At 38.4% G+C, this 144,179-nt stretch overlaps 6 protein-coding genes across 11 annotated transcripts in view; 3 read left to right on the top strand and 3 right to left on the bottom strand.

Moving 5' to 3' along the window:
* Nucleotides 1–44,374: 44,374 nt before the first annotated feature.
* Nucleotides 44,375–66,931, bottom strand: cnsta (consortin, connexin sorting protein a). 2 transcript variants are annotated; one of them, XM_063477408.1, is made up of 13 exons: nucleotides 66,828–66,931; nucleotides 62,477–62,563; nucleotides 61,930–62,331; nucleotides 59,119–59,837; nucleotides 55,329–55,359; nucleotides 53,398–53,484; nucleotides 52,514–52,595; nucleotides 51,549–51,570; nucleotides 51,243–51,309; nucleotides 49,831–50,387; nucleotides 49,170–49,355; nucleotides 47,803–47,956; nucleotides 44,375–47,569 (listed from the first exon to the last, which is right to left on the bottom strand). In XM_063477408.1, the coding sequence occupies exons 2-13, from the start codon at nucleotides 62,484–62,486 to the stop codon at nucleotides 47,361–47,363; spliced, it is 2,526 nt and encodes an 841-aa protein (XP_063333478.1). In that variant the 5' UTR covers nucleotides 62,487–62,563; nucleotides 66,828–66,931; the 3' UTR covers nucleotides 44,375–47,360. The 2 variants fall into 2 exon arrangements, with proteins under 2 accessions (XP_063333478.1, XP_063333481.1); XM_063477411.1 differs by having other exon boundaries at nucleotides 51,252–51,309.
* A 420-nt stretch (nucleotides 66,932–67,351) lies between these two features.
* tfb2m (transcription factor B2, mitochondrial) lies at nucleotides 67,352–73,113 on the bottom strand. Its single transcript, XM_063477393.1, has 10 exons — nucleotides 72,944–73,113; nucleotides 71,526–71,835; nucleotides 70,905–71,094; nucleotides 70,638–70,729; nucleotides 70,336–70,489; nucleotides 69,938–70,086; nucleotides 69,550–69,639; nucleotides 69,360–69,446; nucleotides 68,990–69,138; nucleotides 67,352–68,370 (listed from the first exon to the last, which is right to left on the bottom strand). Exons 2-10 carry the CDS (start codon nucleotides 71,811–71,813, stop codon nucleotides 68,181–68,183), a joined length of 1,389 nt encoding a protein of 462 aa, XP_063333463.1. The 5' UTR covers nucleotides 71,814–71,835; nucleotides 72,944–73,113; the 3' UTR covers nucleotides 67,352–68,180.
* A 264-nt stretch (nucleotides 73,114–73,377) lies between these two features.
* LOC134630225 (saccharopine dehydrogenase-like oxidoreductase) lies at nucleotides 73,378–82,487 on the top strand. Its single transcript, XM_063477399.1, has 12 exons — nucleotides 73,378–73,705; nucleotides 75,711–75,823; nucleotides 77,250–77,330; nucleotides 77,974–78,103; nucleotides 78,229–78,278; nucleotides 78,419–78,549; nucleotides 79,338–79,455; nucleotides 79,673–79,792; nucleotides 79,928–79,984; nucleotides 80,103–80,214; nucleotides 80,416–80,497; nucleotides 81,174–82,487. Exons 1-12 carry the CDS (start codon nucleotides 73,507–73,509, stop codon nucleotides 81,262–81,264), a joined length of 1,284 nt encoding a protein of 427 aa, XP_063333469.1. The 5' UTR covers nucleotides 73,378–73,506; the 3' UTR covers nucleotides 81,265–82,487.
* An 867-nt stretch (nucleotides 82,488–83,354) lies between these two features.
* gcfc2 (GC-rich sequence DNA-binding factor 2) lies at nucleotides 83,355–90,523 on the bottom strand. Its single transcript, XM_063462478.1, has 18 exons — nucleotides 90,164–90,523; nucleotides 89,513–89,614; nucleotides 88,813–89,040; nucleotides 88,438–88,686; nucleotides 88,110–88,210; nucleotides 87,757–87,908; nucleotides 87,325–87,508; nucleotides 87,000–87,123; nucleotides 86,844–86,895; nucleotides 86,565–86,662; nucleotides 86,093–86,292; nucleotides 85,732–85,876; nucleotides 85,129–85,250; nucleotides 84,920–84,996; nucleotides 84,413–84,479; nucleotides 84,178–84,324; nucleotides 83,954–84,090; nucleotides 83,355–83,689 (listed from the first exon to the last, which is right to left on the bottom strand). Exons 1-18 carry the CDS (start codon nucleotides 90,489–90,491, stop codon nucleotides 83,557–83,559), a joined length of 2,646 nt encoding a protein of 881 aa, XP_063318548.1. The 5' UTR covers nucleotides 90,492–90,523; the 3' UTR covers nucleotides 83,355–83,556.
* Nucleotides 90,524–92,148: 1,625 nt separating this feature from the next.
* On the top strand, nucleotides 92,149–126,093 carry itsn2b (intersectin 2b). Its single transcript, XM_063477392.2, has 40 exons — nucleotides 92,149–92,357; nucleotides 99,914–99,972; nucleotides 100,673–100,765; nucleotides 101,335–101,398; nucleotides 101,504–101,679; nucleotides 101,982–102,212; nucleotides 103,311–103,413; nucleotides 103,849–103,985; nucleotides 104,672–104,735; nucleotides 105,340–105,477; nucleotides 105,633–105,709; nucleotides 106,815–107,077; nucleotides 107,160–107,309; nucleotides 107,433–107,573; nucleotides 107,829–107,916; nucleotides 108,166–108,305; nucleotides 109,229–109,413; nucleotides 110,187–110,962; nucleotides 111,061–111,182; nucleotides 111,303–111,560; nucleotides 111,654–111,850; nucleotides 113,033–113,085; nucleotides 113,640–113,806; nucleotides 113,981–114,011; nucleotides 114,098–114,219; nucleotides 115,152–115,248; nucleotides 115,388–115,582; nucleotides 118,877–118,998; nucleotides 119,165–119,271; nucleotides 119,405–119,588; nucleotides 119,732–119,830; nucleotides 120,314–120,397; nucleotides 120,515–120,598; nucleotides 120,675–120,737; nucleotides 121,025–121,174; nucleotides 121,269–121,387; nucleotides 121,474–121,556; nucleotides 121,648–121,731; nucleotides 121,934–122,107; nucleotides 123,414–126,093. Exons 2-40 carry the CDS (start codon nucleotides 99,966–99,968, stop codon nucleotides 123,560–123,562), a joined length of 5,577 nt encoding a protein of 1,858 aa, XP_063333462.1. The 5' UTR covers nucleotides 92,149–92,357; nucleotides 99,914–99,965; the 3' UTR covers nucleotides 123,563–126,093.
* A 6,960-nt stretch (nucleotides 126,094–133,053) lies between these two features.
* Nucleotides 133,054–144,179, top strand: part of eva1a (eva-1 homolog A (C. elegans)) — a 13,267-nt gene continuing 2,141 nt past the window's right edge. Inside the window, exons 1-6 of one of the 5 annotated variants that reach the window (XM_063477390.1) lie at nucleotides 133,054–133,691; nucleotides 135,510–135,662; nucleotides 140,884–140,945; nucleotides 141,550–141,671; nucleotides 141,914–142,092; nucleotides 142,956–143,312. In XM_063477390.1, the coding sequence (XP_063333460.1) occupies nucleotides 141,990–142,092; nucleotides 142,956–143,312 (460 nt within the window). In that variant the 5' untranslated portion in view covers nucleotides 133,054–133,691; nucleotides 135,510–135,662; nucleotides 140,884–140,945; nucleotides 141,550–141,671; nucleotides 141,914–141,989. The remainder of the gene's footprint in view (nucleotides 133,692–135,509; nucleotides 135,663–140,883; nucleotides 140,946–141,549; nucleotides 141,672–141,913; nucleotides 142,093–142,955; nucleotides 143,313–144,179) is intronic. The other 4 variants (XM_063477387.1, XM_063477389.1, XM_063477386.1 and 1 more) reach the window with 4 other exon arrangements.

The following is a 144,179-nucleotide window of genomic DNA, read 5'->3' as shown; positions in this document are numbered from 1 at the left end:
CATTCATGTTCCATGAAGAGAGAAGTGTCACAGACCTCCAGATTTTGGTTATATTTAAAAGTAGGACTGCACAAAACAGTTCTTAAGAATTAAAAAGTCAACTCTTATTGTTCTTACATTAACTATGTGTTTTATCCTCAGTCTCCCTTCCCTTAATTAACCTGCAACACAGACACACGCCCATACAAGCACGTGACTCTTTCTCCCGCTGATCAGCCAGAGGCTCCTATTAAGTCGCCACACCTGGTGCTTCAGCAGTTATTGGTTCTAAGATGGCGGTTACCTTTACAACCTGAAGAATGAGCCTGTTTTAACCTACCTACCGATTTGTGAGGAGTAGAACTAACTGCACCTTCTGTAACAGTCTCAGAAACACTAACACACCAAATGAAGCTAATAAAACAAAACTAACTGTAGTTTACAGTCAAATGAACCGTCTTCATTTCACACCGGGCTAATAGGAGCTAGGCATTAGCATTAGGTTGTTAGCATTAGCTCATAAAACACTCCCATTAGTAGTACAACCTTTTACTAAAAAAAGCATTCATTGTGTTACTTTAATCAGAGTTTTACTTCGACTGGATTTATAAGTCACTAACAAAAGCTCAGTAAATCCCTCAAACAGCTTATAAACATTTCTTTTCAGAGAAGAGAAGGAGAGAAGTAGCTCTTACCGCAGCAATCAGGGAAGTGGGCGGAGACGTGCGAGTGAGCCGGAGTCGTAAAAAAAAAAAAGAGGCATTTACTGGTAGTGGGATATCCCGCCAGTACAAAAAGTTGGCGAAGAAAATGTAAAAAAATATATGTAAATGTATTATTATATGAGATTTATTTGCTACAGAAAAAACTAGCAGAACTTGAAGTATATAAATTGAATAAATATTCCAAACAGGATTATTAGAATTTAAAATAATGGTTAAAATTTATTAATATATATTAGGTTATTATGTTAAAATGTAATATATATTAACACATTTATTTAACTGACAGGATCAATAAGAACAGTCTTCTCCTCAACACCAATACCAAGGAGCTGGTGATGGAGTGCAATGATGGGGAGTTAGATATTGTGCAGAGCAGATGAGGAGGAAGTTGTATTCTAAAATGGAGAACAAATAACACAGTCACCTAAGCATCCTCACAGGACAGCAGAAAGTACAGTAACAGGTATCTCTCACTGAGGTATTCTGAGCTAAATGGACTTGGCACCACTCGTTTACCTGTGCTACAGTGAGGCAAAGATGTGTACAGCAAAGGCTTGAAAGACAACCATGCAAACTATAAATAAAAAACATAGCAGTTATACTTAGTCTTTTTACAGCAGCCCTCTCTATAAAAGCACATTTGTCATATAAATATAACTGTTTTAACACAAATACTATATTTAGCAGAAATATTATGATTTGGCACAAATGCTATGATTTAGCAGTATTACAATGTTTTTGAAAAAACACTGTAATTTCACTCAAATACTATAAAATAGCAGTAATAGTATGATTTGGCAGAAATACTACGTTTAAGCACAAATACAATGACAAAGCAGAAATACTATGACTTAGTAGTAATACTATAACATGACAGTTATACTATGATTTTGCAGACATAGTATGTTTTTGCACAGATACCACAATATGGCAGAAAGACCATGGTTTGGCACAAGTACTATGATTTAGTACAAATACTATGATTGGGCATAAATACAATTTTTCAGTACAAGTACTATGGTTTGGCAGGAATACTATGTTTTAACATAAATACTATCTTTTGGCAGAAATTTCTGCTAAAAGGTACTATTTCTGCTCTTTAGCAGAAATACTGTCATTTGGCATAAATACTATGATTTGGGTTGAAATCTATGATATGGCAGAAATACTATGTTTTAGCAAAAATACTATGATTTGGCACATATACTATACTCAGCAGATATAGTATGACATAACAGAAATTCTACGACTTAGGAGTAATACTATAACATAACAGAAATATTAATTGGGCACAAATACTATAATTTGGCAAGCATACCATGATTTGGCACAAATAAGATGATATGGCAGAAATACTATGATTTAGCAGGAATACTTTGATTGAGCAGGAGTACTAAGATGTAGTAGAAGTACTTTGATTTAACAGAAATACTATTATGGAGGAGTAATACTTTAACATGGGAGAAATATTGATACAGACACACAAACATACACATACACAGAGCCTAAAGGGAGCAGTGGCTGTTAAGAGTCTGGGCTTGGTATATCTAGGTCAGCTAAATTGGCTGCACCTGCTGTAATCAGCCCTTACACACACAGACACAGAGAGAGGTATAAGTTTTCTGCAGTGTATTTCTCACATTCAGGATTCCCCTCGAACACATGGCCATAATTTCCTAACCATAGGAGCTAGAACGCTCATTCTGACACCGTTTTGTTCAGAAGAGATGGGGGAATCTGCAGGTCTTCATAATTCAGAAATAAAATAGAAATTGTTGAAGATATATGACTTGTAATACACTGTAACTGAGTAGAGGCGAAGCAAAACTGCCTTGACTTGCCCTCAAACAACGTTTTGTAACTCTAAATCTATAAGGAGCATCAAAATCATTCTTTCACCGTAAGAAACAGCAGGCTTTGGTGAACAGTCATGGGAATTTTCAGGTCTCTGTGGAAATCCATCAAAAAGATCTGATGAGAGAAAAAAGTGCCTCATTTCCAGAGTTTGAAATCTGAAGAGATCTGAGTAAGGCACGAATTTCCTACCCTCAAACAAATGTAATTCATGGCCAAACGGTAATAGGTGAGAAACAAATTATTGAATTGTGAGCATCAGGGGTGTCTGAAGATATATTGGCACAAGCGTCATGTCTCAACTTTGTTTCGTTAAGGAGATATGATGATTTCAAAATGCCTCTCATTAGAGAAATCCAGCGCTGATTTTGAACAAACTCTCCATTTACTCTCTAAGGAGACTTTACAGACTTTGTGTTGCTCCGAGGAGATTTGCAAAGAATGTGTAAATCCCACAAGAATGACAGTGACATTTCCTGAAAGCCAGCAAAAATACCTACGTTTTGATGTATAATTTGTGGGGGTTGAGTGGAAATTGAGCGAGTAGCAAGAAGTTGTTTAGACAAGAAGAGAAAATTCAGAAATTTCCACTGTCCACTCTGAGTTAATTACATAGCAACCATAACAATGCATGTATTTTCTGAAAAATCACAATTTTGCAACTGAAAACTTAAAGAGGTATAAAATTAAAATGGTAGAAGATCTGAAAAAACTGAATCATAGAGGAATAGCCCAATAATCTGAGAACATTTTAAAGTTTGAATGGAGTTTCTAGGTGAAAGTATGAGGAAGTAGTTAAGTTTCAAAAACAAGCAAGTTTTAGCAGAATTTCTGAAGATTTCCATTCATTTCAATGGGACAAAAAAAAAGCATAAAAAGTGTAATATTTTAAAAAGTATAATAGTAATAAACACCAAAAGTCATAGCTGGAATTAGCAGAAAGAGCAGAACAGTTTAGAGTTTGAACGGTGAAAATCGGCTGAAAACTGAGGGAGTAGTTAAGTGCCGAAAAACGTACGGAAGCAACTTGCAGATGAAGAATAATAAAGACTAGAAAAAGTTTGCATTTCCTGCGAAAATGCTGTGTGGATGCCGGAATGCTGAAGCTGTCTGCTGAAAATGACTGAAAAAGATGAAAAGCTGCAAATATTGTATGGCATTAAAGAAACTGAAAAATTATGCTGAAAACAAGTGAAAAAACAGAAACTTTTGCTTAAAAGAGGTGAAAAGGCAAAGATTCTGCTTCAAAGGGGTACAGAAGTTCAAATTTGTACTGAAAAGAGGTGAAAGGGTTTCCTCTGAAATGAGCAGAAGATACTGAGATTTGTATTGATAAGAGGTGAAAGGCTGAAAATTCTACTTAAAATACGTGAATCAGAAGAATTTCTACTGAAAAGAGGTAAAGAAGTATTTGCGATGAAAACAGGTGAAAAAGCAGAATGTCTGTAAAAAACAGATTTCTGTTGAAAACACCTGAAAAAGCTGGGATTTGTGCTGAAAAGGGGTGAAAAAATTCACAATTCTGCTGAAACGGGGTGAAGAAGAGGTGTTGAGCTGTTGAGAAGAGTTAAATAAGTTGAACTGACAAATGCGATGATTTGAAACAAATACTATGATTTGGCAGAAATACTATTATTTAGTAGAAATACTATGATTTACCAGGAGTACTATGTTTCTGCAAAAATACTATGATTTTGCAGAAATACTATGCCGGGGTATTATTTCTATAACATAACAGATACATGATGATTTTGCAGACATGTTTTAGCACAAATACTATGATTTGCTATAAATACTATGATTAGGCACATATACTGTATTCAGCAGATATACTATAACAAAACAGAGAGTCTACGACTTACTAATAATACTATAACGTAATAGATATACTATGATTTTGCAGAGAGTCTATGTTTTTGCACAACTAGCACAATGTGGCAGAAATACTATGATTTGGCACAAGTACTATGATTTAGTAGAAATACTCTTTGGGCACAAATACTATGTTTCAGTACAAATACTATGATTTGGCAATAATACTGCGTTTCAGCACAACTACTGAGATTCGATTGAAATACTATGATTTAGAAGAAATACTATGACTTTGTAGAAATACTATGTTTTGGTTCGAATACTATAATTTGCAAAAAATACTATGATTTGGCACAAGTACCATGATTTAGTACAAATACTATGAATTGGCAGAAATACTGTGACTTAGTAGTAATACTATAACATAACAGATATGCTGTCATTTTGCAGACATAGTATGTTTTATTACAAATACTACAATGTCGGTCAAATACTATGAAACTGCAGTAATACTATGATTTTGAAGGAATACTATGAATAGGTAGAATTACTATGCCTTAGTAGTAATACTATAACATAACAGATATACTGTGATTTTGCAGAAATAGTATGTTTTTGCACAAATACTAAGATTTCACTCAAATACTATGAAATTGCAGTAATACTATGATTTTGAGGGAATACTATGGTTTGGTAGAAACACTATGCCTTAGTAGTAATACTATAACATAACAGATATACTGTGATTTTGCAGAAATAGTATGTTTTTGCACAAATACTACGATTTCACTCAAATACTATGAAATTGCAATAATAGTATGATTTTGAAGGAAAACTTTGATTTGGTAGAAATACTATGCCTTAGTAGTAATACTATAACATAACAGATATACTATGATTTTGCACACATTCTATGTTTTTGCACAAATACTACAATTTGGCAGAAATACTATGTTTTAGCACAAATACTATGGTTTGCTATAAATACTATGATTTGGCACATATACTGTATTCAGCAGATATACTTTAACAAAATACAGAGTCTACGACTTAGTAGTAAAACTATAACATAATAGATATACTATGATTTTGCAGAGAGTCTATGTTTTTGCACAACTAGCACAATGTGGCAGAAATACTATGATTTGGCACAAGTACTATGATTTAGTAGAAATACTCTTAATGGCAGAAATACTATGTTTCAGTACAAATACTATGACTTGGCAATAATACTGCATTTCAGCACAACTATTGAGATTTGATTGAAATACTATGATTTAGAAGAAATACTATGACTTCGTAAAAATACTATGTTTTGGTTCGAATACTATGATTTGCAAAAAATACTATGATTTGGCACAAGTACCATGATTTAGTACAAATACTACGAATTGGCAGAAATACTGTGACTTAGTACTAATACTTTAACATAACAGATATACTGTGATTTTGCAGACATAGTATGTTTTTGCACAAATACTATGATTTCACTCAAATACTATGAAATTGCAGTAATACTATGATTTTGAAGGAATACTATGATTTGGTAGAAATACTATGCCTTAGTAGTAATACTATAGCATAACAGAAATTTTAATTGGGCACAAATAACATGATTTAGCAAAAAAAATACTATGATATGGCAGAAATACTATGATTGGGTACAAATACTATGATTTGGCACAAGTACTATGATTTAGCAGAAATACTGTGTTTTAACATAAATAATATCTTTTGACAGAAATTTCTGCTAAAATGTACTATTTCTACTTTTTAGCAGAAATACTGTAATTTTGCATAAATACTATGATTTGGGATAAATACTATGATTTGGCAGATATACTGTATTCAGCAAATATAATATAACATAACAGACATTCCTCCACTTAGTAGTAATACTATAACATGAAATAAATATTATGGTTTTGCCCAAAACCATGATTTGGCACAAATACTACGTTTCAGTACAAATACTATGACTTAGAAGTAATACTACAACAAAAGGGATTCCTCAAAATACTATGAAATTGCAGTAATTCTTTGATTTGGCAGAAATACTGTACTTCGTACAAATACAATGCTTTGGTACAAATACAATGCTTTGGTACAAATACTATATTTTGATTTGAATACTATGACTTGCAACAAATACTATGATTTGGCACGAGTAGTATGATTTAGTACAAATACTACGAATTGGCAAAAATACTGTGACTTAGTAGTAATACTATAACATAACAGATATAGTGTGATGTTGCAGACATAGCATGTTTTTGCACATATGCTACGATTTCGCTCAAATACTATGAAATTGCAGTAATACTATGGTTTTAAAGGAATACTATGATTTGGTAGAAATACTATGCCTTACTAGTAATACTATAACATACATAACACACATATACTGTGATTTAACAGACAGTATGTTTTTGCACGAATAATACGATTTCGCTCAAATACTATGAAATTGCAGTAATACTATGATTTTGAAGGAATACTATGATTTGGCACAAGTACTATGATTTAGTACAAATACTCTTATTGGCAGAAATACTATGCCTTTGTAGTAATACTATAACATAACAGATATACTGTGATTTTGCAGACATAGTATGTTTTTTTCACAAATACTACGATTTTGCTCAAATACTATGAAATTGCAGTAATACTATGATTTTGAAGGAATACTATGATTTGGTAGAAATACTATGCCTTAGTAGTAATACTATAACATAACAGATATACTGGGATTTTGCAGACATAGTATATTTTTGCACATATAGTAGGATTTTGCTCAAATACTTTGAAATTGCAGTAATACTATGATTTTGAAGGAATACTATGATTTGGCACAAGTACTATGATTTAGTACAAATACTCTTATTGGCAGAAATACTATGCCTTTGTAGTAATACTATAACATAACAGATATACTGTGATTTTGCAGACATAGTATGTTTTTTTCACAAATACTACGATTTTGCTCAAATACTATGAAATTGCAGTAATACTATGATTTTGAAGGAATACTATGATTTGGTAGAAATACTATGCCTTAGTAGTAATACTATAACATAACAGATATACTGGGATTTTGCAGACATAGTATATTTTTGCACATATAGTAGGATTTTGCTCAAATACTTTGAAATTGCAGTAATACTATGATTTTGAAGGATTTCTATGATTTGGTAGAAATACTTTGCCTTAGTAGTAATACAATAACATAACAGATATGCTGTGATTTAGCAGACATAGTATGTTTTTGCACATATACTACGATTTTGCTCAAATACTACAAAATTGCAGTAATACTATGATTTTGAAGGAATACTATGATTAGGTAGAAATACTATGCCTTAGTAGTAATACTATAACATAACAGAAATTTTAATTGGGCACAAATAACATGATTTGGCACAAATACCATGATTTGGCAAAAAAATACCATAATTTGGCACAAATACGATGATATGGCAGAAATACTATGATTGGGTACAAATACTATGATTTGGCACAAGTACTATGACTTAGTACAAATACTATGATTTGGCACAAATAGTATGATTTAGCAGAAATACTATGTTTTAATATAAATAATATCTTTTGACAGAAATTTCTGCTAAAAGGTACTATTTCTGATTTTTAGCAGAAATACAGTAATTTTGCATAAATACTATGATTTGGGATAAATACTATGATTTGGCAGATATACTATATTCAGCACATATACTATAACATAACAGACATTCCTCCACTTAGTAGTAATCTCATAACATGAAATAAATATTATTGGTTTGGCCCCAAAACCATGATTTGGCACAAATACCATGATTTTTCAAAAATACTATGATTTAGCAGAAATAATGTGATTGAGCAGAAGTACTAAGATGTAGTAGAAGTACTTTGATTTAGCACAAATAATATTATGGAGGAGTAATACTTTAACATGGGAGAAATATTGATACTCACACACACATACACAGAGTCTAAAGGGAGCAGTGGCTGTTAAGAGTCTGGGCTTGGTATATCTAGGTCAGTTAAATTGGCTGCACCTGCTGTAATCAGCACTTACACACACAGACACAGAGAGAGCTATGGGTTTTCTGCAGTGTATTTCTCACATTCAGGATTCCCCTCGAACAAATGGCCATAATTTCCTAACCGTAGGGGATAGAATGCTCATTCTAACACTGTTCTGTTCAGAAGAGATGGGGGAATCAGCAGGTCTTCATAATTCAGAGATAAATTATAAATTATTGAAGTTATATGACTTGTAATACACTGTAACTGAGTAGAGGCGAAGCAAAACTGCCTTGACTTGCCCTCAAACAACGTTTTGTAACTCTAAATCTATATGGAGCATCAAAACCCTTCTTTCACCGTAAGAAAAAGCAGGCTTTGGTGAACAGTCATGGAAAATTTCAGGTCTCTGTGGAAATCCATCAAAAAGATATGACGAGAGAAAAAAGTGCCTCATGTCCAGAGTTTGAAATCTGAAGAAATCTGAGCGAGGGACAAATTTCCTACCCTCAAACAAGTGTAATTCATCTCAGAACGGTAATAGGTGAGGAACAAATTCTTGAATTGTGAGCATCAGGGATGCCTGAAGATATATTGGCACAAGCGTCATGTCTCAACTTTGTTTTGTTAAGGAGATATGACGATTTGAAAATGCCTGTCATTAGAGAAATCCAGCGGTGATTTTGAAGAAACTCTCCATTGAGTTTCTATGGAGAGTTTTCAAACTTCATGTTACTCTGAGGAGATTTGCAAAAAATGTATAAGTCCCACAACAATGATAGTGACATTTTCTGAAAGCCAGCAAAGATACCTACATTTTGATGTATAATTTGTGGGGGTTGAGTGGAAATTGAGCGAGTAGCAAGAAGTTGTTCAGACATGAAGAGAAAATTCAGAAAGGACAAGTGCACACTCTGAGTTAATTGCATAGCAACCATAACAACGCATGTATTTTCTGAAAAATCACAATTTTGCAACTGAAAACTTAAAGAGGTATAAGATTAAAACGGTAGAAGATCTGAAAAAGCTGAATCATACAGAAATAGCCCAATAATCTGAGAACATTTTAAAGTTTGAATGGAGTTTCTAGGTGAAAGTATGAGGAAGTAGTTAAGTTTCAAAAACAAGCAAGTTTTAGCAGAATTGTGGAAGTTTTCCATTCATTTCAATAGGACAAATTAAAGGAAAAAAGTGTAATATTTTAAAAAGTATAATAGTAATAAATACCAAAAGTCATAGCTGGAATTAGCAGAAAGAGTAAAACAGTTTAGAGTTTGAACGGTGAAAATCGGCTGAAAACTGAGGGAGTAGTTAAGTGCCGAAAAACGTACGGAAGCAACTTGCAGATGAAGAATAATAAAGATAAAGAATAAAGAGAAACAGGAACTCAATAGTGTGGAAGCCCTTGAGGGCATCCACACAACTAGAAAAAGTTTGCATTTCCTGCGAAAATGCTGTGTGGATGCCTTTATGCTGAAGTTGCCTGCTGAAAAAGCTGAAAAAGTTGAAAACTTGCAAAAAGTTGTATGGCGGAGAAGAAACTGAAAATTCTGCTGAAAACAGGTGAAGAAGCAGAAAATCTTTGCTGAAAAGTGATGAAAAGCCAAAAATTCTACTGAGAGGGGTAAAGATAGAGAAATTTTTGCTGAAAAGTGGTGGAAAAAAAAACTTGCCCTGAGCAGGACTCGAACCTGGCCCTCCTGGTCTCAAGGTGGCCACTCAGCTCACTGAGCCAAACTCATTCTGACAAAGAGTAGATGGAGAGACTGACAATTTTGCTGAAATGAGCAGAAGCTGCTGAGAATTGTGCTGATAAGAGGTGAAAAGGCTGAAAATTTTGCAGAAAAGAGGTGAATCAGCAGAATTTCTGCTGAAAAGAGGTAAAGAAGCAAAAACTTGCGCTGAAAAGAGACGAATCAGCAGAATTTCTGCTCAAAAGAGGTTTTTCCTGAAAAAAGCTGACATTTGTGCTGATAAGAGGTGAAAAGGCTGAAAATTTTGCAGAAGAGGTGAATAAGCAGAATTTGGGCTGAAAAGAGGTGCAAATTCTGCTGAAAAGAGTTCAATCAGCAGAATTTCCTCTGAAAAGAGTTCTGCAGAACTCTTTTCAGAATTCTGCTGAAAAGATGTTTTTGCTGAAAATAGCTGAAAAAGCTGGGATTTGTGCTGAAAACTGGTGAAAAACTCAAAATTTTGCTGAAAAGGGGTAAAAAAGCTGAAATCGAGTTAAAAAAGTTTAACTGTTAACTGAAAGAAATGTTGCCATAAGTGGGATTTGAACCCGGGCCTCCCAGTCTGAGAACGGATGCTCATCTCACTGAGCTAAAACACAGCTCAGCCCGGCAAGGAAAATCAGTGACACCACTGATAATATAGCAGAAATGGGCAAAAAATATTGCAAAAAAAATTCAGTATCTCAAAAAGTATAGAAGTTATGAGCACCAAAAGTCATAGCGCACATTAGCAGAAAGAGCAGAATTTTTTAAAGTTTGAACTGAGAAAATCGGCTGAAAACTGAGGGAGTAGTTAAGCGCCAAAAAACGTACGGAAGCAACTAGAATAAAGTAGAATAAAGAACTAGAAAAACTAGAAAAATTTGCATTTCCTGCGAAAATGCTGTGTGGATGCCTTAACGCTGAAGCTGTCTGCTGAAAAGCTGAAAAGTTCCAAAAAGTTGCATGGTGGTGGAAAAAAAAAGTCGCCCTGAGCAGGATTTGAACCTGGCCCTCCTAGTCCAAAGGCAGGTATTCATCTCACTGAGCCAAACACATTCACACAAAGAAGAGGTGGAGAGACTGATAATGCTGATGAAATAAGCAGAAGCTGCTGAGAATTGTGCTGATGAGAGGTGAATCGTGCTGATGAGAGGTGAATCAGCAGAGTTTCTGCTGAAAAGAGTTTTTTTTTCTGAAAACAGCCAAAAAACCTGGAATTTGTGCTGAAAAGGGGTGAAAAAAATGAAAATTTTGCTAAAAAGTGGTGAGGAAGCTAAAGTTTACCAAATCAAAGTATTTGTGCCAAAACATAGTATTTCTGCCATATTGTGGTAATTGTGCCACAAAAGTTATTACATTAAAACATGAATACGGATTAAAGATGAAAGAAACTGGCAACAAATTCCTCCACTACAAACCAGTCTGATACCACTTCTTTGCAGTGTTCATATTTACTAAGGCACTACCCAAAAGGCGCCACAAGAGGGCACTCCAACACAAGAGATGACCTATGTACACTGATGCACTTAGTAACAGTCAGCCTCCGTGGATTGGCAGAAATACTGTGACACAACAGATATACTGTGATGTTGCAGACATAGTATGTTTTTGCACTACTCATTTGTAGTGAAAAAAAAAATTAGCAATATAAATTACAGGTCTGTGATAGTGTATAAATTTGTAGTGAAAAAAAATGTTGACCAAGGTGGGATTGAACCCACGACCTTTGAGCTGCAGAGCCGTGTCATTACTGATTGCGCCACCTGGAAAGGGGGCGGGCGGCTGAAAAACAAAGAGATCAGCAATCAGAAATAGATCGCGGTGAGAGGCGAAAAGCGCCGTTTTTTGGAGTTACAAAACGTCGTGTAACTCAAAAACTAGGAGGGCTAGCAGGATAATTCTTGTACTGGGTGAATCAGCGGACTTTGGTGTATTTTGACTGCGATTTTCATAGCTCTTTGTACCTCCGTCGCCGAGATATGACGAGAGAAGAAACGGCTTCATTTCCAGAGTTTGAAGACTGAGAGAAGGACAGATTTCCATTAGAAATGTTGCTAAAATCATAAAACTTTGCAGAATTGTAATAAATGAACAATAAGAATTACTTGTCTGTGATAGTGTATTAATTTGTAGGGGGGAAAAAATGTTGACCAAGGTGGAAGTGAACCGGTTATCTTTGGGGTGCCGACCGGCGTCATTACCAAGTGCGCCACTGGGAAACAGAGCAGCAGCTTGGAAAACGGGGACATGAACTGTCAGATTTAGATCGCGGTGAGAGGCGTAAAACGCCGATTTTTGGAGTTACAAAACATCGTGTAACTCAAAAACTAGGTGGGATAGAAGCATCATTCTTCTACTGGGTGAATCAGCGGACTTTGGTGTACTTCGACTGCGATTTTCATTGCTCTTTGTACCTCCGTCGCGGAGATATGACGAGAGAAGAAACGGCTTCATTTTCAGAATTTGAAAAGTGAGAGGAGGACAGATTTCCACCCCTCAAATAAACGTAATTTATGGCTCAACAGTAAGATGACTGTAAAAACTGCTCCACTTTGATTCAACAGAAATACTATTATGGAGGAGTAATACTTTAACATGGGAGAAATATTGATACAGACACACAAACATACATATACACAGAGCCTAAAGGGAGCAGTGGCTGTTAAGAGTCTGGGCTTGGTATATCTAGGTCAGCTAAATTGGCTGCACCTGCTGTAATCAGCCCTTACACACACAGACACAGAGAGAGGTATAAGTTTTCTGCAGTGTATTTCTCACATTCAGGATTCCCCTCGAACAAATGGCCATAATTTCCTAACCATAGGGGCTAGAACGCTCATTCTGACACTGTTTTGTTCAGAAGAGATGGGGGAGTCTGCAGGTCTTCTTAATTCAGCGATAGAATATAAATTATTGAAGATATATGACTTGTAATACACTGTAACTGAGTAGAGGCAAAGCAAAACTGCCTTGACTTGCCCTCAAACAACGTTTTGTAACTCTAAATCTATATGGAGCATCAAAATGATTCTTTCACCGTAAGAAACAGCAGGCTTTGGTGAACAGTCATGGGAATTTTCAGGTCTCTGTGGAAATCCATCAAAAAGATCTGACGAGAGAAAAAAGTTGCTCATTTCCAGAGTTTGAAATCTGAAGAGATCTGAGCAAGGCACGAATTTCCTACCCTCAAACAAATGTAATTCATGGCCAAACGGTAATAGGTGAGAAAAAAATTCTTGAATTGTGAGCATCAGGGATGTCTGAAGATATATTGGCATAAGCGTCATGTCTCAACTTTGTTTCATTAAGGAGATATGACGATTTGAAAATGCCTGTCATTAGAGAAATCCAGCGGTGATTTTGAACAAACTGTCCATTGACTCTCTAAGGAGACTTTACAGACTTTGTGCTGCTCTGATGAGGTTTGCCAAAATTCTGTAAATCCCACAACAATGATAGTGACAATTTCTGAAAGCCAGCACAAATACCTACGTTTTGATGTATAATTTGTGGGGGTTGAGTGGAAATTGAGCGAGTTGCAAGAAGTTGTTCAGACAAGAAGAGAAAATTCAGAAATTTCCACTGTCCACTCTGAGTTAATTGCATAGCAACCATAACAATGCATGTATTTTCTGAAAAATCACAATTTTGCAACTGAAAACTTAAAGAGGTATAAAATTAAAACGGTAGAAGATCTGAAAAAGCTGAATCATACAGGAATAGCCCAATAATCTGAGAACATTTTAAAGTTTGAATGGAGTTTCTGGGTGAAAGTATGAGGAAGTAGTTAAGTTTCAAAAACAAGCAAGTTTTAGCAGAATTTGTGAAGATTTCCATTCATTTCAATGGGACAAATTAAAGGAAAAAAGTGTAATATTTTAAAAAGTATAATAGTAATAAACACCAAAAGTCATAGCCATCATTAGCAGAAAGAGTAGAACAGTATAGAGTTTGAACTGAGAAAATCGGCTGAAAACTGAGGAAGTAGTTAAGTGCCAAAAAGTGTACGGAAGCAACTAGAGGAATAACTAGAAAAACTAGAAAAGTTTGCATTTCCTGCGAAAATGCTGTGTGGATGCCTTAACGCTGAAGCTGTCTGCTGAAAAGATGAAAAAGATGAAAAGTAGCAAAAGTTGTATGGTGGTGAAAAAAAAAATGTTGTCCTAAGCAGGATTTGAACCTGGCTCTCCTGGGCTTAAGGCAGCAACTCATCTCACTGTTCCAAACTCACTCTGACAAAAAAAGAGATGGAGAGACTGAGCATTATGGTGGAATGAGAAGAAGCTGCTGAGAATTGTCATGAAAAACGTAAAAGGGCTGAAAATTTCGCAGAAAAGAGGTAAATCAGCAGAATTTCTGCAGAAAAGAGGCAAAGAAGCAGAACATTGCGCTGAAAAGAGGTGAAATTGCTGAAAATTTTGCAGAAAAGAGGTGAATCAGCAGAATTTCTGCAAAAAAGAGACAAAGAAGCAGAATGTTGCGCTGAAAAGAGGTGAATCAGCACAATTTCTCCTGAAAGAGGCAGAACATCCTGGTTCTGCTCAAATTCACCAATCAGAGGTACTGCTTCTGTCTGCCTCATCAGGCTGTGTACTTGTATATATTTCTGCAAATTTATTGTGCTGATAAGAGGTGAAAAGGCTGAAAATTTTGCAGAAAAGAGCTGAATCAGCAGAATTTCTGAAGAAAAGAGGCAAAGAAGCAGAAACTTGCGCTGAAAAGAGATGAATCAGCAGAGTTTCTGCTGAAAAGAGTATTTTTTCTGAAAACAGACAAAAAAGCAGGAATTTGTGCTGAAAAGGGGTGAAGAAGCTAAAGTATACCAAATCAAAGTATTTGTGCCAAAACATAGTGTTTCTGCCATATTGTGGTACTACTACATTACAACATGAATACGGATTAAAGATGAAAGAAACTGGCAACAAATTCCTCCACTACAAACCAGTCTGATACCACTTGTTTGCAGTGTTCACGTTTACTAAGGCACTACCCAAAAGGCGCCACAAGAGGGCACTCCAACACAAGAGATGACCTATGTACACTGATGCACTTAGTAACAGTCAGCCTCCTACTTTGCCACTACGTAATACAGCGGAAATACAGTAGCAGAAATACAATGTTTTTGCAGAAACACTGTAATTTCACTCAAATACTATGAAATAGCAGTAATACTATGATTTGGCAGAAATACTATGTTTCAGTACAAATACTATGACAAAGCAGAAATACTATGACTTAGAAGTAATACTATAACAAAAGGGATTCCTCAAAATACTATGAAATGGCAGTAATTCTATGATTTGGCAGAAATACTGTACTTTGTACAAATACAATGCTTTGGTAAAAAATACTATATTTTGATTTGAACTCTATGATTTGAAAAAGATGAAAGCATTGAAAAAGGTGAAAAGGCTGAAAATTTTGCAGAAAAGAGGTGAATGAGCAGAATTTCTGCTGAAAAGTGGCAAAGAAGCAGAACGTTGCGCTGAAAAGAGGTGAATGAGCAGAATTTCTGCTGAAAAGAGGCAGAATTTCTGCTGAAAAGAGGCAGAAGGTTCTGTATGTAGAAAAAGAAACACGATGAACCATGTGTGAAATAAATAAAGAAATGAAATGAAAGAACAACCTGATTCTGCTCAAATTCACCAATCAGAGCTACTGCCTCTGTGTGCTTCATTAGGCTGTGTACTTGTATGTATTTCGGTCTATATTAGAAAAGCTGCTAAAATGATAAAACTTTGCAGAATTGTAATAAATGATCAATATAAATGACAGGTCTGTGATAGTGTTTAAATTTGTAATGAAAATAAATGTTGAAGCAAGGTGGGATTGAACCCACGACCTTTGAGGTGCAGAGCCGTGTCATTACTGATTGCGCCACCTGGGAAGGGGGCGGGCGGCTGAAAAACATCGACATGACCAGTCAGAAAATAGATCGCGGTGAGCGGCGAAAAGCGCCGTTTTTTGGAGTTACAAAACGTCGTGTAACTCAAAAACTAGGAGGGCTAGCAGAATAATTCTTGTACTGGGTGAATCAGCGGACTTTGGTGTATTTTGACTGCGATTTTCATAGATCTTTGTACCTCCGTCGCGGAGATATGACGAGAGAAGAAACGGCTTCATTTCCAGAGTTTGAAGACTGAGAGAAGGACAGATTTCCACCCCTCAAACAAACATAATTCATTGCTCAACGGTAAGATAATTGTAAAAACTGATTCCACTGTGAGTGTCAGCAGTGTCTGAAGATATATTGGCACAAGCCTCATGTCCTAACTTTTCTTTGTTGAAGAGATATTGCGATTTGAAAATGCCTCCTGTTACAGAATTTCAGCTCTGAATTTCAAAACCTCCCTATTGACTTTGAATGGGGAGTAACCTAACCATGTGTCACTTCGAGGTGAATTGCGAAAAAACGGTAAATCTCACAATAAAGACAGTAACATTGTCTGACAGCCAGCAAAAATACCTACGTTTTGATGTATAATTTGTGGGGGTTGAGTGGAAATTGAGCGAGTAGCAAGAAGTTGTTCAGACATGAAGAGAAAATTCAGAACAGACCAGCACTCACTCTGAGTTAATTGCATAGCAACCATAGCAACGCATGTATTTTCTGAAAAATCACAATTTTGCAACTGAAAACTTAAAGAGGTATAAAATTAAAACGGTAGAAGATCTGAAAAAGCTGAATCACACAGGAATAGCCCAATAATCTGAGAACATTTTAAAGTTTGAATGGAGTTTCTAGGTGAAAGTATGAGGAAGCAGTTAAGTTTCAAAACCAAGCAAGTTTTAGCAGAGTTGTGGAAGTTTTCCATTCATTTCAATGGGACAAATTAAAGGAAAAAAGAGTAATATTTTAAAAAGTATAATAGTAATAAACACCAAAAGTCATAGCCATCATTAGCAGAAAGAGCAGAACAGTTCAGAGTTTGAACTGAGAAAATCGGCTGAAAACTGAGGAAGTAGTTAAGTGCCAAAAAGTGTACGGAAGCAACTAGAGGAATAATAAAGAATAAAGAGAAACAGGAACTCAATAGTGTGGAAGCCCTTTGAGGGCATCCACACAACTAGAAAAAGTTTGCATTTCCTGCGAAAATGCTGTGTGGATGCCGGAATGCTGAAGCTGTCTGCTGAAAATGACTGAAAAAGATGAAAAGCTGCAAATATTGTATGGCATTAAAGAAACTGAAAAATTATGCTGAAAACAAGTGAAAAAACAGAAACTTTTGCTTAAAAGAGGTGAAAAGGCAAAGATTCTGCTTCAAAGGGGTACAGAAGTTCAAATTTGTACTGAAAAGAGGTGAAGGGGTTTCCTCTGAAATGAGCAGAAGATACTGAGATTTGTATTGATAAGAGGTGAAAGGCTGAAAATTCTGCTTAAAATACGTGAATCAGAAGAATTTCTACTGAAAAGAGGTAAAGAAGTATTTGCGATGAAAACAGGTGAAAAAGCAGAATGTCTGTAAAAAACAGATTTCTGTTGAAAACACCTGAAAAAGCTGGGATTTGTGCTGAAAAGGGGTGAAAAAATTCACAATTCTGCTGAAACGGGGTGAAGAAGAGGTGTTGAGCTGTTGAGAAGAGTTAAATAAGTTGAACTGACAAATGCGATGATTTGAAACAAATACTATGATTTGGCAGAAATACTATTATTTAGTAGAAATACTATGATTTACCAGAGGTACAATGTTTCTGCAAAAATACTATGATTTTGCAGAAATACTATGCCGGGGTATTATTTCTATAACATAACAGATACATGATGATTTTGCAGACATGTTTTAGCACAAATACTATGATTTGCTATAAATACTATGATTAGGCACATATACTGTATTCAGCAGATATACTATAACAAAACAGAGAGTCTACGACTTACTAATAATACTATAACGTAATAGATATACTATGATTTTGCAGAGAGTCTATGTTTTTGCACAACTAGCACAATGTGGCAGAAATACTATGATTTGGCACAAGTACTATGATTTAGTAGAAATACTCTTTGGGCACAAATACTATGTTTCAGTACAAATACTATGATTTGGCAATAATACTGCGTTTCAGCACAACTACTGAGATTCGATTGAAATACTATGATTTAGAAGAAATACTATGACTTTGTAGAAATACTATGTTTTAGTTCGAATACTATAATTTGCAAAAAATACTATGATTTGGCACAAGTACCATGATTTAGTACAAATACTACGAATTGGCAGAAATACTGTGACTTAGTAGTAATACTATAACATAACAGATATGCTGTCATTTTGCAGACATAGTATGTTTTATTACAAATACTACAATGTCGGTCAAATACTATGAAACTGCAGTAATACTATGATTTTGAAGGAATACTATGAATAGGTAGAATTACTATGCCTTAGTAGTAATACTATAACATAACAGATATACTGTGATTTTGCAGAAATAGTATGTTTTTGCACAAATACTAAGATTTCACTCAAATACTATGAAATTGCAGTAATACTATGATTTTGAGGGAATACTATGGTTTGGTAGAAACACTATGCCTTAGTAGTAATACTATAACATAACAGATATACTGTGATTTTGCAGACATAGTATGTTTTTGCACAAATACCACGATTTCACTCAAATACTATGAAATTGCAATAATAGTATGATTTTGAAGGAATACTATGATTTGGTAGAAATACTATGCCTTAGTAGTAATACTATAACATAACAGATATACTGTGATTTTGCAGACATGGTATGTTTTAACACAAATACTACGATTTCGTTCAAATACTATGAAATTGCAGTAATACTATGTTTTTGAAGGAATACTTTGATTTGGTAGAAATACTATGCCTTATTAGTCATACTATAACATAACAGATATACTGTGATTTTGCAGACATAGTATGTTTTTGCACAAATACTACGATTTCACTCAAATAATATGAAATTGCAGTAATACTATGATTTTGAAGAAATACTTTGATTTGGTAGAAATACTATGCCTTAGTAGTAATACTATAACATAACAGATATAGTGTGATTTTGCAGACATAGTATGTTTTTGCACAAATACTACAATTTGGCAAGAAATACTATGTTTGGGCACAAATACTATGATTTGCTATAAATACTATGATTTGGCACATATACTATAATCAGCAGATATACTATATCACAACAGAAATTCTACAACTTACTAGTAATACTATAACATAACAGAAATTTTAATTGGGCACAAATAACCTGATTTGGCACAAATAGCATGATTTGGCACAAATACGATGATATGGCAGAAATACTATGATTGGGTACAAATACTATGATTTGGTACAAGTACTATGACTTAGTACAAATATTATGAATTGGCACTAATACTATGATTTAGCAGAATTACTATGTTTTAACATAAATAATATCTTTTGACAGAAATTTTAGCTAAAAGGTACTCTTTCTGCTTTTTAGCAGAAATACTGTAATTTTGCATAAATACTATGATTTGGGATAAATACTATGATTTGGCAGATATACTATATTCAGCACATATACTATAACATAACAGAAATACCTCCACCTACTAGTAATACTATAACATATCAGAAATGTCATGATTTGACACAAAAACCATGATTTGGCACAAATACCATGATTTGGCAAAAATACTATGATTTCCCAGAATTACTATGATTGAGCAGAAGTACTAAGATGTAGTAGAAGTACTTTGATTTAGCACAAATACTATTATGGAGGAGTAATACTTTAACATGGGAGAAATATTGATACACACACACATACACAGAGCCTAAAGGGAGCAGTGGCTGTTGAGAGTCTGTGCTTGGCATATCTAGGTCAGTTAAATTGGCTGCACCTGCTGTAATCAGCCCTTACACACACAGACACAGAGAGGTATGAGTTTTCTTCAGTGTATTTCTGAGATTCAGGATTCCCCTCGAACAAATGGCCATAATTTCCTAACCGTAGGGGCTAGAACGCTCATTCTGACACCGTTTTGTTCAGAAGAGATGGGGGAATCTGCAGGTCTTCATAATTCAGAGATAAAATATAGATTCTTGAAGATATATGACTTGTAATACACTGTAACTTAGTAGAGGCGAAGCAAAACTGCCTTGACTTGCCCTCAAACAACGTTTTGTAACTCTAAATCTATATGGAGCATCAAAATCATTCTTTCACCGTAAGAAACAGCAGGCTTTGGTGAACAGTCATGGAAATTTTCAGGTCTCTGTTGAAATCCATCAAAAAGATATGACGAGAGAAAAAAGTTGCTCATTTCCAGAGTTTGAAATCTGAAGAGATCTGAGCAAGGCATGAATTTCCTACCCTCAAACAAATGTAATTCATGGCCAAACGGTAATAGGTGAGAAAAAAATTCTTGAATTGTGAGCATCAGGGGTGTCTGAAGATATATTGGCACAAGCGTCATGTCTCAACTTTGTTTCATTAAGGAGATATGACAATTTGAAAATGCCTGTCATTAGAGAAATCCAGCGCTGATTTTGAACAAACTCTCCATTGACTCTCTAAGGAGACTTTACAGACTTTGTGTTGCTCTGAGGAGATGTGCCAAAATTCTGTAAGTCCCACAACAATGATAGTGACAATTAATGAAAGCCAGCAAAAATACCTACGTTTTGATGTATAATTTGTGGGGGTTGAGTGGAAATTGAGCGAGTTGCAAGAAGTTGTTCAGACAAGAAGAGAAAATTCAGAAATTTCCACTGTCCACTCTGAGTTAATTGCATAGCAACCATAACAACGCATGTATTTTCTGAAAAATCACAATTTTGCAACTGAAAACTTAAAGAGGTATAAAATTAAAACGGTAGAAGATCTGAAAAAGCTGAATCATACAGGAATAGCCCAATAATCTGAGAACATTTTAAAGTTTGAATGGAGTTTCTGGGTGAAAGTATGAGGAAGTAGTTAAGTTTCAAAAACAAGCAAGTTTTAGCAGAATTGTGGAAGTTTCCCATTCATTTCAATGGGACAAATTAAAGGAAAAAAGTGTAATATTTTAAAAAGTATAATAGTAATAAACACCAAAAGTCATAGCCGGCATTAGCAAAAAGAGCAGAACAGTTTAGAGTTTGAACGGAGAAAATCGGCTGAAAACTGAGGGAGTAGTTAAGTGCCAAAAAGTGTACGGAAGCAACTAGTAACTAGAAAAATTTGCATTTCCTGCGAAAATGCTGTGTGGATGCCTTAACGCTGAAGCTGTCTGCTGAAAAGCTGAAAAAGATGAAAAGTTGCAAAAAGTTGTATGGTGGTGGAAATAAAATGTTGTCCTGAGCAGGATTCGAACCTGGCCCTCCTGTACTCAAGGCAGAGACTCATCTGACTGTGCCAAACTCACTCTCACAAGGAAAGAGATGGAAAGACTGACAATTATGGTGGAATGAGCAGAAGCTGCTGAGAATTGTTCTGATAAGAGGTGAAAAGGCTGAAAATTTTGCAGAAAAGAGGTGAATCAGCACAATTTCTGCAGAAGAGAGGCAAAGAAGTAGAAACGTGCGCTGAAAAGAGATGAATCAGCAGAGTTTCTGCTGAAAAGAGTTTTTTTTTCTGAAAACAGCCAAAAAAGCTGGAATTTGTGCTGAAAAGGGGTGAAAAAAATGAAAATTTTGCTGAAAAGGGGTGAAGAAGCTAAAGTATACCAAATCAAAGTATTTGTGCCAAAACATAGTGTTTCTGCAATATTGTGGTACTACTACATTACAACTACTTCTGCTGAAAAGGGGTGAAGAAGCTAAAGGATACCAAATCAAAGTACTTGTGCCAAAGCTTCCATATTGTGGTACTACTACATTACAACATGAATACGGATTAAAGATGGAAGAAACTGGCAACAAATTCCTCCACTACAAACCAGTCTGATACCACTACTTTGCAGTGTTAACGTTTACTAAGGCACTACCCAAACGGTGCCACAAGAGGGCACTCCAACACAAGAGATGACCTATGTACACTGATGCACTTAGTAACAGTCAGCCTCCTACTTTGCCACTACGTAATACAGCGGAAATACAGTAGCAGAAATACAATGTTTTTGCAGAAACACTGTAATTTCACTCAAATACTATGAAATAGCAGTAATACTATGATTTGGCAGAAATACAATGTTTCAGTACAAATACTATGACAAAGCAGAAATACTATGACTTAGAAGTAATACTATAACTAAAGGGATTCCTCAAAATACTATGAAATTGCAGTAATTCTATGATTTGGCAGAAACACTGTACTTCGTACGAATACAATGCTTTGGTAAAAATACTATATTTTGATTTTAACTCTATGATTTGAAAAAGATGAAAGCATTGAAAAATGTGAAAAGGCTGAAAATTTTGCAGAAAAGAGATGAATCAGCAGAATTTCTGCAGAAAAGAGGCAAAGAAGCAGAACGTTGCGCTGAAAAGAGGTGAATGAGCAGAATTTCTGCTGAAAAGAGGCAGACGGTTCTGTATGTAGAAAAAGAAACAGGATGAACCATGTGTGAAATAAATAAAGAAATGAAATGAAAGAACAACCTGATTCTGCTCAGATTCACCAATCAGAGCTACTGCCTCTGTCTGCTTGATTAGGCTGGGTACTTGTATGTATTTCGGTCCATATTAGAAAAGCTGCTAAAATGATAAAACTTTGCAGAATTGTAATAAATGATCAATATAAATGACAGGTCTGTGATAGTGTATAAATTTGTAGTGAAAAAACAAATGTTGACCAAGGTGGGATTGAACCCACGACCTTTGAGGTGCAGAGCCGTGTCATTACTGATTGCGCCACCTGGGAGGGGGGCGGGCGGCTGAAAAACATCGACATGACCAGTCAGAAAATAGATCGCGGTGAGCGGCGAAAAGCGCCGTTTTTTGGAGTTACAAAACGTTGTGTAACTCAAAAACTAGGAGGGATAGAAGCATAATTCTTGTACTGGGTGAATCAGCGGACTTTGGTGTATTTTGACTGCGATTTTCATAGCTCTTTGTACGTCGCGGAGATATGACGAGAGAAGAAACGGCTTCATTTCCAGAGTTTGAAAACTGAGAGAAGGACAGATTTCTGCTAAAAAAGAGGTGTAGACGCGCTTGATGGAGATGGCTTTATGTGTAAGGGTACACTGAAGAGTGTCAAGAAAGAAGAGTGCATGCAAGCAGGGAAGATGTGTAGCAACTGTCACAGGTAGGACTCGAACCTCTGCCACCGGGTCCCACAGCAGCGGCTCAACCCTCTGAGCCAAATGAGGTCTGGTCACAAAGGGGGCGGGTGTCTAAGACACAGAGACTTGAGCAGTCAGAATTAGATCGCGGTGAGAGGCGAAAAACGCCGGTTTTTGGAGTTACAAAACGTCGTGTAACTCAAAAACTAGGAGGGCTAGCAGAATAATTCTTGTACTGGGTGAATCAGCGGACTTTGGTGTATTTTGACTGCGATTTTCATAGCTCTTTGTACCTCCGTCGCGGAGATATGACAAGAGAAGAAACGGCTTCATTTCCAGAGTTTGAAGACTGAGAGAAGGACAGATTTCCACCCCTCAAACAAACGTAATTCATTGCTCAACGGTAAGATAATTGTAAAAACTGATTCCACTGTGAGTGTCAGCAGTGTCTGAAGATATATTGGCACAAGCCTCATGTCCTAACTTTGCTTTGTTCAAGAGATATGGCGATTTTAAAATGCCTCCTGTTAAAGAATTTCAGCTCTGAATTTCAAAACCTCCCTATAGCCATTGAATGGGAAGTAACCTGACCATGTGTCACTTCGAGGTGAATTGCGAAAAAACGGTAAATCTCACAATAAAGACAGTAACATTGTCTGAAAGCCAGCAAAAATACCTACGTTTTGATGTATAATTTGTGGGGGTTGAGTGGAAATTGAGCGAGTAGCAAGAAGTTGTTCGGACATGAAGAGAAAATTCAGAACAGACCAGCACTCACTCTGAGTTAATTGCATAGCAACCATAGCAACGCATGTATTTTCTGAAAAATCACAATTTTGCAACTGAAAACTTAAAGAGGTATAAAATTAAAACGGTAGAAGATCTGAAAAAGCTGAATCACACAGGAATAGCCCAATAATCTGAGAACATTTTAAAGTTTGAATGGAGTTTCTAGGTGAAAGTATGAGGAAGCAGTTAAGTTTCAAAAACAAGCAAGTTTTAGCAGAATTGTGGAAGTTTTCCATTCATTTCAATGGGACAAATTAAAGGAAAAAAGTGTAATATTTTAAAAAGTATAATAGTAATAAACACCAAAAGTCATAGCTGGCATTAGCAGAAAGAGCAGAACAGTTTAGAGTTTGAACTGAGAAAATCGGCTGAAAACTGAGGGAGTAGTTAATCGGCAAAAAACGTACGGAAGCAACTAGAGGAATAATAAAGAATAAAGAGAAACAGGAAAACAATAGTGTGGAAGCCCTTTAGGGCATCCACACAAATAGTGGAATAAAGAATAAAGAGAAACAGGAACTCAATAGTGTGGAAGCCCTTTTAGGGCATCCACACAACTAGAAAAAGTTTGCATTTCCTGCGAAAATGCTGTGTGGATGCCGGAATGCTGAAGCTGTCTGCTGAAAATGAGTGAAAAAGATGAAAAGCTGCAAAAATTGTATGGCATTAAAGAAACTGAAAAATTATGCTGAAAACAAGTGAAAAAACAGAAACTTTTGCTGAAAAGAGGTGAGAAGGCAAAGATTCTGCTTCAAAGGGGTACAGAAGTTCAAATTTGTACTGAAAAGAGGTGAAAGGGTTTCCTCTGAAATATGCAGAAGATACTGAGATTTGTATTGATAAGAGGTGAAAGGCTGAAAATTCGGCTTAAAATAGGTGAATCAGCAGAATTTCTACTGAAAAGAGGTAAAGAAGTAGTTGCGATGAAAACAGGTGAATCAGCAGAATGTCTGTAAAAAAGAGATTTCTGTTGAAAACACCTGAAAAATCTGGGATTTGTGCTGAAAAGTGGTGAAAAAATTCACAATTCTGCTGAAACGGGGTGAAGAAGAGGTGTTGAGCTGTTGAGAAGAGTTAAATAAGTTGAACTGACAAATGCGATGATTTGAAACAAATACTATGATTTGGCAGAAATACTATTATTTAGTAGAAATACTATGATTTACCAGAGGTACAATGTTTCTGCAATACTATGCCGGGGTATTATTTCTATAACATAACAGTTACATGATGATTTTGCAGACATGTTTTAGCACAAATACTATGATTTGCTATAAATACTATGATTTGGCACATATACTGTATTCAGCAGATATACTATAACAAAATAGAGAGTCTACGACTTACTAATAATACTATAACATAATAGATATACTATGATTTTGCAGAGAGTCTATGTTTTTGCACAACTAGCACAATGTGGCAGAAATACTATGATTTGGCACAAGTACTATGATTTAGTAGAAATACTCTTTGGGCACAAATACTATGTTTCAGTACAAATACTATGATTTGGCAATAATACTGCGTTTCAGCACAACTACTGAGATTCGATTGAAATACTATGATTTAGAAGAAATACTATGACTTCGTAGAAATACTAGTTTTGGTTCGAATACTATGATTTGCAAAAAATACTATGATTTGGCACAAGTACCATGATTTAGTATAAATACTACGAATTGGCAGAAATACTGTGACTTAGTAGTAATACTATAACATAACAGATATGCTGTCATTTTGCAGACATAGTATGTTTTAGTACAAATACTACAATGTCGGTCAAATACTATGAAACTGCAGTAATACTATGATTTTGAAGGAATACTATGGTTTGGTAGAAATACTATGCCTTAGTAGTAATACTATAACATAACAGATATACTGTGATTTTGCAGACATAGTATGTTTTTGCACAAATACCACGATTTCACTCAAATACTATGAAATTGCAATAATACTATGATTTTGAAGGAAAACTTTGATTTGGTAGAAATACTATGCCTTAGTAGTAATACTATAACATAACAGATATACTATGATTTTGCATACATTCTATGTTTTTGCACAAATACTACAATTTGGCAGAAATACTATGTTTTAGCACAAATACTATGGTTTGCTATAAATACTATGATTTGGCACATATACTGTATTCAGCAGATATACTATAACAAAATAGAGAGTCTACGACTTACTAATAATACTATAACATAATAGATATACTATGATTTTGCAGAGAGTCTATGTTTTTGCACAACTAGCACAATGTGGCAGAAATACTATGATTTGGCACAAGTACTATGATTTAGTAGAAATACTCTTTGGGCACAAATACTATGTTTCAGTACAAATACTATGATTTGGCAATAATACTGCGTTTCAGCACAACTACTGAGATTCGATTGAAATACTATGATTTAGAAGAAATACTATGACTTCGTAAAAATACTATGTTTTGGTTCGAATACTACGATTTGCAAAAAATACTATGATTTGGCACAAGTACCATGATTTAGTACAAATACTACGAATTGGCAGAAATACTGTGACTTAGTACTAATACTTTAACATAACAGATATACTGTGATTTAGCAGACATAGTATGTTTTTGCACAAATACTATGATTTCACTCAAATACTATGAAATTGCAGTAATGCTATGATTTTGAAGGAATACTATGATTTGGTAGAAATACTATGCCTTACTAGTAATACTATAACATAACAGATATACTGTGATTTTGCAGACATAGTATGTTTTTGCACAAATACTACGATTTCGCTCAAATACTATAAAATTGCAGTAATACTATGATTTTGAAGGAATACTATGATTAGGTAGAAATACTATGCCTTACTAGTAATACTATAACATAACAGATATACTGTGATTTTGCAGATATAGTATGTTTTTGCACAAATACTACGATTTCACTCAAATACTATGAAATTGCAGTAATACTATGATTTTGAAGGAATACTATGATTTGGTAGAAATACTATGCCTTAGTAGTAATACTATAACATAACAGAAATTTTAATTGGGCACAAATAACATGATTTGGCAAAAAAAATACTATGATATGGCAGAAATACTATGATTGGGTACAAATACTATGATTTGGCACAAGTACTATGATATAGCAGAAATACTGTGTTTTAACATAAATAATATCTTTTGACAGAAATTTCTGCTAAAATGTACTATTTCTACTTTTTAGCAGAAATACTGTAATTTTGCATAAATACTATGATTTGGGATAAATACTGTGAATTGGCAGATATACTATATTTAGCAAATATACTATAACATAACATACATTCCTCCACTTAGTAGTAATACTATAACATGAAATAAATATTATGGTTTTGCCCCAAAACCATGATTTGGCACAAATACTATGTTTCAGTACAAATACTATGACTTAGAAGTAATACTATAACAAAAGGGATTCCTCAAAATACTATGAAATTGCAGTAATTCTATGATTTGGCAGAAATACTGTAATTCGTACAAATACAATGCTTTGGTACAAATACTATATTTTGATTTGAATACTATGACTTGCAACAAATACTATGATTTGGCACGAGTAGTATGATTTAGTACAAATACTACGAATTGGCAAAAATACTGTGACTTAGTAGTAATACTATAACATAACAGATATAGTGTGATGTTGCAGACATAGTATGTTTTTGCACATATGCTACGATTTCGCTCAAATACTATGAAATTGCAGTAATACTATGGTTTTGAAGGAATACTATGATTTGGTAGAAATACTATGCCTTAGTAGTAATCTTATAACATAACACATATACTGTGATTTAACAGACAGTATGTTTTTGCACGAATAATACGATTTCGCTCAAATACTATGAAATTGCAGTAATACTATGATTTAGTAGGAATACTATGATTTGGCACAAGTACTATGATTTAGTACAAATACTCTTATTGGCAGAAATACTATGCCTTTGTAGTAATACTATAACATAACAGATATACTGTGATTTTGCAGACATAGTATGTTTTTTCCACAAATACTACGATTTTGCTCAAATACTATGAAATTGCAGTAATACTATTATTTTGAAGGAATACTATGATTTGGTAGAAGTACTATGCCTTAGTAGTAATACTATAACATACCAGATATACTGGGATTTTGCAGACATAGTATGTTTTTGCATATATATTATGATTTTGCTCAAATACTATGAAATTGCAGTAATAATATGATTTTGAAGGATTTCTATGATTTGGTAGAAATACTATGCCTTAGTAGTAATACAATAACATAACAGATATGCTGTCATTTTGCAGATATAGTATGTTTTTGCACATATACTACGATTTTGCTCAAATACTACAAAATTGCAGTAATACTATGATTTTGAAGGAATACTATGATTAGGTAGAAATACTATGCCTTAGTAGTAATACTATAACATGGCAGAAATTTTAATTGGGCACAAATAACATGATTTGGCACAAATACCATGATTTGGCAAAAAAATACCATAATTTGGCACAAATACGATGATATGGCAGAAATACTATGATTGGGTACAAATATTATAATTTGGCACAAGTACTATGACTTAGTACAAATACTATGATTTGGCACAAATAGTATGATTTAGCAGAAATACTATGTTTTAATATACATAATATCTTTTGACAGAAATTTCTGCTAAAAGGTATTATTTCTGATTTTTAGCAGAAATACAGTAATTTTGCATAAATACTATGATTTGGGATAAATACTATGATTTGGCAGATATACTATATTCAGCACATATACTATAACATAACAGACATTCCTCCACTTAGTAGTAATCTCATAACATGAAATAAATATTATTGGTTTGGCCCCAAAACCATGATTTGGCACAAAAACCATGATTTGGCACAAATACCATGATTTTTCAAAAATACTATGATTCAGCAGAAATACTGTGATTGAGCAGAAGTACTAAGATGTAGTAGAAGTACTTTGATTTAGCACAAATACTATTATGGAGGAGTAATACTTTAACATGGGAGAAATATTGATACACACACACACATACACAGAGAGCAAAGTGTACAGGGGCTGTTGAGAGTCTGGGCTTGGTATATCTAGGTCAGCTAAATTGGCTGCACCTGCTGTAATCAGCCCTTACACACACAGACACAGAGAGAGCTATAGGTTTTCTTCAGTGTATTTCTCACATTCAGGATTCCCCTCGAACAAATGGCCATAATTTCCTAACCGTAGGGGATAGAATGCTCATTCTAACACCGTTCTGTTCAGAAGAGATGGGGGAATCAGCAGGTCTTCATAATTCAGAGATAAATTATAAATTATTGAAGTTATATGACTTGTAATACACTGTAACTGAGTAGAGGCGATGCAAAACTGCCTTGACTTGCCCTCAAACAACGTTTTGTAACTCTAAATCTATATGGAGCATCAAAACCCTTCTTTCACCGTAAGAAAAAGCAGGCTTTGGTGAACAGTCATGGAAATTTTCAGGTCTCTGTGGAAATCCATCAAAAAGATATGACGAGAGAAAAAAGTGCCTCATTTCCAGAGTTTGAAATCTGAAGAAATCTGAGCGAGGGACAAATTTCCTACCCTCAAACAAATGTAATTCATGGCCAAACTGTAATAGGTGAGGAACAAATTCTTGAATTGTGAGCATCAGGGATGCCTGAAGATATATTGGCACAAGCGTCATGTCTCAACTTTATTTTGTTAAGGAGATATGACGATTTGAAAATGCCTGTCCTTACAGAAATCCAGCGGTGATTTTGAAGAAACTCTCCATTGAGTTTCTATGGAGAGTTTTCAAACTTCATGTTACTCTGAGGAGATTTGCAAAAAATGTATAAGTCCCACAACGATGATAGTGACATTTTCTGAAAGCCAACAAAAATACCTACGTTTTGATGTATAATTTGTGGGGGTTGAGTGGAAATTGAGCGAGTAGCAAGAAGTTTTTCAGACATGAAGAGAAAATTCAGAAAGGACAAGTGCACACTCTGAGTTAATTGCATAGCAACCATAACAACGCATGTATTTTCTGAAAAATCACAATTTTGCAACTGAAAACTTAAAGAGGTATAAGATTAAAACGGTAGAAGATCTGAAAAAGCTGAATCATACAGAAATAGCCCAATAATCTGAGAACATTTTAAAGTTTGAATGGAGTTTCTAGGTGAAAGTATGAGGAAGTAGTTAAGTTTCAAAAACAAGCAAGTTTTAGCAGAATTGTGGAAGTTTTCCATTCATTTCAATGGGACAAATTAAAGGAAAAAAGTGTAATATTTTAAAAAGTATAATAGTAATAAATACCAAAAGTCATAGCTGGAATTAGCAGAAAGAGTAGAACAGTTTAGAGTTTAAACGGTGAAAATCGGCTGAAAACTGAGGGAGTAGTTAAGTGCCGAAAAACGTACGGAAGCAACTTGCAGATGAAGAATAACTAGAAAAATTTGCATTTCCTGCGAAAATGCTGTGTGGATGCCTTAACGCTGAAGCTGTCTGCTGAAAAGCTGAAAAAGATAAAAAGTTGCAAAAAGTTGTATGGTGGTGAAAAAGAAAAACATTGTCTTGAGCAGGATTCGAACCTGGCTCTCCTGGGCTCAAGGCAGCTACTCATCTCACTGCCCCAAACTCATTCTCAAAAAAAAGAGGTGGAGAGACGGACAATTCTGCTGAAATGAGAAGAAGCTGCTGAGAATTGTGCTGATAAGAGGAGAAAAGGCTGAAAATTTTGCAGAAAAGAGGTGAATCAGCAGAGTTTCTGCTGAAAAGAGTTTTTGTTTCTGAAAACAGCCAAAAAAGCTGGAATTTGTGCTGAAAAGGGGTGAAAAAAATGAACATTTTGCTGAAAAGGGGTGAAGAAGCTAAAGTATACCAAATCAAAGTATTTGTGCCAAAACTTCCATATTGTGGTACTACTACATTACAACATGAATACGGATTAAAGATGAAAGAAACTGGCAACAAATTCCTCCACTACAAACCAGTCTGATACCACTACTTTGCAGTGTTCACGTTTACTAAGGCACTACCCAAAAGGCGCCACAAGAGGGCACTCCAACACAAGAGATGACCTATGTACACTGATGCACTTAGTAACAGTCAGCCTCCTACTTTGCCACTACGTAATACAGCGGAAATACAGTAGCAGAAATACAATGTTTTTGCAGAAACACTGTAATTTCACTCAAATACTATGAAATAGCAGTAATACTATGATTTGGCAGAAATACTATGTTTCAGTACAAATACTATGACAAAGCAGAAATACTATGACTTAGAAGTAATACTATAACAAAAGGGATTCCTCAAAATACTATGTAATTGCAGTAATTCTATGATTTGGCAGAAATACTGTACTTCGTACAAATACAATGCTTTGGTAAAAATACTATATTTTGATTTTAACTCTATGATTTGAAAAAGATGAAAGCATTGAAAAAGGTGAAAAGGCTAAAATGAGCAGAAAAGAGATGAATCAGCAGAATTTCTGCAGAAAAGAGGCAAAGAAGCAGAACGTTGCGCTGAAAAGAGGTGAATGAGCAGAATTTCTGCTGAAAAGTGGCAAAGAAGCAGAAAGTTGCGCTGAAAAGAGGTGAATGAGCAGAATTTCTGCTGAAAAGAGGCAGAAGGTTCTGTATGTAGAAAAAGAAACACAATGAACCATGTGTGAAATAAATAAAGAAATGAAATGAAAGAACAACCTGATTCTGCTCAAATTCACCAATTAGAGCTACTGCCTCTGTCTGCTTCATTAGGCTGGGTACTTGTATGTATTTCGGTCTATATTAGAAAAGCTGCTAAAATTATAAAACTTTGCAGAATTGTAATAAATGATCAATATAAATGACAGGTCTGTGATAGTGTTTAAATTTGTAATGAAAAAAAAATGTTGAAGCAAGGTGGGTTTGAACCCACGACCTTTGAGGTGCAGAGCCGTGTCATTACTGATTGCGCCACCTGGAAAGGGGGCGGGCGGCTGAAAAACAAATAGATCTGCAATCAGAAATAGATCGCGGTGAGAGGCGAAAAGCGCCGTTTTTTGGAGTTACAAAACGTCGTGTAACTCAAAAACTACGAGGGCTAGCAGAATAATTCTTGTACTGGGTGAATCAGCGGACTTTGGTGTATTTTGACTGCGATTTTCATAGCTCTTTGTACCTCCGTCGCGGAGATATGACGAGAGAAGAAACGGCTTCATTTTCAGAGTGTGAGAACTGAGAGGAGGACAGATTTCCACCCCTCAAACAAACGTAATTTATGGCTCAACGGTAAGATGAATGTAAAAACTGTTTCCACTGTGAGTGTCAGCAGTGTCTGAAGATATATTGGCACAAGCCTCATGTCCTAACTTTGCTTTGTTAAGGAGATATGGCGATTTTAAAATGCCTCCTGTTACAGAATTTCAGCTCTGAATTTCAAAACCTCCATATAGACTTTGAATGGGAAGTAACCAGACTATGTGTCACTTCGAGGCAAATTGCGAAAAAACGGTAAATCTCACAATAAAGATAGTAACATTGTCTGAAAGCCAGCAAAAATACCTATGTTTTGATGTATAATTTGTGGAGGTTGAGTGGAAATTGAGCGAGTAGCAAGAAGTTGTTCAGACATGAAGAGAAAATTCAGAACAGACCAGCACACACTCTGAGTTAATTGCATAGCAACCATAGCAACGCATGTATTTTCTGAAAAATCACAATTTTGCAACTGAAAACTTAAAGAGGTATAAAATTAAAACCGTAGAAGATCTGAAAAAGCTGAATCACACAGGAATAGCCCAATAATCTGAGAACATTTTAAAGTTTGAATAGAGTTTCTAGGTGAAAGTATGAGGAAGCAGTTAAGTTTCAAAACCAAGCAAGTTTTAGCAGAGTTGTGGAAGTTTTCCATTCATTTCAATGGGACAAATTAAAGGAAAAAAGTGTAATATTTTAAAAAGTATAATAGTAATAAACACCAAAAGTCATAGCAGTCGTTAGCAGAAAGAGCAGAACAGTTTAGAGTTTGAACTGAGAAAATCGGCTGAAAACTGAGGGAGTAGTTAAGTGCCGAAAAAACTGGAAGCAACCAGAATAAAGTAAAGATAAAGAATAAAGAGAAACAGGATCTCAATAGTGTGGATGCTTCCAGCATCCACACAACTAGAAAAAATTGCATTTCCTGCGAAAATGCTGTGTGGATGCCTTAACGCCGAAGCTGTCTGCTGAAAATAGCTGAAAAAGACGAAAAGTTGCAAAAAATTGTATGGCGGTGAAGAACTGAAAATTCTGCTGAAAAGAGGTGAAGAAGTACAAATTTTTGCTGAAAAGTGGTGAAAAGCCAAATGTTCTACTGAAAAGGGGTAAAGACAGAGAAATTTCTGCTGAAAAGTGGTAAAAATAAATTTTGCCATGAGCAGGATTTGAACCCAGCCTTCCTGGTCTCAAGGCAGCTACTCATCTCACTGAGCTAAACTCATTCTCTCAAGATAGAGGTGGATAGACTGACAATTCTCCTGAATATAGCAGAAGCTGCTGAAAATTGTGCTGATGAGAGGCGAAAAGAATTAAAATTTTGCAGAAAAGAGGTGAATCAGCAGAATTTCTGCCGAAAAGAGGCAAAGAAGCAGAACGTTGCGCTGAAAAGAGGTGAATCAGCAGAGTTTCTGCTGAAAAAAGTTTTTTTTTCTGAAAACAGCCAAAAAAGCTGGAATTTGTGCTGAAAAGGGGTGAAAAAAATGAAAATTTTGCTGAAAAGGGGTGAAGAAGCTAAAGTATACCAAATCAAGGTATTTGTGCCAAAACATAGTATTTCTGCCATATTGTGGTATTTGTGCCACAAAAGTTACTACATTACAACATGAATACGGATTAAAGATGAAAGAAACTGGCAACAAATTCCTCCACTACAAACCATACTGATACCACTTCTTTGCAGTGTTCATGTTTACTAAGGCACTACCCAAAAAGCGCCACAAGAGGGCACTCCAACACAAGAGATGACCTATGTACACTGATGCACTTAGTAACAGTCAGCCTCCTACTTAGCCACTACGTAATACAGCGATATTACAGTGTACAAATTCACATAAATTTGCAGGGGGAACAAACAAAGCAGGAACAAGCCCAAAACAATCAAATAACTGGGCTGCCATAGCTATCGCTAACTAGCACATACGCTAAAGGTAACTAAAACCAATACACACAAGTAGCAGGGTAAACATCTTAAGCATGGAACATTAACTCACGTTTATGTGACACACACCATCCCCAACAAATACAGGATGGGCTATTTGCTCCCCTTCCCAGCAGCTCTCTCCTCAATCGTTAGCCCAGGAACGAAGGAAGACCATCTATGAATCCCATGAATTCCCTCACTGCTCAGAGGCTGCTGGGTAATGTAGCTCACACTAACACAGGTTTTTCTACAAGCACAAATACTATAACATAGCAGAAATACTGTGATTTTGTTGAAATACTATGATTTAGGACATATACTATGATTTGGCTCAAATACTATGATATAGCAGCAATGCTATGTTTTGGTACAAATGCTGCGCTTAGGCACAAATATTATGATTTGGCAGACACTATGATTTAGCAGACATAATATGATTTGGCAGCAATACTAAACTTTGGCACAAATACTATAATTGAGTACTTTAAGATGAGAGAAATACTATGATTTAGCAGAAATAGAATGTTTTTGCAGAAACACTGTAATTTCACTCAAATACTATGATATAGCAGTAATACTAAGATTTGGCAGAAATACTATGTTTCAGTACAAATACTATGACTTAGAAGTAATACTATAACAAAAGGGATTCCTGAAAATACTATGAAATTGCAGTAATTCTATGATTTGGCAGAAATACTGTACTTCGTACAAATACAATGCTTTGGTAAAAATACTATATTTTGATTTTAACTCTATGATTTGGAAAAGATGAAAGCATTGAAAAAGGTGAAAAGGCTGAAAATTTTGCAGAAAAGAGATGAATCAGCAGAATTTCTGCTGAAAAGAGGCAAAGAAGCAGAACGTTGCGCTGAAAAGAGGTGAATGAGCAGAATTTCTGCTGAAAAGAGGCAGAATTTCTGCTGAAAAGAGGCAGAAGGTTCTGTATGTAGAAAAAGAAACACGATGAACCATGTGTGAAATAAATAAAGAAATGAAATGAAAGAACAACCTGATTCTGCTCAAATTCACCAATCAGAGCTACTGCCTCTGTCTGCTTCATTAGGCTGGGTACTTGTATGTATTTCGGTCCATATTAGAAAAGCTGCTAAAATAATAAAACTTTGCAGAATTGTAATAAATGAACAATATAAATTACAGGTCTGTGATAGTGTATAAATTTGTAGTGAAAAAACAAATGTTGACCAAGGTGGGATTGAACCCACGACCTTTGACCTGCAGGCCGTGTCATTACTGATTGCGCCACCTGGCAAGGGGGCGGGCGGCTGAAAGACAGACATTTGGGCAGTCAGAAAATAGATCGCGGTGAGCGGCGAAAAGCGCCGGTTTTTGGAGTTACAAAACGTCGTCTAACTCAAAAACTAGGAGGGCTAGCAGCATAATTCTTGTACTGGGTGAATCAGCGGACTTTGGTGTATTTTGACTGCGATTTTCATAGCTCTTTGTACCTCCGTCGCGGAGATATGACGAGAGAAGAAACGGCTTCATTTCCAGAGTTTGAAGACTGAGAGAAGGACACATTTCCACCCCTCAAACAAACGTAATTCATTGCTCAACGGTAAGATAATTGTAAAAACTGATTCCACTGTGAGTGTCAGCAGTGTCTGAAGATATATTGGCACAAGCCTCATGTCTTAACTTTGCTTTGTTCAAGAGATATGGCGATTTTAAAATGCCTCCTGTTACAGAATTTCAGCTCTGAATTTCAAAACCTCCCTATAGACTTTGAATGGGAAGTAACCACACCATGTGTCACTTCGAGGTGAATTGCGAAAAAACGGTAAATCTCACAATAAAGACAGTTACATTGTCTGAAAGCCAGCAAAAATACCTACGTTTTGATGTATAATTTGTGGGGGTTGAGTGGAAATTGAGCGGGTAGCAAGAAGTTGTTCGGACAAGAAGAGAAAATTCAGAACAGACCAGCACACAGTCTGAGTTAATTGCATAGCAACCATAGCAACGCATGTATTTTCTGAAAAATCACAATTTTGGAACTGAAAACTTAAAGAGGTATAAAATTAAAACGGTAGAAGATCTGAAAAAGCTGAATCACACAGGAATAGCCCAATAATCTGAGAACATTTTAAAGTTTGAATGGAGTTTCTAGGTGAAAGTATGAGGAAGCAGTTAAGTTTCAAAAACAAGCAAGTTTTAGCAGAATTGTGGAAGTTTTCCATTCATTTCAATGGGACAAATTAAAGGAAAAAAGTGTAATATTTTAAAAAGTATAATAGTAATAAACACCAAAAGTCATAGCTGGAATTAGCAGAAAGAGCAGAACAGTTTAGAGTTTGAACTGAGAAAATCGGCTGAAAACTGAGGGAGTAGTTAAGTGCCAAAAAACGGGGTAGCAACTAGATTATGGTGGAATAAAGAATAAAGAGAAACAGGAACTCAATAGTGTGGATGCCTCAGGCATCCACACAATAAAGATAAAGAATAAAGAGAAACAGGAACTCAATAGTGTGGAAGCCCTTGAGGGCATCCACACAATAAAGAATAAAGAGAAACAGGAACTCAATAGTGTGGAAGCCCTTTTAGGGCATCCACACAATAAAGATTACAACAACAATACTGTGAATGCTTTTACAAGCATTCACACTAATAACTAGAAAGTGCATTTTCTGAAGAAACTGCAGTGTGAATGCTTGAATCTGAATGTATGCACTGAAATGAATTAATTGCTGAATTTAAGTTAAAAATGTTGAATGAGAGAAAAAGAAACTGAATTTTTAACCTGAAAACAAAAGTGCTAAACTGCTAAAAGCTGAAGAGCACAAAGAAGAAGTTGGAAAATAGCTGAAAATGTTTTAAATGTAAATTAGAAAAACCTAAGTAATGAGAAAAGAAAATTTAGCGTCAGAAAACATCTGAATAAATATAAAAAGTTCATATTCTTTGATTAACTGAATGACTAAAATGTGATCCCTCCACTTGGATCCACACAGTTTAAAAAGTTTAAATGTCTGAGCTTTGAAAGACACGGTGCTGGAAAGAGAACAACGATGGCGACGTTTTGAGGGTAAAATGATGGCTGTAGAGCAAACACTGTGGACACAGCAGCAGTTGAAAGAGAAGTGTTTAAGATGAATCTTGGCACAGTGAGAGACAGAGCTCGTTAGGCAGGCAGGTGTGAGCCTGGTTGCTATAGTGACTGCACCCAACGGCTCCATACACACGGACACAGACATGCACCTCACTTTTGCTGCTTAAAATGAACAGAAAAGTCAGGCCGAAACAAATCGCTCCCAAATGAAAAGTACAAGTCCTATTGACAAAATTCTTTCACCGTGAGCGGCAGCAATGTATAGTCTACCGAATTCTCGGTTTTCATGCCTGTGGAGTTTATTATATGGACGTGGTGACAGTGGAAAGACACCATGCTCTTCTGATTTTCAAACGAACCTTCTGAGCCATTTTAACATTAAAGTCTATGAAGCAGTTGGAGGGAGGAGGCTGTGCATTGGTGACATTTATGAAAGAACCATAACACCTAGTACAATAGTAAACACATTGGATGAAAGAGGACAGCGATGGCTACGTTTTGAGGGTAAAATCATACCTGTAGACGAAACGCTGCGGACACAGCAGCAGTTTTAAGAAAATATTTTAAGATTAATTCCCCCCCTGCTCTCACTCTACCAGTTGAGCTGTCTCACTCTAGCGGCAACATTCCGTCCCATACACACCCATTATAAACTCTGAAACGGGTGAAAAAACATCATGAAACTTAAACTGGAACTGAAGAAAAAGTATAATAGATATTGAAAAGATAAATACAAGTTGAATAGTGGAATGTCTTGTCTTCGTTTTAAAGTTTGAATGGTGGCTCTATGTCAACGTATGTGGAAGTAGATACAGTTTGAAAATGAGTAAGTTGAGTGAGGATTTGAAGGGTATCCCCATTGAAATACATGGGAAATTTTTGTTGAAAAAAGTTGAATAATTTTAAAAATATAAATGTTATAAATGAGAAAAGTAGAAGCAGTCATGTCCAAAAGAAGAGGAATCTAACGGTGTTTGAATGGTTTTTCTAAGTTGAACGGTTTTGAAGGAGATAGATGCCAAAAAACGTACGGAATATATAATAATAATAAAGATTAGAAGAACAATACTGTGAATGCTTTTACAAGCATTCACACTAATAAAGATTACAACAACAATACTGTGAATGCTTTTACAAGCATTCACACTAACTAGAAAGTGCATTTTCTGAAGAAACTGCAGTGTGAATGCTTGAATCTGAATGTATGCACTGAAATGAATTAATTGCTGAATTTTAAGTTAAAAATATTGAATGAGATGAAAAATACAGAAATTATAACCTGAAAACAAAAGTGCTGAACTGCTAAAAGCTGACAATTACAGAGAAGAAGTTGGAAAATAGCTGAAAAGTTTTTAAATAAAAATTAGAAAAACCTAAGAAATAAGAAAAGAAAATTTAGAGTCAAAAAACATCTGAATGAATATCAAAACTTCATATTCTTTGAATAACTGAATGACTAAAATGTGATCCCTCCACTTGAATCCATACAGTTTTAAAAGTTTGTGACTATCAGCTTTGAAAGACACGGTGCTGGAAAGAGAACATCGAGGTCTTCGTTTTGAGGGTAAAATGATGGCTGTAGAGCAAACACTGTGGACACAGCAGCAGTTGAAAGAGAAGTGTTTAAGATGAATCTTGGCACAGTGAGAGACAGAGCTCGTTAGGCAGGCAGGTGTGAGCCTGGTTGCTATAGTGACTGCAGCCAATGGCTCCATACACACACACAGACATGCGCCTCACTTTTGCTGCTTAAAATGAACAGAAAAGTCTGGCCGAAACAAATCGCTCCCAAATGAAAAGTACAAGTCCTATTGACAAAATTCTTTCACCGTGAACGGCAGCAATGTCTAGTCTACCAAATTCTCAGTTTTCATGCCTGTGGAGTTTATTATATGGACGTGGTGACAGTGGAAATACACCATGCTCTTCTGATTTTCAAACGAACCTTCTGAGCCATTTTAACATTAGAGTCTATGGAGCAGTTGGAGGGAGTAGGCTGTGCATTGGTGACATTTATGAAAGAACCATAACACCTAGTACAATAGTAAACACATTGGATGAAAGAGGACAGCGATGGCTACGTTTTGAGGGTAAAATCATACCTGTAGACGAAACGCTGCGGACACAGCAGCAGTTTTAAGAAAATATTTTAAGATTAATTCCCCCCCTGCTCTCACTCTACCAGTTGAGCTGTCTCACTCTAGCGGCAACATTCCGTCCCATACACACCCATTATAAACTCTGAAACGGGTGAAAAAACATCATGAAACTTAAACTGGAACTGAAGAAAAAGTATAAAAGATATTGAAAAGATAAATACAAGTTGAATAGTTGAATGTCTTGTCTTCGTTTTAAAGTTTGAATGGTGGCTCTATGTCAACGTATGTGGAAGTAGATACAGTTTGAAAATGAGTAAGTTGAATGAGGATTTGAAGGGTCTCCCCATTGAAATACATGGGAAATTTTTGTTGAAAAAAGTTGAATAAAATTAAATATATAAATGTTAAAAATAAGAAAAATAGAAGCAGTCATGTCCAAAAGAAGAGGAATCTAATGGTGTTTGAATGGTTTTTCTAAGTTGAACGGTTTTGAAGGAGATAGACTACAAAAAACGTACGGAATATATAATAAAATATAATAATAACTAGAAAGTGCATTTTCTGAAGAAACTGCAGTGTGAATGCTTGAATCTGAATGTATGCACTGAAATGAATTAATTGCTGAATTTTAAGTTAAAAATGTTGAATGAGATGACAAATACAGAAATTTTCACCTGAAAACAAAAGTGCTGAACTGCTAAAAGCTGAAGTGCACAAAGAAGAAGTTGGAAAATAGCTGAAAGTCTTTTAAATGTAAATTAGAAAAACCTAAGTAATGAGAAAAGAAAATTTAGTGTCAGAAAACATCTGAATAAATATAAAAAGTTCATGTTCTTTGATTAACTGAATGACTAAAATGTGATCCCTCCACTTGGATCCACAGAGTTTAAAAAGTTTAAATGTCTGAGCTTTGAAAGACACGGTGCTGGAAAGAGAACAACGATGGCGACGTTTTGAGGGTAAAATGATGGCTGTAGAGCAAACACTGTGGACACAGCAGCAGTTGAAAGAGAAGTGTTTAAGATGAATCTTGGCACAGTGAGAGACAGCTCGTTAGGCAGGCAGGTGTGAGCCTGGTTGCTATAGTGACTGCACCCAATGGCTCCATACACACGGACACAGACATGCACCTCACTTTTGCTGCTAAAAATGAACAGAAAAGTCAAGCCGAAACAAATCGCTCCCAAATGAAAAGTACAAGTCGTATTGACAAAATTCTTTCACCGTGAGCGGCAGCAATGTCTAGTCTACCTAATTCTCGGTTTTCATGCCTGTGGAGTTTATTATATGGACGTGGTGACAGTGTAAAGACACCATGCTCTTCTGATTTTCAAACGAACCTTCTGAGCCATTTTAACATTACAGTCTATGGAAGAGTTGGAGGGAGTAGGCTGTGCTTTGGTGACATTTATGAAAGAACCATAACACCTAGTACAATAGTAAACACATTGGATGAAAGAGGACAGCGATGGCTACGTTTTGAGGGTAAAATCATACCTGTAGACGAAACGCTGCGGACACAGCAGCAGTTTTAAGAAAATATTTTAAGATTAATTCCCCCCCTGCTCTCACTCTACCAGTTGAGCTGTCTCACTCTAGCGGCAACATTCCGTCCCATACACACCCATTATAAACTCTGAAACGGGTGAAAAAACATCATGAAACTTAAACTGGAACTGAAGAAAAAGTATAATACATATTGAAAAGATAAATACAAGTTGAATAGTTGAATGTCTTGTCTTCGTTTTAAAGTTTGAATGGTGGCTCTATGTCAACGTATGTGGAAGTAGATACAGTTTGAAAATGAGTAAGTTGAATGAGGATTTGAAGGGTCTCCCCATTGAAATACATGGGAAATTTTTGTTGAAAAAAGTTGAATAATTTTAAAAATATAAATGTTATAAATGAGAAAAGTAGAAGCAGTCATGTCCAAAAGAAGAGGAATCTAACGGTGTTTGAATGATTTTTCTAAGTTGAACGGTTTTGAAGGAGATAGATGCCAAAAAACGTACGGAATATGATATAATAATAAAGATTAGAAGAACAATACTGTGAATGCTTTTACAAGCATTCACACTAATAAAGATTAGAAGAACAATACTGTGAATGCTTTTACAAGCATTCACACTAATAAAGATTACAACAACAATACTGTGAATGCTTTTACAAGCATTCACACTAATAATACTAATTTTGTGTTGTAAGATTTATGAGTTTCATGCTTTCATAGTGGTACTTGGGAAAGCTTGACATTTTTCTCAGGTGGTACACACTGTAAAAAGTTTGAGAAACACTGATAACACTGATAAGTGTTTCTCTGCCGCATAAGTTTGTATGCAGCAGTCATACAGACAACTGGACAGTCCAAACGTTGGCCTACCTATTACTGGCTGAGGTTTTAGTAGAGTTGTGGCTGAACCACATAAAAATATATCATTAATTTTATTAATTAATTATTATTTATTAATGTTATGTTGGAATGTTGTTAAAGAGGGTCAAAAATGTTTCAACCCAGTTTGTTTTGCAGATTCTGTAAAGCAGCTTTAATATAGGGAGGACACAACTTCCAGACTGTATGAGTAAAATCAGGTTTTTTCTCTTCGTCAGTTTAATAGTTTCTGTTTTACCTGTCACTGTTCCCTGTCTGTTTTCTTACCTGGTTCTTCATGACCATGTACTTTCTCCTCACGTTCCCCTCTTTCCTCTCTCCCTCTTTGGACTGACAATTGTACACAAATAGATTGTATTCAATTAGATGAAAAAATTACATTAATATGAAAAAAAAAAAATTTTTAAGATCACTAACGAAAAGTCCTCTCTCAGTGTACTTTCAACCAAAAGGCAAATAGCCAAACCACATGATCATCTAATAAAAGATATAAAATATTGAAACACTGATCCAACATTATCCTTTATTGATGGATCATTTGTTCTAACACTTTTACCTGAATGTGGCTCCTGTTTTTGAAAAAACTTCCTTATATCCATTATGAACCTGGCTGTCTCTCTGTACACAAGCACACACACACACACACACACACAACAGGAGTTATAAGGTTAATGGGCATCCAGTCAGTTAGCTAGTTAGTATCCATTTCAAACAGGACAGTGGTAACAACAGCAGTAGCTACGGACAATTTTAAGTTTTAGATTTTAAATAGGCTGTATACATTTCAGTGGGAGCAACAGGACGGTCAAATGTCGCAGAATTTACTACAGAGTAGGACGGATTGTAGGGTAGCAAACATCATTGGTGTAGTGGCTATTCCTTTACTTTTGACAAACCAAACGTCCCACAATTTAAAGTCCACAAGCCACTGCTGCACTGAGATAATGTTTCGTACGCAGGCAAAAGAAGTCCACTGTCCAAACTTGAAAGTTGCGTTTTTATCGTTTATTTATCCATTTTGGCAAGCAATAACAAGATCCTTCCTGCTGCTTCTCCTGCTCTGGTAAAAAACCATAGGCCCACCCCAGTGCATGCTGGTCCTATACCAGTGTCTTTATTTATAGAAACAAAATGGCCCTACAGCTCTTACTGACTAATTTAACAAAGTAACAACAAACAAACAAAACATTGAAACAAATATTAACCTACAAATAAACTTGTAAATAAACCCCAAAATATAAGTAAACTAACAACAAACTTTAACTAATTTCAAAATAATAAAAATAAAGAACAAATAGCTCCAACAATTGGAAAACACGTTTTCAACACTGCAGGTTACCTGGGTGTAAGGTTTTTCAGCTAAAAAGAAACATGACTCCTATATAACTACATAAAGAGTAACTGAAGGATAAATGCTGCTAATATGTCCTGTTTTAATCCAGGCACTCCACCTCCGCTCCGCTGCGTCTCAGCCACTATCGCTCTGGCAGCAACGAGTGCCAGAGTGGGGGCGAGCTGGAACAAACCATTTTGGGAGGGGGGGTTGTTATCTATACTTTTGTTGTTAAAATGTTCCGTTTCAACCAAGTACTGTATGCTTCTTATATTTTTAGTAGTGTGTCACACAAACAGCAAATATTGTCAAAAAAAGGAAGGACCCCCAAAAATGGGCTAAAATCGCCCCTATATATATATATATATATATATATATATCCTGAACCCATCCAGTAATAGCAGCGGTGCTAGGAGGCCCAGCTAACACAGGGAGGCTTGATTCACCCAGCAACCACATGCTAGCAGAAAAAAAAAGGTGTAGGCAGCAAAAGGCCTGTTTAGTTGTTGAGTTCACCTGTATAAACTATTTTCGCCTCGTATTAGAAAATCGGTTTAATAGATTACTGTTGTTAAAGCACAAATATTAAAAATGACTTTGTGGTTGTTTTGTTAACAGTGTTCCCACAAATCCTAATTAACTACCATATTGTTTTAAAGAAGGTTAGCTAGTGCATGTTAACAGTCTCAAATCAAGAGTAACTCACCGAGGACAACAGCCGCCAAACTCGCAAACATAAATATGTTCTGGAAAACATAGTTGCAGCAGTTCCTCCAGTTTCTGCAAAAGTTTCTGACGTTAACCTCTTCACGAGTTTCCTCCATTTTTGTTGAACTAAACCAGCTAAAAGAAAAAATAGCGAACTAAACGATTGATATAGTTTGTCCTTAAACGGCTGAACCCAAGAGCGTGGTGCCTTTAGCTTTATGTTAATGTAGTTTTAAATCAGCAGTAAGTTGCATGAAAATAAGCAACCGGTGTGTGTGTGCATATTTTTAAAAAGAAAAAACCTTTTGGTTTGACTGGTGTCTGTATATATAGCTTCTACGTGCAATTTGGGACAAAAAAGCCCTTAAATTTATAATAATGCTTTAAATTAAAATTACAAAAACTATTGTTACAACATAGAGATAAACACTTATATTGTTATTATTTTTTTAGTTATTTTATTAAAATGTAGAAACTTTCACCACATCTGGCGTACTAGCATTTTGTTGTATGGAGAGTTCTCCTTAAAAAAGAAGGCAAACATTGAGGCTCTCATAAAAACTCTTTTAAATTACTTTAACATGTGACCTAACAAGGAAGAGATGTTCTTTGTTTTTAAACAAAAACTGTAAGAATAAAATAAGAGACTCAAATGATTCATAAAAGTGTTTTTAAGTGGGACAGAATTCATGCACAGAACTGTGGAATTTCATTCATCTGTTTTATAAGATTTTTCTGCAAAACCAACAGGGGAAAAAAGACATGATTATTCATATCATGCTTACAGATGAAACGTCTGTTACCAATTGTTGCATCAAAAAGGTGATACTGACAGCGGTAGCACAAACTGCGGGGCAAAATAATAAAAACAGAAACAATCTTCGGCCTAGATGATGGTGTTCAGAAGCATTTGGGAATACATTTTTCTGTCAAATCATGTGATCTGATGCAAGCTGACAACATGGAGGGGGAAAAAGATGCATTTGTTTCTCTTAGCCACTTACACGTGAAATCCCTAATTTCATTTAAATAATTAAACTAATCTGAAAGATTAAATAAGATGATTTTCTGAGTGATCATCATCTGAACCAGCCAGATGACATGTGCAAATAAAAACAAGAGTGAGTCTGCTACTCCCTATGTCCTGGAAAAATATCCTCATATCCTTAAATATCAATCATCAGGGTTTTGTAAGTGACATAAAAGACAGAGAATATTGTTTTGTCTATTAGGGATGCATAGGTAAGGTAGGACTTTGAATTGTCCGCCTTAAACAGAGATTTGCTTTCTTCACTTCCTGAAAAGATTTTAGGATATGTGGTTTTTCCAGGACTTTTATGGCATCCACTACTACAATAACCAAAAAGAAAAACAACCAATAAACAAAACACCAAACATTGCATGTACACATTAAAATAACAAGGCAAAATTGAGATTAAGCTGTAAAACTGATTTCAGTAAGACTAAAATGTGCTTTACAATGAGCAGAACATAAGAGTTAAAGCACTGGTGTGAGAATAAAGGGTTGGTTTCATTCACAAATCTCTCTCCATGTCAAACCAGGACTCAAAAGTCATCAACTGAAATGGCAAAAATGTTATCTAGTGGACTATTACGGAAGACTGAGAGTAGCTAAAAGTTATTTTGGAAAATAGAACAAAAAAAACAAAACTGAAAAAATAACAGAGCGTGATGCCCAGAATCCCTAAAAACACACAGGTAGACAGTGCTTCATATGATCCCATCAAAACCAAGGCCTGAACAAATTACATACACTGAGCAATTATTGTTTTCCACATAATTATAAAAGGTCTCCTTGTTTACTTAAATATTTCCACACCCACTTGGCAGTCGAGTGTTTTCTGTTCAAGTGGTCTGTGCAAATATTTAGTGGACATTTTGTTTTATTAAATCAAGTCAAGTCTGCATTTAGAACTGAGAGAATAATGCCTGTAGAAATATTGCAATATCTTAAAAAAAAAAATTGTACCGGTCTTATGTGCAACAAGTTAGATATCCATTCAACAATATGTACAGAGGCACACTGTGTTTCTGTACATGTGCTACACAGTGACAGATCTGCCTCAATTAAGTCCGTAAACTGATGTCTGCTCACTGTTAACCCGCTGTTGGTATTTACACAGAAGAGGGTGGCAACAGGACAACCACATCAAATATGCACAGGGAGAAATAGAAAGCTGCACAGCTAACAAAGATGCAGGACTCAATCCATGAAAAAAAAAAAAAAAACAACTAACACCTTCAGTTTTTCAGTTACAATAACTTTAGCATATTTGATAAAGGCATTTAAAATTTTACCTCTAAACTTTGAATATTTTCCAAGTTACAGGTGCTTGAAAAACAGAGATAAAACAAATAATTTTGAACCTATTTCCCCACCATTTTCAGCCCTCACAACGTCATTAGTAAAGGAGATATCTACATTTTTCATTCATAGCATGAAGGCAAACATTTTGCTTACCCTTCATTTAAATACACTAAAGTCATTGCAATAAAAAGAACATGTAAGGGGGGTTGGAGGGGGTCAGGAGGGTCTTTTTTTTTTGACTGATTTATGCCATTTTCCCAATAGAACATAGTTGATGTGACTGTTTCCCATTAGCAGCTCAGTTATGACAAATACCAAAATACCCCTTCCTCTCAGCATATTTTCTGACAATATTCAAATGTCACAGGTCTAACATTAATATCTATACATTCATTCAAAACTTTAAGACATAATTAAGACATAAAGATTTCATTCCAAGTAGGAGACCACAGAAAAATTTGTTTTTGTTAAAATTTAAAAAAAGAAAGAAAGAAAGAAACAATAAAAGAATAAAAGCAACAGCAGTGGTTGCAATGTTATTAAAAATACCCACTGGGCCTCTTCCCATTTGTGCAGTGTGTCGAGGGCATCTATGTGCTCCCTAGTTAACAAACTGCATGTGTGTCTATGCAATATTTACATTTACATGTGTTACGTGTCTCAGGGAACTGATTTTGGGAGAGCAGTGTGAGCAAGTTTGTATCCAGTCATGGTTGATTATCTGTCAGTAATTTTTTTAAATGGAAGTATTCTAGCTCTCTGCAATTTTATTTTTAGCTTGATAAATTAGTACATATTTAATTTGGGAAAGATTGTGAAGGGCTGCAGTTCAGTTATTTTTCTGTTCAGAAATAAAACTGACAACTTTATTTTCCAGTCTCACTCTGTCTGATCACCTTTTCAATCTAGTGTTTTAAGGAGACATTCGACCTATGACTGAGTGAACTCTGGATCTGTAGTCACAGAGCATTAAAAATGCAGTGGAGCAGGCTTAGAAACGCCAGCTGTATCTGATATAGATGTTCAGACAATAACAGTCACTTTCTGCAGGTAACACCAGGAACTGTAGTGACTGCCTGGCACCATGACCACAAAAACATTGTTTCAGGAAGTAGCAGAGACTACAGTGAACCTACAGTGACAAACACTAAGGTCAGCAGCTCCACATTTTCTGCTATGACCCAGGAGCAAACCAGTGTTGGATCTGAGCTATCCCACGCTGTATCTGGTTAATGTAGAAGTCTGCATTTCTGGAGAAGTCCTGACAGACTGAGGACTGGGCATCGCCCAAAGCACAGTAAAGGGCGGTGCCCCCCACACTGATAAAAACAGTAACCAGGCAAAGCAGGAAGAGAAGCAGGCAGGAGTCGCCACCGCCAACATCTACAGAGAAAGAGATACAGAGAGTTATAGAGATAAATACACAGGATTAATGTGTGCTGGAAATTTGCTGGAATTCGTCAACTATTTTAAACACTCTCACAATGGACTGCCACAGCTGCTGTAATTTAACCTGTCCAGTATTAGAAATGCAGCCACTGCTCTCTTACACTATTTCTGTGTTTATAGAGCGATACGAAACTTTAACCGTCAACAATAAAAGACAAAAAACGTACCAGGCTCATAGTGGTCGTCAGGAACTTTAAAGCGGACACGTCGTTTGGCAGTGGGTTTCTCAGGTCGAGGGTCTGAGCTAGAAGAAGCACTCACGTCGTCTACACAGACCTTTCGCTTCTTTAGTATGGAGACAAGGCCAGAGGCGGGTGATACCTGAGAAACATAAGAACAACCAGAAATGTTAGCCTGGGTAGACAAATCAATCAGTATAAGCACAACTTATATTTACACCATTAAATCTTTTCATACTCTCAGACTGAGTCTTACAGACCGTGCACCACACCAGCCATGTCCACCAGGTGGCAGCACACCACACAATCAGAGTTTTGAACCTCTTTGTCAGTGCTTCCTTGTAACAGAAGTTAAGCACATTAGAGCTTAGACGTTGCCAAATACAGTGCAAAAGCTGTTCCAATACAGATTACAGTGGCAAATTAATTTTCATCGAGCAGTTGTGCTTATCGATGAGGTAATAATTATGTCATCCAAAAGGGTGTGGTTCATGTAGGTCAAATGTTACAATTCTGCCATGAATCATAAATGTCTCTTTTCATATCACCCCCACAGATAAGCACTCAGTTTTTATTTTTATATGCATTATTTTTGGTGCTGGAACAAAAAGACGTTGTATTATATCAAACTAAAAAAACATAACAAGGTGTTGCCCTCACTATTGCCTCTGTTTTTTTCTTAGTGGAGAGTAGTTAAATGTCAAACTGGGTTTCACATCAACAAAATAAATCCATCATGGGTATCAGTAATGGTTAGGCAATGGCATTAGCTTTGTTTCAACATAGCAACATGCCTCTGATAATGGAGGGCCTAGAAGGGCAAACACAAACTGAGTCAATCCACACAGACGAGAATGTAAAATGTCCAGCTTAACAGCAGACAAAATCTGTACACCCTGGTGTTTCCACCTAATTTAACCTTTAATAACACTGAACACAGATGCATTTTTTAAATTCAGCTTTTAGGGAGAAGTTGCTGATTTGAATAATAGGAATTACATGACAATAACATGCCTTTCTTTTTATCCTATTGGACTAACAGAGTGTCCAAAAAATTATCCAATTTAAGTTAAATGCCAACATTACATTTGTATATTACATAACCCAATGTACAGAAGCATCAGTATTTGTGCAATGCATCTGTACACTCTATCAAACTAAACTTGCTAGCATTAACTGATGCTTATAATACGCCACACTGTTATCCAAATTTGCTCAGTGCTGGTTTCATCAAATCAAGATTTCAAAAAGCAGGGGGTGATTTGATGGTCACCATGTCCATCTTTAATATACAGTCCATGCAAAGTCACTGAAGACATAAGGAAATAGTGAATCTACTAACAACATATACTCACCTCCTCTACAGTGATGAGTTTTGCCATTGCATCCAAAGAGGGAGCTTCTCTAATGATGTCAGCTTGGTCTAGATCATAGTCCTCCTCCTCTTCCACTTCCTTCATCTCTGCATGTGGTTCCTGCTGCTTCACGTGAGCCTCGTGAGGAAGGGTTACCTCGTGGTGCAGGGAGGCTTTAGTGCTCTCCTGCAGTAATAGGATACAGATATAACTTAAATGTCAATATACAGTTATGAAGCTGTAATCCATTTTGTTGCTCTGCTCTCTGGTGTAACATACTCTGCTGTAACACTGACTGAGGCAGTGAAAACTGTTTCATTTGCTTTTGTTTTTGAATACTATTGTAAACAAAGACAAAGGAGGCTGCATTTGCATTAAAACAGGTTTTTATGTTTGATCTTATTTTAGAAAATACAGAAACTGAATTGGCCACCACAAAGTACCTAAAGCAATGCAAACTTCATCAACAGAATAAAACTGGTACTGACTGGGCCTTTTAACAGCGATACATTTTAGCAACCAAACAAGGAACTTCTAGATAATATTAATAACAGATACTGACTGAACTGTGTAGTTCATTTAACTGTTTCTTTAAATATATTTAATAAAAATATGTTAAAGCTAAATGAAGTGAGTCTTAAGTAGCCAAAATCATATATACCTGCGTCTCCACATGTAGCCTCTCCTGAGCTCGGCCATCCTGATACAGCTGTTGTATCTCCACCTCTGCCCCGCTGCACACAGTCTCTACTGGGAGAGTTTTCTGACTCACGGAGGACGCCCCTTCCTTCTTTTTCTCTTCCCCTTCTTCCTCCTCTCCCTCATCTTCCATTTCCAAAGCCTCCGTTGCCTCTTCCACGTCGCCCCCCTCTTCTTGCTCTTCTGCCTCTGTTTCCTGTGCAGGACCTAAATCTTGTCCCTGCTGCTCTGCAGGCTTGGACTGATCCAACTCTTCAGCTGTAGAGGGGTGCAGCCCGTTTCCTGAAATGGTGCATCCTACCCCTCCTTCTGCCTCTCTTCCCTCTCTGTCGTTACCTTGCTCATCAGTGAGCTGAGATCCATGGAAACCATTTCTCCCATCTGACTCCCTTGGTGGGTGTTCCCTGTCCTTGCCGGAGATCTCAGGGGAATTGAGACCATCAGTCAAATTAACGGAGGGCATGACTGAACAAGAGGTGTCTTCGGCTCTTTGCTCCATCCCTCCTTCAACCTGATGGTCTGCATTAGAGAACACAGTTTTAACAGAAATGAATAAAACCAGGCATCAGTAACACACAGGTCAAAACGAAGTCATTCGTCCATGTAGGCTTTTCCCATCTATACATTTATAATAGAATCATCGTAACTGCTCTAAAGTCATCCTGGAGATGCTGCTTTCAAACACCAACCCAAAGCCTCTAATAAACTAATATAAATACTCTTAAAGAAGAATAGACTTTAAGTGTATACTGAAGTGGAAGCTCCTTGTATCTGACTTTTTTCCTTTGAGTAATTGTTTCTTCAACAAGCATTTCAACAACAGCTACACTAAACAGGTTTTTTTAATCTGATAACAGCATTTTTATCCTTGCATTGTATCTCCTGTTTGAGTGTGTCACAGTCGCAACTATGTCCAGTTTCTCTCTTTTCAATAGGATGATGTCAATACTTTGGAAATGATGTTTTTTAAATTTTAATTAATTCCTAGGACCTTTTGAAACACAGTAGAAGCAGAATAGAGATTTCTGCTTCTACAATTTAATCTGCTTTCAAAATGTTTGAGGAAGAAAGGAAATCCTAAAAATGGGAACACTTGTATGATAGAAACACTTGTATGTCACACAAACACACACACACACACACACACACACACACACACACACACACACTTTTTGAAATTCATACAGTAAAAAATTAAACTAGGCCAAACTTTACCCTAATGTCTTATTAGTAACACAACAGTAAGCTAAGAATAATACTTTAAAAAGAATTTAAGGAGAGCCACTAGCAACATAACAGTGGTTATTCATATCATAGCTTAATACCAAACAGCATTCAAGTTAAATTATAACCAAGCAGCTAATAGTCACTGACCTGACGTACATGAATGCAGAGCACCAACTTCTTCAAATTCAGCTCTCACGAAGTTCAGAGAAGCACACTATTTGAAAACGCATACACAAATTCTTATTAAAAAAATAATACACGTGTAATTTGTAACTTTATTTAACATTGTATTGTTTATCAATGTTACAAATTAAACACAGAACACGACAATGTGCGCCCTAAATACATAAAATGGATATTTCACTGATATCACTGAGTCTGTGCAAAATACACACAACTTGCACATTCACTATCTGTCACTGACACACATACCAAAAATTACAAATGTCTTACCTCATCATCTCTAGTTCTTGGTCTATTAAAAAAAAGGAGAGAAACAAAGATATAAGGAGCACTGACGATTAGTTCTTGTTTTTAGTAAATGAAAACGCAAAATATGGATGACCCTTCTCTACTCTCAGTCTAATATTAGCCTGGACACATTTCCCTTGCTATTACAACGTGTGTTAGTAATACTGCATGTTCTTCTGTGTGTGTGTGTGTGTGTGTGTGTGTGTGTGTGTGTGTGTGTGTGTGTGTGTGTTTAGCAGAGTGAAACCCTAGCAGTGTGATGGCTCAAATGTCTGAAAGTGCAGCAGCAGCAGCGGCCAGGGGCCATATGTTTTATCTATCACTGCAGTGCTCATCACACACTAACATATTCAGGCTTATAGTGATTCAAGCAGACACGTATATACACAGTCATATAATGTAAAAGGCTGTGTGTCCTGCAAGCATTCTACTCTGATCACTTCCCAAGAAAAAAACAAAACAGGAATAAGGGGTTTCATTTCTCTGGTGAGGGATACTTGCATGAGCCAATAGCACTGCAGGACATATTTTATACAGTCCTCAGCTAATAAAAAAAAACCCCAAACAAAACACACACTCATTATCACAGAGGCGCAGACGACAATAATGTGTAAATCTGATTTGGAATCAACTAGTAATTGTATTGTGAATTGTACTGCGTGTACTGGCTGTGTTGTTATTGAGTTTTTGTGACATCACTGCATCGTCTAGACTTAGCTGACTAGATCAATCAGGGCTGATGTAGTTGTTACACGCTAGAAAAGACATTAGAAAAGCAAAGTTCTGCGGTTTAGAACAAAATAATGTAAATTCTTTACTTCCTTTTTTTTTTTTTTTTAAATCAGTCCCAAAGTACTCCAATCTTTTCAGTGCTTTTCAGAACACCTAGTTTAGATGACATCAAAGGCTAAAAAATACAAATATCATGAAAAGAAGTGCACACTGACCGATTGTGTGTCTGGCAAATGTGTTTAAGACTGTCCAGATGTTGAGCTGCCAGGTCAGAGGGCGTCGTTTTAAACCGACTCTCTAAGATGGAAGAACACACAGAGAGATAGAGTTAGTACCAGCGTGTTACCAGCAATATATGCTATGTAAGCAAACAAATAAAAACAGGCTTATAACTCTAAATGTGACTTGATATTATGGTGACTGAATCTATATTAAATACATATTAATGTATATGAATTTCATGACAGTACAGACGATACTCCTGCTCAGCTCAACCAGGACCCATGTGTGCCTACTCTTCAGTGCTTAGGCTGAGGGCAACTGGACTTTTTTTTTACGTTCATGAAGATGTTTTGCTTTCCTTTCAAGAAGCTTCTTCACTTCTGCAAGCTGATGGGGAGACCCTGATATTTAACCAATAGTGGGACTGTATAATGCACCATATTGTATTAAATATGCAGATAAGTGTACTTATAAGTTAGAAAAGCTAAGTCTTTCGAAAAGTTTAAATGCTTTAGTGAAATGAGACATAGATTTAAATTTAAAAAGACATCAATTTAAATTATAGGTCTCTTCCCATTTTATTTTTTTAGACGAGTCTGCCTAAAGCACTGCTCAGAGGCATTACCAACATGGCTCCTGAGTGGCAAGACCTGTTCTTATAAGGACTTTAAATCATACTGTTTTCAAGCATGCGTGTTGATGCATGCAGTGACGAACACAATATTCAGTAATACAACAACCTTGCATGTCTCCATGTTCATTTTAAATCTTATGAGCACTACTTCATCACAGCTTCTTCCCTGATGCTTAGGATTGAAGAAAGTATTTATTACTAGCATGACACTACAGGTCAACAGGTGTGTGCATTGTGTGTTACCCCACTGCTGCTGAAGTGCATTCAGGTTATCCAATACTCTCTGGTGATAGTCTCTCTCTAGCTGGATGCACCATAACGCCCGCTGGTCTGAACACCACAGGTTAAGAAATGTAAAAAATAAGTAAATCAAAACGACACACATGCACATCATTACACCACACTGGGAACACTGAAAACTGCGGTAACTCTTAAACTCATGTGGGCTATCTGTTCAAAAAACCATTAGAGTTGACAAAATGGTATTTCTGGAAAAAAAAAAAAAAAGGACGACAGAGAGAGGAGGAAGGAGAAGAAGGCCATGAGAGACAGAGGGGCAACGCAGTGCACGATTCTGTCTCATGTTTATGGATATGAGCAGCGAAAACACAATCCTTCTTTGACGTGGCTCAATGCTTTCTCTCTCTCTTTCTAACTAACCCTCTGTACATGCATGACATAGCTAAGCTGGCTTCCCTACTCTTTGACTCTTTCTGGTTTTCCCTCCCACTGTGTATCTTTCATCAGATTAAACCTCCAGTTCTTTCTCATCCATGCTGTTCTGCCTTTCATCTTCCTCTTACTGTTTTACACTCAATCGTCATTGACTCCAAGTGCATTTTTGAGTTTTCTGTCGGTGAAGTATTCACTGTGTATATGTGCCATATGGAACTTATACAGTCCACGTCTTGAAAAACAGGCCAACTGTCTGCACAATGAACCACTACAATAATAAGCAACCATAATGAGCATTTTCAATGAGTAAGCAAAAAAAAAGAAAGAAAAGAAAATGAAGGAAACATAATTATAAAATAAAGACTTGGCACTCAAACAATCCTGAAATTAAACTGTAGTAATAGTAGAAGTTCCACTGCTGCAAAATTAGCAAAAAAAATTTAAGTGGTTTTTAATCAGGTTTGAATGATTCTGAATTCTGAATATGCTGTTTTATATCACAGCGACCATTGAAATTAAAGTAATTTCACAAATGCTTCAATAACGAGAAAAAAAACATAAAAATGGCTGCTACGTGGCTAAACTTGCTTCTTTCTTCTTCTTTTTTTTTTAACTAAAAGTGCTCTTCTTATCCCTCAAAAATCTTATGGCGTCATGCACTAGCTTAAAAATGATCAGCCAATTAGAAAACTTACAATGCTATAGAGTTTTTCAAACTCTATAGTATGTTTGTGCTTAGAAACTTGGATGCAGCACATTGACAGATAGAGCCTGGTCAGTGCTCTGTATAAGGTTTCTTTGAAGAGGCACAAATACACAGCAATGGTAGCCCAGATGACAAGTTTTACTACTGTCCATGCTGTTCTTAAATTGTGAAGTTGGGAGGCTGGTAGAGATGCTATAACTTAATGATTGGGAAATTTGACCCAAGTGGGTGTTCCCATTGAAAATTATGACTCAGAATTTGGGATTTCCCACTTCAAATGTGTGAGCTGCATGTGCAGCAGACTGAGGTCAATAAAAAATAATTACTAAATGAAAGACTGAAAGACTGAAAGATGGTGAAAGACTTACCATTTATTCATAAATAACTTGTAAAAACAATGCAAAAATGTAAACTAGTAAAAACTCATCTGTCCTTCTCTGAAAAGTATACTCTTCCAGCATTACATTACATTTTTCTTGTCATGTCATGAAAGGTGATTGAAGTTTAAAATTTAGAGCTAAGCTTTCTTTGTGTTTATCTACCTCGTAAACCTTGAGGCTTTCTTTGAAAGCCAGCTCAGATTTAAGCACTTTTTCACTCTGATTCCTCCACACTTCCTCTTTTCATTTTTGCCTCATTTAATCTGTCTCTTCCTTCCTTCTTACTGTTGAGTCACATCTGCCCGAACAAGCAGGCAAGAAGCAGACAGGAGAAAAGTGTGAGAAACATTTTGCACAAGTCAAAATAAAAGCTTGGCCACCCCATCAACACACCAACAGGACCACAAGGATACAATCTCCATGAAGGACAAAGGCCTCAGCAATCTGTAATGAGAGAGATTACAGCTTTTAATAAAGTGCATGTGTGCTTTCAGCTCATCGGTCACAGAAGCCATTGGAGAAACAGGTTAAATTGGGGTTTAAAACCAGACTGAAACTAATCCTCACGTAGAGGGATTCCTCAACATGACACAAGTGTCAAAAATTTCCATATAGAAAACTAGAAAAAAATTATACAAATATGTAATTTAGAAACACAATACAGTACAGAGCTGTGTTTCTACTGCACCAATAAATTCTATAATCATTAACCATGCCAATGAAGAAAAACACATAATCTGCTCTGTGTGACACACAACAAAGTAAGCTGCTAGGTCAGTCGCATTTAGAAAAAGTGAGTGAAAATGAGAGAGAAAAGAAAAACAGCAAGGGAGAAAAAACGAGAGACCATGGTCGACACTCTACCTCTTTTCAGTGTCTCTTGTTCAGCTGATAACAGAACAGGAGAAGTGTGTAAGAGAAAGAGAAAGAGAGAGCGCGAGAGGAGGAGGAGGAAAGGAGGGCACAAAAGGCTCTCGCATTTCTAATGAAGTGAGGGGTGGTGACGACTCAGTGACCTTTTCTAGGTAACTGTGCCAGGATGGTTTAGATACAAGAGGAGTTTAAAGCTGTTTCCAGTCTCTTCTGCAAATAACCATCTGTTGCACCAAAAATCAGATCAATTTAAAATTGATTTATTTGTCCCCACATCAATTATGACTAATATATAACATTCACTGACATAAATAAATAAAACATACTTCTCCTTAAGTTTTCATTGTTCTACTTTGTGACCAAACTGTCTAGAAATTACTCCAAGGATGTTTCTCTGTGGTTAACACACACAGCCATCTTTAGACTTTGAACCTCATTTTTTCCCCTCATTGCTCGCTGCTTTCCTTTTCTGTTCGTTGTCCTACAATTCATATTTATGCTAATGACGCTGGTTTCAAAGCTGGCAGTCATTCATGACCCCAGCCTTTCTCTCCCTCCCTCATTTTTACACCACCAATTATGTAAATTCCCCACTACAGAGGCATGTTTGCTATGCCATTTCTCCATTTGTCCCTCCCCAACAAAGCCAGAGTATGTTCTCCTTTAGTATTTCTGTTGATCTGTCAGCAGGGCAACACAAAAACCAATAAGGTGGCGCATGACCATTGTGGCAACACCAGATATTGCTCTTTAGAATTATGGGATAGGGTAAAGGACTTAATGGAGTACTGCACTCTTCAAGCACCCTTTCAGTTTGCCAATCCAGCTTTATCTTAATCAGCAGCTAAAACTTTGAGCAGCTTTATAGTTTATAAACTGAACAAAGACAAATTAAAGATGTTTAAAATAGTAACTTCTATAATCATTTTCCCAGTGGGTGTTATTTTTGCAATGTAGACAAAAGGTGTGTGCTCATGAATGAAGTGAAATTAAATGTGAGCACACCCATGAAAAGCCTAAGAACTTTTCCAAAGCGAGTCCAAAGGGGTAGCGATGCACTGATTGACCAACAAATGACCTGAATTTGCAGATTCTGAGCATTCCTCAGACCTGACTGGTGATCGGCCAGTCAGCCTCATGTGTCCAAGGACATGCTAGTCCCTTTCATTTATGTGTGATTGTCGTGTACACACTCACAGTCATCTACTAACATGTTGTGGAAACTCTTCACTGTAAGCAAAGACACAAAGTTCACCAAACTAAGGTGCAGGGCAACCGCCACAATAACGTTCGTACCAACAAACCTAATCAGACTAAAGAAGCTATCAAAGGAAAGCTATCCAAAGCTCAGAAACAGCCACAAGCCAGCAGCCTCAGTACGAGCAACAGATCAAAGCAGTAGTGATGAAAATGACAAAAACCGAGTTTATAACTTCACCAGATGCCCCGATATCTGGAGAAGTTAGAAACACACGAGTGATGTAAGTAGCTGATATTTGTTTTGCTATATAAACCTGTTGCACCAACTTTTGTTTGTTTTGTTCGTAGGAAGCACAACAAATGGGCCCCACTTACTCACTGTGAATTGTTTTGACCTTTACCTGATCCATTCGTACATGGGCTTGATCAGTCTCAAACTTTGGACTATGTAACTAGCAGGGTAAAGGCCACTTAATGTCTGATCCACCTGCTTCTTCAATGCAACTGCCAAGAAGTGATGTCTAAAAAAGTTTGAGGCTCCAGTGAATGTGTGAACGCAGATGTAGACACCTGTTTGCCTGGAAGTAAAAATAGGCTGGGTGTGCCTTTTAGAGATATTTAATAATCAAACTGACAGAAATATTCAAACATTCACACCCCCCAGGAGCCGCATGTTCAATCATGCAGGTCTGTGAGGGAGCATCTATGAAGATAGAAACACTCAGGATTTGTGTGTTTATCTACTGTGGATGACGCTTTTTAGTTTACTTAAATGCATACCTGAATTTTAGTTTGTGTGTCACTGAAGACACCCCTGCTTTAGGGTACAAAGTGCCACTGCAATTATGAGGTTGAGTGATTTATTAACAACTGTGAGAGCAAAAGTTTAGAGAGACTCGAATGAGAGAAAGCAACAAAGTATTTAAGAGCAGTGAGTTCAAATGAGACACAATCAGTGATGGTAAGTGGCAGTAGTGCTGGGCGATATGGAAAAAATATTTATCACGATATGAATTATTTTATATCACGATAACGATATATATCACGATATACCACCTGACCTGTGGTCATCTGGAAGTATGCAGTCTGTAAACAGCGAGTGGAGAGGGTGCAGTCTTTGTTTTGAGTTACTGTAAAGTATGTCGCAAATCCGGGTGCACGTAAAGCAGCACCATGTTGCAAAACCACAAGACAGTTTCTTTGTGAAAAATATCATTTTTTTATACTTTATTTTCTCTTGCATAAAGTTAAGAGCATGTATAGTGAGAAGACAACACTAATATATCTGCACAGGCTATTTAACCCTTTAAGACCTACTATAGAACCAAGTCCGCCAGAGCTTATCTTTACATTTATTTATTTTGAGTGTCTTCATAGTTTTATTTTTGAGATACACAAATTTTTATATATAAATGAAAATAAATATTATAATGCAAATTTGCAAAAAACAGCATGTGCATCAAAATAAACTATTTCCAACAGTGTAATTTGACTTCTAAGCATCCCAGAAACGATACAGAAGAGCATAAAGTCAAACATGACTTTTAAAAACACCAACATAGACTTTGAAGCTTAAAAAACTACATTTTCCGCGAAAGTGACGTCACTTCCGGTTTCGGACAGGTAATGGCGGACATGCGATAGTTCGCGCTGACTTATATTCCAACATAGGAAGTGTTATGAACAGCTGATCGGATCGGCAAAGCCTGTTTCTGGAATATTATGTTTTTGTTGCTGCAAGTCTGGAATATTATTTTTTTGTTGCTGGAAGCGCTTTTTATGCAATTTTTGCAAAGCTATATGTGGAAGGAAACCGTGACCTAGGGCAAGCTAATGGAATAAGATGTAAGTACAACTCCTACGGCTTCATATGCAAAAAAAAAAACATTATTGCACTACCTTACGTGGTTACAGTTCTACAGGGATTTAAAAATAGTTAGGGAAAACGGAGTGTGCCTGCTCTGACCGGTTGTAAAGGGTTAATGATATATTTTATGTAATAATTTGTAAAATTCGGGTTAGAAACGATAGAAACGATAGAAGACAAATGGCACGATAGACACTTTTCTATCGTCCACACGATATATCGTCATATCGCCCAGCACTAAGTGGCAGTAGTGTTTGCGGTACCTGGTGAAGGGACTGTGGAAAGTGGCTGTCATCTCCTCTTTGTGCCAACTGCTCAAGGGACTCCAACAGAGCACAGCCTGGAATAGACCCTGAGGCACAGGCGGGAACTGAGAAACAAGTGGTGACTGGAGTGGAGGTAATGTATTCCTGATTTGATAATGAAGGTCCTGTGATGGAGGTGGAGTCTGTTCCAGTAATTGTAACCCCCATGGTGAAGTTGAGGGGCTCTTGGGATGCACTCACAGCGGATGAGGCAGTGGAAGTGTTAAACTTTGCTAACTCAGTTAACGTAAATGTCTCTGTAGCTGAGGTGTTATATCCTGCATGTGAACCGGTAGACCCTCTAGCACCTATTGGCCCACAGTTTAAGGCAGGCTCCGTGGATGAGGTAAGTTGTTCTGTAGTGAAGTTTGTATTTTTTGCTATTCTATTAGTAGTTTCTGTGACACATGTAGGCTCAGTGCCTGAGGTTAATATTTGCGATGTACAATCCATCGGCCCCGTACTGAAAGCAGATCCATGTGTGCAGGTGATAGACGCTGTGGAGTAGGCACCTGATCCAGTTTTTGACATACGAGTGTCCATTTCAGCATCATTCTGGATCAATTCCACTGAACCGATGGGATATACGGTTTCTGGACTGCCTGCTGGAATGACTGGGGATGTAGGCTCTGGACTGGTTCCAGGACTAAAAGGATAAGGATTCTCCAACAGGCTCCCTGTGGATGTAAATAAAGACATTAGCAAACAGGAAGAAAGATAAGAGGAAAACAGACAATTACTGAGGAACTGCAAATATGCCAGTGTGTAAAAAAAATGAAAATCAACACATTCCTCCAGAGAAGCAAACTGATTATGAGTATATAACCACAGTCATATTTTAATCACTTCAGAAGACATTAAGTTCCTTGAGATTTACCCTAATGACTTCTTGCCTAATCCTAATCTTAATTCTAACTCTAAAGACAACCATGTTATCTTATTAACTGAGTCTTCATCTTAAAATTTAATGATTGACATTATAGGAACTGTTATATCCTTACAAAGCAACTATATAAACAGACTGTTTCCCTACAATTTACATAATACAAATACATTATGGCAATATATTATCCCTGTTATTATTCCATCAGTGCATGAACACACACACACACACACACACACACACACACACAGTTGTAGATAAGTCAATGCTGGCTGCTAGCAGGTCTTAAGGCTTACAACCAATAAACACACAAATGTAAATATGGGAACTGTGCTAAGCTCACAGTTTTACAGTGGCTTACCGACACAACTGTTTGTGTGTTTGCAGCATGTGTGTGTACGCCAATGCAGGAGTGAACAGGAGTGAACTTGTGAGCTATCAACTGGTTTTACTCTGTTTTGACACAGACAGTGGCAGAAACTTTAAGTGTGCTTATGCCTTACTCTCTATTTGGAAGAGATTCATCTATTCTCTAATGTTTAGGCCAAGGCACTAACTACTACACTTCATAGTCTGTTTTACTGAGCCACTTTAAGGTCATCTTCCATTTGATATGCTTGTTTTTTTTGTTTGCTTGTTTTTTTGTTTGTTTGTTTTTTACATGTCAGAGTTCTTATTTCCTTTTAATAAGAGCCATTTGATTTATTTCACTTTACTGTATTCTATTACACTTTTCACACAAGTTTTGTATTTTATTTAATATTTTTACTTTTACTTGTCTTTAATTTTTCTATTTAATTGAACTCTTGTTGTGTAGCGTTACCCTTATTGTCATGTTTTGTTTTATATATTATACTGTTTTTTAACATTATTTATTTGATCTATTCTATTGTATTTAAGCAATTTTGGGATTCAATATTTTGGCTTCTACTTCTTTTGTCTTTCTCTTAACTTATTCCTCTACTCACATACCCTCCTCGCTCTACATGCAGCAGCCCTCAATTAGATTTGTTCAGGTTCTCTTTCTTGAGTCACTTTTTCTAGTTACATGATCAATGACATCATCACCCCCAGACAGACTGACCTCAATCCAATATGCTGACCACTTAATGCATTACACAAAAGGCATTTAAACAGTAAGCCTGATCCTGAGCAGAACGCTGGATTCTTCTTGAATTGTTACGCAGTAATACTTGTAAATTCAAACACAGCCTCTACAAATTAATATTACTGAGTGTTTAGTTAGCATTTGTGAAGAAGTGTTGCACACCTAGCATTTACATGCTGAGATTGTAGGTAGGAAAAAATGTAACATACTAGATTACACTTCTAATTAAATAAGTACTTTTTATAACACTTAATTTGTGTGTCACACTGTAAAGTGGAATTTCTTTAATCAATTATGTGCATAACTTTAAAAAAAGACATTCCTGGATTGTTAACATGTTGTAATTTCTGTATTTTTTCATTATTTGTTAAGTAGCTACTTTAAACAAACTGAAGGATATACTAGTGGCTGTGATTTGACCTTTTGGGAGTACACACTGACTTACATTAGCGTGGCCAGGTTTTAAAGTTTAATAATAATTGTTAACAGTAAATAGAATAATTTTCTGTAAAAATAGACTAATGACAGCAAAATCAAAAGTAAAAATATAAATAAAATGTATCCTCTTTGTTCTCATTTTTCATTTAGTCACTCCCTCTGCCTACAGTCTTGCTTCCAGCAGCAGCATGCTGCATTATCTGTTTTACTTGAGTGATGCCTCCACTGTGATGAATCCTGTTTAGACCTGAAGTGCCTTCCTGGTGAAGGCTGAGGACACTGTTCTCAGGAACAGAAATAAGATTCTGTGATTATGTGTGCAGTTGATTGGGTCTCCTACCAGTTTCTGAATATGAAGAGTCTGTCATGGGAGTGTCTGGAGACTGGCAGCGATTTAAACAGTTTGACTCCTCCGATTCCTCCTCGTCATCGTCTTCCTTCATTGCTTCATCAATATCATCTTCCTCTTCCTTCTCTTGGTTTCTTCCTATGCATCCCTCCTTTCCCAGTCCCATTTCCTCTTCCTTCCCATTGTTGTTAAGAGCGATTTTTTGGATGGAACCACATCTTCCCTCATCCCCATTTTGTGAAGGAGAGACACTTTGAGTTTGCGTGAGCGTGTTTGTCTCATTGAGGTTTCGGGTTTGAGCAGTGAGGGCTTCAGAGTTGGGTAGGTTATCACAGAGGTCCACCCCGCCCCCCTGAACCTGTGACATTGCTCTACCCTCCCTCTCAAACTGATCTAAGAGGATAAAGATAAATCAAAAATCAGCTGAAATTCTTACACAAAACAACTGAATTCTGCACAGTATTAAGCGCTACACTGTTGCATCACATCCAATTTATTGAACTTGGTGGACAAGAAAAAAAAATTTAACATTCATCACCATGATCCATTGAGCTCCACTCAAACAATGCTTGACCTTTGAGTTTGAGGGTCAGTGCCACCTTTTGGAACAAGCCCTTCTTCAAGCCTGCGGAGAGATAAGGGAGACAAGACAGAGAATAGACAGAAAGTTAAAGAAGCAGAGACCATGTTAAACTCCACTGACAGTGAAAGCGAGGAACGAGAAAGGGATAGACACAAACAAGTTTGTCATCATTCCCAAAGATTCAAACAAGCTATACGGCTTAAACAGGAATGCGTCAGATGCAACACTCCTGTGTACACCTTGTACTGTGGTAGATTAGATGCGTACAAACAAATACACTCATTTACATAGCGATTACACGATATGTGTTTTGGAAGACTGTTCCCTTTAAGAGACAAAAACCTGACAAAAAAAGCTGAAAACTTAAATAGAGAAATAAATGTGTATCCTGCCACTGGGTGGCTTGAACTCAAGATCTCTTCCAGGGCCTGTTTCTCGTCCTGCTGAGGTAACAGACTTCATGTATCACTGGGTTTATAACGCTGACATCAGGAGCAGACTTAGGGTGCCTGTTAACAGCCTGACAAATTATTTTTGCCATGCAACAGATGAATGAAGACCTGGATAAACGCAGCTTAAAGCTGTTGTTTATATATATATTTTTTCAAATGAATTAATGAAAAAGCTGGTAATACTAATGTGTGTTTGTAGAGAAGACGCATTGCTGTCCATTCACAATATGACATAATTTGGCTATTAAGACATCCAAACAAATACAGCTGCATTTAATTCCTTCATTACAATAATCTGATCTACACCGCACACTTTGTAAGACACAGCCTCTAGGTCTCTATGTGGAAACTACAAATTTATTTGTCTATGGTTCATTTATTGCCCTTGTGCTGTGACCAGTTTTGATCCACAACACAACATCTGGGTTTCAGCTATGAGAAAACTCTAGAAAGAAAAAAATGCCCAACTAGGGATTTAAATGCTAAATTATTAGGATTAAGGTGTAAAAATCTCACAGTCTGACAGTCCTTCAAATACCAATTAAAATTGGACAACAACTGAGACACCAAGCGCAGACTAGAAAAAGAGTGACCTAGAATAGAAAAGACACAATAACATTTACACAAGAGCCGGAACAGATGGAATAAAGGATAAATGTCCCAATCCCATAACATATATAAGGTCTATATGAGGCAAATCAAGCTGCAGAGAAATCCAAAGAATAGTAACACTACAAATGGCCCAAAAGCATGACAGCATTTTACAGATTTCTGGTTAATTGTTGTATGCACTTCTGAATCGATGTACAGTGGCAGACGACGTAGTTTTACTAGCTTATGCATGTTTAGACTGGAACAAGACAAACGGGCATGTGTGACTCGTATATTTGTTGTTACTTTGCCATGTTTTGACCACAAATAACAGCATCGTCTGCAAACAAAACAGCCACTAATACTTGTTTCGTACCCTTCCTGTTTGGCATGTGTTTCAACTACAAGCTCAATACAACCAATCTCTGGATATTACCTATACTTTCTAATGTCAACATAAGAGGTCAGCATTCAAATACTGTGAGAAAACAACTCACACAGAGCAAAAGTACTGATAAATTGACATTAGATGATCTAGAGTCAGGAAGTGTGAATAAGGAGCAAAAACTGACTAAGAGAGAAAAAGTCTGACTAGCAAAAATAAATTTTTGGCACATATTTCTTATTATTTTCATATAAATAAAAAAAATGGCTCCCCTTAAGGCATTACTGGATGGGCAGCAACTTTGCCTCTGGTCACCAACCAACATTTTTCACCATTTTTTGACTCAGCAGAAAGATAAAATCTCAAACCTCAACAAAATGGCTAATAAAAGCCTATCTCAGTGGAATAAGGCTGTCCTGGTTTCCTGCAGCACTAATTGTTCTTCCTGTAATTCTGCATTACTCTGGCAAAGACCAAACATTTAGAGAGTTAAAAGGGAATGCGTGGATAGACACACCAAACATAACTCTGATTCCCTGCTTCCATGAAATTCCTCATGGACGTGTGTGTAAAATATGGTAACAAAGAAGAAGCATGAGTGAACCAATCAGCACCGCGATGTGCTTTCTACAGATAGAGGTGAAATCCTATGGGATGCTGCACCACCTTGTCTTTATGTTGCATCAGCTCTGTATATTTAATCAAGAAACGAAACCTTCTGTATGGGAAACAAAGTGTGCTTTAATATCTCTAAAAATAATAAAACTCCTTAAAATCACACTGAGACACAAACATCGCGGTTACATAATTGTTGAAAGTTCTGAATGTCCCTTTGGTATACAGCGTTAATGCCCATGTATGGTCTTAATGTTTTCATGCTTCAAACAAACATCTGAGGCATTAAAAGATAAAACAATCACCAGCCTAGAGAGAAACATGGATAGTTGATGATGTTAAAAAAAAAAAAAAAAACAGAGTTGCCTTTTTTTAATCACTATCTTTTAATGCACCTCTCCCACTGAGTCATTTAGCCATAAAACCATCCATCCTCTCCTCCTTTGTTTGGGCCTTACTCCACAGGGGACCATGAATTATGAAAGACAAACGGAAAAGGGAATTCAGCCAAAAGGACAAACACAAAGGTGTAAGAAGACACAGACCCTGTCCTGTGAAAGGACCACTGCAAAGACATGAGACCTGCAGCAGTGATAGAGACAGGGAAGGCAGATAGCCAATTATGTTGACCTATAGGTTTTGTATACAATGTAGCTAAATGCATCTAGTCACCAAAAGTTGGGGATTAGTGCTGGCCAGTTTTCCAGTTCAGGGCAGCAGTCTCTTTGACCTGCAACTGAATAGACTGGCCACTGGATAGATTTGCAATGGAATTGTAATAATTTTGTTTCGTTCATTGGTTACCTGTTGGTTAATAATTTTAGAATGGACTTTAAGGCTTTTTTTAAGAAGGCCCGCTCCGAGCTTGTACAGAAGTATATTTCAGATCTTCTGACACTACACACCCCTCATCATAACCTCCATTCTGGCCATCCCACAATTTCGGCTGAGATCAACAAGGGTAATCGAGATTTTTCTGTTTGAACAACTATTCTTTAGAAGAACCGCACTGTTTGTCGAGCTCACTGTCATCTTTTAAATTGCTCTAAATGACATCTTTTTATAAGCAGGCTTTTCCCACTATGAGTTATCATTTTTAATTTCGTCATTATTCATTTATTTGCTTTTAAACCTACTTGCTTTTTACCTATTATTCATTTGTAATTGCATCTATTTCCCCTTTAGGTTTGTGCTGCACATTTTCCTTTTATCTTTTCTTAAATGTTTTATTTGTCGTTTGTTTCCTAGCTTGTCCTGTAAACCTTTTTATTTTTGAAGGTGCAAAATAAAGACAATATGCTTATCAAGATGCAATTATTAGTCAATATTATTTCTAAATAGAAAGTTAAAAGTATTTCCAGAGTTTTTTATGAATTGTTTGAAATATAAAGAGCACAATAAAATAGTTCTAAATATAAAACTCTACATGTGAGTGTTTTGTTCCTTTTTTATTTTTTAGATAAACTTTGGTCTGCAATGCATTTACTTTTTAAAGGTATCGCATCCTATTGATCATTAGTTCGTTTGTTTTTTAATATATGTTTTTCATCGGATTACATGGGCAAAAAAGCAGGTCTGGGTCGCCTTAGAGATGTGTATATGTATATATGTGGCCCTATAGGTGAAAATGAGTTGGACGAGGATGTTTTAACCAATGTGTTGTTAGCAGCTAACCTAATTAAACCTAGCTCGACAAGTTGGATAATATTATACCCCCAGATATTTAAGCTAATGTTACCCAGGTAAGACAGAAAATAACGTGGAGCACATGAACTGCCAGCAGACAGGAACAGTCACTTCCCGTTTTGACGCGGACTTCGTAAAAATGAGCTGATTAGCAATTGTAAGTTGGTTAATTAACCGAATATTAGATGGGTTTGATAACAGGTTAGCACACGTTAAATGTAAATTAGCTCGGTGGCAATGGTTACACTTGATTTGACGTTACGCTTCATTGCGGGCTAGTGCCGCTTCGCCAAACTGCTCGAAAATGAGAACAGCTTATAACCAACTGTTTGTGTTAGACCCACAGACTGTTAATATGCAGTAACTAGTTAGACCCGTTTGCTATCGATACTTGATGCTGAGGTGACAGATTGGTTTTCGTACATGTTGCTATTAAGCTAACGTCAGCTAGCGCAAGCAGAGTACATTAGATCACCTTTGAAACGCACACATACGTTTACGTTACATAAAGGAGCTAGCTTGTAAATCAGCTGACATTACAAACAGCGGTGGCACAGAAGAGAGACATGACACTTACGGCTGGAAAGGGTGGCCGAACGGTAAAAACTAACATCTGACACCTTGCCGGAGATGTTGTGAAGACTGTGTCACCCACAGGCAGCAGCAGCAGCCAGGGGTCGTTGCTAACGCTGTCATCGTCGGGCCTGTGCTGCATTGTCGCCATCTCGTGTCTTTTCACTGTTAGCACAGACAGCACAGTTCTATCCACTATCTTCTGCTCTTGTTTTCATCCACAGCTACCAGACTGCATCGAACTGTAGACTCGGTAATAAAATAAAATCTCTTGTATCTCGTCCTACACAATGAGAAAAATCCCCTCTCCCTTTTTTTGGTCTCAAAAAGCTGAAAATGTTATCTGAAATAGCAGCTAACATTTTTATGTTATTGTGATAGATGAAAGAGTATGTTCACAAAGACTGACGCTTTTTGCCATAAAAAAACAAAAACAATTTTAGCTTCAATTCATGCTCATCAGTTGGGGAAAAAAAAATACTGTAAAATTATTTATTTCGTAATTGTTTTTTTTTGCTACAGATGTATTACATGAAACCAGACACTTGTATGAGGTATTAGCACATTATTGTATAAACAAAACTAAAATCAACAGGTTTTCAATGATCAGGATAGCGAAGTAATTAATTTAGTCAGTCCAAAGCATCGACACTGCTCCAAAAATAAACTGAAACAACACTTAAGTTATTTTTTTCCTCCACATATGAAAATTCTGATTTAATGATCAGTTTAGAAATCATCACATTCACAGCTCACACAGTCCTAAAAACATGGCATTACACACATTTTAGCTTATGGACTTGCAACTGATTACACAAAAATATACAAGACAGACGCCACTCGGCACTCCTTGATCATGTATCATACTTAGGGGTTTTGTTCAGTAAAACTGCAGCGGTACTAGTCGTCGATTACAGCACATGCAAAATTAAGAAATTTTGTATCATCTTTTGAATGAACCCATTTGGGAGTTAAGAGAGATTCTGGTAATGCAGAAACTTAACTGTTAAGACCGTTTTTTACTTTTAATTACAATAGCATTTTTCCCTTCTCTCATTGCAAAAAACCAAGTGTCATATTTAAGTGTGTTTCTCTGAAATCGCGCCTCTTGGGAATCTCAGTTTATCGAAACATTTATTTGACGTCCTTCCTCCGCGGCCCTGAAGTTTGTGGAGTTTGTCACAGTCACGTTTAAATAATTTCAGTATCAAATACAACTGTGATAACATCACAACTGCATCTCTAAGTTCTGCCACATATTATATTATTATCATCATCTATATTACATCATCAGTATATCACACGTGTTTGTATGCACACTGTAAATCTATACATATATGGTCTGTTTGTCTAGGTTTTAGCCCCAACCCTCCCTCTGTGTGTTCTCCAAGATTTCTTCGTAAAGCCAGCTCTGTGTGAATTCCTGGCTCTTGTCCATCAGCTGGAACAGTCTAAGATACTCCTCCGGAAAAACGTGGCCTGTCAGTATGTCCTCCGACATGCCCATCTCTGATAACAGTTTACTGCCACTGTCTGGTGACCAGAGACTAGAAAACAAAAAATAAGAGACACAGTAAGGAATAGCAAAAGAAGCTTAAAACCACTCACCAATGATTCGCAGTTCACAGATTCTGTCCACTGTTGTTTTCTTTAAATGGAAATAGCCCTAACTTCTGTAAGAAGCACTAAAGGCATGGTGTATTACAGTTGAAGAGACTGCACAGATAATACTTGCTCAAACTGTCCTAAATGTTTCCCCCTCTCAAGACAAACACCATCCTGTGTAGCTTATAAATCCTGGAACTGCCCAAATATTTGAAACTTTCAAAGACATTTAAGACTTTGACGAAGATTCTGCAGAAACAGATATCTCTGGATTCAATTATGGTACTTTTCTAAGGTAAGAGCATCCACCCTGGAATAATCAAATAACCAGTACACTTTGGTTCATGTTATTAATAGCACAAAGGCTTGTTTTGTTGAATTGGAAAGCACGTTGGCAACAAAAAAAGCTCTCAAATATGTGGAAATGTAGGGTTTTTTTCAAAGTAACTAGACCGGTGTTAAACTGGTGTGTGTACAGTTGTTACCGTAAGAGCACATCTCTAATACATGTGCAATGTTTTGGCTATTTAATCTCGACAATTCAGTGTGTGCACTGCTTACTTGAGCCTGTCAATGAGCTTGACCTTCCTCTTTGCCAGACACTGTTTGATCATCATCAGTAGAGTTGATGCGTTGGAGGGAGTCAGTCCTGCAGAGAACAGATCTGCCCGTGGGCGCAGGCGCACCAGGCACAGGTGATCATTTGGAAGCTGGGGAGAGGACAAGGGGAAATGTCAGTGCGCCCCAGGGCAGCTGTGGCTACAATGTAGCTTGCCATCACCAGTGGGTGAATGTGTGTGTGAATGGGTGGATGACTGAATGTAGTGTAAAGCGCTTTGGGGTCCATAGGGACTAAGTAAAGGGCTATACAAATACAGGCCATTTACCATTTTACCATAAATATAAAATACAATCAAGGTTACCCAATTACCGTTATTGAGCCTATTCCCTTCCTTGCCTTGCCTTTAGAGCTAGGTACGCCTTGCCTTGATGACACCACAAATGACTCCCACGGCTCCTACACAGAGACAAAAATAACAAACATTTCTATAAAACATCTGTTTAAATCACTGGTTTTTGCACAACTGCATTAACAGAAAGTGCTCTGCCTCATACTGTACCTTGTGCAGTAGCTCAATCTCACAGGCCATCTGCCAGAGGACGCCAAAGGCTCTATAATACATCATTTCACCAGGACGCGCCACCAGTTTCTGATGGAGAGATAACCGTTGTTGGATATTTTACACAAGGATTAAAGAAAGTCAGATTAATGATTAACGAGTGAGCAGACACTCGTCGCAACTACAGGTTGTGTTATCAGCATGAATATGATAATGCAGGGAAGACTAGTACAGATGCAACTTAGCTTAAAGCTGCCCCTGAAAAACATCAGGAAGTACAAGAATATGTTTAATCTACATCATCCATCCAATTAACACAAAAATACAGGCTAATTTGTACTCTAACACAGTCATTTCTACACAGCTTAAAATACTGTTGTTCAATTACCAGGTATTCCTTCTCGCTTATGAAGAGGTTGAGCTCTATTCTTCCATATCTGTAGACAGACAGCCGCTCAAACAAAGCATAAACCATCTTCAGCAGCATGCCACGCTCATTACGCTGTGGCAGGATTCCCACCACCTTCACTGGGATGTCTAGACCAAAAGACAATCTTTAATGGGCTGGTACAAAACTCATGCAATGCTATAAAATGTGTTAAAAGCTGTAAACAAAGTATGAGCTTATTCCTTTATTTAAATATATATTTTAAGACTGAAAAAGTTCCTGTTATGAAATTTTTAAATTTTGTCTGCTCCAATTAGGATTCAAGGCACTATTGAGCACAAAAGTAAGTAGTTTGCAGTGAGATGGAAAGGATAAAAATCCTTTATGTTTTTCCTCACCATCAGTCCAAGCAGATTCTGAGATTCCCAGGTCAGTGAAGAGTTTATCGGTGAACATAGCTGGGGGTTTCACATTGCCAAGACCAATGGGGTCTAGTTTAAAGTAGTCACAGTGAACTACTTCCAGCTGACCATCAAGCCGGCCTTCTAGCTCCTAGAAAGGGGAGCATTTATTTGTGTGGATTATACATCAACGAGAAATATTAACTGGTGACATATGACACTTTACAATTTTTAGGTTAATACAAGGGACTTCGTAAAGATACAAAAAGCAGATGGAGACAAGGAGATGTTAAAGTTACCTGCAGGTCATGTAGAAAAGACCTATAACCTTCAAGAGCAACAACTCTCTGAGCTCCAGCATTTAACAGAGTCCTAGTCAATACCCCAGGACCTGAAAAAGGCAAGCACAAATGCATCAATAATAAGAATGATATATTCAAATGCTATACTATGCGTTTAAAAAATTACAAAAACAAACAAACAAAAAAAAAAACCACTAAGTTTGTCGTCATCATCCGTGCAGAGATGGAAGAATGCTGCCCAACACTGTAGAGATAAACACATACCTGGGTTACATTCAAAGATAACAGTTTTAGCATCTTGTAGATCAGGTCCTAGATGCTGTGCTACCAGATTAGCCAGGTCTGGGTCCACTATGAAGTGTCTGATTTTTTTGCAGGCCTGAGCTCGTCGTACATTCTCCTCTACCTCCCCAAGGTCTAGGAAATCATACTGGCACAGAGGACGACACTGGCCCTGTAAGAACACACAAATGCACACAATGGGTCAACAGCACTGTCAGTATAAAGAGCTCAAGTTATACTAAAAAACTCGAGTTGTTTTCATTATTTTATGAAAAAAAAAAAACCAAAAAAAACCCCCTGATGTACGCATGCATTTTCCAGGAATGCATACTTTTTTGTACACACTGAGTGGATCAAGTAGCCTTAAAAAGCTACAACAACCTCAAATCCAGCAAAATATGCAGATTTTGTGCAGACTGTATTGTACGTACAGGAATGCAGATACTGTCAGATAATAGCAGTAAAAAATAAAGTTGATCATAGACCACAATGCTACATATAAGTATAATAGATACAAGTATGAAAGTGCAACATACAATTACAACCAATAGAAATGCAGTATACGGCTATCGTCTTCAATCAGAGCCGAAATAAATTGTCTACCTGTACAGCTACAGCAGACAGGTTCCTGTGTGTGAGTGCAGACGAGGGGGACGTCCTTTCTGCATGGGGCTGTTGAGAGTTTGGACCAAGTGAGGGCCGACCGGGACCCAAAGACAGGGAGTCCAGACTGTAGGCCCTCCTTTGAAGCACAGACACACCAGAGGCACAGAGGCCAGAGGGACCCACAGGGGTCAACACCGCCTTGCTCAAACAAGATTGACCTCTGACAGTATGGCAGCAAGCAGAGCGGAGCAGTAGCTCCACCACTCTGCAAATCTGGGTGGACATGGTGGATGACCTTTATGAGAGGCTACAGCACAGAAAGAGAAAAGAAGAATCACAATAACTATAATTACATCAAATATTATTAAAGGCAATAATACATTTGATTTTAGGGCACACTCAAGGTCACCTTATGCAGAAGAGTTAAACACATAAGTATAAAAAAAAGAAAATATCAAATCAATAAAACAAGTTAAAATATAAAAAGGTGAAAGACATGAAGAGTAAATATGCTCGTTTAACCCTGGAGAACCCATGGGGTCAGAGCCAACCCCATTGGTTTTCTCCAGGATTAAACAGGTGCATTTTCAGACAGGAAAGGGAATGGATGGACTTCAGAGGAAAACCAAAGTAATGAGTTGCAGTAATCGATGCGAGACGTTACCAAGGTGTGAACACTCCGGCTCTTAACCCCACAGGGATGGAGAAACCGAGAAGTTTTCAAAAGGGAGGGAAAAAGTGTTACATTTGGAAAAAAGTCGGATTTGGTGCCTATGAGGGGAACCTCTCAAAGACGCTGGAGAACAAGGATTAGATTTCCTGAAGGCAAATACACTGGGGCGTGGGTGAGAGACCGGTGGGAGGTTTGGTAGACCGTTAGAGCTGTGTGTCAGCAACATAACATAACTATGGAAATTGATATTAAGTTTAGGAAAGATGAGACAATAAGTGGGGAAAGAAAAAAAACATACGTACAAACACGAATACGTTGTAAGACTAAATGTCATTTCTCACACATTCTTCTTTTACCTACTCTTGCTCAGCTTGGTGGTCAAATACCCAATTTCAAGAGTGTATAATAAAATAATCGACCGCTAGCATAGAGAATTTCACGATTTTGTACTCTGGCAAACACCGGTGCACCCAAGTCAGAACAATCCCATCTGATAGCACGTGGGTGGGTTTTCATAAGCATATTAACACGTGCTGACTTTTACTTAACCTTATCAACAACACAGTAGAGTTTACGGTGGAGCTCACACATATTGTGTGATTGTCAAAATAGCGCAAAACAACCTGAAACCGAGAGACATTTTTAAAACCTAAAGTTGTTAGCCGAGAGGCTAGCATTGCGCTAACCTCTCTTAAAGCTATCATATCGAACGGTTATGTAATAGTGAAAAACGCGAGCATACCTCACTGCAGATTATCCAGCAGTTGCTCTAAATCTGAAGACATCCAGACTTTAACGTTTACTCTCGTCTATGTTCTCGCTGGAAAAACTGTGTGACATTGAGCCCACCGCATCCTGACCTGACCCTGCGTGCCTTGTTTTTGCAACACTCGTGGGGTTAAAGACGCAGCTGCTCTCGTCACTGACAAGCGACTACTGCGTAGGCCAATCAGAACACTCCAGGAAGTAGTCGGCCTAATATGGCTAGCGCAGAAATACTTTCAAAAACACGAATAAATCAATATAAGTTACACATATTTCACAGAAAACTAAACAATAAGTAGAATTTTGTCCTAAATATAATATAATAACTCCAGTTCCTTCGGAAGGAATTGTTTAAACAGCTAAAATCTCCCACTGCTGTCAATATCTACTAGCATATTAGCATATTATCCTGCTACGGAAGTAGACCAAGGAGCGCCGTAAAAGCGCACGCAGTCAGTCTGGCTGTCAGACTGGATCCAGGATCCTGGTGCAAGGGCTTCAGGTGTCTGTGCGAGGTTATCCAGCTTGTCTGCTGTCACTATGGCGCGTGTGGAAACATCTTCAAGCAGGCCGTACCATCTGGTTATCTTCGGAGCCTCCGGGTTCACGGGTCAGTTCGTGGTGGAAGAGGTGGCTCGGACGGCGTCCGAGGGTCCAAAGGGGAGCTTGAAGTGGGCCGTGGCCGGTAGGAGCAAACAGAAGCTGGAAAAAGTTCTGGAGCAGGCCGCCGGAGCACTCAGTATGTATCCGATTGATCCCATGAGCTGTGCATATACAAGCAGACAGTCACTAAAATAAGGGTATTCTTGTTGACTTAAACATTTTAGTTAAATGAAATGAAAATTAAAAAACTGAAAATCATAAATCCGTACTTACATACTGTTTACATAATAAAATAAAGATATAGATGAAATGCATGCACTTTTACTTCAATTTGTTAGCGCAAGAAGCCTGAGGAGGAGAAATGAGCGCATATGCTTATTGACGCTGGGATGTCTTCACAAAGGGTTGTTTGTGTTGTTTGCAATTTAAAAAAAATTAAATTAAAAATGCAGGGCTATAGTTATTGTTTTCTTAAACCAGGGTTACATTGCCAGGGTTGCATTGAGTTTACTGTGACTTTGACCCTCAACTCTGAGCTCCAAAGTACAGTAAAGCTGATGTTGCAACCAAAGGTTAATCCTTAATAATTCTTCTTCTACTATAAATAAGATACTTTACTCTGTCAAAAGTCAAAATCTATGACTATATTTGGTTACATGCTTGCATCAGCTTGCAAATAATAAAATTAAAGTGTTTATGAAGTAGTTTTGCCCCTTGTTGAAACAGTAAGCTGTAAATTGTTCTTATCTCTGCCTCTTATTGCTTGATCAACCAAATAAACATTATTTTAATTAACATATCAAAAGAAATAGTGCAGTTTAATTCCTTCAGAGGAAGAAACTAGGAACGCATCGCATGATTATTTTCTTATCTAACAGAGTGTCTTATTTTCCCAAACAGAAAATCTAAAAGTAAAATATCATCAGTTTATATGTCAAATAATCAATAGCATGTGGAATTCTGCCATTGCTGCTTCAGTCACCAAGCAGAAATAGAAATACTATTCACAGGAATACATTCAAAAATGTGGTGTGGAATAACAGATATATACTAAACATATTTAGAATGGCAGTAAGTTTCCAGGTTGATGATTTGTATCTATGCAACACGCTAAACATGGATAATTGAGTCCATCACTAGCTGAAGATCAGGGAGCTATTCTGTTGTTGTTATAGTGATTCAAGTTTCCAAAGGATTAGATTGTTATTCTATTGTCCAATCCTCTTCGGCTTTCTCTTCAGGGAGTGTGCAACAGCTGATGGAACATACCAGTTCGCTGTACTATCCCCGTCCATGACAGCACACTAGTCCAGCCTCTCAGTGAGCACTGAAGATGGCTTGTGTGTTTGTTTGTCTTCTAGAGGCTTTCTATAGTTACAGTGGCACATTTTAAAATTACTCGTGCTGTTTAATGTCTTAGTTATTCAAGATATTTCTTCCAGCCTGTGCAGCATCTGCATTCTTTTACACTATGTTGTCCTCGTTTTCACTCGAATGGTGTACAGAGTTCTCACACATTTGCACGTCTATTGGTTAAAACTCAAACTCAGGAATAACAAACCAGTATATTTTACACATAAGTGATATTTTTCATCTTCATTCTCCACAGATGTGTGTCTGTGACCACTTGCTGTTCTGTCAGACTGTAAAATGACTTGGGGCCTTTTATATTCATTTAACTAAACTAGGCTAATCTCATCAGGGCAAAACTTTCATATTCCTTTAGGAGGCTGGCTTCATTTTTTACCTGTTATAATCATTTACAAGTTCATGTTTTTATTCATAGACTTTACTAGAGTAGCTTTTTCTGATTCCCAGTTAACACAGTTCATGTTCTGGACCTTTATGCAGTCCCTCATTTCATCCAGTTTGAAACAATCATCATAGCTCCTTCTTGTAATTTTAACAGTATGACAGAAAATGTTTACACAGACAAAAATAAGTGACCGACTTTGCATATTTGCTCGGATAGTAGTGTGATAGCTGCGGTCTAATAGCACTGCCTGTGAATATGCTGCCAGACATATTCATTGGACTTCCATATAAACAAATGAAAGTCCAGCGAACTGGACTTTGATTGGTTTATATGAAATAAATGAAAATGCTGTTACTTATGCGTGTGTGCGCGTGTGTGTGTGTAGGTAAGCCTGAGCTGAGGGCGGAGGTGGACATCATCGTGGCAGATGTCGGGGAACCAGACTCCCTTGCAGCCATGTGCAAACAGGCTGTGATTGTTCTCAACTGCGTTGGGCCTGTAAGTTGACAGTTCCACAGAAGCTTGTGTTTGTGTATTATTACTTGCTCCATGTCATGACATAAACTAGTTTTCTCTCACACAAACTGCCAAGATTAGTGTGATGGCATCCTGCTTTGGCATAAGAATAAGTTATCACCCCCATCTCTTTCTCTTTCTCCTTCTTTGAATCTCTGTCTTTCTCTCTCTCTTTCTCACACACACACACACTCAGAGCAGCGTTCACTTCAGCTTACATTCACACAATGAAGGCTACTGACGTGTAGCACACAATAGCTAGCATTATGTTAAAGTTGGAATGAAGAGTGGGTTTCCAGCACCACTGAATTGCATCCTGTGCATCATTCAGGTTTTTTTTTTGTTTTTGTTTTTTTGTTTTTTTTTTATAAATCAAATTCTTCAACTACAGTAACCACAATTGTAATGCACAGCAGCACCCTGCCAGCTTTCTTCAAACTCAGGCACAGAAGCCAACAACACAGTTTGGGTTGTTTGTTTTTTTTGTTGTTTTTTTTCCATTTGCTTCCCTAGCTAGAATTTCACAAATGAGCAATAATGTAATGCATTCATTATTACGAGAGAGAAAAAACTTTATCTACACTACAGGTGTTAATTGTAGTGTTCTCAGGAACTGCAACTAGAAGTGTTGTTTACAAAGAGGTGAACCTGCTCTGCAAGTTGGTCTTTGTAGTTTAGCTTGAATAAACCTTGCACAGAATATCAATAAATTAAGAAAAATCTTTAAATGTCAACTTAACATCAAAATTATTTGGATATACCGGACTTGGATAAATTAAGCTGCAGCCACTACATGAAAACCTTGATTGATAACAGTATCAGAAAGATTTTTTTTAATGCACAAATAGAATTTCAAAGCTTAATAAATCAAAATCTAATATAATGCATTAAGGAGCTCAAGCCAAATTTAACAAACACAGGTATTGAAGCATGAAGCAGGAAAGGTTTTCATCAAATGTTGCTGCCTGTCCAGTAAATGGTGCTGTTTGGTGCAGTCCATTTATTATCCATAGTCACTGTCTGTAAGTTTCATAACTTTCATATAATAAAAAACTTCACACCATAAGCTTTACAGATGTAGTATTTCTGGCATATCTGTTGTTTTTATATTAGGTTTTGCTTGCGTATCTAAAATAAACCAGTGTGTTAACACCTGGCAACGAAGTGAACACGTTCAACAGGATTTGCTGCAAATTGTTTTTGTGTGAAAAGCCAGTGAGGGATCGTTTCATGTTGAACAATTAGGGGGAGCAAAGACACTGGTACCTGAGAGCAAATGCTACTTGATGTGTGTTGGAGAAGATGGATTTTCACCTGTATAGCACAAGGATTTCGCAGTGGGGAAAATGGCCAATTTTTAAAATTGTGAAAATTAAGTAATTCGTTTAGTTTCTGTCTGTGTTTATAGTACAGATTCTATGGGGAGCCAGTGGTCAAAGCCTGCGTGGAAAATGGAGCACACCATATTGACATCAGTGGGGAGCCTCAGGTTTGTACTGTAATGTATGAGGGTTTCCTCGGGTTTGATGTTGGCTTGAGGAAAACACAGATGCTGAAGCGTTTTGATCTGTCTGCAGTACTCTGCACGTTTCTTTCTCTCACACACACACACACACACACACACACACACACACACACACACTGCTAAACATGATTTACAACTGTGCACAAAGCTAACATTCAGCTTTAAAACTGTTTGTTTGGAAATAAATGGGAGATGTGCTGAGTTTGATGCTGCAGCTGGTTAGACAAAATTATTTCTCACTGGGTCCCATGACAGCAACAGCTGCCTCACTGTCAGGTGCTCATGTGTGACGCAATAAGTCCTACTGCAACACAGATGCAGATGCTTTGGTGACCCGAATTTAGTTTTTAGTAGGTTTATGTGTATTCTGCACGTATTTTGCATTTGTAAAAAAAAAATAAAAATAAAAAATCTTTCTTCCAGTGACAGTATATTTAGGTGTTTTTTGGCAAATTGTCTTGTTCATGCGTTAATTTAAAAAATGCTAAAGTTTGAAAAAAGGTTTTAAAAAAATCTTAGAAATGTAAGACTTTTTGTGCGTGTGTGCGTCCGTGTGCGTGTCTGCGTGCGTGTGCTTTAACTTGAGTTTCTTTCTGCCGTTATCTAGTTTCTGGAGGGCATGCAGTTGAACTACAGCAGCCAGGCAGCTGAAAAAGGCGTGTACATCATTGGGAGCTGTGGATTTGACTCCATTCCTGCAGACATGGGGGTCCTCTACACCAGAGACCAGTTCAAGGGTATGCAAATAGTGACACAGTCTACATGTTCATATACACAATATTATTCAAATTTAAGCCCTCTTTGACAGGGCTATGGAGTTAATGATTTAATGATATAAACTTGTGTATTTGTTTATCCACAGGCACGCTGACTGCCGTGGAGAGCTTCCTGACTGTCAGTGCAGGAGCTGAGGTATGTATCTGTGAACCAGCTTGTTGTTTAAGCTTCATTACACACGTTCTTCTGTACTTGTGCTCAGTAATTTTTACATATGGTCTCCATATTTTCTTATTTCACGTGTGTGTGTGCGTGTTTCTGTTTTCTTCTGACAGGGCGGGTGTATCCATGATGGCACATGGCAGTCAGCCATCTATGGACTTGCTGACAGCCAGAAGCTTCAGAGTCTTAGGAGAAAGTTTAATCACAAACCTCTCCCCACGGTTGGCACTAAGCTTAAACGCAGGTACACAAAGCTAATTTAAAGTATTTTTTGATTTGCATCAAATTGCCTGCCTCAGAGTAAATATTGCAGTGGATGAACGTAAAAAAACAGTCTGGAGACAGTATGAAGGATGGTTGTTAGAATTTTATTCATTCTTATGTCAATACCAGAGCTTATCAGTACTCTGAAGCTGATACTATTCAGCAGTATGTGTTACCTTGACTTGAGGCTGAGATGGCTTCATGTGGAGGTATGAGGCTGCATGGAAGATGCCAGTACAGCATCCATGTTCAGATATTTAAAAAAATGCAGTACTTGTGGCATTTCTACATTTATCATGTGCAACTACATTTTTTCACAGAGGATACTAAATACTTCTGTCTGCCGCACGGCATCTTTAAATGTGATCGCTCAACACCAGCGGTTTAAACATTTGGGGGGGGGGGTGTAAGTTAAAGACATGAACCATGTTAGAATGAATTAACATTACATATAAATCTTTAGCAACACCATTTGGATAAGGGATTAGCAATACTTTGGTACTGATTAGTATATACCAGTATTAATTTGGTACCTGTCCCATTTCAAGAGCATAGCTTGCAGCAGTTATGAACCACTGTATGCATGCAAACAGCTAATAACACAGATCTGATGATTCCTCTGATAGGATGTAAACTGATGTGTAGATGCATATATGAGCGTGTGTTTGATATAACAGAAAGATCATTTCAGTGTTAGATGCACGAGCATGTATTACACCTTGCCCCACACATAATTTTGTGTAATCACTGAAATGCTTGTATTTGTAGGGGAGCGTTGTTCTACAGTAATGAGCTCCAGCAGTACTCTGTGCCCTTCATGGGCTCAGATCCCTCTGTTGTGAAGAGAACTCAGCGCTTCCTGGCAGAGGAATGTCAAGCCACTCCGGTCAGTCTTTTATTTATTTACTAGCTAGTTTCTCTTTAATATCTTTGTTTTTATTTAACATCCGGGGACCGCTTTACACACATTGTACTTGTGTTAAATGTCTACTGCTGATTCACTTATAAAATCTCATGTGACGACACGGTGTCCAGGACACAACAATCTTGTTTTTTCAGATTTGTGCCGCTTGTATTTCACTAACTCTCATCATAAACTGCAGGTCCAGTATGGCGCATATGCAGGAATAGGAGGTATCGGAAACATCATCAAAATGTTGTTTGCTGGCATGATGTTCTTGTTCTTGGTCAAGTTCAGTTTTGGACGGAATCTGCTCATCAAAGTAAGCTAACACAAAATGTGGTTTACTGCATTTTATAATATCAGTCGACTGTAACTGTACAGTACAGTATAAAATACATCATGGGTGTTTGGAAATGCTGTGACACTCATCTCTGTTTTTAATCTTTGCCTTTAGTACCCAGAGTTCTTCTCCTTTGGAATGTTTTCGAAGGCTGGACCAACTAGGAAGCAGGTAAAGCACAAACAGTCTGAGGCTCGCAGACTCTACAGTTAATCTTAAATCCATGTGAAAATAAAAACAGAACAAAAAAGGTTAAAAAGAAGTTGTTCTGTTTTCTGGCATGTTTTAGATGGAGGCTTCATCCTTCCAGTTTACCTTCTATGGAGAGGGCTACACTGAGGAACAGGACACCTCCCAAGGAAAACCTAACGCCAAAATCCGCACACGGGTTCAAGGACCAGGTAATCTGAAAATAAGGGTCCTAGTCTAACACAAGATTTTGTCTTTGATGCAATCACCATGCAGCAGACTCTTAAAAGTCCTTGAAAACAGGAAACATGGCACCATTGGAGTGAAAGGAATACAAATTAGCCCACGTAGCCAGCCTGGCCTTTCTTTGCAATCCAAGTCTAATCCAAGTAATTTTTCTTTCTGTTATTCAGAGGCTGGATATGTGGCCACGCCCATCGCCATGGTTCAGGCTGCTCTAACCCTTCTCAACGAAGCTGCAGCCTTGCCTAAAAAGTGAGTCAACACTCCCCCACATCTACCACCTGACCTGGATGTGACTTCACACTCAATTACGAACCACAACATTCATCCACCCAACCTCCCTCTCCAGCTTATAAAATTCAGGGTCACAGGGAGGGGCTTAAGCCTATACCACCTGGCATAGGATAACTAAGAGAGACAGACAACCATTCATAGTCATATTCACATGTAAGGTCAATTTAGAGCACATGGGGAACATGCAAACTTCGCACAGGAAGCAGTGCAGCATCACTGTGCTGCTCACTCTCTGTGATAGCCCTGCAATAGACTGGCGATCTCTCCAGGATGTACTCTGCCTTTATCACATGACAAAACATATCAAGTATATCTTACCAGTCTATGTAAATAATAATTTAAACTCACTCCCAAATAAAATGAATGACTGAATTTACTCATAAACCAGATGGAAGTCTGCATGCTGTTAAATGCTGCTGTGAAATGTGAGGGTGTATTAGTGTAAAACGGCTTCAAAGTTCAAAATGTGTGCGTGAGAATGTGAAAAATGTCATATATTGCTTCACCATTTGAGTCTCAGTCATGATTCAATATTAGTCAATGCACAAGCGTAGTGGTTTTATGTGTGAGTGAATCTCATTTGGTGACATTTCTGGGACTTGGTCTAATGCAGTTAATTTTGTGCATTTTCCAGGGGAGGAGTATATACTCCAGGAGCTGCGTTTGCAAAAACCACACTAGTCGACCGCCTCAACAAGCACGGCATCCAGTTCTCTGTCATCTAAAGTTTGTTCTCTCCCTGCTGCCGTTCTCCAGGTTTTTGTGAGCACTTACTAATATGCATAACAGGAAGTGAAAAGTTTCCAACATTGGAAGAGAGCTGTTTAATCACAAGACAGATGAGTTTCAGATGAAGTCCTGGTATTGTTTTTTGGGGGGTTTTTTCTGGTGTTATTTTTGACATTTATTCTTTTCACTTAGTCAGAAACTTGCCTGTCTCTTTTCAGCCTGAATGTATTAAAGTTCTGCTTGCAAAACAAAAAAGCACAACTGTGGCAGTGTTTTCTAGCCAAGGGCGGTAAAACAAATGGGTTTCGCATGGTCCTCCACTAACACAATTTCTGGCGACTTGAAAAAGGAATTCTGGAAAGAACTGGATTTACTTCACATCTTTAAACACAAATGGTAAAGAAAGCATGTTAAATTATAATCGGACTAAAAGAAATTGGTTAGGCACATTTTCTATGTGCAACAAATGGAATAAAAAGAGTCTTGTTTAAGTTGCCACACAACTGGGATTCACTTTAAACAGAATGGGACTAATTGGACATGAGGAAAGGGGAAAAATTGCATGCTCCCTTCAGTTTAAAACAAAGTATTACTATTTGCAGTAGATTTGTAATGATTTTCGAGGACTGCAGCTGTGGTGAACTTCATGAAACACACCTCTTTCTTGGAAAGTCAACTTCTGCACTCTAAGCGTTGTAGCATACAGTAGCTTTATATGTACAGCAGTAATACTAAGTAGCATTAACATGATAGCTGTACATATTTTGTTCTGGTTGTGTGAAGTAAAGCCAATAGTAGAGGACAGAGACCTGCTGTGTGTTTATGTACATGCCTGCCTTTCCTGGCCTGTCACCGTAGTTAAAATCTTCCTTGCTTGTTGAACTAATTGCTTGTTTTGTTTTTTAAAGGCTAGTTCCTTTTAGCCTGAATTTCCAGGGGTTCACCTTCAAAACGGTTACCTTTGAGCATTGTCAGAATAATGAATCCAGCTGCCTGTGCATCAAACAGCATGAGTTACTCCATGAAACCGAACAGGGCCTGTAAACATCTTTTCCTTGCTCCCTTTGACTGGATTAGTTTCACCTGCAGTGATGATTTTTTTTGTCAGCGTAGACTTGTTCTTCATGTTTGTGCGTTATGTGCACGTGGCAAGCTGTTTTGGGGGTTGTGTTTTGGTGTGCTTTGCTTTGCTCAGAAATAAAGCCAACTCCGCAAATAATTACAAGTCTTGTATCTTTTTTCATGTATCACAGAAACATCACCTGCATTTCCTGTGAAGTCAGTTTACATATTAGAGTATGCACTAGTAGTACAAGAAAGTTTAAGAGCTCTTCCTGCCACTTGGCAACTATCGTGAAATGTCTTGAGATGCCTATTTGGGCAGTTATTTTTAAGTATTTTCTAAATTACATTTAACTTCAAAGACTGGAATCACAAGTCAATCCTGATTTTAAAAAAACTGAACTGATACCACCACACTTTGGAGAGTTCTCCATAGGCACTCTTTGCAACATGAGTTCGCTGTCTCTTGTGTATCTGGAGCTTTAGTTACATAGAAAGTGATCAGTTTTATTACAGCTGTCTACTAGTACACAAACATCCCTCAAAAACCTGAAATAATGCAAGTGATTTTGATGGGCTTTCAGTATATTCAATTATTTTTACTATTGGTACAGTAATGTCTAAAATATGTATTATAATTGTTAGAAAAGCAAAGTTTTCATGCAGTAAACCTCATGTGGTTAACTTTTTTTTTTTTTTTAGCAAGACCTGACTGGGCTCAGTGCTGCGTACTGTATTTAATGTGATCTGACAGATGATATTGGTATTAACTAAAGAAAAACACCCTGTCAGCGTGAAAGCTTGTCTCCTTCCTTTCTGTCCTTGCTTCAGATGTCTGTCTTGTCAGCATCTGTTCATAAGAAACTGGACAATTTAATAAGAAAACCTCAACAGGAATGTAGCTTGTGTAGCGATGTCAGTGATAAAACTCTAATGTGGAGTGGGATTAAAGAGAAAAGAAGTTTGTGCGATTTTAAACCCCTTAAATGGCAAAAGGTTTAAACAAACAATCACAAAAGGCATTTATTCATAAAAAAATCCAATTATCTTGTTTAAACAGCGACATATTCACGATTCCAAATTGTAGGAATGTGAATTATTTTACAAACAAGTGTTCATCTCAACTATTGCTTCAGTCAAGGTGGAGCATACAGTTTTGTACACGCCACCTCACATAGGCGGTTGGTATTTCAGTTTGAGCCGTCTTCCTTTGATCTTTTTGAGACTCATGCAGTCTCTGGGTTCAGCAGCTGATGAGAGTAGATGGCATCTTCATAGTGGTATTTTTCTGCTATGGCCATGATGGAGTCGTGGCATCTGATTGTACTCAAAACCTTTAGTAGGTCAACCACAGCAGACCTACAGCAGAAACACATGATTCTGATTACAACATTTGTGGGGTGGGGAACATCTGCACAAACGTATGAAGATAATGACTTTATAGAAATATTGCTGTCACACTGCAGGAAAGTCTCCAATAGCTTGTGTATCAAGTGAAACAAAAAAATCTCTAGCAATATAAAATTAATTTAAAAAGGGCATCTATTTGAGGTTGACTTATCTTTCTGTTACACTAATCAATTTTTCCTCCCCCCAGTTTTCTACAAAAACATGTTTTATTACCTGGTGTTTGGATCTTTGGGAGGCTGCTGTTTACAGATGGCATGAACTTTCTGAACTATGTGGTTTCTGAAATTCTGGAGCTGAGGCAAACAGGTGCTCTCCCCTTTAAACCAAGACGGGGGTAGACCATCTGCTATCTGAGGAGGGAGCGAGGAGTGATAAAGCATCATTATCAACGTCAAACTAATATGTAGAACAACAACACCTGTGATGCATTCAAATACCTTTTTGCATGCATAAACAGAATTGTTGGACAGCGTCTGACTGCACAGTGTGGTCATCAGGTATCGGTTCAACAGTTTGTCCAGCATCAGTTCCTTCAATACAGACTCGGGGAGCAGTAAATCCCACTTCCCCGTGTTGCCTAGGAGCTAAATGAAAAGCAATGCAATTGCTATTAACATCAGAAGTTTGAAAATACAGTCAAAATCTGACACAATACAAATGTCTGAGCAGTACTTTTACAGCTGTCCAGAACTGCTGATCTCTGAAGTGACGCTGAAGTGAAGACGCCTCTTCAAGAAACCTAAATAGAAGATCAGACAGTATAAATAAAGTGCAAATACAACAGGCTCAAAGGACCATATCTGACTATTAACTGACAATTTTATCTAATGACTGAAGAGAGTTTTAGATACATTTCCTTATTTAGTACAAATGGCCTGTATTTAGTACAAATGGCCTGTCAGTGCGCCCCAGGGTGGCTGTGGCTACAACGTAGCTTGCCATCACCAGTGTGTGAATGGGTGAATGACTGGATATGTAAAGCGCTTTGGGGTCCTTAGGGACTAGTAAAGCGCTAAATAAATACAGGCCATTTACCATTTATTTAGTACAAGGAAGTACTATTCTTTGTATCAAATAAGGAACAAAAGGATCCAAAATGCAGGTGTTGTACTCAACACCTGCTTTCTTATTGGTTGATATTCTGATATTCATTTTTAAACACATCAAACAGAAACTCACTTTTTGGGGTACAGTGGAATAAAGACATCTTCATCTACACAGCTTCTCAGCCTGCGAACCAGAGCCTCTGTGAATGCCTGAGTGGGAGACAAATACACAAAATATGTATCTGAAAGTACGACCCAGTAAATAATAGGCACGTTTAAAATAGTAAAAGACAACAGCAAAGGTGGGTTTTGTTTTGAAAAATGTGTAAGTGTTGGCTTTACCTTGACTGGCTTGGTATGCTCTCCATCAAAGATAGAATAGTCCTCCTTCAGACTGTGGCACACATCAGTCAGACAGACAGACTGTTGGTGGGACATGGGATCCCACACCAGCTCCACATAGGCTGAAAACAAAGACACACAAAGACAGGCAGGGTCAGTATTTGACACATCTCATGTCTGTAGTTGCCCCAGCAGAGAGCAATCAATATAAAAGGCTAAGAGGAATTCAAGGCAAACCTTCGTTCCAATATAACTATACCAGGCAAGGGAGACTACTGTAAAATATTAGTTATAGGCAAAGTGACTTGGTAATTCATTTGGTATGGACTGTTAATTTTGCTGCATAAAGCTATTCTAAATCCCTAAGCCGATTCATACATTCTGGACATAAAAAATGATGTACACTTGATTATCCACAGCACCTGAAAAGCTGAACCAAAAAGCAAAGTAAAAGAAAAAATGCTCACATAATACTGCCTCAGATTAAATCATGAAATGGATTTTAGTTTAAAAATGAAATAGCAATAACCCCTATGCAGTCCTGTACTTGGACGTTTTTGCTTCTTAAATTATGGGGAGCACAGATCATTGAGTGTACAGTACCAGTCATTTTGGGTACGACGGTCCTTTCTATGACGCTGGACAGTGTCTGTCTGTCTGTGTGCTCCAGCTCTTCGTGGCCATGTCCATGACAAAAGGTCTCCACTGCTGTGAACCACGGGAGGTTTTCAAAGTCTCCACTGGTATCCTGAGACACACCAATAAATCCATGGTTATTGCTGCATATTATAACTTCATAACTAATGGCAGCTGTGTTTACAGTTCAATTCCCCAGACACGGATTAAGCCTAGTACTGGACCACAAACTTTTTTCTTTTTTTTTTTTAAAATGCAGGTCATAGTCTGGAAGTAGGGTTAATCCACGTCTGGGAAACCCTCTGTATGCGTACACATGTTCAAGTACTTTTAAAGGGTTCCACGCCAGCAGCTGATGCCTGATGATGGGGTTCAGCAACTTGGGCAGACACAGAGAGATATAAGCATTGTGGTAGGACTCTGAGTAGCATTCCCTCCATTCTTCAAAGCGAGACAGAATCTTTTTAACACTGCAGAAGTCTTCTTGGACATCAGAAAATACCGCCTTAGACCTCAACAGTATGTCAGCTGGAGCAGACACAGAAAGGGGAAGAAAAGAGAGACAGATAAATACACAGGCATCAAGCAAATCAGTATTTTCTCAAGTTTATGGCCTAAAAACTAAAAGAGAAAGCCACAAAGGGAGAACAGAGTTGCCGTAATAAATAGAAAATATTTATATTGCAGTCTTGCAGAATTTAATTGTATTATACTTCGCTGTGTTTAAGGTACACTGTTTTAACAAAGCCTTCGCCTACAAATTGATGCTCATAACAGAGAGCTGAACAACCACGCCTCACCTATGTTCTTCTGCAGCTGCTCCTGCTCTTCTGCTGAAGGTTGTGTGTCTTCAGCCATATCAAAGTCTTCCTCAGTTTTAACACCGACGCTTACCTCACTGGAACACAGAGACAAATATTAAACCCATATCTGTGCGAGACTAGAGTGGAGTACCTGCTCAAATGGATACATATACTTCCTTTTTCTAATACATGAACAGAATAAATTAGACAAAGTACATAAAAAGTAACAAACCAAACCAGGAAATGTAATCTTGAAAGGTATTTCATTACACTCACCACTGAGTTTCTGATCCATTGGCTGAACTTGCACTCTGCTCTGCTGTGTTATCTACAAATTACATCCAGTTAATTTAAATATTACATCCCGAGACACACTGCACAGTAGGTTTTAATATACATGGAGAGACACACACACACACACACTTCACTCACAGCTAAGCTGCTGCAGGTGGTCTGCCTGCTCCTTAATCTTCTCTCGTCTCTGAGCCAACAGCGCCTCCATCTGGTCAGACAGCAGAGTGTGCAACTCCAGCTCCAGAGAGTTGATCTCAACAACCTTCAGCGAATAAAAGGAGAGTCACCTAAATTATTGTGGGATTATTTATCTGGGATAATTTAGTCAAGTATTGAGAAAAAAAAAGAGATAATGCTGTACTGGTTAATATCATATGAATACACAGTAGAACAATTTAAAGCTTAAAGATAAACTACTCTTTTTTTCAGTTGTTGCTTTAAATGCTAACTTTTCTTTTCTGACCTTCTCCTGCAAACACTCCACCATGTTGTGGACATAAGTCGTCATGGTCCTGTAAAACTTAAGCTGCTTCTCTGAGGAGCTTTCCTCCAGATTCTCCAATGAGGTTTTAGCACCCTCAACATCGCCCTCCATCCTTCTGAGCTCTGCCTGGCGTGCTCTGTACACCTCCTTCAACGACTCAAGTCTAGGGAGAAAAAAAATATTACAAAGTGGAGGAGTTAAGTGTACAATGGGGGGAAATGTGTGTTGCATGTTTTGGCAGCATGCAGTAATAAAAGCACAGTGTATAAATGTAACGTTTATTGGCCTCTGGAATCATGCTAATAGGAATTACTACTGCTGTACAGTGTATCATTTAAACATTTAATCCTAATCTGTTCTGTCATTACTATTTTAAATCGCTATAGTGTGTGGAATAAAGAGCAAACTAACTTTCCAGCGATCCTTCTCTTGACTGTTGAGACAGTGACAGGAGGAAGCATCTTTGGAACTTTGACTCCTGCAGATTTCTTCTTCTGTCTTCCTCTATCTCGCCTGCTTATGCTACTGCTGCTGTAGCTGCTGGAGTCACTGCCAGATGGGCTCTAACGAAAATATCAGGATAAAAGGAGGATAAAATGATGTCAACACAGCAGAACAAAGACAAAAAGCAATGACAACAAAACAATGCAAAAAGACACACATAAAGGTATAAAACAGGTGCATAACTTACAGTAACAGCATTTATAGATATGTGCTAACAGAATAATGAGAATCAAAAACAAGATGTTAATGGGCCCTCATACCTGCTCCCCTGGTCGTCTTTTGACTCCCTTCCCAATTTGTGTCTCTTCCCAGAGTTCCTGCTCCTCCCCATCAGTCCCTGACCGACTGCCATCACTTTCTCCTAAAATACACAGAATAGGACATTTAAAATTCACGGTTTGGTTCAAATCCATACAAACTATTCAGACAGGCCTATTATGACAAATTTCACCTTTCTTTTTAACTTAAACAGCTTTAATTGTTTTATTTTCATGCTTCCCCACCTTTCTTCTTCTCTCTACACCTGCCATTTCTATCTTTCTTTCTCACCTCCTCATACTATTTTTTCTGTATCCCGCCCTCTCATACCAAGTTTCTCAGCAATTCTTTCCCTGATGCTCCTCATCCGTGGGGCAAATTCAATTCTCCTCTCGTGATCATCCAGCTCATTATCATCATCATCGACTCTGTCATCTTCATCCTCCCTGCTGTAGTGATCTGGTGTGCTGCCAGCCGAACTCTGGCCATCTCTACTGAGGGGAATGAATTCTTTCTGGGTTCGATTGGCACGACGCCGTCTCTTTGCGGCCTCGATCTCTCTAGCATTGGGGATATTTACTGCAGGCACAAACAAAGCAGAAGAATTTAAAAACACAGCCATGAATCCAGATTAACAACTGATGATTTTAATCATATCATGTAGTCCTAACAAATTGAGAGTCCTTCTCTTTGACAAAAACATACCGGGCGTATAAGAAGAACTGCTAGAGTCTGAGGCTGAGCTGGCTGAAAGAGACCCCACTCCACGTTCATTGCTATCACTGTCATCATTGCTCCCATTATCCTTGTTATCATTGTCAGCATCATCATCATCATCGTCGTCGTCGTCATCATCATCCACAGAAAGTGGTGACGCCTGACTGCTATAATCTTGCCTGGGTGACGCAGATGATGAGACAGCACCACCAGCCCCTGAAGGTGGAAGAGAGAACAGAAAGCCATTGATTTTGACTAAAAGACATAAAAATGTTTATTCTGTCTACTCACCAAAAATGTGTTCTGGTATACATTAGATATTGCAAAGAATCTATATATGTAAACCCTTAACAGTATAATCTTAAGATTAGAAAGGATTAGAAAAATAGTCATTTTGGTTTATTTATGACCAAAATGGGCTTGAAAACACATCAATTTCTGTCAAATAAGTTCCCACAGCCTCATTGCCTCTACCAAAATCATCTCTAAACTGCAGATACTAAACCAGGAAAAAACCTGTGAACACATGGATGGATCTGTTGCTGTCACTTCCCTACTCATCACTTCCTATGGAATGGATGCATTCTTTTGGATACACATATCACACCTGTCCAGTGAGTGTATTTAATGCACATATACTGTATTCAAGATCTGTTTCTTAGAGTCTTTGTTCCCATCATGGACCTACCTGTGCTGACGATGGTCTTGGCAGGCGGAGCCTCCTTCTTCCTAATTTGGAACAGAACTGCTTTCTCAGATGACTTCTTCAATTTAAACATAGACTCCTCAGCTATGAGAAGGTGAAACAAACCAGAATTATATGCTGTTACCGCCAACCGCCAACCTCTGTTAGGATGATCAGACCACTACAAACTAAATGTTGGGTATTTCAGCTGCAGCCCTGTTAGTTAATCCTCACTGGGTTTCAATATGGATTCCCCCATAGACCAGCTTTTCTTCAAAAGTCACACGTTTTAGGGGGGAATTGTATGTTTTTACTTTTGCAAAGTAGAGCCACACAAAATGTGTGACATTGTCTCAATATGTGGGAAATGGTGTCTATTGTCACCTTCGGGTCCAATAAAGTAAAACACATGGGGTTTAATAGACATCTGATGATACATGTGGACAGATGACAGGGAAAACAGTGACAGTGGATAAACTCATTTAGGAACTCTATGAACTGTCACTGTATCTTTGAGGTTTAGGTTCTTCACCTCTTTTGCCAACAGATAATAGGAGATTAATATTTCCAAATTCCTAACGTTGCTCTAACGTTGTCAGTGAGCTGAGGAGTAAAAGATATCTACCTTAAAGCGCCTCGTTTACATTTACTTACCTTCCTTATCGTCAGAGAAACTCAAAACAGAGGTTTCTTTCTTTATGGTCCCCTCCTTGTCTTTCTTTCTCTCTTCTCTTTCTTCTGTCGTTTCCACGCTCTCCCCGTCTTCTCCGTCACTGGTATCCGGCTTCGGAGGCGTCGCTTCCCGCTTGGAGCTGCAAGTGATGCCGCGGCTCTGCGCGGCTTTAAGGGGCTTATTTACCACAGCTGGAGCGGTTTTCTCCGTGTTTTCCTCTCCTTCTTCGCTCTTCTTTGGCTGGTCCTCGTCGTCGCTGGAGCAGTCTTTTCTTTGCCGAAAGTTTCTCCGAGGTTTCTTGTTGAACATTTTGCTCCACTCACCATGGAGGTAGCAAAGTTGTAAACTAGCCGTAAACCGCGAAAATCGTTTGAAAATGTCGCAAAGCTGCCGCAAGTACGCCTCAAGGGACTATGGGTAATAGAGTACATGTTTAGTTTTTCAGAATAAAAACGCTTGCACATTATAGTAAACTAAACACAAACGATGATATTCCACAGAAAAAATAATAATAATTAATAATAGTTAGCTAGCTCATTAAAATTATTACATAAAGCAGCGCTCTGTGGGAATAAACCGGAGTCAAAACAGAACCTGATGAAAATAGCACCTTTTTTTTTAATTTACAAGGTTAGAGGAACCACACAGACACAAACAGAAAAACACAAACTATTGATAATGTGTAGCAGTGAATGATATACACAGCATCGCTATTATAGTTTTGTATTATTTATTAGTTTTTGTTTAGATATCAGTTAAATAGAAATTCGTTGTACTTCTTAGCTGAGTTTTCCATGACCACAGTACCCAGTCATGTCCTTGCGTGTATCCATTGTAGCAGTGTTAAATAACATTACATGCATTAATGTTAAAGAACATCACATGAAGTAAAAACTATTAGTTTAACTGTAGGTGGAAGAAATATATATGTTTGTAGGTTTTAGAAGATAGACTCCTTATGTCCTTCACAGTGGTCTACTGCCTATCATTCCCCATATTTTGCAAACGATATACAAAAGACCAGACTATAATTCATTGGCTTATTTACTTAGTTACTGGCATTAAATCGTGTTTTTAAATGCAACTGCTATATCAGTAGTGGGCATGTATGGTACGTAATGAGTGTTCATGGAGGCAGGAGATCTGTTAACATTAAAATTTCATCCACTGAATTTTCTATCATTTAAAAAAAAATCTCTTTGCAGCCATCATGCATTCCCTCAGAGCTTGTGACCTCGTCCCACTGAAGCAGCCAAATCTGGCCAAATTACAGTCCAGTTACTAAGAAATTTCCAACCAGTTTTGGAAAGGACTGATTGCTGGACACCCAAGTGCCACCCACATTAAACAAGATGTCTAATTTAAGACAACAGTGTCCCTTCAAAGTCTGGATTATTTGGATGTTATCACAATTCTGGGCTTTGGAAATTTACATAGCTAAACCCAGTTAAAAACAGGCAATGAGTTGATTTACCGAATACAGTACACTACTGGTTGGCTATATAGGCTGATCCAAATTTCCAAAGTGAGCTACTCTTTGTGACTTTAATCGCAGAGGATTTCTGAATTGTTTCTTGCAAATGTGCAACTGTGTAATCTCAGAATATATGACTATATAATCTCAGAGTGTATGGCTGTATAATCTCAGAACACATGACTGTATAATCACAGAACGTGTACCTATATAATTTCAAAATATATGACAGTATACTCTCAGAATATCCTTATCTCATAATTTGTAATGAATAATCTCCAAGTCATACAAGGATTTTAATCTCTTCTCCATTATTCTCCTAGTCTGGCTCCATATTGTATAATATTACCCTCACTTGTCTCTTATCTGCCTCCCATCCCATCGATTGTTCTCCTTCTCCATCTGTTCCACTTTTATTCCTCCCTTTCTCTCTCCTCCCACTCGCCGGACGTTAGCAGCGCCCCGCAGGCTCCAATCACTCGTCGTCAGCCATGTTGTTGGTGTGACACACCGAGCTGTCAGCAACAGGTTCTCTGAGCAGAAACGTTGGCAAACTTAACATATCTCCTGAAAACGGCAGCTCTCCGCGGATACTAAACTTTGAGAGCGTGTGTGGGAAACCGTCCAGAAGTGGTGGCTCGTCATTTGCGGCCTCTCGAAAGCTCAGAAGTTGATGTTTTTGAACCGTAGCGGTGAGAGAGGTAGGCAAGCGAAACTGCTTATCTAAGCATGACTGTAAGTTTAATGTTCTCATAATAATCCCTTTATAGACTCCCTGTTGACTTTTCGATATTTTTAATGACTTTTCCGTGTTCGTGTTTCCTTATGTGCCTTGTTTAATTTGAAAATATGAAAGGAAAAAGTGTTCTTTAAAGAGGTGATGCTTCACCGTGGATGCCAAACAACCTGGGACCATAAGAGTTGGGTTAGCTTGCTAAGTTGTGTGTTTTCATCAAATGTTTTGTTTGTGGACAACCAGATGAGGAGTGTTTGTTGACGCTTCTTTTATGGCGAAAGTGTATCTGGGAGGTTTGTGAGGGCAGATTTGCAGGAAAGTCTCATAAATTCCTCTCGGTTCAAACTAGTTGAGCAGGTTGCAGGCAGGTCTTAGTGACTGGTGACAAGTGATCAGGGAATGCGACTCTTTCGGTTTATCTAGAGACACATACACCGAGATGAAGGTTGTAAATGACGTTACCGGGCCCAAGTGGAAATTTTTGTATGAATTATTGGCCTGCTCGGTCTCAGTTGTGCAAAGTGACCTAATTAGTGAAAGCCGCAACCCACACAAATATATTTAATGAAAGAATTCAAAATATATTTCTTGTGTTAATTCCTAACCAATAGCTGACAGGGTTACTTCACCATATTTATTATAGGCTACTGTAGATTGGTCCTGCTGCACACAATCATTCTTCCCTGCGAAATAATCTCTGTTTTTACATTTAATTAAGACCATGACCAGTGAGCTTGGGGGGGGGGAAGCTAACTGAAATCGTATTGGGATTATAGAAAACTAACTATTATCCACACATCTATGCATTTTCTGAACTGCTTATCCAATTCAGGATCGTGGGGGTTCTGGAGCATGTCCCAGCTGTAATAAGATCAGAGGTGGGGTGCACCCTGGACAGATCGCCAGTCTACCACAGGGCTAACATTAACACCTACAGCCAGCTTACAATCAACAGTTAACCTAACATACAAGTCCCTGGGGTGTGAGAGAAAACCCACGCAGAAGGGTCCCAAGCCTGGAGGGTAATCCCATTCCGTCTTGCTGGGAGGTGCTAATCACTGCACCACTATGCCACTCACTAATAATAATAATTATTAAAAATTAAAAAATAATGAGGGAAAAGTTAGTTTTTATAAGTCTGGTCAAAGTTAGTCAACAAAACTTAAACCAGGAGGTATTCGTGCATATGATCAACTATAACTAAAGTGAAGGTAATAAAAACTTAACTGAAATAAGGGAACACAATGTGGAAAGTAACTGAACTGAAATAAAAATGGATCTGAAAACATAATAAAATCTACTAATAATATGAACTACTGTGACTGATGATTGCAAATAAGTTTAGTTAAAAACTTGGGGGAAAATACAGGGTAACATATTGCAGCATTTACTTTTCCAACTTGGCAGGCTGTTGTTTAAAAAGCTTTCAAATTAACCACATCACCACAAAACATTATCATGCTGTCTATTTCAGTGCAATTTTTTTTTGTTATTGCATAATACTGATAACTTGAGAGATAAGGTGCACATATGCACTGAAGTTCTTTTAGCTTTAAAGAGTCTTTTACCCAAAGGCCAACCTTATTAGAAAGTTGCTTGGAAAACAAATAAGTGACAGAGATTTAGAGAAAATGTTTGAAGGGTCTGGAATGAAGTGCATGCTGAGTGTATATGCATCATCACCTACCAGAGTTCTGTTGTAAGCTATTAAAACCCTGAAATCAGCAAAATATTAAAGTGGTTAGCATGCTGAGTTAGTACAGGGAGGAATCTTACCAAGCTGCAGCTCTTTTTATCCAATCCTAATTTGATGCTTGCCATTTTAATACTGGACACTAAGCAGCAGCAGTGTTTTTCAATTTGGCAGTGGTGAAGCATTGCCATGTTCCCACTGAGCCACATGCACAAGCCAAATAACAAATTTAGAAGTGTACGTTCTCCAGCCCTGTCATATTCAGATTGATGGACAAATCAAGGTGAGTCAAACCCAGGCTAAAAGAGGGAGAGGTGTGCCATGCCTCTTAAGAAAACAAAATCTGGCGTTACAAACATAGTTAATCAAACCCAATCTGAAACGCTGCAGGTTTGCTTTGCAGCCCTGAGTGTGGTAGATGGGTGTTTACTGCAGAGCGGGTGGATGCTGACATATCACTTTAATAAAACTACCTGTTAGTTGTCTCTGTATTGTGGGAAGGAATTGAAAATACAGATTAAAAACAGCTGAAGAGAAAGCTTAGGTAATTTTACTGTACACAAAAGCAGACACAGAGGGGAAGAAAGGGTGTCATTGGGCAGAAACAGAACTGTGGATGGAGTTGATGTCATTGGTGTGAGGTCAGCGAGAGAGGCGGCAGAAAAATCAATCATTCCTTAGAACGGCATTCACGCAGTGTTTGTATCTGAAAAGAGCAGTGATGATGACAGGACTGGGAGGGTGCAGTTTTACATGGAAAGTTATGAGAGTTGGTGAGAAAGTTGGGGGGGAATTGCTCAAAAGATGGTCACGAATGAGGAACTCCAGCAAGGAGAATATTTTTTTTGTTCTCAGTCTCATCCCTATCCCTGACAGTGTTACGTCATGTTCTTTATTTTTTGATTCATTCTAAGCAAGGGTGGGATGGCAGTGAGGTCCCCAGTAGCACAAAGCAAAAGGTATAAACAGACACAGACAGAAAGAAAGGCACACATGGTTCAAAGTGTCTACTGAAGAAGCTAAGGTCAGAAACAGTCATGCTATTTATCCAACAGGTTTCACTGTTGTGTATACTAACTGATAGACAAGCAGGTCCACAGCAGAACTCCAAAGAGCAAATTCATGTGCATATAAACACAAAAACTCAGTTGATTGTAGTTTGTAAAGAAAAGCTCTTTCCGCAATGGAATTTAGACAGTTATGGTCAGGGAAAAAAAAGATCTAATGTCCCACTGTTCATTCTGATTATTTTTTTCAGTATACAATGATTACGTGGTGTGATGGACATCAGTGTTACTGTTTTGCTGGCTGTTAGCAAGTATACTACTGTGTTTCACCACCTCTCTACCACTGTGTAAGAGCTGTTTCATGAACTGCAGGTTGGGACACTGTGAGTCACATGTCTATTTATGTACCGAACTATGACAAAAGCAATGGCTGTTGCATGTGTGTTCACACCAAGATGAGTGGACACATAAGGCAGACTTATGTGTTTTGCTACCCAGGGGTTATCAGATTTTCCACTTCTCAGAATTCTAGTTATACAGACAAGCTGTATAACAGCTGTTCTTTTTTTGGGTTGTTTTATTTTTAAATCCAGAACTACACAAGGTTTTTAAAAAAAAAAATATTGTTCATGCACACACTGTAACTCAAAAACAGCATCACACACAAATAGAGCTAGAATTAGGAGGAAGTGTTGGGCATAGGAACATCAGTAGCTTGGATTCTTGCTGTTATTCAGATTTGAAGACATGCATTGCGGTTGCTGCTCTCTTCTCATTACAGAGAGCTTCTGTTCACTACTACTGTAGTGCATTCAGAGGTTTTTAGACCTTCAAGTTTCTATTTCAGTGTTTTTTACAGAACTATGCACATTACGCTACACTTATTGTAAACTTTTGTAAATCAATGAAAATCTCTCATTTTCTTTTTCATTTATATGTTGATTAAAACGCCTTTAGCAGCAGTAACAGCCTCAGTCCTTTGTGGGAATTATCACACATGTTTGACACACCTTTCTTTTGGAAGTTTCTACGTTTTCTACCGTTTTTCAAACTCAACCAAACTCATAAGGAGCATTGGTCCACAGTAAATTCACGGTCTATCTGAGAGCTCTGTTGGGTTTGTGCCCAGATTGTGGCAGGGTCAGTTCAAGACTGTCAGTGGGGAGCCACCCTGTGTTTTCTTGGCAGGATCCTTAAGGTTGTTGTCTTGTTGAAAACCACAGATCCTGAGCGCTCAGTCTCAGCTCCTTGCCTGGTGTCTCCTGCAAATGCTGTTGGGAACTGTGGCTTTATTTAAAAGTTCATATTTCAAACCATAGACCGCATAAAAGACCTACCAGGATGTCACCTTTTGAAGTTTTGTTTTGAAGCCTTGAGATGAACGTCAATAAAGGAAGTCGTTTTCCTAATAGACTTTTATAGGATTAGAAGTTTTTTGCAACTATAGCTATCGCCATCTGGTGGCCACTAGGTAAAATGCAATTTTTTTTAGGTGCTTCTTATTTTTGTAACAAGGAAGCTATGTCCATCCTCTTTACGCTCTCCGATTTAAATTCAACAAACATAAGTAGAATAATATATAGCTCACTTAACTTGTCACGGTTTCCATTGGATCTTCTTTTCTTCTAGTTTCACAAGACTTTTTTTCAGCTTTGCGAGTTTCTCTTGTTTGTCCAGTACTATCTAAGCTCACCACCTTTTACAAATTGTATCTGCCTGCCTGTCTCCTAAATGTAGTTAGAGGTGCATTTTTCTGCTTTTCGTATTTGATAACTATCAGCACATGGCTTCTAGGTGAGTTATTTCGCTTGCTTGCAGTAATGGCACATTCCATCTACAAGGCAGCTGTCTCCTGTCAACCATAGTGATAGAGCGATTCAGTTGTATCAAAACCGTGCATCTAGCTTAGAATCTGTTTTGCTTTTCCTTTTCCTACTTGTTTTTAGATGTTTTTAAAAGGTTCTGTATCACTGGTTAAGTATAGATGAGGTTAGTTTTTAAGTTAGGTGGAGCTCTGGTTGTTGATCTTCACTCTGATTTTACCTTGGGGGAGTCTATGCAAATGGTGGGTCAGAGGTATTCATTTAGCAGCACAAGGCTTCTACTGAGGCAGTGTGTGTTTATGTGGAGGGCGACTCCAGAAGGTATTTGCATGAAGTTTGCAAAGCTGACTCTGCCACTGAGGTCACTCCTTTGTGCTAGCCAAGTCCGACGTTCAGTCGGTCAGTTGGTCAGGCAGCCGCCCTGTGAGGAAAGTCAGACTACTTGCTCACTCTGGAAACAGTAAACCTTAAAGCCAACAGTCTGCTGCTTTCTTTCACTTATTCATTCAGATTCCTGCAGTGTTGGATTACCAGACATTAGATTCCATGACTTCAGTGTCAGTGGCTTTCAAATACCTCCATAAGTAAGTACATTTCTTAAAAGGAACAACCAAACTGTCCATTGTCACTGCTGATGGTAATATAGAGAGTACAATGATATGCTCTAAATTCATTTAAAACTAGTATGATTGTATTTGATGCTCTCCATCTAAACAGCTAGCAAAATAGATGGGCGAAGCAGAGGAAAGAATGGATGATCAGAGATATCGAATAAGAGTATGGTCTGACTCGGGAAAGGAAGGTGAGAGGGAGAGTGACAGATGGCAGGCAGTAGATTAGCCCTCTCTTGTTATTCTCTGCCCTTGTAAGAGCGTCAGCCAGGCACTTTCTTTCTGTTTTTTTTCTCTCCCTCATTCATATTCTCATGCACAGGCTTCTTGTCACCAAATATGTCAGTAATCAGCTATAAATGACTCTTTAATCTGGAATACTGTGTCAGTTTCAACCACAGCTCTCACGCTTATTTTTAAGGACATTAAAAGCTGCCTCTCTGCCAAGATCTGTGATCACTTCCTGTCAACTGATGTTGGTTAAGGAAATGCTTGTGTTCGTAGGTTAGGCAGGATGTGCTGAGCGGAATGATTAGAATTTCTCTCCTGCTTTTCCTCCTCCACGTTCATCATGTGAATCTGAGCGGCCGATGGCAGAGTGATGATAACAGGGAAAGCTGTCATTCTAAAGATGTTGAATTGTTGATGTACCAGTCGGATAGTTAAAGATTAGATCTGTATTCAGTGTTGCATTACTCCTGTTATTAATGGTTGTATAAATAAGTTCACACGGCATTGACAACTGTTTCAGATCTAAACAATTCTGTTCTCTTGTGCATGTTGTAATGATCATTTAACAGGAAGAGTGCTACAGCAGCCACAGATAAGACCTATAACTATATCTCCAACCCAGCATAAAGCTACTTACTGGCTTCTGTCAACAAGTTCATATGTGATACATGAGACAGAGAGTCTGCTACATTTACCCTGTTATTTACATTACAATCAACCCCTGTGCACTGTCCCTATATAATAATATTTTAGTCTGGACCAAAGTACTGGGATAGACCTGCCTGATCACACAATCACATGCAATTACTTGAAACTTATAAACCCCAACCTTCAAGAAGAAGCTGAGCCTCCTACTACATAAAACAGGTTTATGCAACAATAGGCCAATTCCCACACTTTGTTTGCAAGTGCATGACTCAACAAGAGCGGTTTCAAAGCCTGATGAGATAGAGAGAGAAAGAGTCATAGTCACTGCTAACAGGAAGGCAGGTTTAAAGTCATTAAGAGTATTGGTTTGTCGCTTTAGTGTAGTAGCTTGTCTTTTCTCATTTTCAACAGTTGAATGTTGAGCTACAACTTTACTCTAGATGGAAATATCGTAATCTTACCTATAGCTACAAATTGTAGACAAAGACTGAAAGTGTATAAGCAGCAAAACAACATCTGGGCTTAGTCTTAAAGGGCGTTCACACAGGAAACAGTTTGCTTGTTGAGCTTTGGTTTGTTGCTGAATACTGGTAACCAGTGGAGTTCATTTTGTGGTTGTCTAGGTAAAGCTCTAAGGCAGGACTGGGTAATTTTCCCCAGGGGTCACACGAGAAGCTCGCACCGTTGTAGAGGATAAACTCATTCCTGGTGGATATTAACTTTAAAAATTAATTACCCACCCCTGTGGTAAGGTGTCTTTCACTGTCATATTTCAACTAATGCTATCCTTTGATTAGACTGTTGCCTTCATGACCTGGACCCACATAAGCTTTAGAAAATAGAGAGCTGGAAATATCCTAACAGGATTGATTCTTGTATTGTGAAACTTACAGATTTTTCAAGAGTCTACAAAAACCTTTCTTCAATATGTAACTAGTTGTAATTGTAACATTTGCTATAATTAAGTAGTCCTATCATGGACTACAGTTGAACAAAAACTTTGTGTCTATAATAATAACTTGATGGTGTTTGCATCACACTGGGGAATAAACATGAACAAAGCATAACATCTGTACATCAAACGTGGGCAGTTTTTTGAAGAAGTGGTGTCTGTTTAACACCAAAGGACTGTAGATCCTTTGTTCAGTCTACATTAGCTGATCAAACAGAACTGAACAGGGGTTTGTATTCCTGGACACAGTAAATGTAAATAAGTGTGTGTCGATTTAGCTTTTGTAGTAGCATGTATTGCACTCTGGCCGCTACGACGTCAGTGTTGATAGTACTGAAAAAAGTCCATGTGGTTGAAAAGATTTGGGATGCGGCCAAAGTGAACAGGAGAAGCCCTGTTTGACTCTGCTGACCGACCAGAATCTCTCTCTCTCTCTACATGGTCTGTCTCTGTGCCTCTCTCTGCCTTTTTATCTCCCTGCTCTCTATGACAGTACTGTCCTCTCTTAGCTGCAGTATTGACTGATGACTGGACCGTGATTATGTGTGTTTTGCAGATGGCTGTGAGCAGTAGCTGAGGACGTCACTGGGAGCTCTCCACCTGCGAAAATGAATGGTAAGACCACTGCGTTTTGTGTGTATAAAGGACAGTGTTAAATCTGTGTGTGGAGAATGAAAGAAAGAAAGAGGGGTGTGTGAATGTGGCTCTGCAGAGCTGCTGAGGCCAACATAAGGCTAGTTTTAGTGATAATTGCTGGGTTGTGTTTGGCCTGCGTTTGTGTACATATTCTTGACCAGCTTCTTTATAGTTTGACACAGTTGTGCTAATTTTGAAGTCTGGTCCATATCTTTTCTTTCTTTCTTTCTTTCTTTCTTTTTTTTAAAACCCACTAGGTTTACTGATAGCTTCAGTGACAGGACTAAACTACCCAGATTAGTATGTTGGTGTTGTTGATATATCGTGGAGTAAACAGCCTTGGTGAAGAGCAGTAAAAGTCTCTTGTTTTGCACTTAACAAAGTGAAAATTGAGCTTCATTATCACTTTTTCAATACTGGTGGATTCCCAGTGTCTGGCTGCTGCTGAGGCTGGCCTCATGGTACTTTATTATCTGTGTCAGTTGGTCTGTGTGTGTGCACCTGTCTTCCTGTTTCCTTTTTTACGCCTTTGTGATCTTGTGAAGTGAACTGAATATCCGATGAATTAGCTGAAAAAAAAAAAAAAATTAAACCTGCTACTTCTTGGGGTCTTATTTGCCTGGTATTATTTAATCTCACTGGCTATGTCTGAAACTTTACATTTCCTTTCCCCCCTCAGGTGGTCCAAGTGTGTGGGCGATCTCCCCAGAGGAGAGGGACAAACATGATCAGATGTTTGACTCCCTCTCCCCGACAATGGGCTACGTCACAGGTACAGACATTTAAACATGCTGTTTGTCCATGATTCACACAGTGACTGGATGCCGGTTTTCAGAGTGCTATTTTATCATGATGAAACTGGAAATTGCAAATGCCTGTGGCTCAGTTGGTATCCCTAATCCCCAGCCCCTCCCCATGCTGAAGTGTCCTGGTGCAAGACATTGAATACTAGGTTCCTTCAGATGGCATGCCAGTGCCTGTGTATGGAAGTAGAAAACATTGTAAAGCTCTTTGTAGCACCAATAAGGTTGATAAGTGCTTTATTAATGAAAACATGTGGCCCGAGGACCAGAACCGGCCTGTGGACCATCTCAGTCTGCCCTGCAACATCCTAAAAGGAAAAAAACAGGTTTAGAGGCATCGTTATCTTAAGGAATCTGGAGCTACGTGACTGCAGTGCCTCTGTATTTTTTAAATTTGTGTCTTCAGTTGCCTATGCAGTGCTAAACATTAAACAACTGGCAAGATGCATATAAATGTTGATAAAGTCCAGATAGTGATGTACAACCTCATACTTGTAAACTGACACTTTTTTGTTTTCTTCCCTCTGTCTTTTTATAGGAGACCAAGCAAAGAAGCTTTTCCTTCAGTCAGGGCTGCCTGCATCAGTGTTGGCTGATATATGGTGAGAGAAACACAGACTCACAGTGGATAAGATGCTGTGCTTGAGAGGATCTTCCTGGGAACCCATCACCGTTTCCTTGCTTATGTTCTGTGTTCTGTCTCCCAGGAACCTGGCCGATATGAATAAAGATGGAAAGATGGACCGGCTGGAGTTTTCTGTTGCTATGAAGCTTATAAAGCTAAAACTTACGGGTACACCACTTCCCTCATCGCTTCCAATCATCATGAAGCAGCCTCCAGTGCGTGCTCCCACCATGAATAACCCCACCAACCCTGCCTATGGTACGATATTATTATTACATCGTACACTATAGCAGTGAATGTGAGTTTGTTAGAAAATTAACATTTTACTATTTGCAAATATGTGGAGTTTTCTTTTAATGGACATGGCCTACAAAAACAGGAAAGAACGAGCTGCTATGGCTCCTAGGTAGAAGCGAAAATATGATTTTTTTTTTTTATGAAGAATCCTCCATTCAAAGATTTTGGAGCACTTAGACTAATCTAAACTGTGTCTGACTGATTGTTTCCATGCATGCATTTAGTCACAGTGATCAAAAATGGTGTATCTAATTGTGTCATAGGAATTGGCTCTATGATGCATGGAACAAACCTTGCGATGTTGACTCCTATGGCCGTGTCACCTATGACACCAATGACGGGCCTCACCCCAATGGTTCCTTCATCATCAGGAATGAACCCACTAATGATGCCCACTGCCCCCATGCCCCTGGTTCCAACTATGGGAAATACCACAGTACCAAATGGCACCATGGGTCTCCTCCAGCCAATTTCTTCTGGAGGTTTGAATACTGGTATGTGTAATTCTCTTTTCCATTAATCAGTTAGCTGTCATTTTTGTCTTTTTCATCTTGTATCTGAGAGACCTCTAACAGGAAATCTATTAGGATATTATTAAATATGCTACACTTTAAATATTCCAGGTTATCATAGCGCTTTGTGTTATCTGATCAATGTTTATCATGCTAGTTGATCAGGTTGTCACGGCTGAAAACTAACTAAAGAAGCAAGTCCACGAAGCACCCTAAAGGAGAACTTTGTTCTGAAGATTTTCAAAGTATTTCTGTTTTAAGAGAAGTTTTTGTCCAACAACTTGAACAACTTTGTTTGTTTTTTGTTGTTGTTGTTGTTTTTTTTAAAGATTAGTACATTTGGAAAAGAGTGTATTAAATATTCTGCCAGCTTTTGAACATGATAAACTTGCATTAGCTAATAGTGCGCAGGATTTGTATGCAAACCTTACCAGGATTGGAGTTTGGCCCAAGCAGCTTGGTAGTGCTTAAGTTTTGGAGTCCACTTGAAACTAGATCTAGATCCACAAATTTTGCATCACGTCGATGCTCTTAAGAAAATACTTCATACTAATCAGAAACTAGATATCCTTTTGGTTGGGGGACTCGAATAATGCATGTTATGGAGGGAATGTTCACCTTTGACTTAGGTGCGATCTGTTAGACAGCTCTTGTTTGTCTTTTTGGTTATTGCTTTCTTGATGCTTATCAGCTGTTTGTTGTAGCATGAAAACTGCTGAGGAGAAATGCTGGCTGTTCTCTCATATTAAATACTGTATATTTGCTGACGATGAAGCAGTTCTGGGTATTTTAAGGGAAAACCAGGAAAATGGAATGGCTCCTGTCCTGTTTTGCAGAGTCAGGTTTCTGTCTCATCTCCATACAAATGGCCTCCCTGTCCTTGACAAGGTTACAACAGTGATCACAGTATATTAATATAAGGCCTCTGCCATTTAAGAAAACTGTAAAGACAGAACGCTCAACTTTTCCACCAAGTGAAAAAAGAACATCACATTTTGTAATTGTGGTTAAGTGTGTGAATTAACATTTTGTGCCCTATTGTTGAAATATGATTAACGCGTGTGTGTGTCTCTGCTTCAGGCCTACCTCTATCTGCGACCTCTTACGCCTCTCCGCTTGGACGCGCCTCTTCTCCTGCTGGTATAAACATGGCCCCAACACTGCTAGACCTGGGATCTGCCAGGTAAGACCTGCATCTATATGTAAGCATGTCTGGGCAACCTCTGACTTGTTTACCTTGTCAGTTTCTTTTAGCCCTTTTCAACTAGTACTTGCTCATCTCTACTGGGTCTGTAGGGTTTCCATTAAGTGTTAGAACTTGGTTCTAGGTACTTTTTTAGTAACTACTCAACCGGGGTCCCAAGTGATCTGAGTCTACCCGAAAATGTGACATCAACAGACTGCCTGCCACTGACTGCCGAGTCAATGGTGTCAAAAGCGACTACTCACAAAAATTCGCTCCGTGTTGCATACAAATGACATCACAGGACTTCTGGCCGCGTTGTTATATGTCAGAAAAATAAAATTTCAGAAATCGAGTTGAGTCAAGCTGAGTAGGTATTAATGGGAAAGGGCCATTATGCGTACAAACGTAAACATTTGGTGTATTGTTTTTCAGCTCCGGTTCTTCAACCCCATCTGTGATGTCCCCCATGAATGCTGTTCCCAGTGACTGGGCTGTGCCACATGCTTCCAGACTTAAATACAGACAGCAGTTCAACAGCTTGGATAAACAGATGATTGGATACCTCACTGGTATAATGCATTTATGTGTATGCTCACTGTATAGGTTCTATAAGACCAAACTATTTATGGAATTTAGGTGTGGAGACAGTCACTGATGACTTCATTTTCCTCCCTCTCTTTTTTTCTCTGTATCAACCTTTAGGTAGCCTTCAGTAAGTAGTGGAGGCTATAGTAGCGGGTGTGTTCAGTCACAGTGTTTCTCAACACACACATGCACACAGTCAAGTATTTGTTTGTCCTTTTGTTCTGCAAACCTTGTAAAACCTGTTCTTATGACAAAACAAAGATTTATTGAAATGACAATGAAGGTCAGATTTTTTTTTTCCAATTTTCTTAGTAATGCAACTTGACTTTTATTATGCAGTCTGTATGGTAACAAAATTACACAAAGGGCTTCTTTTATTCCTTCAAGTTTTGTGTCCTTGTAGACCTTTGTAAAATGCTAAGTGTTTTCATGCTGTCACAGACTGTTTACCGTCATCTGCTTTTAGAATTTTGAAACTTTGTACAATGTCACTCTAGGAAAAATGGGTTATGGTGTTGCAACTGCTTCCTGTCGTCACCACACCTTATATGTAGATTAATTCATATATCATCAGACACTGTACCATTTCACACACACCACTTCTTTCTTCTTCCACACCCCCCACACCTCTGTGCTCCACAGCTCTGACATTTGTTCCTCTTCTTACCAGGTCTGCAAGTGAAGGGTGTGATGGAAAGTACGATGCTGACAAAAATACAACTGGCCTCCATCTGGTAGGATTATGTGTGTATTTTGGTGTGTCTGAACATGTCTTTTGATTACTACAGTCAGGTTTGGCAGCCAGAAGTACGAAAGGTCATTCAGTTGTAGCATTATCACAATACCTCTTTCATTATTAAGGAAGTAATTGTTTTTTGTTTTTTTAAGAATGCTGTTCCCAGTATCTATTACTTGTTAAAATGGGTTAAAACTTCTGACAATAAATTTGTTGGGTTTTTTGTTTGTTTGTTTTTCTTTTGTTCTAAAATATTTTTATGCAACTGAATACAGCAGGATTTATCAAATCAAATGGACATGCTTTCTACAGTTAGCTACTTAATGCAATAACTGTTAATTGTTTTTATTGAATTTAGTTGAGTTAGTTTTATATGATCATACATCTTGTGCTTCAACACCTAGTCTGGTTATGTCAGAGCAGCTAGAAGCATTTTTAAGCAGCAAGTCCAATAGCTGTAATATTGATGTTGTAATTGTAAATATGAGGTCCAAATATTCCTGAGTAACAATATTTTTGCACATGAATATTATTCTGCTGCATTTAAGTCTGATAAGTGTACATTATGTCTTATAAAAGTCCAACTTGCAAATTTCCTGCAGGAATTTAGCAGATGTGGATAAAGATGGCAAGCTACAAGCGGAGGAGTTTATTCTGGCAATGCACCTCGTGGATTTGGCAAAGAGCGGTCAACCACTGCCATTAACACTGCCAACTGAGCTGGTACCACCCTCACAGAGGTATGTGGACACACATGTTCTGCTTGACCAAAACCTCTCCAACATTCTCTATATATAAATGCTTGACTTAAGGTTTTTTGCACAAAACCTTGTTATTATGTGAGTGATGTTGCATGCTGTATTTTCAAAGAAACTGATTGAAATCTGTATTGCAGGAGTGCCACGAATGGCCTCAGCTCTTCCCTGATTGATGACTTGGAAATTGAACCTCCACAGAAACCAAAAATGAACAGTCAGTACTACCAATAAACACAACCAACTCACACAGGCAGCAGCCTTTTTAAACTGAGGGTTCATGTGCAGCCAGCAGCTATGGATCATAGATATTTATTTTATTTTTTTGAACATTTTCAATTCAATTCAATTTTATTTATACAGCGCCAAATCACAACAAAAGTCGCCTCAAGGCGCTTTATATTGTACAGTAGATCGCACAATAATAAATACAGAGAAAAACCCAACAATCATATCATATGACCCCCTATGAGCAAGCACTTTGGCGACAGTGGGAAGGAAAAACTCCCTTTTAACAGGAAGAAACCTCCGGCAGAACCAGGCTCAGGGAGGGGCGGCCATCTGCTGCGACCGGTTGGGGTGAAAGAAGGAAAACAGGATGAAAGACATGCTGTGGACGAGAGACAGAGATTAATAACAGATATGATTCGATGCAGAGAGGTCTATTAACACATAGTGAGTGAGAAGGTGACTGGAAAGGAAAAACTCAATGCATCATGGGAATCCCCGGCAGCCTACGTCTATTGCAGCATAACTAAGGGAGGATTCAGGGTCACCTGGTCCAGCCCTAACTATATGCTTTAGCAAAAAGGAAAGTTTTAAGCCTAATCTTAAAAGTAGAGATAGTGTCTGTCTCCCGAATCCAAACTGGAAGCTGGTTCCACAGAAGAGAAATACTAATATAATGGGTGTAGTTTGAGTTTCCCCTCTTCTTGTTTTTCCGTAACTGCATTTCACATGTAAACCATCTCAGCTTTTACCCTCTTTTTTTTCCTCTCTCTGTTTCCTTGGTTCACTACTATGGACTTCAAATAAGATGAGTTACAAAACTTGCAGCTCGTCTGTGTTTTTCCCATGTAGTGCATAGATTGACTACCAAAAATACAAAAGAAAATGAAAAAGAAAATACAAGTAGCAACTGGAATGTTTGGACATTGTTAAATGCTAATCCTCCAAATCTTATAAAAATCATTCACAATTTTTTTTTAAGACATGATCTCAAATAAATAATCAGTATTTAGTCACATACATGTTCACAATTCTTTTCTTAATGTTACATGAAAAGTACAGTGATCAGTCATGTCTTCCTACTTTTTTTTCAGTATCATTTGAAGATAAATTCAAAGCAAACTTGGAACGAGGGAATGCGGAGTTGGAGAAAAGACGACAGGCCCTACTGGAGGCTGAGAGGAGGGAGCAGGAGCGGCGTGCTCAGAAAGAGAAAGAAGAGCGAGAAAGGAGAGAGAAGGAGGCTCGGGAGACTGAAGAGAGAAGGAGGAAAGAGGAGGAGAGGAGGCTCGAGCTCCAAAGAGAGCTGGAGAGACAGAAAGAGGAAGAACGGCAGAGGGAGATAGAGAGAAAAGAGGTGAGGTGAACATCACTGAATGAGTTGGTTTGTTCGCAGTGATGCATGGTGTACTTAACTTCTGTGTGTCCGTTTATTCTAGGCTGCACAGCGGGAGCTCGAGCGTCAGAGAAAAGAGGAGTGGGAGAGGAGGAGGAAAGGAGAGCTCCAGTTAAAGAAGGAACAGGAGCAGGATGAAATCACCAAACTGAAAGCTAAGAAGAGGAGCCTGGAGTTGGAGTTGGAGGCAGTGGTGAGTGCTGAGGAGACATCTCAGTCCAACATAGAGCAAAAATACTTTCTGTCTACATGTTGTGGAGGTTTTTTAAGCTGAGGGTTTATCTCCTCTCTGTTCTTCTGTCTCTACCTCTTTTAGGGTGACAAGCACCGTCAGATCTCTGACCGCCTGCGTGACTTTCAGAACAAGAAAAAACTTCAGAAGACTGAGCTTGATCTTAACAATCAAAGGAAGGAGGCACGCCAGCAGGATATTAACAATCTGCAGAAACAAATTGAGGTCTGTGCTTTTTCTTCCCCATTTTTTTTCTGAGATCATTTCTGAGTTTCATTCAGTTCCTTGTGTATTTCTATAACATTATAATATTATGACATTTAGTGCTGAAAGTAGCAAGGATAGTTGTTTAGTAGTTTACCTATGTATATGAATATTGCTTTATTGAGAGGGTGTGTGTCTGTTAATCTTTTTTGAAACTCCGCCCCCCTCCAGTGATGCATTTATTTATTTATTTTTTTCTTGTTTTTTATCCGTTAGGAGTTCCAGAGAAAGTTGTCCCACTTGACTCCAGAGCAGAAAAGACTGACTGAAAAGCTGAAAAATATGTCTCTGAATAACCTGCCAGGTTAGTAGTGAAAAATTAACATGCCAAGCTTTGGACCATCAATCATAGAAAAATGGAAAATAAAATGAAAAGAACACCTCTTATATGGCAAATTGACTCATTTTAATTATCACGCTTTTCATTATACTTGTTGTAATTATAGTTACTTAATACATGCAACCAGAAGAAGTAAATGCAAACAATTTATGGATTGTTGTCTGATAGATGTACCACCAGTTACCGCAGTGACTGTATTTTATCTGCTTGTAGCATCGACAATGTCCACCCTAAAAGTGAGCATGACGGAGAAAAAGGGGACGTGTATGAAACTGCGAGAACAGCTGGAAGTTCTGGAGAAAGAGACGGCTGCCAAACTAGCAGAAATGGACCAGTATAACAAAGACATGCAGGTAGGAATCTGTCACTACTTCAGTCTGCTTATTGGCCAGATGCGTGTGGGGCAGGAGCAACAAAGTAAATACAGGTAGAAGGTGCTGTGTTCTGGTCTTGTGGCTAATAAACTAAGCAAGCCCCTAGTTTATTTTACAGCTAGTAGGTACAGTTTGTGTTCTTTGCATGTGTGTGGTACCGAGTTATGTTGAATTTAAACGGACTAAACACTGCAGGTGTGAAAACAGCCTTAGAAAACTCTCATGAGAAAATGCTGAATGCTTGTTTTTGCAGTTGTTGAGGTTCATGGCAGCCGTGTCAGGGAACAATCGTTAATGTCTTCTTACAGTTCTTCTGGAATGTGTAGGATGGTTTCCATCCTTGATCAGTTAAGGGCAAATTGCATATTAAACTGTGTCCTTTACAGCTGATCACTAATATTGCTTCCTGGCCCTTGAGGCCTTTTTTGTCTTTCTCCTTCCCTGCCATACTTCCTACTTTGCCATCTGATACGACATCTTAAACTTTGATTCCTCTTTTTCCTCGTCTTCTGGACATTTCTGCTCTTCCCTACACTGGATCCTTTCCTCTCTTCCCATTCGCCCATCTCATTCCCCTTTTCAGTATGTGGGTGCTGAGGAGTCAATACTCCAGGCTCTCCTCTCTCTGCTGGCCTGCCTCCGTAACCTCTTCTACTTACTAAAGGTTTTTGCTTTAGGTCTCATTATTGTTCTTGCCTTGTTGTATCTTGTGTTTTGGTACCCTAATTTATCTCTTTCTTTTCTACTTTTTCTCATGCCCGCCTGCATAATATTTAGTCAGGTGTTTGATGCTGTTTGTTTATAGGCCTTAGACTGTGCCCATGTCCATCTCGCATCCTTTAATTCAGCCATTTATCTTTCAGACTGATAGTAATTATGTGAACTATCTTTGTTTACACCAGGAACTGAGAGAGAGCCAAATAAATCAGCAGGCTGCACTGGAGAAACTGCGCAGCATAAAAGAAGACAAACGGCGTGAGCTCATGCGAAAGAAGGAGCAAGAAGAGGAGAGGAGGAGGAAGGAAGAAGAGAGGAAACGACAAGAGGAGGAAAGGAGGCGCAGGGAGGAAGAGGAAGAAGCTCAGAGGTACACTTCGAATTTACATTTTTGTGTTATAAATATTAGTCATCAGTTATACAGCAGGTGCCATAGGCTCTTTTTCCAACCAACACAAAATGTACTAAGATATTATTGAATACTGGATATAATTTGTTATTCAGTCAAGTTTGATGATGTTGTTTACTTAAAAAAATAACCTTTTTTGTCATGATCAAAAAGATAAAGAGAGCAATAGAAAAAAAATGTAACAACTCCATATACTGATAATGCACACAATTCAGAGATGAAATAATGTCATCAGTTCAAAAAACAAAAACCCAAAATATGCAGGATCCATATCGAACAATTTACGCTGAGATTGACACTTTAGGAGATCCAAACCTTTTAGTCTAGAAAAAATTCCCGTGCCATGGCCAGCATCTTCTGTTTGTCCTCAGAAGGTTTTTTCTATATTTTTCCTACATGGCCTCTTCTCAAAACATTTAAATCTTTCTGCCTTTTCTTCAGTTATCTTTATATCAGTTTGACTTAGAAAGAGTTAAATTCATAATGACCAGTTAATAGTGTGTTAATTTGAGGTGTGTATGCCTTATAAACTCCACTGGGCACATTTCCAGTCCTCTGATGTGATTTAGGTCTCAAATTGTTCTGGGCTGGGGTGGAAGGTGTGGTGCACCCTGATATATTGGTGGTTGTGAGAAATAGCTTGGTTGTTTTGAATATTTTCTCACATCATCACAAATAACTTTTTCATTTTAATGTTCAAACTTTTAAAGCTTATTTTTTTTTCTCACTTACAGGCGTATTAGGATGGAAAGGGAGCGTCAGAGAAAGCTTCAGGAAGAGAGGGAGGCCAAACAGAGGGAAGAGGAGGAGAGACAGAGACAGGCTCTCATCCAGGCTGCCAAGGAGCAGGCAGAACGAGAGCTCAGAGCAAGGGAGGAGGCCGAGCGGAGAAAACGAGAGGAAGAGGAGAGAAGGAATAGAGAAGAAGAAGAACGCCAGCGCCAAGCAGAGAGGCGGAGGCAGGAGGAGGAGAGGCAAAAGCTAGAGGAGGAGAAGAGGAAGCTAGAAGAAGAGAGGAGAAAACTGGAGGAGGAGAGGAGGCAAGAGGAGAAGAGAAGGCGAGAAGAGGAGGAACGACGCAGAAGGGAGGAGGAGGAGAGGAAGAGGTTAGAGGAGGAGCGGAAAAGGTTAGAAGAGGTGCGGAGGGAAGAAGAGCGCCGGAGGGAGAGAGAGGAGGAGGAGAGGAGAAGACAGAGGGCTGCTGAAGCAGCTTTCCGAGACGCAGAGGAAAGGCGAAAGCAGGAGGAGGAGGAGAAGAGGAAGCGGGAAGAAGAGAGGAGAAGGCTTCATCAGCAGCAAGAGGAGGAGAGGAAGAGGCGTGAGGAGGAGAGAAAAAGGGCAGAAGAGGAGAGGAAGAGAAAGGAGGAGGAAGAACAGAGGAGGAAAGCTGAAGAGGAGAGAAAGCGGAAGGAGGAGGCGTCTCGTCAGCAGAAGCAGCAGCAGCAACCACCAAAAACAGGAGGGAAGATTGATATTCAAGCTCTGCTGAGAGGACTGGAGGAGCGGAAAGGTGTGAGGGACAGTTGCATGTTTTGAAACCTTTATCAGCTTCTGTTGTCTTTGTTTTATAGATCAGTTCACTTTATGATGTCTGATTTGGTGCTACAGGTGGGCAGCCGAGGGCCAAGCAGCACAGGAAGTCAGCATCGCTCACATCCTTCAAAGCAGTCTACCCATTTACTGCACGAAACAACGAAGAGCTCAGCCTGGAAGCAGATGACATCATCGAGGTAGGAATAAAATCAGGGCTTCACTCTTTTTTCTTTTTTTTTCTTTTTTTTGTTGTTGTTGTTTTTTGACCCTCAGCTTTTAACTTTCCTGTCTCAAACCTTCTTATCTCCTCTGCTCAGGTTGATGAGACGACAGAGCGAGAGGAAGGCTGGCTGTATGGCAGCAAGCAGGGGACGATGGGCTGGTTCCCAGAGAGCTACGTCGAGAGAGTGGGCCCATCGAATACAGCTAATAGTACTGCTCCTGCTCCTCCTGCTAAACTACCGCTGCAGTCACAGCTTAGTAATGCTCTTAAGGCTGCCAAAGTGTCCGGGACAAAATCCGCCTTCACACCAACACATTCTCCAAACCCTGCAACTTCTGAGAGTCAGGAACAGGTGAGGGCTTCACACAGCACTTACTGCTCCTTACAACTGTATAATTATTATGTGGATAGGTTCAACCTCTCTGTGCTGTTATCTTTTCATCAGCGGGTGGTGGGTACCCTGTTAGCCCAGGCGCTCTGTTCCTGGACAGCAAAGACAGATAGTCATCTGAACTTTAATAAGGACGATGTGATTCAGGTATTGGAGCAGCAGGAGAACTGGTGGCTGGGAAAACTGAACGACGAACAGGGCTGGTTCCCTAAAACATATGTGAAACCTATTGGAGAAGATGAGGGTTCAAAGTAAGTACTTGCTTATGTGTGGATCTTTACTTTTTCTAAGACATTAGCAGCTTTTTCCTTCTTGGATCTTGGATTTGGATTCAAAATCACAACAGTCTTTTATAACCTTGGAAATGGAAACACTTCCTGTTATTTTAGTTTCTGATAATACTAACAAGCCTCATTGTGAATGATTTTTTTTTCCTTTCCTTTTAGGAGACACTTTCTTCCTGAAACTTTACTGTAATGAAATACGCAGCTTAAAGAGTAATTCAGGCTGCAAAAATGTTAAGATTTGGTTTATTATGGTTTACTCTTTAAAAATTGACTCTTATTACTATATCACTCTTATTACCATCACTATATATATGTATAAAAGGGGAAAAGACATCTCTTCTTGTTTAACATTAATCATTTTAACATTTTAACTTTTAGTTTTGAAGCAGATTTAACCTGAACTTTAGCCTTCATGGCAATCTAAGGTTACACACTTTGTATAATTTAGACCTCTTTTAGACCACTAATCAGCAGAAAATTCCTCTGTGGATGAACATTATTCACTACTGACATGAATTCAAGTCTTAGTGATCATGTGAAAAATACAGCTTTTTACTTTTTACGTTCAATCAAATGTAAACATAAGGAGATATATTTTTAAGGGTTGGCCAGCCTGATTTAGACAGCCTGTTGTATGGTGGGAACGTTGGCCTTATGTACTTATGTAAAATCAGTAAAACAGAAAAACATACTTAATTGTCTTTTGTTAAATTAATTAATCACCATTAATTTGCATAAACTCTGTAATCTGAAGCACATAGCTGTGTGCCTTCCATATGTAAAGTTTGGTGACATTATCTCAAACTAAATCAGTCAAGACAAGCCACATGATCAGTCACATGATAACATGACCAGTCACCTACATTCACAGGTGCAGCAGGATATGCACTTTGATTGTAGGAAACTGAGCCTGAAGTTTAAGCTCTTGATTTACTAGTCAGTCAAGTGCAGGTTCATCTGGCTGGTGACCAAAACAGTGAGACTGCAGGTTTACGAAGGCCTGAGCAGATTCCCCAATGACTAGAAAGCTTTGCATTTCTTTAGTTAAACTTTGCGTGTGGCGTCATAAGTTTTGGGAGATACATGGGTGGATTGCCAGACTAGTATGCATGTATGTACTGTAATATTGTCTCTCTGTCTTTACAGTGTGAAGAGCTCCTCTGCTGATGTTCCTGATGGGGACAGCCTGCAGCTTGAAGGTAAAGTCAAAAGTCTTGTGAAATGTAAACTGCGCTTCCTGATATTGAATACAACCAAGAGTCCAAACTGTATGCAGTCTGCCTTCAGTTTTCACATATTGTGGTTAGTACGTTTGACATCATATTTTAGTTTTAGTTTCAGTCATTGTGCAAATGTACTGTTTATAAGGTTGGGGAAACCTGCAGTCAGCTGAGACTGAAGAAGTCACTTGGATGAGTGACGAAACGTTTCTCCCACTGAAAACTCAACGTCCAGATGAACAGAATCAACTTTTTGGGATCATATTTTAACATTTTATAAAGATTAAATGATTGAACAGGCTTAACTACACAATTTTTCCCTTCTTGCTGTCGATTTGTTTAGCTTTTCACATTTATTTAGATAATATATGCTTCATTCAAAATTCAAGATTACTGTTCATCTGCTATCATTCAGGATTTGTTGAATCTTTTAATTGGACTATAATGGAGGTCAGTTTATCGATGTAAACAACACGTGGGCCTATAGCTGTATTGTTGTGTTTTAGTCTTTATGTATTCTTTTTCTTTGACAGAATTTGTGGCCTTGTACACCTACGAGTCTCCACAGTCCGGTGATCTGACATTCAAAGAGGGAGATGTGATCCTGGTGAGCAAGAGAGATGGAGAGTGGTGGAACGGCTCGATAGGAAACCGCACGGGCGTCTTCCCCAGCAACTACGTCAAACCTAAAGAGACGGATGTAAGAATACTCAACATAACACACACGGGGCATGAACTGGTCTGCTGCAATAAATAATTTGGGAAGGTCTTATTTAAGACTTCAGTTTCTGACAATTTCATAATAGATTGCATTATAACATAAAGGGTTATAAAAGAACACATACTAAAATATAAACCCATCTTTTATTTTCAGACATCGAGCACATCTGGAAAGAAAAAGCCAGGTAACATTCTAAATTTCAAACATGTTTTGTTGAAGTCCTGATTGTACATTTTTCTGAAATAAGTTGTTTGTGTTTAATGTCCACAGAGGTCGCTACAGTTACTAGACCTCACACTTCTACTGGTCCTGAGCAGCTGAATCTGGAAAATGGCCAGCTCATCCTCATCCTCAGCAAGGATGTCTCAGGCTGGTGGCTTGGTGAACTGCAGGTCAGCGTTCAGGGCTTGTTCAAGTTATAGTCTTTTTTTTTTAACTAGGCTACTACCACAAGCCCAAAACAGATTCATCCTTGCTAACACAAAGGCACAAAGACAACTCTAATGTCTATAAGCATGAACAACGGTGAGAAGCCCATTAACCACAGGTCCTCACAGACTGAATGGATGGGTCACCATATAACGAGCACACTCATTTATAAAATTCCTCATTATTTAGCTTATAGATATTTCACACACACATATTCCACTATGAGTACATATTTTCAACATATAAGAAGTGGTTCAGTCACTCATCTTCATCTTTCAGGCCTTGCACTCAACAAAGTCATTGACAACACTCATCTCCAGAGTTGTGGCTGTACTCATTCTGCCAACGTTTCTCCTTCCTCCTTAGAGAACCACTTTTATCTTTTGCTTTGCTAAACATAATTTATTATACTGCTGGACAACAAACACACAATGAACACACAAACTGTTGCACAGTTGACGTCAACAGGTTCCTGCACATTTTCCACATTCCTGCACATTACAATTCCCAGCATGCCCATCCGCCTTGTTCAAAGATACTTGGTATCGGTGATACTGGGCCTATTTACTTGGTTCAAATCAGTACCAAGTTTTGCAGTATTGTACACAACTACTCGCTGGATGTTGTGTTAGTAAAATGAACTGTGCAGCAAATCACATTATTTGTTAGATAATTTAACCAAAAGCTTCTAAAAGGTACCAGCAGTGAAAAGCAGACTGAGACGTCTGTTTTATTGACTCTGACTAGCAGAGGTGTTTTTTCTTTCAAAGAACAGACATAAACTTTCCTTTTGTTTTGGCATAACACTCAGGCAATCATGAACTTTGAAAAACAATTGTGAATCTGATTAAAACCTCACTGAAAACCAGTAACTGTTTGTATTTTCTGACTGCAGGCTCGTGGTAAAAAGCGTCAGAAAGGCTGGTTCCCTGCTACTCATGTTAAAGTACTGGAATCCAGCAGTGGCAAGTCCACACCAGCACCTCAACCAGGTAACGCAGACACACACAGACACCACTTTAAGTCACTGAGGGAGGGCAAAAGTCAAAGCAGCATGCATTTTACAGCATTAATAAAATACCAGTGTGGACTAGGCAAAAATAATAACCTCACTGTCCTCTTTATATTCAGTCTGCCAGGTGATCGCCATATATGATTACACAGCCGCCAATGGGGAAGAGATGAGCTTCTCTAAAGGGCAACTGATCAACGTTTTAGACAAGAGTGACCCTGACTGGTGGAAAGGAGAATCCAACGGGGTTACTGGATTGTTCCCCACCAATTATGTTCAGATGACCACGGCGGATGTTGACCCCAGTCAGCAGTGTATGTAAATCTCTCTTCCATGTTGCTTCAAACCTGTATGACTAACTATTCTTAAGTGTTTGTTCATTTACCCGTACCTGCCTATCTACGACCCTTGATAGTTTATTATCAGCTCGTCTGTCACACTTTTCTTCACACTGACCGTCTTCCCCCCCTCCCAATCTGTATTTCTCCCTCTCTCTTGTTCTTCGTTTGTTTCTCTTTTTAGGGTGGTAGAAAGACTCTTCCTCCTCCACCTCTTCTCCCTCTCCACCTCCTGACTTCAGAGAGACCCACTATCACACTCTGCTCTGACGGGCTGAAGTGATTGGACACTTATCTTCTAACTTCTCCCATTAAGCAAATTTCATTTTGTTCACTATATTTAAGACAGACTCAAGCAGCAGGTGAAAAATTAAAAATGAGGGGGGCTTGAGTAAATTAACTTGGGAGTGAAGCTAGTTTTTCATGACTCTTTGTGGTGATTCTGTGACTTTTTGATTCCTTCGGTTCTGTTTTTTTATTGTAAAAGTTGACGCTGAGTGATAGTGGGTTTCTCTGTGGCTTCTCCTTCCTTCGGTAGACACATTTCCTCCCTCATTCAGCTCAAACCTGTCTCTGTCATATATATTTCTCTTTTTTCTGTTATTGGCTCTCCAGTTTCTGGAGTTCTGCTCACACAAACCTAACTGTTCCTCAGAGATGTTGCTTTAATCAGGCATGATGGTAAAGTGTTACTGCAGCTGCCTTAACTCTTGTTTTATACTAAAGATTGACATCATGATAAACCTCAAAAATGTGAATAATTTTGAGGAGGATTGAAAAGGTCGGGCTCCTGTCCTTCCAGTGAAATGTTATAAAGTCTGACCTGCTGTCTTAATGAAAGTGATTCAAAAAAGTAACAAAGAATCCAGTATGAGCATATCTGCATCAAACTTACACTGCAGCAGCAAACGTTTCTAGGACTTGCCTCACCGAGGTGCATTAGATGGTGCAAACTGCAAAGCTGATGGTGGGTGTCATGTTTCTACCTCCTGCATGCTCTTTACAGGCAGTTCACTCACTTAAACCACACCAAATATGGACGCATCTGAAGAAAAATATTTCCTGGAGTGTGCCACATGTGAGAAAGGAAAATATTCTGACTTAATTCTCGCTAAATTTCCCAAAGTTCATGTGGGAAAACAGCTTTAGAGTGAGTAAACGATTAAAGACATGGCCTGTTGTCACGCATGAACTCCAGATTGAAATGTTGTGCCTTGAAGTTTCTGCCTTTCTTTCTTGTAGCACACAACAGAAAATGGTTTCCTTCACATGTGTTTGCACGCACGGTCTGTTATCTCTCTGCTGGTGTTGTCCCTACAAACATCAAGTGTCCAATCACATTTTTGTGATGTCTCGGTCTTGTAACTGGGGAAAAAGTTTTTTGTTTGTTTGTTTGTTTGTTTTTTATGGGTTTCATTTGTTTGTTTGTTTTTGTTTTTACAATGCTAAACCGGTTTGTTTATCCTAAACCTAACCAAAGTGTGAAACTAATAAGTCCGTATATCTAAAAGTAATAATTTCATGTTTTCTTTTGCTTTCTCAGAGTAAACTAGTGTCAGTTTAATCCTTTCAATGACCACAACTTCATCTTTAGATGGTTTTTGTCAATACTTTTTCCACTTTAGTGATTCAAAGTTTCAGTGTCATAACAACCTGATGATTCATTTGCATTTAATAAGGTGTTACAGGCGTTTTGTTTCAGTCAATGGTACAACCATCTGGTTAAAGACCAGTTTATGTTCAATCCAGCTGCACTTGGATTTTGCATTTTCACATGGTTAAGGTCTAGAAAGGTTCAGGACTGCAGTGCATGTGTAAAAAGGGTATTACAGTAAGCCTTGTTTTTAGGGGTGACATTTAAAGATGAGTGCTGCACTTTATATTAACAAATGCTGCTTTTCTGCTGCTGCTCAGGGTGATTTTATTGTGGAAGGGAGTGAATGCATGTCTGCTGATAGTGTTAACCACAGGTTACATATTAAAATAAATAAAGAGGTAATGGGTAATGTTGGGATTGGGGATAAATTCAGATCAATGGGTGAAAGACTTTATATCCTGTGGATGCTCTCTTGGTGCACTGACTCCAGGGAGAAATTAGAAATGGTACAAAAGAGTTTGATGACCTCTAATGCAAGAAGAGCTAATCATTGTTAAAGGGTTTGTTACGTTTTCGGGGGTGGGGAGATCCTGTATTTGTTTTATCACAGTTTATTTGTTGGGATTTCAGGTGAAAGGCTGCCATAGAGAACAACACTAACAGTGTTTGCACAACTGACTTTAAAGATATACCAAACATTTGTGCTACAAAGGTGATGCAAGATCTGTCTGGTATATATTTTCTGAATCTGAAATAAAATAAATAAAATAAAGATTGTGTGTGTGAGTTGTGCTCAGTGTTTACATGTTCAATAAAATCCACACAATTAAGATGACCGGATAGATGAAAACCATCTCACCTTGTTTTTGTGATTTTTCGGTTTACATCCATGGATCTGATTTGTAATTTAGTCCCAAATGATTGCTTCTTGAATAGTTTGGATTTGTTTCTCTGCTTTTGTTTAATATTATCTATGTGACTTTGGCTAACCTGTACTGGGCTACCTTATCTAAAAATGTGAATATCCACAGTTTTATAGACTTATTATTAATGGGTGAAGGTGTAGAAAAATAGGAGAAGGTCAGGTTTAGCCACCTTTTTTCACCCTTTCAAGGGTGGAAAAAAAGAACTTCCTTTCCTGTTTTGGTACAAACAGATTTATCCCAGCAAGAAGATAACGGCACAGAAAGAGCCAAACCTGACAGGAGAGGCAGAGTACGATCAGACTGAGCAAACAGCCAGCCAGCTACAATCAGTCGTAGCAATGGCTTCACAGAACAGATTTCACTTTCTAAACCTTTGGGATGACACAGCAGATGAGAGTGAAACAAGAGAGGGAGAGGAAAGAAAGGAGTTTATAGGGGATGAGCAGTCAGTTTGCATGGGATCCTCACAGTGGATGAATGGGCACCCTGTATCAGGTAAGTGTGTGTTAGACGGTTGTCGTCTGCCACCTGCTTTTTTAAACCTTTCTGAAAGTAATGTATGAGAGGGTACAGAGGAGGAATCATTTTTGTTTTCCTGTGCAGACACTTCCAGCAGGAGGCAGTAAACGCAAACCTGGGCTATCGGTGCAAGCAGTCATTTGTGGGTTTTGTTGAAGTGGATGGACTGGTTGGTTTGTTTTCTTTTTCATGCAAACCTCTCCTCTGGGTGTTGCTCCTGTTTTGCAGGGTGTGCGGACCTGAACAGCCTGGATTCACTGAGCCCTCAAGAGAAGAAGAGGCAGGGTTACATCCATGAGCTGATAGAAACTGAGGAAAAATATGTGGAAGACTTGCAGATAGTGCTGGAGGTAATTTCACACAAATCTGCTGAATAATACGTGTAAAAGCAAAAAGTGGCATTCTCAAAAATCACACCAAGAAAAGTTGCACGCTGCAGTTATTACTGTGTTGTGTGTGTGAGTTGGGACTTGGTGTGTTTTGTAATATTTGTGGCTTTTTCCTCTGCTTGTGTAGGTTTTCTACAAGCCCATGTCTGTGTCGGGCCGGCTGAATGAGTCAGAGATGAACATGATTTTTGTCAACTGGAAGGAACTGCTGGCCTGCAACTCTAAATTTGTCAAGTAAATATCTTGTGGGCAGAGCAGAGGCGACAGTGTTTCTGATAGCGTGAGGAAATGTTGTGAAGAGTGTTTGTGCAGATTTTTTTCAGTGTGAAAAAGCATGTTGGGGGTTTTTGTTTGTGTATGTGCGCAGGGCGCTCCGCGTTCGTAAGAAGACGGGTGGAGAGAACAATCCAGTGGGGATGATTGGAGATATCCTGGCTGCCGAGCTGTCCCACATGCAGCCCTACATCCGTTTCTGCTCATGCCAGTTCAACGGCGCCACACTGCTGCAGACTCGCACTGACAATGATTCAGACTTTAAGGACTTCATGAGGGTAGGAGGGATTCCCACATCTTGTCCGCTTCCAATGAGAGCTCCATGTTTTCCATTTATAGTTTGGGAATTTTAGGGGTTCTGGTTTTGTTGAAAGGCAAGAATGTATCTGTTAATCTTTTAATGTTGTCTTTTTTCCCTTAGAAAATTGCCACAGACTACAGGTGTAAAGGAATGCCGCTGTCCAGCTTCCTGCTGAAACCAATGCAGAGGATCACTCGCTACCCACTGCACATCAAAAACGTAGGCCATTGTTTTCACAAGCATGTCTGACTTTAAAGTGTGGCCTTAACTGGCTGCATTTGACTTTCTGGTTGTTTTAAAAATTCTGTCATAATTGTATCTATTATTTTATTGTTAGCTTTTTTAAATATTTAGACTCACATTAATATACAAAAAAGAGAATTTATAAGGCTGTGGAGAGTGACGGACTGTGCAAGCACTTTTTTCCAGTTCTATGATACTTTTACTTTAAGGATGAATGTTGGAGCGTATTTTCAGCCAGAGCTTTACATTCAGGGAAGTGATCAGAAGTTATCACAGTAAGCTCTCATTCTGCACCAACTATCAGCTTCCACTGTCAAAATACACTCCAGTGTCTTCACAGTGCATGTTCATCAACAGAGTATCCAATGAAAGAGACTCTTTAGTGACGGAAAATAGTTGTTAATAAAATTAACGTCAGATGTGAACATGATTAGCTTATTGGTGTATTTACTTGTGCAGATCCTGGAGTGCACTGCAGAGGGTCATGCTGACCGAGGTCCTTTGAAAGAGGCACTGGAGAGGGCGGAGGAGCTCTGTCAACAGGTTTTTATGATTATCATTTCCTTTATTAATGAACCCAGTGAGTCGCTTAATTAGAAAGTCTCTGTTTTGTGGTTGAAAGAATCTGATGTGGCGTTTCTGGGCGATTACCTTGTGCAGGTGAACGAGGGTGTAAGAGAGAAGGAGAACTCCGACAGACTGGAATGGATTCAAAGCCACGTTAATTGTGACGGTCCTGTCGAGGTATTGAGATCTATGGTTTTTCCTTCATGGCTCTTTCTGTGAAAACATTGAAACATTGTTTTCTCGCTTTTTACAGCATTTGGTCTTTAACTCCCTTACCAACTGTTTGGGCCCCAGAAAACTGCTCCACAGCGGCAAAGTGAGTTTCACTCCAGGTTCTCATATTTGGAAGAGAAAGAGTATTAAGAGACTGGCAGGGTGGGGCATAAAGGATGATGAAATTTGAAACATAATGGTTCAAATCCCAGGAAGTAGTGTTACTGGTTACAAGCCTCATACCACAAAGTAAAAATTTCAGACACCAGTAAGCTTTAAATAATTTAAAATCGTGTTTTGCTGAATATTTGTGAAAGTAAATCAGTTAATGTTGTTAGTTTTTTAAATGTTTAATCATACATGTGCGGGTGTATCACTCTATCTTCACAGTTGTACAAGGCAAAGAGCAGCAAGGAACTCTGGGCTTTCCTCTTCAACGACTTCCTGCTTTTAACGTACGCAGCTAAACAGTTCACCTCATCTGGACCTGATAAACTGTTCAGCAACAAGAATAACGTACAGTTAAAGATCTACAAACCGGTAAGAGACGCACTTGAGTGGAAATCTCCTCCTTTGAGGCAACGTTAGACTTTGTGTTTGTGCCCAACCGTGTTTCATCTTGTGTTTCCTGTAGCCCGTCCTCCTGAACGAAGCTCTGGTCAAGCTTCCAGATCCTTCCAGCGATGAGCCCATCTTCCACATCTCACACATTGACAAAGTCTACATGCTCAGAACAGACAACATTAATGAACGGTATTTGCACATGTTGGCGTACACACAGAGAAATGTGCCAGTGAATCGGTGGCTTTTACAAATGCCTGCGTGTTTGTGTTTTTCAGGACAGCGTGGGTTCAGAAGATTAAGGTGGCGTCTGAGGAATTTATTGAGACTGAAAAGAAAAAAAGGGAAAAGGTTTATCAAGGTTTGTGTCTACACTCCAAGAGCCACATTCGTGTCACCTAAACGCGATAATCTCAAATAATCATTTAAGCTTTCTGTGCACGTGTTTACAGCACGCTCTATGAAAGGCAGTGGAATCGGCAGACTGCTCGTCACCATCCTAGAAGCCACTGAACTCAAGGCAGCAAAACCCAACGGTGAGCATCAATGCACTAAAAACAAATCATCAGCTTTTTTTCTTTGTTTTATACTTTTACACTTTTATTTTTACTTCTTCCTTTTTTTCCTTGACTCTCCTTTTTCCTTTTTTTTGATTATCTGAGTCAATCCTCAACTTGCTTTCTCTTTACCTGCTCTCACATCCTCCTCATGCCTGTCTGCTGTCTTTCCCTCCTGCAGGTAAAAGTAACCCTTACTGTGAAGTGACCATGGGAGCTCAGATCTTCACATCCAGAACAATCAACGACACCCTGAACCCCAAATGGAACTTCAACTGTCAGTTTCACATCAAAGACATCTACCAGGACGTCCTCTGCATCACCATCAACGAAAGAGACCAATTTTCACCAGACGGTTAGCTACCGGCTAATTACATTATTTCATTTTATTAATATTGCTAAAGTTTGTTCAGAACTCTTTCCTTAAAAGCCCAAAAAATAGTTAGATTATGGTCTAAATGTATTCAAATTAAATTATTATTAACACTTGTTTGTAAGAAAACAATGGAGTTCCCACTCCAGGTTGGGAATGAGTTGCTGCTCCAAGTGCAGAAAAGTATCTTGGGGGTCTTGTCTTTGAGTGAGGAGAGGGTGGAGTGGAAGATTAGTGTGGATGCTGTACCGGTCTGTTGTGGTGAAGAGAGAACTGGCCGTGAAAGCAATGCTGCTGTTTTACACTTCAGTCTACATTCCCACCTTCACCTATGGTCACTATCTCTGAGTCACGACTGAAAGTTTAAGGTTGTGGATAGCTGGAGCTGGTTAAGTCGTCTGATTAAGATGCCTCCCGAACACAAACTATGAAATGGAGACCCAACACATGTCACGGAGCAAGCTAAGTGTTTATTTACGGCAACTTTCTCTATAAATTCATCTACAACTGAGTCACTTTCCAGCAACTCTCCCCTCTGAGCTGGGTCGGCACACTTGTTAGCATTAGCTTCCTGTCTGGACTGCCCTCTTCTCCAGGTCTCGGCATCCTCCTGAAATAGAGGAGGCATGATTAGATGATGATTACTGGCTGTTCCCAGCCTCCCCTGACACTCCCTGAGCCCACTGCTCCACCCCTCCCCTGCAGCTAAGCCACAAACCACACCCCGCCACAGTGAACTACCAGGAGGAAGCCCCAGGACAAACCAAGGACACAGCTGACAGATTGTTTCTCTGCTCTGGCTTGGGAATGCCTCACATAAGCTTGAGGAGGTAGCTAAGGACAGGGAGGGCTAGGTGTGCCTCCTGCCCCCATGACACGGATAAGCTGTAGAAAATAGATAAATGGTTATTTTATTCAGTGGCAGAACGACAAATCCTCTTAAGACATGGGTGTAGGGTGGAAGTGTCAAACACGAGGTCAGAGGTCCATACCATGGATCAATCTGGGGGGGGGGGGGGACGACTGTGTGAAATGAGTTGAACACACTGGTGTAGGGTTTAAAAGAAATATTAGAAGTTAAAAGAGCATCATATGTGTCACTGAAACTGTCTCAACGCCCCCACTGGTTAAACGTTGGCTGTTGTTGGTGAATATTTTAGTTAAACTGTACACAGGATAATTACAAAAAGTATAAAAAGTTAAGCATGGTTTCCTTCTTTAAAAAATAAATAAATAAATAAATATAACTTCCTCCAAACTCACGTGCTGTTCTGTTTTCTTGTGTCAGAGTTCCTGGGCCGGACCGAGGTTCCAGTGGCGACTATAAAGAAAGAGTTGGAGAACAAGGGACCAGCGACGCGTCGTCTTCTGCTGCACGAGGTCCCAACAGGGGAAGTGTGGGTCCGGCTCGACCTACAGCTCTATGGACACAAGTAACCGCAAAGGAAGAACTGAAACAAGAAACTACATGCTCTGTAGAGACTTCTAAATAAGAACAGTTAACCAAATTTTAAAAGGCTGCTTGTTTTCACATTAACAAACTAAGATGGTTTCTCCTCTAAGCTGTAAGGAGAGACGGTCTCATTCATCAAGCCTTAATTAATTTAATATTAACCAGCAGTAATAATACCTCCTCTGATGTCATCCAAATCCTGCATTAGAGATGGCCTTTCAACAATTCAAGCCACAAAGTAGGAGTTGGAGCTCATCTTTTGTTCCTTGGGATGACTTTAGATGGAAAGGGAAACTTGTTCACCTGCTCAGTATGGAGACTTGGTGTGTCCCACAGCTGAATGTGGGTCCTATGTAAAATTTACAACCTTCAGATGGAGTTAGGACCGGACAAAAGCTGCTGAGAAGCAGATAATTAAAAGCAATAAAACTATATGTGCTCTCCTTTAGACTCTCAGAGCTCTGTATCTCAGTCGGTTTTTATTAAGTATTCACTTTGCCAAGTCTGCTCAGCCAAGGCCATTAAACGAGCTGACACTGAACTAACTAGTGTTTTATCTTAACTGTCAAGAGATACAAGTTGACTCTTTATATTATTTTCTTCTTTTTTTTCTGAGGAGATCATGACTGACTGCTTTTTAGAGACTTCGCTGGCCTGCTTTGTGGCTGTCGCCAATCATAAACTGTCTGGGCTCACTTCTCACAGTGACATCAGAGACAGTAGATGGCAAATGATGGACAGCGACAACTTGGAGAATAAGTCTGTAGAGCTGGTCTGAAGTCAGTTTACTACTGTAGATCTCAGGATACGTTGTTCTGGGTTGAGTCTGTGTCACTGTAGCAACACTGAACACTCGTTTTGTTGTTTTGTGTGTATGTTGGGATTCGTGAGTACATATCTTTGGAGAATAGAAGTATAACGATAGAGAAGCGAACAGATCCTGCAACTTTGGGGAGGATACAACTTCTTGCCTTAATAAAAGTCATTTTTGATCTTTCTTTTTTAAATATATGACTAAAATAATTTACTCTTCATTGGGATGATGCTGGGCTTGACTATAGACTATTTTTGCTTTTTCTTTAACGTGTGAAATCAGCCACGGCCGAGTAATTTCAAGTGAGTTTAAGATGATTAAGGTGAGAGTTTTGTGTTTTTATGCAGACAATTTTGATGGCGTTAACTTTTTGAGGTAACTCAGATCGAGAGCAATAACAAACAGTATTTTCCCACTTGTATTTTTTTTATGCTTTTTCAAACTGCCCGACACATTTTAAGGCTCACCCCTCTCGTCCCTGCCTGCTTACAGCAATATTGTGACCTCAAAAAGTTAAAGTTGGCGCTTACGAACGTCAGCCATGAAGACGCTACAAAGATAAAGAGTGTAAAAGCTGCGTATTTGTGTTGTTGTTGTTTTTACTCTTACTCAGTGTGCTCAGATTATTTTCTAACTCTGCATTTAAACGAAATGTGTTGTATTTATTTCTTAATTTATGCGTGTGACTATCCAAAGTTTAGAGCGCCTTTCTGTTTCATCGCGGAGAATCGGTCGGTAATCGCTGAGTTTGTTTTGTGGGAAAGCCGGCTCAGTATCTTAAGACTTTCCACACATGAACTTCTGAGTTATTTAAGAGAGTCCAGTCAGAATATTTTCCAGAGTCTTCCTTTCTCGCATGTAGCACACGGCAGGAAATGGTCTGCTTCAGATTCATTCGCACTAATGGAAATGTGGAAATGTTCCTTTTGGGTCAGAGGTGCAAACTTCAGTCGGCACAGTCCAGTGTCACATACTTTTTACTTGGGAGCACACAGAAAAGTAAAGACGAGTTAACGTCTGAGCCGACTGCATCAGATATTTGTGTTGTTCATTCACCTCTGCTGGGTAATGTATAGAAGTCCAGGGCTGAAGTACATGTGTGGAAATGGATTCATATACATTTTTTTCCCCCTGATTGAGTTTTACTGTAAGGAGACGAAGTTGTTCATTGTTTTCTTAGGTCTGATATTTTGTGCTCTTGTACTCCACTGATTTGCCCTTTTTTTTTTTTTTTAAATCAACGAGGTTGTTTTTAAGTCTTGTTGTTAACTCCTGTTCTTTTTTAATTTGTGGAAGGTGTGAGACTTCCTCGTCTGTGTAGGGCTGTGAAAGCTTGTTTTCCTCTTTCATTTTCAGCCTCCTGCACTGACTGCTGAGTTTATGACCTCTCTAACCCTGACTTGCCTGTTCACAGCTGACCGGCTTGAATTCTGTAGCCTGCTGTTTGTACTCACCTTAGCCTCTATATGGCACTCGCTGTATCAGGGTTTCTTAAAGCAAATTAAAGATATTAAAAGTGAACAAACTGTCAATTTAATTGTCCGATCAAACAAAAAGGCCCAATTAAAATAACTAAACTGTGAGCAAACATCCTCCTGCAGACTATGCAGTTGAGCACACCATCCTGCTGTTGTGCTTTTTCAAATACAGTGTTTTGTGCAGCATTTTTACTAAACTACAACAGATTTTACAGTTTTCATAAAGCCAGACGTGATTTGAAGATAAATTCTCATGTTTGAACAAGTAAAATATATGTTTTGGGGTAGTTAACTCTTGGTTTGCCTGGTTTCTCGTGGTGTCCGGCCACAGAGTCCGTAGAGTTCAGTGCAGAGTTGTCAGTGCGCACCAATAGCTCTCATTAAGTCCTTCTTCACCCTCCACTGGCTCTGGGGCCACAGGAGCAGCAGCCATTATGTAACCACGCTGAGTGGGTCTGTGAAGAGATGACAGCAACACACACGGCTGCGTGACTGGGTCGAGAAAGTCAGCTGAACTCTACCTTTTGTGGCAGAATGCTATGGCACTGCTAATGCATTTAATGCAGCGGGGGACGTGATGATATAACTAAAGGGATTAAATGTAATTTATACTTATTTAAGTAAGTGTCACAGCATTGCCATAGTAATTTCTTCAGTAAGAAATTACTGAAGCTTTTTATTTATTTATTTATTTTTGAGTAGAAATACGATTCACTTGGAAAAATCAGTCAAATATTTGCATTTTGTGACTGTGGCGTTCCACATCCTAAAAACCCTGGAACACCTAACAGGGTGGAAATCCCAGAGTAGACCCAGAACTCAATGGACACATATATGGACTGCCCTGTTTACTTCTCCCAACTGGAGAGTGTGGCTGGGGTTAAGGATGTCTGGAATGCCTTGCCTTAGCCTGCTTCCAGCACGGTCCAACCTCAGATAAGCAGAAGACAATAGACGGAATGTGTTTAGTGAAGGTGACCCAATTTAAAATTTACATATTCAGTAAAAAAAAAAAAAGCTGTACTATGTTGACAAAATGCATACACTGACGTTTGTGGTGGTTCTTGCTGTAGTGGGTATTTCCAGGTCCTCATTCTTGCCATGATGACACAGACTACGGTGAAAACAATAGTGGATAAAACTGTTTCTGTCCAAACAGATTCACTGAAAAAACATGTTATGTTGTTTTTTTTCTTGGGCTACAACATGGTGCCAGAACAGTTTCAGTGGGCCTTGGTATTGATTCCACAAGTCCTATTCTGTGTTTTCATTGTGATGGGAATGAATGCTGTTGATCAGTCCAAAATCTCCCGCTGGCATTCTTCTGAAGGTCATCGATGAGTCATACTCATCAAACTATTCACTGCTCCCCATAATAATGTATATAATCATTCAAAACAACTTTGTATGGATTTGAAGACAAGAAACATGCCAAAGAAAAAAGTCCTGCCACAGCCTGTGCAGGTACAGCAGGTTGGCCCAAAGAACACGTTTACAATAAACAATTTTTTTTAATGTTTATTTAAATTTCTAAACATATGCACTCACAGGTCACCTCATTAGTTACACCTCATCAGCTGCTTGTTAACATATAAATCACATGGCAGCAAGTTAAGTGAATTTGAATATTGGATGTTTGTTGGTGCCAAACAGGCTGTTCTGAGTACTTCAGATGATCTACTGGAATTTTTCCACAAAACCATCTCTAGAAAAGAGAAAATATCCAGTGAGCAGCATTTTGTTTTGGTGCCAGAGGTCACAGCCTGCTTAAAGGTGATAGAAAGGCAACAGTAACTCAAATATCGCATCTCTGAACACACAACACTTGAAACCTTGAAGCAGATAGGCTACAGCATCAGACAACCACACCTGGAAGTTCATGCAGGATCACCAAAACTGAACAATGGAAAATTAGGAGGCCTCTTCCTGATCTGAGGAGTCACAATTTCTCCTGTGACGTTTGCATGGTCAAGTCAGAATTTGGTGAAAAAAAAAAAACACGAAAGCATGGCTCCTGCCTTGTATTAAAGGTTCAGGCTGCTTTTTATGCTGACCATTTCCATCCCTATGACCACAGGGACATGGTGGAACAGGAGTTTGTCATTATGGGTGTGCAGCTGACAAATGTGCAACAACTGTGAGATGCAGTCATGTCAATATGGACCAAAATCTCAGAGGAATGTTTTCAGAACCTTGCTGAAACTACTGCATGAAGAAGGAAGGCAATTTAAAAGGAAAAACAGGGCCAAACCAAGTTATATAGCTGATAAAGTGAGTAGTGAGTGTATATCAGCTATGAGAAAAAGGTCAGTGATGAGGCTGGTTTGACTCCAAGATACTCTTAAAGGATTTTTTCTTATAGAAAAAGGTACAGTAAAGGTTCAGAGGCAGACAGAAATAGAAATGGCAAATGAAGAGCCAGAGGGAGAGAGTGTGCATGAGACAAAGTGAAAAAGAAAAGTGCAGCAAAGCGGAAGGAAAGAACAGTTTAGAGGTGGGAGGAGAAAAACAGAGACAGAGGAGAATAAACACACATGGAGACAGAAAGAGAGCATGGAGTGAGAGAGTGACATCTGCATACAGGATGAGTCTGAGAGGCCCTCAGTTCCACTTGACTTAGTCATGGGAATGATTTGATTATCACCACATGAACAGTTGTCTTACGTAACACACACACACATACACACAAATACCCTCACAAAGAAAACACAGAAATAATGAGGGATTTGTGTCCTGGCCAAAAACCTACACTGAGTAAAGGTGCCCTGAAGCAACAGACAGACAAGAGGGTAAAAGAGAAAGCCCACGTCCACGTCATACAGGTCTATTTCCTGGATATTAAAACATTGAAACGGTAAAACACGTTTTTAAACTCTTCACCAAAACGAGCACAAATCAGCTTTTTGCTATTGTGTTGATTTGTGATAATGTTCATCAGAACGCGACTGCTAGTTAAAAATAAAATAAATAAATAAATTGAGGACTCAAAAGCTGTCGATGAACTCATGTTGAACTGAATTAAGGTCATGATTGTTATTTTTTTCAATCATTACCAAAATTGGAACAACAAGCCTCTCAAACGTTGTCATTTTTCCATCACAGCGGGACCAAAATCAGTGGCAAGCCACAGAAACGCATAAAAAACGATAAGCAAACTTTACCTCACGGCAGGTTATTTTTTCTGTAGTGGGAAACGATGAAATGATAGACCTCCACTTTTTCCACAAATGCCTTTAAACACATCAGTGCAGCACTCGGTGAGATGTTAATCTGTTCCAAAACTCTGTGGACTTATTTTCAGATGAAGCATCCTTACAAACTGCTCAAATGTGTGTTAATGCACATCTGAAAATAGTTCCCACTACAGCTACGGTACCCAGCTGTTTTATGAAATTGTTTAGTCATTTGTGAAGCTGAAAGTACAGATTTGTGGCCCATTTGGGGTTTAAGGTTAAGAGCCAAAAGACCGCTGAATATGTCCAGGTTAACCAAAGCCAGCACATCTTGGGACATCTTTAGCTTGGCTGACTTGTGTTTATATTAATCAGTAAATATGAATTACTTCCATCTATGATGAAGTTGATGGTGTTTTATTTTGCTGATGTGCTGAGATGAGATTGCCTACACTGACCTGAAATTTCACCCCTGAAGCTTCTTAAATAATGAAGTGAAGCACCAGTGGAGCAAAAACCCCAGCGTGGCGCAAACCCAACGTCCCCCCTCAGCACCTGAAACTCACAGCTCCCGTCCCTCGCTATTTCAAAGAGGGTTGACAATAATTCCTGACAGAAAACACTCCACGGCTTTAAGAGAGTTAATATTTCAGCATCCTGAGCAGGAAGTGCAGAAATACATGCATTATGGATTTAAAGTGGTCTGTGTGTTGTGTATTCTGCAAAAAGAACAATGTTTAGACATTATAATCGCAAACATAAGGAGATGGTTGGCTGTATTAATATCTATTAATGCTGCCTTAATTCTGCTATATCAACGCTATATGTAACCTTCACATGTGGCAAGGAAAAAAAGATGTGTGGATTCATTTTATTTCTTTCTCTCCAGTAATTGTGCAAGAGAGGGGAGTTTGCATGTAAATGTGCTGAGATTTCAGATTGTGCAGACCTGAACACAACCAGTAACACAAGGCTTTTGGGTGATATTAAGTGTTAAACAAGCCATTAAAGAATTACAGAAATGTGAAGATGCTGATTTAATAACTTGTGCACGTGTGGGCGTAGAACGGAAAACGTGATCGCAGTTTTACAAAGAGCAACGGAAAGATCCAGCAAATTTTCAACAACACAGTTATGTCAAATCTGAAACATAGATATTCTTGACAGAAGTGGAGAAACAGAAATTAGATTTTTTTTTGTTTTAGATGTGAAATCACAGACGTGAAACTGAGCCTATCACATGTGTAAGTGCAGAGCTAAGGCCTGTAACAGTTAGCACTTGGACTAAAAGACAAAAAAGCATCATCCACTGTAACATCTGTTTGTATCACTGAGAAATAAGTTTGTAAACGGTAAATCACACCTAATAATACAGGTGAATGTGTGTGCATGAATGCAAAACATACATACAATAGGCTACAAATATAAGCTCAAGCTCTATGAAACTGGATGTTGTGTTGTATCTAAAAAGAAGGTTATGCATGGTCAGTAGTAGGCCTGAGGTACACACACTCACCCTCAGTGCATACTCTTTCCTTATGAATACCAGCTTATGTATGGAGAAAAGCTGTAGGCATGCATTCTGTGCATGCACATCATTTATTCATGCAGCTCCTGATGATGTAAAACAAACATGAAGAGACAAACAGACCAAATAAAATGAATTTTAGTTGACAGTTACTTGTAGCCATGTAGGTGCTATCAGGCGTTCCATATCTTTGCTTCAGACTGAAATGCCATGAAACTTTTTCACGTCAAACTTTTGTGGATTCCAGGTGATCAATAGCATTTTGGATTTTTGGATTGTATATTGCAGCACTGGGTTGATCTTCAGATTTGTAACAGGTTTTCATGGCCTCCTTTACCCCTATTTACTGATGCATTAACATTTCTTCAGTTTTTATCTTATTTTGACCAATATTCAGGCCCAGGGATCAAAATACAACAGGAACAATTCTGATATTTCCACCATGAAATATTAGCATATTAACACCATCACAGACTGCATATAAAAGAATAAAAATGATCACCCAGTGTTTTGCAAAGTCCTGTTTGTGAAGACTTAAACTTTTTTGTGGTATCCGCTTTAGTTTTTTGAAACCAGATGTCACAAGGGTGTGGCTCACCTGACGAAAACCGAAAAACACAGAATTCCTAAATGCAGCACATGCAGATAATTTGAATGAAAAGCAAACTGTTAATTGGTTGTTATCAACACCCCATAAACAAAAGAAAGCATGTATTTAATAGTGCAAGGGGATGGATGACAGAAACACTGGGGAGAATACTTCTAAATAATATTAAAAGAAGAACAGAAATAAAACAGAAAACAAGGATCCAAACAACAACATGACAGTACTTTAAGACTTCCCTGTGGAAGTACCTGTTTTCCCACAGACACATGCGTATTAATTAAACTAGTTGTGAGAAATACTCTAAAACGTCTGGGGTCTTTTTCATGTCTGCATATCCGACCTGCCACATCCTGCTTTTGGTCTCCAGCTGAGACCATAATTTACAAAATAAACATCATGTGGCATTCAGTAAGACCTAAAACTAGTGACTGAGACCATAAACTCATCTGTAAAGTGTTTAGTGAGGTCATGGATCAATAGAGTAGACTTTCAATTCACCCCCTGCTGGCTTTTAAAAAGAACCAAGGTGTAGCTCCACTCATATATCTTTTATATACAGTCTATGGTCAGCATTAGGTGGGGGTTCACAAGACCACTGAATTGGCTTTTAGTGATGATGTAACTGTAAACATCAACTGCCTGTTATTTATCAATGATATAATCATAACCTTCTGACCTTTTGCAGGCAGTGGTAGAAGTTTGACTTCTGGGCCTTTTCAGGTTTCTCTGGTCGATTTCAGGCAATAAAACTATGTAACATGAGGTTTAGGATGAGGAGGTCATGGTTCAGGTTATAGTACACATCTTGGAGAGCCTGTCTGGGTGAAAGGCTCAAACCATGTCTGCACAGACACGCAGCAAAAGAATGAGTAAAATACTGACAGCTTAAATATACCTCAGTGATTTAATGGGTGTGTAAGATAAGTGTTGCAGTGAGATGAGTGTCATAGGAGTGTGCAGCAGTGTACTACAGCTGACTGCCTGAACAAGTTTGAGTTTTATTGTTTACACTCAGAATTGTTTTGCTGCACGTTAGGAAGTCTGGCATCTTTCTGAAGAAGTGAAAAGCCAGCATCTTTGTCCAGAGTTAACAGGACTAATAGCAGTAACAGTAACTTTAACTAAGAGCAAAGTTTTACCAAGGATACCACTGCATGTTTTTATTTCCTTACATACCTGTTGAATGCTTAGTACTTTGTTTAACTCAGTCACCCTCCCCAGCCACAGCCCTCCAGGGTTCTTCAAACTTTTCCCGTTGCGTAACATCAGCACAAAAATAACCTGCCAAGCTGATGGGGTAGCTAATGAAATTTTCATCAGTGTTAATCTGATATAAAGTTGTTTTTGATCTTTTAGAAAAGTCTTGATTTGGTGCTAAAATATCAGCTATAAGTATTACTGTGAGGGCACATGGTCCGACTGCAGTATAAATAAATAATGATAATAATAATAATAACATCCAAAGTGTGGCCATGCAGTGAGAAGGTGACTTCACAGGTGACTGAAATCCTCATCTGTCACAGCCACTCACTGTCATCTCTGCACATGTGAAACACTGTGCTGCTCAGTTTTGAATTTTTATCTCATGCCTCTTTTACTGATTAGTGAATATATATACAAACATAGTATTTATATATATTTCTATAACTATTCTTACATATCAAAAAGCTTAGATTTACAGGGTGCAGGCGTGATTTTCTGAAATTTCATGTGATGCGTCTAAATAATAGCACTTTTTTTTTTCAACACTGCACATGAAATATTGTATTCTGCTTGGTTTCCTGCCCCACTGTCCCTCTTCTTCTCCTCTCCTCAGTGTTTCTCTCTCCTCCCTCCTGCTGAACGCTCCACATGAAAAACAGACCAAGAGCAAATGAGGAGAGGCAGCGAGTCTTCATTTACAACTGCACATGTGTCCTGCTGTGTGTGTGTTGTTGAGAGAAAGAGGAAAAAGCAGCAGAGTCAGTGAGGAGGGCATGCAGACGTTTGGGAAAGGGAGAGAGAGGAGAGAGATTCGGCAGACCTGTCGGGGTCTCTCATGTCACATTTCTGCCCCGAGGAGCTGACCTATGTCTCGCTCTAAAAAGAAAACTAAAACGGAATAAAGGAAAGCTGCACTCTGGAAAACAGTCGGAGCAGTGTACCTTCTCCTCCTGCTGCTTCGGCATTAAAGAAAGAAGAACTGAGGGCATGAAAGGAGAATGACTGACATTTTTAATTTGTATCTACATAAGAAAGAGAAGAGGAGACGGAGGCTTTTGGGCCTGTCTGACAACTGTGGGAGGGCAGAGGAGATTTATACTTATAATTGTACTGTTAGCCTTCTTTTGGTATTCTTTGAGAGAAAGGCAAAGAGAAGAGTGGAGATAATAGGAGAGGAGAAAAAAGGGGAGGAGAGAGTCGAGCACAGAGTAGAAGAGTACCGAGAGGAGGAGAAAAGAGAAGACCAGAGTAAAGAGGAAAGGAGGAATGAGAGGACAGGAGAGCAGATGGGCTCTTCAGATTATTAACATGTAAGTACAAACATTTTATTTACATGTGCTGATAACTGCTCATGATGACACCACTGCTGGTTTTTATATCTGCTTATAATTATTATGATTTTGTAGGAAGTCTCAAATCTGTCTTTCTCACTGCTCGATTACTTTTCCCTCCATATAATTACTCTTTGTGCCGCCAAGTAATTTTTTCCTTTCTTTAATTTTCTGTGTCTTATTTCTGTTTTTGTTTTTTTTTTCTAAATCTGCGCGCACACTCTCTCTCTGGTGCAGCAGCAGAGGGAAAGGCCAGTGTCACATTAGATTAGCATCAGCAGTCACACACACGGGGGAAGAAATATGCTTAAAGTGTGATGAGCATGATGTGAAGGATTGAGCCTGTGCAGGAAGAGCTTTTGTATGTTCTGTGAGTGTGGTGGTGGACTACACCACGGGTCGGAGGAACTATATAGTTTTCTCAACCACATGGAGGAAAACAAAGAGCTATTGTGCCACATAAGAATTTGGCCAGACACACAGACACGCAAAAAAAGAAACGAGAGAGGAGCATCAGTGCGTATGAAAACAAAGGCGCAACATGTTTTACACCTCGGGCTGGAGTCTAGGAGACTTCACTCAAAACAAATTAATATATAAGGAGCTTAGTATATGTTTTTATTGCTTTCATTGCAGTGACGGGACTAAAAAGATTTAAAATATAACCCTGTGGGCTCTGGATAATATCTGGGAAAGGTATCACATGTATGGACTGCAGTGACACACAGAGATGTGATAACTGAAACTTTGCATCCCCATAGAGTAAATGACTGAGCCATGGGTAGCCATTGATTGCCACACCTATTCTGACAAACTGAAGCATCGTCACCCAACAAAGCTGGGAATCACTGCCTAACAAAATACCTGAAGAAAAGCCCACTTTATTCTGCCGGCTTCAGCTCTGTTATCCAATACTTTGGGCAAAAATGTTCAAATGTTTAGGAAAATAAAAAATGGTTCACATAAAGTACGACTAATAATAAAATATTGTATGTTACTGCAGAGCCATCAACTGAAGTAACAGAGAACTGATTTAATATGTGAGATCATCTAAACTGTAGCTATGGGAATTTCAAATCATTTCAATAAAGACTTTTATGTGTAATTGATTTTGCATGTTTTGAAAAGCGATGGACTTTTGATTTCTTAATTTTCTGTATTTTAAAATTAACATTAAAGCCACTTTCAGCTGCTCCCTTATTCATACGGGGTCACCTCAGCGGGTAGCTCTGCGTGTTTAGATTTGGCAGTCTTACACCAGATGCCTTTCCTGACGCAACCTCAGAGGGAGTTCTGTGTCCTCCAGGGATTGAACCGGGGTTCTTGCTAAAAATTTACATTTATACATACAGTATAACAAACCACACAAACTTTAATCATATCATTGCAAAATTTCACATGTTCTCTGAGCCATAATCCTAGATTATGCAGACCCAATTTAAAACAAATCCAGCCAATCTGACATATGAGATATAAACTTTTTGCATTTGTGAAAACCCCTCCAAGCAAATTCATGAGTTCAGTTAAAGTTTAAATATGTGTTTAAAATTTCTTGTTGGCACAACAAAGCGATTAGAGCTGCAGTTGTAGGTAATGCCTTAGCTCTGCTCCTGAATACAGTGGCAGCAGATGTGGGCATCAAATAGGTTAAAGTCGACCTATTTGAGGGGATAAAGCTGAAACCCAGTCAAAGCAGTCAAAGCATCATGGACATCCAGTAATCTAAACGGAGATCAAGAACTCAGGCATGTACTGTTTAAAAAGCAGTGATGGCCAACCATTGCTCTTGTGTGCCAGATGCCCAGTCCTTGGCTAACTCCACTAACTCCTGTCTGGAAGGAGGGAGCTGTGTCCCAGGACATGAAAGATGCCAATATCATCGCAATCTGGAAGAACAAGGAGGACAGAGGGAACTGCAAAAACTGTCATAGCATATTCATACTCGGTATGGTGAGTAAATCTTTGCTCACCTGGTGCTGAAGAAGCTCCACATGTCTCATATATAGGGTCAGTGTGCATTCAAATCTGAACAAGCTTGGACACGGTTGGCAATCATAGGAGAAGTAGCAAAAAACAGGGACTCTACTACTTTACCGTCATCGGCTTCACAGAGCATTCAACATAGAGAGCAGATACAATCTTTTCATGATCCTTGAGAAAAGCCAGCTAAGATCTCCAGCTCTGTGAACTCCTTCAGTGACAACATGAAGAAGATCTGTGACTGCGACATGCACATAAGAGTATGCAAGACGGTACAAACCACACCTTTATTTTGAATTTTCAGCTATTTTGAATTTTCTTTTCTGGTCATTTGGCCACTCTACTGCGGTCATCTACCTCCACAGTGAAGCCCACAAGAAGCTGTTTGACCTACAAAGGTTAAAAGGTCAAAAAATGCCTCTTTGCTGATGACACTGCCGTTTCCACGCATGATTGCCAAACACTGCCTCCAATAACTGATGGACTGGTGTCCTACCTCTTGCACTGCATGCTGTGGGTTAGTAGGGTCATGTAGGCATTTTATTCTAACGATCAGCATCAAAAAGATAAATATTCAGGGCTGAAATGTTGAATGTCTCTAACATATCAGCGTACAATTCAATAAGTATGAAAAAAGACCCTGCAAGGTAAACAAAAAAAGTGTGGTGAGCACATGAACCTCACATGAACACTTCCACATCAGGAGAAGGAATTTCATGCCTTGTACGTGCACTGCGTTCATTGAATATTCTGCATTTCTTGGAAAGAAAAAGTTCCCACCAGAGATGTTTTGCCCTGAGCAACACTCCTCCAGAAACTAGGCTTTCTCTGATCATGTGCACCATACAGAAGATGGCTGAATCCCCAAATACCTCCTCCGTGAACCTTGAAGAAATACTCACCAGGGCGGCCACACCATCACCACAAAGACATATTAGCTATAAACATGATCAGAAAGCCGCCAATATTGACATGTTCACTTGGGATGTCTCAACATAAGAGAGCCACACCTGGAAGCTTGAAATGTAGTTGGGTCAGGAGAGCTTCAAAAAAAACATCTGCTTCAGTGGGATGAAAAGACGAAAGATGGCATGCACAAGTGCGAAAAGCCTGACTGAAAGACCGGCCACTGCCTAAATCTGTGAACAGTGCCCAAAGGACTGCCACGCCCTTGTACGACTTCACATTCACATGCACACAAGAGCACTGATCCAATGGCTCTGCAGGACTTCGGGTTGCCTACGGGTTTCATATTTATTGGACAAACAATCAGAAAGAAAGTGCTTTTAAGGAAGAAAGCAAAGAAGAGCATCGCAAATCTTTCTTTTGCAGTGCGATCGATCGACTGTGAAGTACAGAGTGAGAAAAAGCCTTTCGCATGTAGTTGAGTCATCAGTGTAAACAGCTCATTATTTCTAGACTGCTGAACAGAGTGAGACTGACTGTAATGAGCTGGCAGCAGGCCAACCGTCTCATACTAATGTCATTACATAACTGTGGCGATCAGCTGGCTGATAGGAATTTATTGCATGACTTTTCATTCACCACTCAACTCTAATACTGATGAACATCTGTTTTTTTCCCCCCGGCTTGTTTGTGAAGGTAGATAGATGTTACATTTTTTTAAAAGGTGTGTTTAATACCCATAACTATAAATTATTAATGATGGTACAATGCTATTTTTTTTGTAACATACAGGAAGCCATACTGTCATATTTAAAGACAGAAAGAAAGAGTAAGCAGGGGGGTGGGCGAGAGAAGGGCAGTCACGTCCTGCAGCATTTACACACAGCATCACAAAATGACCCTGACAGTCAGTGAATTTAGAAGGGCTTGGAGGTTGTGTTATGTTTGCTCGTGTTATGTTGCACTTTAATGAAATGCGATTTGCTTTTTTGTTTTTTTATTTTTTGCTTCTGTACGTCCCGTGATGACAAGTTGCTTTTTGACTCTTTAGTTTGTTTTCTAACATAATTACAAGCCCGAGGTGTGGACAAAAATGACTCTCGCTTGGCCCATATTTCCAGAAACGTGACAGATAAAATGCAGATTTGTTCTCTAGTGTCCTCTTAGTTTCTCCCGACAGGTCAAGAGCACTGCGCTTCAACGTTTTTACAGCTGAAAACATCCAGAGAAATTAGGCCAGTTTGATCTTCTCTCAGAGCTTCATCCATTTTTCATCTGTTCAAGTTTAAATTTCCATGCTGTGTCTTTACAGCTGTGCAGCTCGAGAGCACAACATTCTGTATTTGGCATCTTTCTATTTCTACACAGTTTAGATTTACATGTTTAAAAGTATCATTGTTCATTTTTATAAAGGCTGCCTTTTCATAGGCTGATATCTTTACTGTTGTTTGGCATCAAGAAAAGAGTCTTCATGGAGTAATCTGATGGAGAACACACAATGTGTATTAAATCTGTGGGGAAATCACATTTATGAAATTAAATAAAGTTCTACAGTGAGACTAAGTGAGGTCTATTGCTCATATTTACAGCGAGATTTTATTTGAAGAAGATGCTAGAAAAGAAAAGTCTTTCTGAGGTGCTTTGCAAATTTTCTGTGTAAGCATTAAGCATTGTTCAGATTTAATATGTCATCTCTGGAAATTTTGCTTAATTATTATCGTCACTTTTTGCAGCTACAGAGAATAAAAGTATCTCAGGACACATGTTTTCATTTATCTCTAACAAGACTGTAAATGTCTGCAAGCCTGCGGGTGTTAATGCATAAATTCAGTTTTCTTGCACTCTAGGATTATCTTTAGGAAGAGGGAGCTTTTATTAGATGGACTAGCTGATGGGGACAGGTTTATTCTTGGTACTGTACAAGTAAAGTCATTCAAACTCTATCATACACATTATGAGGATCATGTGAACCATTAAAACTGCAGTCTGCAGAAATACAGAAAAGAAAAACACTGCTGGAATAGACAGCCCACTCGTGCAGTCATACTTCTACACTTTAAGCAATGCATGTCCTCCATATGTGCTAGGAACATGTCAGAGCTGATGTTTGCCTTCATGCAAGATATAAACCGTGCTCTGAAGGTCTTCTGTTTAACCCACTGCATCTTATTTCCTACACTGAAACATAAATGATCTGTTCTGATATAAAAAGACCTGTGAGTCTTTTGTAACAGGCGAGACTATATTTTAGAAACGTCCAGACCATTTCAGACTTGAATTATGATATTCTGAAAAGTTACTCAGATTTTTTATTTTTTATTTTTGTCCAAATGACACCAAAAACATTTTGGCCACTCAAGCTTTGAGTTCAAGAACACTGATAACACAGGGGCTGTGAAATTTAAATACAGAACTAAACCAGTTCAAACGCAATGATTTGTAATTTAAGGTGGTTATTTTAAAGAGTTATTGTTGTATTTCTTCTTCTTCTTTTGGCTGCTCCCATTAGGGGTCACCACAGAGGATCATCTGACCCCATCCCTAGCATCCTCCTCTGTCACACTAACCCTCTTTATGTCCTCCTTTACTACATCCATGAACTCCTATTCATCATTCTCCAAGGTCTTCCTCTTTTTCTCTTGTCTGGCAGCTTCATCAACAACATTATTCCTCCTCTGCACATGTCCAAACCACCTTGGCTTTGCCTCCAAACTTTCTCTCTACTCTGCTCACCCTGAGCTGTCCCTCTGATATACTCATTTCTAACCCTCCTGATCACTCCCAGTGAAAATCTGAACTTGTGCCCCTCCTGTGGCTAGGTTAAGAGTTATTGCTGTAATTTAACTGGCAAAAAAGGGGGGAAACCCATAAAATTGTAATATTACTATTAATATTGCTTTATTGTAACTTAATAATTTGTCCACCTGAGATTTAGCTACTCATTTCAATGTTTAATAATCATCACTTACTGTATATGACACCAACCATCATGCCACACTCTTTATGGACCAGACCAAAGGCCGTATATAATACACTCTACTCTGTGGCCTAGATAAAAATAAAAATAAATAAATAAATAAACCTTACACATCTTCTTGTTAGTGTGGGTAATTTATGACATTGTCTGAAGCCCGCTTGGTGGACTGTCTCTCTGAAACAAGCACATTTCCAGGTCAGCGCCAAATGTGCGCATGTTAAAAAACACTCTCATGCTTTCAGCTCACTAACAGAGACGGTAATAAACAGTAGAATAAATGTAGACATTTTAAAGGAAAAATTCACCACCACTATATTTATTTTTGCTCTGGCCTGTAATTCCAACTGAACTGTTCTTCAAAGCAAACAAAAAACTTCCCAGAAATCGGTTACTCAAAAACAAACGTTGTAAGCCCTTTCATGCAGAAATCATTTCTGTAAAAAGAAGCGCATCTGTCTGTGCGAAGAGACTCGTGCTCATGACAGCATGACAGGAACTAAACATTAACAGTGTCCCCTTCGGCTGAGCTGCAATATTAGGTAGCAGCAAACATTTTAGCTGGAGGATGTAGTTCAGGCTGATACACTAAAACAATCTAAAAGCACGAATAGCACTGTCTGCAAGCCAAAAACCATGAGCTTGATTCTAGGCTGTACTTCTTTTAGGCTTTAAAAGGCACAGGATTAAAGCTGAAAGTTAACATGATTTAAGTTATAATTCAGGGTGCTCAAAGCCAAACATCAGTCTATGCAGAGCTGCTGCCAAGCTGTTTAAGTCCTGAGACATTACTGCAACCTTCTTATGCTTTTATTTTCTTCCCACACATCTGCATTGCAACTTTAGCACATTTGAAATGAGCGCTTTTCAGCATTAAAGTTGCTTTGTTAGTTATCAGCTGGTGCACGGCAGTCTTAATGGGAAGCCTTGAACTCGTGAGCTTTCAGCAACACTCGCAGCTGTTTGTTGCCACCTAGTGGTCGAAAAAGTAACAAATTATTCTGAATCAAATCCTGGATGTTCAGTCTTCACGTTTAAAACAATGTCCACATCTATGAACTGTTTTGTGTAAAAATACTTGGTTTTAAAAATCTCCATGCTGGCTTTCCTTTACTTCCAAACACCCTCTCTCAAGTGAATGAGCTCTGCACTAAATCGTGTGTGTTCATGTCTGTGTGCTGCACAGATATTGCAAAACTGACTTAAGTGCACGAAAGAATGCGTGAATACATGCATGTTTTTTGTGCCAAAAACAAAATATTATCTGAGGTATGGATGCCTAATTATTGTTTTTTCTTTTAAACGCTGCAGGAAAACAGCTCAGGCATGTTGATAATGATGGTGAAAACTGGGAGGGAGGTACAGATTGATGGGTAAGGCATCAGTGTTTTCAAAGTCCTCTGTGATTAACTTTAATTTGTTGAATGACAGTTTAACCACTTTGACTCGTCTCAATAAAGCCACAGTTTTGATTGTTGATAAGCTGAAAAGGGTTACCAGGGGTACCTTTATTTTCCGCCCTTCCCTTGTACTCACTTTAATGTGGACAACTGGCTCACATGAACGTGTGAAACGTGGTAGATTTGCTGCTGTGCTTGGTACCATTGTTCTATTTCATGATCCATTTGTGGCCAGGCTTTAGGGCTAATTATCACTCCTCCACCACCGTGCTTGACACATGCTAGGAGTTGTTTGCCCTGACATGCCATGTTTGGTTTTCACCAAGCATGCTATTGTACATCATCTCCAACTTTGGTCTCTTCTGTCCAAACAACATTGTTTGTTTTGAGGTTTGTTCAGGTGAGGCAAACCTAAGCCCTGCTGCCTTGTTCTTTTTAGAAAGATGCTTTTTTTCTTTCTGATAATCTCTTCTAAAAGCCACACTTGTTTAGTCATTTTCTAACTGTATTGTCACAAACTTTAATATCATGTTAACTGAGGCCAGCAAAGTCTGAGCTGTAACTCTTTTTTTTCCAGTTTCACTGAGCATTGCATGGCCTTCAGTGAATTTGCTGGGAGCTCCACACTTGGGAAGATCGTTGCATTGTGTTAGCACTCATTTAAATGATCTCAACCAGCAAACTGGCAAAAATATAGAGGTGCTCACATTTTCTGACGATCAATCATGTGCATTTGATTAGCAACACCTGTCTGCTACTTTCCCTCTTAAATCCTGTAGTGAGGGTATACTTGTTTTTTTTTCTGAGGATTGCATGCAGTCCTGAGAAAACAAACTTTTTCACATGAATGTAGTTTAGCTTTAGTACATGACTTATTGAAGTTACTTACGCTATTCATTTTGTAATTTGTTTCTCATTTTTATGTTTTGGGGTATTTACAGGTTTAAGAATTCAGGGAAAAGCCTCCTTATCATGAGGTGCTGAACTGACTTCTGCAGGAAAAATAATAACCACAACATGAGCGCTCCAACAACAGGAAGCCCAAATATGGAGGTGAAGGTGGTGTCCCAGGAGATGGCATTGCTTAGCAATATACTGGCTGCTTACACCTTCATTGCAGGTACAGTAGGCCCAATTGAAAAAAAAGAAGCTTTTATGTGGGATTGATGTGATGAGCAAATATTATGTGCTAATTTCTTTAACTTAGCACATAATATTAGCACATAAACCTACTAGGGGTATGAAACAAAGAGCCAGAACCTGCTAAAAGTTTGACATCTGCCTTCAGAACATGTGAAAACTGCAGAAAAAAGGGAATCATTTATCACACTTTGACTGTATTTTCCCACATAGGATGGATTGTGTACCAAACCATGAAGAAAGGATTAGTTCATGAGAGTGTTTGTCTGCATTGTTAGTTTAATCTGAGCCAGATGTTTCACAGCTTTCTAATTTATAAAAATATTACTGGCTGCTCTGTTACATTACACTAAACCAAGATGGTTCTGTAAAAAAAGCTGTGCTGAAGCTTTTCTTTGATTTACGGCAGTAATATTTCTTTGTAATAAGAGTAGACTGACTCATTTTGAAAAAAGCAGGACCTATTATTGATTTCTTTTTTCTTTTTACATGGGAACATACATGCATTTTTACACTATATAAAAGAAGGAAAAGGTTTCACTGGTCTGTTCTTCTAGAGACCAAACTAGGGGCTTTAGGGCCCATGCACTAAAAGTAATTTGATCCAGAAAACACAAAGCAGATACATGATACATGTCAAACATGTTTCTGGCATTGAAAGCTGAAAAGGTATCAAAGACAGACGTGTGGAGGTCAGAAGGTGGAAACAGTGTAAAGACAATAGACAGGTGAGGGATGTCTGAAAACGTAGTACATAAAGACTAAAGACTGTGCAGGGAGGGACTGAGAGAAGGATGAAACAGCAGTTAATGTATTTGTTAATTTATCCTGCCTCTCTTACAGACCAGCCCGAGAGGACAGCGCTTGTGTTTCTTGGCGGCGTGTGCGTTGGCCTTCTTGTCACACTGTGCGCCATCGTCTTCCAAATACACTGTCGAGCAGACTGCCACTATGGCAACACTAACAATCTTCCCCATCGCCCAAGGAACAGACTCCAACATCGTCGGCATCACAGTTGTCACCACCATCAGCCTGCAGACAGCAACCCAGACAATACTGCTGTCGTCCCCTCTGGAGAGACTGGGCCCACTGGGGACAGCGAGTCTGAGGACTGGGATGACACAACTGATCCATCAGCCCGGAGACGCAGACGCTTTGAGAGATCCCTACTGCACGCCACCATGTTCACATCAGCTGAGGGTATCTGTGGCAGACACGTACACCACTAACGCACACCAATGTCACCATCCACACACTAAGACATCATTCACACATCCAGCAAGCTGTTTTCTTCAAAATAAGGTCTCCTAATTTGATAACCCACACATCATATGACATCATAGATTTGCTGTGATTCAGATGATCCGATCCTTTAGATATGAATCGTAGTCCAGTGAAATGTTTTAATAAAAAGCAGTTTTGAAAGTACATTTACTCAAATAGCAGACTTAACATAAAGTTATTGTGTTGTGCTTCTTTTAACACATGCTCCTCTGTATTTATGATTCATTATGCATCACATTACTGCAACACAAACATCAGACAGGCATGCACTCCTAAATTTTTCTCTGCTAGCTGCATGGCAATTTGATTTATTTATTCATTTTATTGGTGAAAACAAGCTTCTAGAGGATGTAGACACATAAAGGCAGACTCAGTGTTTATAATTTATTGGTGGATTAGAAGCCCAATAACATAGTCCACAAACTAGGCAGCAGAAACCCAGACATAGCAGGAGTTAAACTTGGAAACACACAGGGAGGGTAAACTGTAGCAAAGGATAAAGATAAATTGTGACTATTCATACACAGACACACTGAGAGCTAATCAGGGATTAGACGCAGCTGAGAGGAAACAAGACAGTAAAACTCAAGAAAACAAGACTAAAAAATAAACAGAAAATCAAGATACAGAAGACAACTAAGTACCAAAGTAAGACAGGATATAACTAAATAAACAGAGAAACAGAGACACAAGAATAAATTTGACCTGGGGAAAGACTCAGAAGAACAGACAAAGGGAAACAAAGAGGAGAGAAATAAAATAAATAAAATTAGAACTGAAGGC

This window comes from Pelmatolapia mariae, linkage group LG1 (genome assembly GCF_036321145.2).
Source record: "Pelmatolapia mariae isolate MD_Pm_ZW linkage group LG1, Pm_UMD_F_2, whole genome shotgun sequence".
In the NCBI taxonomy this organism is placed as follows: Eukaryota; Metazoa; Chordata; class Actinopteri; order Cichliformes; family Cichlidae; genus Pelmatolapia; species Pelmatolapia mariae.
The sequence above is the reverse complement of the archived record's forward strand: the minus strand, read 5'-3'. Positions and strand labels throughout refer to the sequence as shown.

Bases quoted from the DNA above. Each gene is read 5' to 3' on its own strand.
- cnsta (XM_063477408.1), bottom strand. The intron at 47,957-49,169 runs GTGAGTATATGT...TATGTTTCTCAG, and splicing joins AACTCATCACTGTAGAGGAG to GTATCACCCGCCTCTGGCCT. The intron at 47,570-47,802 runs GTACGTTTTTTG...CTTTCTCTGTAG, and splicing joins TGACGACCACTATGAGCCTG to ATGTTGGCGGTGGCGACTCC.
- tfb2m (XM_063477393.1), bottom strand. From the start codon at position 71,813: ATGTCCACCCAGATTTGCAGAGTGGTGGAGCTACTGCTCCGCTCTGCT. The intron at 71,095-71,525 runs GTAGACAATTTA...GTGTTCTTACAG, and splicing joins TGTCTGCTGTAGCTGTACAG to GGCCAGTGTCGTCCTCTGTG. The intron at 70,730-70,904 runs GTATGTGTTTAT...TGCCTTTTTCAG, and splicing joins TATCTTTGAATGTAACCCAG to GTCCTGGGGTATTGACTAGG.
- LOC134630225 (XM_063477399.1), top strand. From the start codon at position 73,507: ATGGCGCGTGTGGAAACATCTTCAAGCAGGCCGTACCATCTGGTTATC. The intron at 78,550-79,337 runs GTACACAAAGCT...TTGTATTTGTAG, and splicing joins GGCACTAAGCTTAAACGCAG to GGGAGCGTTGTTCTACAGTA. The intron at 79,985-80,102 runs GTAAAGCACAAA...GGCATGTTTTAG, and splicing joins CTGGACCAACTAGGAAGCAG to ATGGAGGCTTCATCCTTCCA.
- gcfc2 (XM_063462478.1), bottom strand. From the start codon at position 90,491: ATGTTCAACAAGAAACCTCGGAGAAACTTTCGGCAAAGAAAAGACTGC. The intron at 84,480-84,919 runs GTGAGTTTCTGT...TCTTCTATTTAG, and splicing joins ATTCCACTGTACCCCAAAAA to GTTTCTTGAAGAGGCGTCTT. The intron at 84,091-84,177 runs GTATTTGAATGC...CTCCCTCCTCAG, and splicing joins CTGTTTATGCATGCAAAAAG to ATAGCAGATGGTCTACCCCC.
- itsn2b (XM_063477392.2), top strand. The intron at 105,478-105,632 runs GTATGTGGACAC...TCTGTATTGCAG, and splicing joins CTGGTACCACCCTCACAGAG to GAGTGCCACGAATGGCCTCA. The intron at 105,710-106,814 runs GTCAGTACTACC...CTTTTTTTTCAG, and splicing joins ACAGAAACCAAAAATGAACA to TATCATTTGAAGATAAATTC.